Source organism: Hypomesus transpacificus, unplaced genomic scaffold, assembly GCF_021917145.1.
Source record: "Hypomesus transpacificus isolate Combined female unplaced genomic scaffold, fHypTra1 scaffold_62, whole genome shotgun sequence".
Lineage (NCBI taxonomy): Eukaryota > Metazoa > Chordata > Actinopteri > Osmeriformes > Osmeridae > Hypomesus > Hypomesus transpacificus.
In genome coordinates, this window is record NW_025814035.1 from 416832 (window position 1) to 528441 (window position 111610).

General features: G+C 41.9%; 2 protein-coding genes across 2 annotated transcripts; both read left to right on the forward strand.

The window, feature by feature from the left end:
- The first annotated feature begins 9707 nt into the window (after window positions 1–9707).
- arid2 (AT rich interactive domain 2 (ARID, RFX-like)) lies at window positions 9708–64024 on the forward strand. Its single transcript, XM_047017652.1, has 21 exons — window positions 9708–10211; window positions 10333–10426; window positions 11325–11422; window positions 16106–16239; window positions 22612–22830; window positions 23095–23162; window positions 25514–25583; window positions 25881–26131; window positions 28483–28579; window positions 28935–29144; window positions 35436–35603; window positions 37069–37141; window positions 47550–47684; window positions 47935–48125; window positions 56334–58660; window positions 58823–58986; window positions 59148–59286; window positions 59631–59713; window positions 61389–61512; window positions 61972–62063; window positions 62561–64024. Exons 1-21 carry the CDS (start codon window positions 10120–10122, stop codon window positions 62670–62672), a joined length of 4941 nt encoding a protein of 1646 aa, XP_046873608.1. The 5' UTR covers window positions 9708–10119; the 3' UTR covers window positions 62673–64024.
- A 20294-nt stretch (window positions 64025–84318) lies between these two features.
- LOC124466031 lies at window positions 84319–88014 on the forward strand. Its single transcript, XM_047017662.1, has 2 exons — window positions 84319–84373; window positions 84504–88014. Exons 1-2 carry the CDS (start codon window positions 84319–84321, stop codon window positions 87986–87988), a joined length of 3540 nt encoding a protein of 1179 aa, XP_046873618.1. The 3' UTR covers window positions 87989–88014.
- Window positions 88015–111610: the final 23596 nt, after the last annotated feature.

The window sequence follows — 111610 nt, forward strand, 5'->3', positions numbered from 1 at the left end:
GTGGATGTATTCAGACCAGGGAAGTCTAGGAACGGTCTATGTGTACCAGGCACAAAGAAAAGTAAACTCAGCTACCAGTCTCAGGGAATGACTGCTGACTTACTGTTGTACATTGTAGATATCATACTGCATACTGGTTAGCTTTAGCATACGTCTGTCAAAACAAGAATGTATTGAGAGTTTCCATGAGCGAAGGTTGTTCTTTTTTTCTATGCATTTATGCTGTGTTGGTAGTGACAATGTAGAGGGACATGAATTGTAGGGGGGAGAGAGAGGAGGACATGCAATTAAATGGTCTGGTCTGGAATCAAGCCTGTGTCCCTGCAGTACGTGGTACACACTGTTCCCAGTAAACCACTGGGGCACACCACAAAAGCAGTTCTCACCCTTGAAGTTGAACTTGGACCTCAACAGGCATTAGGTGCGTTCGACTTCATGCAGCGTCGGCGGTGCCGACAGCCCGCTGCAGTCGGCTGCCTTGAAGCTGAGAATGCCATTGGCTGCTTCAAGTCAGCCGGGCTGCAAGCGGCTGCAGGCGACATCGGCGCTGCATGAAGTCGAACGCACCCACTGCCACACACCAACCAATAGATGGGGGGGTACTTTTTTAAAGTTGGAAATGACTTCCAGGTTATACAGAAAGTACAAGAACAAGCACATGCTGATTAAGGAACACCATCACTTTGAAACATTAAAATATGTATCCTATAATTGAAAGTGTAAACTATAAACATTTCTCGGATAATTGAAACTTTAAACAACTGTAACTAATAGTGTGCAGAATGAATACAATTGTAACACAAGTGTGCCACCTACTGGTATAGATCAATAAGAAAATGAAACTGCTGAAACCAAGACTGCATCAGGTGTTTCAGCTTTAGTATTCCTCAGTTGTTAACCTTGCAAAATCACAACAATGCCATAATCCATTTTATCCAGGTGGACATGTGTAATAAACCCTCTTGCGAGTCAGGTTACTCAGAAAATAATTTACTTAAAACAACATTTCATGAAATAGCAAAAAATATATAATTTGTAGCCAGTTAATTACCTTATGGTTTATTTGCCTTAACATAATCATCCACATACCCTTCTTTCCCCACATGTTGCTTTTTTGTGTATGTAGTGAGACATTGTTCTTAGGGAGGGCTCTTAGGGAAGTACCCCCATCTTACACTATATACGAACCCTTTTGTCTTACAGACTGTTAAAGCAGTGATTTATGACTGGCACTTAAGGTGCCTCTTGGCATTTGCCTTTGTCAGTGTATTGCTGTTTTTTTTTTGTGTTTTGTCCACTAGAGGTCCTCATGCCCGGCATGCTCAGCTCTGATTTTGTTATTAGGTTCACTTTGACCTCGTTCTTTTAGGGTTATTTAGGGGACTCTGTCTCATGCCTACCTTGCTTGATTTTTAAGTTTTGCTGATGCCCGTTGCCTATGCCAGTCTTAAGTTTTTTGTTACTTTTTGTTTGTCTTCCTTTTGCCGAGCCGATTAAAAATCTTCAGCCTCTCCAGTAGCAAGTGCGTCTCACTTTTGGGTTCACCTTCCACTCGTGGTTCCAGAAGTGTGAGTGGAACCCTCACACTGAAGATCCGAGTTGAGTTCCGGCTCTGACAGCCTTTTACTGAAGAATGACTTCTGGCTGGCATTCTACCATGGGTGTGATGGCTTCTCTGAAGCTTTGTAAGAGTGACTATTGGGTTCTTGGTCACCATCCTGAAGAAAGTCCTTATCCCCAATATCTCAGTTTGTCAGATTGCCAGCTGTAGATGGTTACAACTTCCATTTAAGAAAGATGGAGACCACTGTGGACTTCGGAACCTTCAACCCGGTAGAATATTTTGGTACTCTTCCCAGTTTTGTAGCTCTATACAATCCTATCTCAGAGGTTAACTGACAATACATTTTACATCCATACATTAATTGATGAGTAGAAGAAAAAGGCTTAAAATGAACATAATTGGTGAACTGAAGTAGTGGCTGGGTGAGTCTGAGTAGTATATAGTCTTTAAAAAGAGACAAAAGTTTACATTTCAAAGACATTTAGGATATCATTCTTGATAAAAGGAGAAAAGGGAGAGATAAAGCAGTGCATTACAATGCTTTGTGGTATAGAGTCGTGGTTTTGAGCTACATTATGCATTATCTTGCTTCCGTTTGATTTGTTTAAGTTTTTATAATCCTAAACAATTACATTTTAAACAAGATGAAATGTACCCCTGCATTTGCTGGGTTTAGGCATAAGAAAAGAGGCATATCTAATTGTACCTGGAAGGGTTAGGCTTTTTATTCTATAAACATTTTTGGGGGCTGAAAAATGAATTGTTAAAAAGAGATCCGCACAATAGACTTGCTAGTGTTCAACTGCATTTGAAACTGTAGAATTGTTTTCCATGTCTACTGGGCTTAGCATTGTATAGCGAAAGAGGACGTTACCCCAAATCCAATTAGTATCCCACTAAGCCCTTTTGTCTTTGTGTGTAAGGCGAGCGTGGGCCATTGGCCTCAATTGTACCATATGCTGAAGCTGTCACATTTAATGAAGACCAAAATGTCATACAATAACTAAACATGTAAATTATAAAAAAAAAATGTATAGCTGTAAATGATCATGCAAGACAAGAATATACAGTAGATGATCACAACAGTGGGAAGTCATCAGGCACGCAGGCAGATGTTTTAAGTAGGGGAGCCTAAAACCTTACAGATTTTACTAATAAACTAGAGACTGCCCTTTAGGTGATGTGTGCTGTGAGATGAATCAATGCTTTCCTATGTTTTTATGTCAGTCAGAATCAGTAGATCAACCATTTTTTCATTAACTATTAGTGTAGTTCATTCTGTCTTATTATTCATTCCCATGTGTTCCTGTTGTAAACCTAGCCTACATTATGTACTGATGACAGTCATATGTCTGCCTGATTGTACAACAACCTCCTGTTGACTATATGTTATCTTAGCTTTTTATTTTTATGATAAATTCTTTCCTCTGCTGCAGACTTTGCTTCTATGACTGTGTGTCTGATCCTGTCATCATTCTTGTCAAGATGCCAGATTACTCTCTCTCCAATCAGCTGGTTGTCTAATACTTATAAACGGAGAACCTGAACTTGAAGTCACACTGTTCTGGAGACAGACAACAACTTCTTCCACAGTGCCTGCCCCATCTATCAGCAACTTTCAAGGAAAGCGTACTGATACCATCTTAGGCGACCCGGCGGCAAGTGAATAAGAGGGGAGTCGGTGGAGAAACGGAGAGTGGGGCGAACATTTTTGTTTATTTCAGCTTCCTTTTCTCTTGTTTGTTGTTTTGTCGATTTGGCTTGGTGATTTTCAGATCGTCCGGGGCGACAGCGGAGGACTACGGGAGGATGCCAACCAGCAACCAGCTACAGACTAGAATGACCCGTTATGTGCTGCGCTTGTAGAGGCTGTGCCTCTCCGCGTAAGGAACGTGTTTAAGCTGCATGTGAATGCAAAACTTGATGTCTCAGTGTGTCCTTGCCACCACCAGCAAGGGACTGTGGTGAAGCAGCTGCCATCAGCACAGAGCTGCCTTCGAGTCGCCTCAGCCACGAACAGGCTGGAGTGGAGCCAAAGGGATGATTGGTTACTGGACTGTTTTGGATTATATGACGATGAGGATCTTTGACGCTAAGCTACCGGTGCTGGCATAGGGGGGCGAGTACTAGTACTAATTCTGTGGGGAAAGGTGTGAAAGAACATGAACTGGATTTCTAAATAAAGTTATTTATTATACATTGGCCCTTCCTCGCTATCTGTGTGGGATTGTGTCTGAGATTGAAATGCTGCACAGGTGGAGTAAAGGTTCACTAAAACTGTGACAAACTATTTTAGATTATATTTCATTGCTAACCATCTCCACGAACAGTACCTACATCCACTTAAGGATGCTGTAAAGTGGAATTGAAAATTAGATTTTAGTTCACCACAAAAGAATGTGTTGTTAACTATCCATCCAAATTCGAATAAAATAAAAAACATGTATGTTAAATTAGGCTTTGAAATCGTGCTGGGGTTATTGCAGAGTGGAACGGCAGTGACAAAATAGACGGGACAGGCAGGGTAGGCTGTGAGAGGGTTTGGCAGGGTGGCAAGGTTGGCTGGTGATCCTGGAGGCACAGGCAAAAAACAAAGTTAGTTAAACGAATGATGATATCACAAAAACACTTCTACTTTACTATATTCAGTAGGTAACCGAGAGCATGACTACCATTACTACAGTGTGTGTGGGTAATTGGGAACTGGAGACCGTGGCCACACCAACCACTGGGAGACAGAAACAAAAAAATGCCGCTAGGGGGCAGAGGTAGAGGCATGACAAATAAGGAGGAACCCCCAATTTAACTGGTATAAAAATTATGTCATTCGAGCATAACTACTGATGACATGTTGGTTTGTTGCTTTTTCTGAAGCCTCTGTCCCCATTCCTTTAGCTTTATTGAGTGATTTTGCAAGCTCACTGGCTATACAATAATCAGGAGTAACAGCGATTTTCTGCCTTTAACAGAAAACATCAACCCATACTTTCTAAGATTGCTTCTATTTAAACAAGCAGATGATCACTTACATGACCTAGGACTTAGAATATAGAGAAACCCCACTTTTATTCAAACTGAATTTTGCAGACATGGTGGATAGATTGGTATTATATATTGAGAAATGGATGACTCTACATTTTTTCATGGTGGGTCACATTAATGCCAGGATTTTTGTATCCCAAAAAACTGCTGACCTGAACAGGGCATACAGTTGGGTGGTAATTTTAGGAGCTCCTGAACCCGACCAACACGCCCTTGGTGGAGGAGTCTGAAGACTTGGGGGAAGCATCACCCACAGCCCTGGCAGGGGTAAAAAGTCCACCAAGTTCGCCCTGAGATACTAAAGGCTCTCACATCACATTTGTGATGTTACGCTGTGGGAAGCACATTCGAACGATCACATATTTATGACGCTACTCACTAATGGGCTAAAGCAGTAAAATTGAAGAAAGTTATGTTATGTTAGTTCGATTAGTTATGTTGCTTAAAAAGGGTTTCAGCCAAGAAGAGGCTGTAAGCTGTAAGACAATACCAAATAATTTTTGGCTTTGACCATCCTTTCTGACATTGGTTAGAAGTGTAGTTACTTTCGGCAAATATGACAAAAAGTGCTTCTCAGCAACATTGCCTACCCTGCCTTTAAATGGGCGAAGGTAAATGAATGAATGTTCTTTGAGAAGGTTTGTCATCTAAAATACTGTAGAAATTCAAAGGAAAAGGGCAGTGAAGACACTATGCCAAGAAATAATCTTGGAGGAAATACTACTCTTCTATCAGTCAACAATTAACTATCTGCCTTTTAATTTGTGGTGTTCCAAGCTTTGATTAACCAATGGCATAGGCTGTTGGTTTGAAGGCTGCTGCTTTAGAGGTCAAATATATTGTTATTGGTCTGTGCTTTGGAGTGATGTGCCTTCCTGATTGTTCCAAGAGCCTGTTGTGGATAATAAGACTCCTGGAAAAATCTAGGGAATGTATAAAGACACCTCAACGCTGGTAGGTTCTATAAGCATACTTTGCAACATTTTCAACTTTTGAACATAACATCCATAATTTAAAAGTATATTCTTAGTTTTACTACAAATAATGATCAAATATCTCATTATATGCATTTATAGTTGTAATCACTTCACGTTTTAAATAAATGTAACTGCATCCCTATATTCAAGGATATACGATTTCCAGACAAATTTGTGCTGGAGATTCAGTTGTCCTCACACTGTGTGGCAAGTTTCTTCAGGCAAAATAAGTAATGTCATTTAGTCTTCAATTGTTTTCTTTCAATTGGGTCTGATTAGAAAGTTATGTGTTTTTTTTTGCCGGCACTACTACCAAGTGAATGTCAGGTGACACTGAAAATGAAAAGCCTAAATTTCACCAGGCCTTTCTGGCAGTTTTTTACATCCACATCACACATCAAGTGTGCTTGTTCACATTTACATTTAGTCATTTAGCAGACACTTTTATCCAGAGTGACTTACAGTAAGTATAGGGACATTCCCCCGAGGCAAGTAGGGTGAAGTGCTTTGCCCAAGGACACATCATTTGGCACGGCTGGGAATCGAACTGGCAATCTTCTGATTAATAGCCCGATTCCTTAACTCAGAGGTGTCCAATCCTGGTCCTTGAGGGCCACTGTCCTGCATGTCTTAGATGTTTCCCTGCTCCAGCACACCGGTTTCAAATGAATGGGTTATTATCAAGCTCTGTGGAAGCCGGGTAATGACCATTCATTTGAATCAGGTGTGCTGGAGCAGGGAAACATCTCAAACATGCAGGACAGTGGCCCTCGAGGACTAGGATTGGACACCCCTGCACCGCTCAGCCATCTGACCCCACATTTATTGAACCAATGAAACAATCTCAATGGTTTACGTTGATATTTTTGTCAATCAGTCAAAAGAAGGACACATTTTCCTTTGGGTACTGATTGCGCTGGATAGAGTGGAACTGAGAAACCCAATTGTGGGCCAAAAGCCAGACACCTGGCCACCCTAGATGGGAGCTGTTCAGAAGAACCAACTTTGTGACCTGTTCCATAAAGCGAGTTCACCGGAAAAAAGCCAGGCTTAAGTCAGTTACTTTCCCTGACATAAGCCTGGCGGCTTATTTGGTAAACTTGCTTTATGGAACAGGCCCCAGGTTGGCCTTGGGATGTTTGCTGAAGTATTCAAGGAAAATAAAGTAATACTCCTGCACCCATACAGATGCAATTCCACTTCCAACACATTCCACTGGTCCATCCCAGACAATGTGGTTGTGGTATATTTTATTGGGGAGGAGTGAGTTTTGAACTGCATTGATAGCATAAGCCATGGCAAGGCCGTAGCCAAGGAGTCAACATTGGGAGCGGGGAGAAACAAAAGTTACGGCCGGTTTGGGGTTCCTCCCCAGAATTTATTTTGCATTTGAAAACAAATTTCTTGGCATTCTGAAATATTTAAAAAATCACTAACACATGGGATGAACTTGAAAGAAAAAATAAGAAGTTATTGTTGTTACATATTTCTGATAATGAATAAGGAAAGCTATATATGCGTTGTTATATAAAAACAAGTCCAGATATTGTGGCCAAGGTTTCTAACTATTGTCCTATCCCCCTTCCCTTTCTCCTCCTCTCCTCTGGTCCTATCTTCTCAACACCATTGTTGGATAAATGTGTTGCAAATTCACTTTCCAGGTATCCTAAATTAACGCAAAGCTAGCGAGTGGAATATGCTTAGAGACTAGAGACACTTGAGCTAGAGATAACGTTCTGACAGGAATTAAGCAAATCACTGTGAGAAGATAACACTCATAAAAACACAATCAACAGTAATTTAGCCTACATAAATCTGTTTCATGCCAACTTTTGCAACCCCTCAAAAATAGTTATTCCTGTCTGGTCCTGATCCATTCATGATTGCCACCTTTCTGAAACATATTGTGAGATACGTAAGGTGTATCTACTGGCCTGAGACTATTTGCTTTAGCACTTCTAATGAATAGAGTCGGTTGCTGCTTCGGGTAAGATGTAAACCAGACTGCTCCTTCCATAAAGGTCTCATAATATGACACAGGATGTTTGCAATTATATTGGACAGATGGTAAATGCATTTTCTGACCTGTGACAAGAAAAAAAACTCCTATAGTCCCTTAAATTAATGTAACATTATATCAATGATAAGTAGTTCTCTCCCTCCCATGAACTTCAATACTATACAAAAAAAACATCCTAATGTTGTCACGACCTGGTGCTCAGGGACCCCCTGCCCAGCATCCTTCCAACAAGGATTACCACGGGTCTCAGTATCAGGAAAATGGGTAGGTTGGTGGATGACAAATGTCAAGAAGTCAATTAATGCAATAAATGTCAGACTTTATACAAAACATGTCTACTTTGTGGATGTATTCAGTGACTGATTACATCTACAAAGTGGTCAGGTTTTGTGTGTGAACATGCAATTGAGAAATGTCTATATCATAATACATTAAAACATGTCATAAACAATTGTTTTCACTTTGTCAATTTAGGGTGTTGTGTAAGGTATGGAAACATTTTAAATTTAATGTAATTTTTATTAAGGTTATTTTGTTTGAAAAGGGGTGAATACTTTGACATGGCATTAGTCAGTTTCATTTTCACTATTTCATCTAAACAATATATATCTAATAGGATTGCAGTACTATATTATACGATATCTTAATCTCAACCCAAACTCCAACGTTAGTTCAAATCTGAGGCGTGTTGAACTCAGTGGGCACCACTGGTAAACTGTCAGGGTCACCCCTTCTAACAAGGAAGCAAATAGACCGGTGAACATAGCGCATCTACTGCCAGTCAACAGAGGCTGTGGTCGATTACGTTACTCTTGTGGACCAACTCGCTATATGTTTGCTTTAATGCTTTTCCTACCTTTGTATTGTTACATTTGTCTTTTCAATCACAAAATACAGCCTCGTGTTATAGTCTAAACCGAGCTGGAGCTAGTCACAGTACATAAATCTGCTGTGCACAGCCTTGACTACCTAGCACTAGCTACTCAGATGTTGTCTAGATTGTAGGCTACCTTGTCATTTTGGTTAAATTTATTAAGACAGTACCCCGATATAATAAAGGACTATTATCTAGCTACCAGTAAGTTTATATAACGTTGCTAGATCCTAGCGTTGGCCAGGACGTCTAGTAGTAGTATAGTAGTTAGCCAATACTACTAGCAAGCTACTACTGTAGTAGCATACAGTAGGCTACGTACAACAAAATTCGAATCCCGATCAAACCGTAGACCTAATGGCTATAGCTGACTGGTTGATTTAACTGACGCGCGTTTTCACGACAGTTTGGCTAACACGTCTGTTTTTACATGGACCCATGACATTCTGTGCTCAGATATTATAACTTGACAATCCTTAGTCCTTATGTTTGGCTAGCTAGCACACGTTTGTCACCGCCATTTTGTGAAAATCTGTTCTCCAAAGGAAGGGAACGTGTAATGGTCGAACGTAGTATAACACCATCATATAGCAATCCCCGATTTCTACTCGACAGTTACAGAAGCAGGGATCATGGGTATCTTCCATCCGGCTCATTGAAATACAACGCATTCCGTTAAAAAAATCTGCGAAACAAAATGGGTTACTACAGTTGTGTAAATAGTTGCCAACCACATGCCAAGCGCAAAGTTAAACTGTAAATAGTAGGCTATGTTAGTTATGATGAACTAAAGAGCTGGTCCTTAACATTTCTGTAGCATTTAACATGTTTCAAAGCACCCACTCTGTAGCCTACACTAATTATATGTATACCATTAGGACAACATTAACATTAAGGTCCTTTTATAGCTATTGAGGTGTTATTACTGTTCTACATTTGTAAAAAGGTATACCTGCGGTATACCTTACCCAATTAATTGACTTATTGTTAAGTTATCACAGACACATGTTGAACTTCTAAAGTTTTGTCGATCTGTGAAAATGTTTGCAGGGTGTATTTAATAGTCTGAAGTTACTGAAAAGTTCCCCTCCCCCCATGGACATACGAAATTGTGTTATTTTTCAATGGGAGCTGTAAGTTATAGATGAGCCCTAAAATAAACTATCTATTGTTCCAATAAAGCGCTCAGGACAGTGCAATTCCGCTGTGCCTAGTAGAGGGCGCTACATGTCAGTACGAGCTCGCGGCCTTTAGATCTTTTTGTCTGAGAACTGGATCCCGCTGCCGCTCTACAGTGTGTGCGATTGCTCGGAGCCGCGTCCGTAACACACTGTCAAACCACTCCAAACCAATACAATTGCTACCAAATTTATTCGCATTACATCCTTTACTATGGCGATTTTGGATTCCCGTTAGAATTGGTCGTATTTCTCAATGATCGTTAGAACTTAGTGTGGGGAGAATTGGCTTGGTTTCTGTGTGCATCGGTCTTTATTAGCGAGCTGGCGCTCTTGCCATTAGATATTTCTTTAACTTTTTAAACACTCAGCTTCGCGAATGACTGAGCGCCGGCGGAGTATGGGATCCTTGGTGTCTTAGGAAGCAACCGAGTGGGGTTTTAACCGTTTTACATGCAAAAACAATGGCAAATTCGACGGGAAAAAATCTACCAGATCAGCGGAGGAAAGGGCTGGCGTTCCTGGATGAGCTGCGGCAATTTCACCAAAGCAGAGGGTGAGAATGGGGCATCTTTATTCCTTTGAAAATGCTAAAAACATAATTTGCATGGGACTTGCAATGGGATATGACTGTTACCGTAACATTGTTGCACATATTTTATGTTTTCTGTTTTCAGATCACCGTTTAAAAAGGTCCCTATCGTGGGTGGAAAAGAGCTGGACCTCAATGCTCTTTATATCAGAGTCGTTTCTTTAGGTGGATTTGCTAAGGTGAGTGGGGCTAAAAGTGGATTTTTCACACTCGCGTTTCTTTCTGAATTGTGGAGTAGCCCACCACTTAACTGTCTTGGCACATCAGAGATTGGTCTCGAGGGTAAACGGTTGTAGAATATATAGGATTGAGTATGGCCTTGTGCTAGTTTGCTATCAATGCATTGTGGTGGCTTGTTGTGTATGATTTGAATTGAAAGTCCGTACGTTAGCTACAAGGTTTGAGTCTGCGTTGTTGGAGTAACTCAAAATTAGCGGGCACGTATACCATCGATTACTCGCTGAGTGCACGGGCGAGGTAATGAACATACTCGCCGGGATAAGCTTTGTGTGTACATTTGACCAATACATTGGTAGTTTGTCCGCTCATCGCTCTGGCCATCGTTGGGTTCATGGTTGGAGATAGAATGTAGGCCTCACGCGGGCCTTTACTAAATACTGTAAATGTACAGAATGACCCCAAAGAAGACAGGTCGCAAGCTAGCTCCCATGGTAGTGCTAGATGGGGTAACTAGTGCGATTTCCTACTGGTTCTGTGGTTGCGAATATTGTTGCCTCAAGCGTAGCCCCACTTCAGCTTGTTTGCACGCTAGTCATACCAGAAAAGTAGTGTTAGCTATCACTAGCTATATTGCTAATCGTAGCTAACTACCTAGCTGCTTGCTAAGCCACCGTACAACCCACAGTTGAAGCTTGGTAGCTATTGTTTCTTGCCCTAAAGTAATCAAGCAGTACTGTACTTTTATTTCGAATGCTACTATATATATATGACTTGAACGGAATGACAGGGTTTTATTACATATTTTTTAAGTATCCACATTTGAAAGCCTGTTATTTTTGAAAATTGTAGCTAAAACAAGCGTTAACACTAGGCTAGCTAACAAAGATATTATTTCAGGTTTCTGACAAGAATCTGTGGTCTGAACTTGGAGAAGACTTCAACTTTCCAAGGAGTTGTTCCAATGCAGCATTTGCTTTAAAACAATACTACCTTAGGTAAGTAGCAGAGGAGCACACTGTCAGCATGTGGCAATGTTTACAACTCGTAAGCGCTAGCAGCACTGCACAGTCCAGTTTGAGTGATTGTTTAGAGCATGTTACATTTCTGTAAAACTGAAGCCAAAGACAACATTCATTACATACCCACGCTGAAGACTTATCTGCAGCGAAGCCATGTATATAGACGTGTCTATAGATATTTACATTAATGTATTTGTGCATTGTGTATTTTGTTACTCGAAATGTATAGGATTATAATTAGGAACTCACGGATACTACAAATAAAATCAGTTGAGTTTTCAGTGCAGTTTCGGTAAAATAGGGTCTTCTTTTTAGAATCTTACATTTGTTTACTTACTAAATGTTCTGCTTTGTCCAGGTTTTGAAACTGCATCGAACAGGCTTGGTTTAAAGGTTTTAGGCTGCCTTACCCCTTTTTTTGTACTGTAGCTCCTCATGTTAATATTTACTCCATGGGTAGTCACCAACCCATGTTTCCTTTATATTGACTATATTGCATGAATTGACCTAAACAGATACAGAGCAATAAGTCAACATTAGGGACAGCAGTGTCTTCCTCAGTCTTTGATTTTGTATGGAAGAACTACTCGTGTAATATGGACAGAGTTTATTATGGCACTTTGATCGGTAGTAAACAGTTAGGACATCATTGGATACATTAAGATGCACACAATACCGCAAAAAAACAGATTATTGCAATTGTGTGGATAAAATATTTGCATTCTTAGGTAAAAGTGCAATTTCTCCAAACTAATTGGGATGTGGATTAATTTGGTAATCTAGAGGAGTGATACCACAACATCCTTCTTTTCTTGGGTTCTTGTGATATGTCATATATCCTAACCTAGTTATAATACCAATGAGGATGTCTAACTTGTCAGAGGTGGTAGGTTGTAGTACACCGAGGTCATAAACAAGTTTGTTGGGACACCTTGAAAGCTGAATAATATGTAAAATGGTAATAAGTCCTTATAGATACGCGTATAGCGTTACACAGTATCTAACGTTGACAAAATGGCCAGAGATCTACCATAAATACTGTTCCAGACAACCTAAAGGTGTTGGACGGAAGTCTGACACATGCTCAGAGAAAACACATTGGACGCAGCATTAAGCTGTAGAAATGCCCAAATAATTACATATGTTGACTTAATGGTAAAACACAAGGATTTTAGTTGGTCTAATCTTTACTGATTACATTTAGTCATTTAGCAGACGCTCTTATCCAGAGCAACTTGTACAGTAAGTACAGGGACATTTCCCCCGTGGCAAGTAGTGAAGTTCCAAGGACACAACGTCATTTGGCACGGCGGGGAATCGATCTGGCAACCTTCTGATTACTCGCCCGACTCCCTCACCGCTCAGCCATCAGACTCTTTACGGACCAAGAACAGCAAATTGAAGACATGACCAATGCAATGCTTTAATTTCTTGCATAATTGTTTTATATCCACTGTAGCAGCTTTACATTATTGAAAGAAAATATAAGCCTAATGCCTAAACTTAAGGTAAGACCATCATAATGAGACAAGCAATCATTTTATTTATTTATTATCCCACTCTTTGGAGATCAGTTTTTCCTGTGGATATTAATATTCAGTGAATTAAATAGAATTATAATTCTTGCACTTTATCTTCATTGAACTTATTAGTGGTCCCAGATGATAGTTCAGATGGAAGCCTGTTGTGTCTGATCTAAGTTGTGAGAACAGATTTGGTACGCGAAAAACAATGTGATGTAGGGCTTGAAATTATGCTCCCGAAATTGTCTGTGACCTCAAAATATATTTATTAAGTGCAAATAATTGTTATGGTGCAATCTGTTTTAATTTCTTTACAAAATGCTTGCTATTTGACCTACTATACAGTATGTGACTACTGTGAGCTGATACAGAGACCTGTCCACCGTTCTATCCGTTCCACAATTTTTTAAACTTCATCTGTACAGATCTAATGCAGAACGTTAATATTAGCCGTCAGTCACTGCGCTCCGTTGTCACGTGACAAGGAGCTAACCAACGCGCCAAATAAATCCAGGGCTCGATTGTCACGTATTCACCGTGTTTTTAGGTAAAATTTTAGTTGCGGTGCTCCTTAATATTCAGTGGGTTCTCCTAAATTATTGCTTCCGCCTCTTACTTTTAAAAGTTGGGAGAACCAGTGCCACCAAGTAAAAAAGTTAATTTCAAGCCCTGTGATGCCATTGCTGGGTCCAGCCACTGAGTCCTGGAGAGTCGTCACTTTTTGATAATAAAGTTAAGTAATTACAAAACTGTCTCAGTTGAGGATTTACATGGATGATAGATTAGGGTAAATCTGTTTGTCTAAGGATAATACAGAAGACACTCTAAAATCATGGGAAGACATCTCAAAACTAAATTAAATGTCAGTCATCACCCATAACAAAAGTCACATGAGTTGATTGAACTGTAGCTCTTTTCCTAATATAATGATAATCAGCTGTTTGAACTTCACTGCTCTTGGCAACCTATATACTTTGGTATTTTGATAAATATGCCATGTGCTTGCATATTTATTCCCATTCCCATGCAGGGAATATCCATACAAGGTGTGGATACTTGCTGTCGAGACACATTAACAAATGCTATGTAAATTCACCACAGTGGTTCCAATATGTACTATTTAGTGAGATTGACTGTAGATATTATTGTACTATTGGATAGCATACACTTAGTCGGCAACTAGTTTGTGACTATCTTAATTCCCAAGTGATCATGAAACCCTGTTAATTCCCAAGTGATCATGAAACCCTGTGAATAAACTTCTGGCATGTAAATCACCAATCTGGTGGGTAAAGGTGGTCAACCGTCACCAACTTGATTGCCAGGTTTTTGTTTTTAAGGAGTAGGCAAAATCAATTACAACAGAATATCCTATGTGGGGGCGGGTTCGATCTGAAAACTCAACAGTGGAGTGCTGTTGAGACATTTTAGTATACAACAAATGTGACTTTAGGTGCTCTGATTGGTTATTTCTATCCAATTGCGACAATTTGGTCTGTATGCATAATGCCCCATGGAAATTGAAAATGAACAAAGAGGTTCCAGACTAAAATACATAATTTGTGAATTGGTCTGGCGATGCCAGGCTAATCATTCCCTAATATCTACATGTACATTCTGAATAAGGATACAGTGGTGACTAGTTCATACAAAAATACACAAGGAGCACAAATAATGCATTTTCATATTTTCTATTGATTCCTTCTATTTTCAAAGACTAATAGATAGACTAATGCATTCTGCAGAGAAGGGAGACTGGCAGTGGTCACGGTTTGGAATGGAAGGGAGAAAACAGGACAGAGTACCAGGGCGGATATCGCTATAAACTACGCTATTGATGACGTAGTTAAGGCTGCAGTCGGGTGTTGCTTAGGCGGCCGCCTTCACTGAAAAGTGCTGCGGGAAACCCTGTACTTTCGACCATGCGTGTATTTTAAGGTTTGTAGAATAACAAATGTAAGAATTTAGATTGTAACACTTAAAATCATCAACAATGCTGTACCTTAAAAAATTATAATGTTGTTTACAATTGAAATGTAGATTACAATAAAAAAGTATATCCAGTAGGTGTTACCAAGATTCTATTCATCTTATTCTACCAGCCTAGTTACAAAATGCAGTCTACACACCCTAATTCTGCTCTTTGCATGCCTCTCCTAATTTATACTTTGCAGCTTTCATGGCCTCTTGTCTTGTGAGACTGCTCATTCAACTTTTCTTTTTATTGTTTGTCCAGCAGAGGGCATCCAAACTTTACAAGTAAGCAGGCTGGCCAGTCAAGAGTGGCACTCTTGTACACTTGATCCAGCTGACCTAAAATTACATCAGTTAAATACTTATTGTTTTAATTAAAGTAGACAATATGTTGCATCTGTAAACTGTAATACAATTTCTCTTGCAATTGTCTCATAATTGAGTTAATAGGCCCATATTTGAATTATAATGATAAAAAGAGAATTGACTAAATGTCAGCCAAATGTAATAGTGAAATAACAACCCAAAATCATTGCATTTGTGGTGCTTTCCTGGTGACCCTGGTTAACAATGATTAAGATGTGCAGAAAGGCTATACACAAGCAGCTGCTACCCCTACCCACTCCTTCCTCTCCCTGCTGCCCATGCCCAGACAGCATTTGATGACGGTGCATAGTGCCTGGCTGGTGCATCTCCAAATGGAGGCTAAGTGTATTTATAGTGCAGTGTGTCACAGTGCGAAATGGGGATTACCCTGGCTACGGTGAACCAATGGGCCTCCATTCAGAAATGGGCTCACTTGGTGACTCATTGCAGCAACTGTGCTTGGCAATGACTTTCAACACTACTACTGATCAGCTGTGTGTGTGTGTGTGTATGTGCGTGTGAACTAGGTTTTCTAATAGTTCTGAATGTTTATTTTCACTCCGATTTTTGTGGATGCTTAATGAGAAGCTAAACTTGATCATATATATACATTTTCACTATTTCCAACCAAATTTACTGTGTGTTATTGCCATTAATTATTTTATCAATTTAACAACCCCCAATATTGGCAAAATGAGTGGAGTTGTTTGGCTCAGCTCTTATCTTTTGTGACTGACCTGCAGAATTTGCAGACCTCTTGTTTGTTCTCTCTGAGAATACATGTCCTTGTTTTCAGATATTTAGAGAAGTATGAAAAGGTCCATCACTTTGGTGAGGATGATGAAGAGGTGCAGCCAGGAAATCCTAAACCATCTCTTCCAATTGGTGCAATTCCTTGCTCCTATAACTACCAGCAACACACTGTATCAGGTAAGTTTCAATCGCTCTTTCAATTTGCTTTCTTCCTATATTATAGTCAAACTATAATAATACTAGAATAAACTAGAAACTATTATATTGGTAATGTGTAAAACCTATTTCATTGACTTTTGAATGGAATTTATTGACCTTTGACAAGAAATCCGACTTCCCCACACATTATCTGGCACAAGGCTTAACCAAATTGACATTGTCATGGTAATTCTAAACTGGTATACATACGAATGGAACAATGACTTTATAAATCGACCACAGTGATACTGTACAGCTTATAGTCAACTTAAGTCATACAATGCAACTCTATAAAGCTGTCAATGCATGGACAGTTGGAATGGTAAGATTCACAAATTCACATCGGTGCACCGGCATAAAAGTACATATTTCTATTGCTCAATGGAAAAGAGTATGCTCTGAATACAGTGTGGGATGAACTCGAGATGCATTGTTTCTAATATCTTTTGCATTTGTAAAATAATTTGTTTAGTCATTTTTTCATTATTAATAGAGGACCTATGATTTTATTATTTAGAAATGTAACCAATGATTTGCAACCCTCAATTTTATATGAAGATTGATTCCTCCTCTTTAAACATTTATCAAGTACGCGCTCTCATTCCCACTGCTGTCAGTGGCTAATCCTCGTAAAATCTCTGGCAAATTGGAGGCGTGCGGGCGAGTCACATATTGTCAGGGTGGTAGAGCCACACGTTCCATTGAATTGCTATAAAATCAAATGTTTGCCGACACTTCAGACTTTTCAAGGGAGACAGACAATTTGACAAAAAATGCTGATCTGCTATAAAGTACACTGGGAGCATAACTAACATATTTGCACACCAGATTACTTTTTATTGTTCACATAGAAACTGCTTACTGCTGAGCCTACCTGCTGAAAGTGTATACTGTGTATTATAGTGTATTCTGCTGGCATTAGTTACTGCACATTGCATAATGATTTACTGTTAATTGTGGGCTTCTGTAAAAGGGGTCATTGATTAAAGAAACAAATTTACCTTGAATCAGTCACAGTTGAATAACGACGGTTCACTGGGCAAAATGGACATACAGTGAACTTCAAAGTTCATTGACACCTCTTTCCTATGCAAATCTCACAATTTAACCTCTTTTTCCTACAACATTGCCCCCTCCTCCCCCAGTTACTACTCACTAAGTATTAACAAATATATTTTTTAGACTGCTACACAGGTTATACATCATTGAAAAGCTACGATTCTTGTGCTTCTATTGAAATAAACCAATTCAAGACAACTCGCAACAGCAAGTACCGTCAACATCTTTGTCAGGTGACCGTTCCTTCAGCAAAGTCAGAGAAAAAAGTTACTACTTACCTACGATTACTTCGGAATGTTCCAGGTATGCACACAACCCATCAAAACCTCATCTGCGTATTCCCGAAGGTCCAAAGTATCTAACCATGTCGAGAAGTTGTCCAAACAATGAATTATATCCACACATAGCCACGATCTTGTTGCTTCTTTCTTCCTTTGCCAATTATTTTTATTTCAGTCTCTCACGCACTATCGCTCATAGGAGGAGATGTGGGTCGAGTACAAACGCGGGGATAGTCTTAAAATGGCCGCTACACTCTGCCCTTTAGATTGACATCTTGTTTCACCCAATAGGAGCTTCCATTCCCCGTTGACAGCCTTCTAAAGCCATCTAGGTCTGTGCGTCCTCCCCCCCCTGCCCCCCCCACACTCGTTCTAAACCAATATCTCAAACTGCCTTCGACAGGCTCTGATATAAGCTTGTTAGCCTTCTAGCTTAGCGCTAGCTGTAAATGGCGATACCCCATTTGTTATGTTTTGGTGGAGCCTTCAAAATAAAAGTCGATTGCGCAATAATGTTGACAAAAACAGTGTTCTTTGTGCGCCAATCCTGGGAATCAGATAAAGCACTCCAATTTGTTCATGCTTCAGTTTTTGTGTTTCAGTTATACTAATGTGGGATTTAGCTATTATATATGATAGTTCTAAGTACCACCTTTCATTAGAGATAACAATTATACCTTTTTATCCTAAGAATTTGACCTTGGTTACAAGGTCCGGGAGCCGCTATTGAAATGCGGGAGACTCCCAGAACTCCCGGGAGACTTGGGATGTCTGCATGTTTGTCCATATCTATTTTTCAGCAAGATATCTAGAGCTAACTGAAGCTGAGTTGAATCATGATAGTTGTTCGCGAAGCTGTAGTGCTAACGTTACCCACCTAAGTCGATCCTGTTTGCTTCGACAACAGAAGTGTAAACAACTAACGTAATAATTTCAAATGATATCTAGTCAATCTGTTAAACAGCGTTGTGTAGACACAATACATTTATTTGTAAGTTTTTATTTCAAGTCTCCACCTTCTTGTTTCAGTGAGTGCTGTGTTGGCTGTGCTGCGTCTTTGCTCCGTAGCATCACTCGTTGTAAACCAACCAATCAGCGTGCAGCTCATTTATATACTCATGAGCAAACCATAAAAGGAGAAAACCTAGCGTTTGTTTCCCGGGACAAATTCACAGGAAGCATCGGGGCATAGAACAGCACCTGGGCCATTTTCAGCCCAACCAATGTTATATACCCTATTCGGAGACCTAAAGGAACAGTGTGAAATACCCCAAAAACCCTGTCAATCACCCGTTTGAAATTGTTTATCAGGAAAAGCATGTATTGTAAGGCAAGGTCATGCCTGTCAGATACTTTTTTTTTACACTGCAAAGGACTTGTGAAAAGACCTATTTGTTAAATAGTCGGGGTTTTTAGAAACAAAAACGACACAAATGGCATGCTTGAGTTGCAGTGCTAGAGAAACAAATGTGAAATAAAAAGGGCATTTTGTCAATTTGAGTTGCTGTCTGCTTCAGAGCCAAAGTAATATCAAAATATTGTTCTGTACCATATTTTGATTAGATGTATTTCTTTTGCACATATTAAAAACATACATATGTCAATTAACAATAACAGTAAAAGGAAACGTGCATACGGGAAAAGAAAAGCCGCAGTGGTGTATTAGGGATCTCCCCCGTTTAATACTGATTGTACATTACAGTTTAACAATCTATCAAAAGTAGTCATAACAAAATTATTTCATGGAACTATTTTCTAGGCAACAATTTATAAGATTTACAATTACACAATTACAGTTGATATAAAGCTACGTAATATAAGTAAACAAAGCATTAAATTAACTACAAACTTTACTACTTACAACCATAGGTAAACAAAAGAGAAGAAGGATGAAAATATAATCGTGCAATAGAGACTTTTATGGAACGTAAATAAAATATAAATTCTTAATTCTATTCAATATAGGGCCTTTACTTAGGGGCTGGGGAATGAAAGAAAGTAGTTTTTGACATTACATTTATAGCTTATCATGGACGTAAAACTCTTTAAATGGAGGGGAAGGTTACTCCAATTAATTACACATTTATATTGAACACTCATTTGGGCTAGGGTCGTTCTAACTAGGGGAATATGTAAATAGGACCTTTGTCGAGTTTCATAAGTGTGGAATCGGGAATTCAGATTTAAGAAACCATCAAATGTGTCAGGAAGGGAATAGCTAAAAAATTGCATTCTAAAAAGTGTGAGCTGACGTCTATATCAAAAATATTCAAAATCCTAAGCTTTGTAAATATAGGCGCTGAATGGGCGAAGAAATCAGAACCAGTTGCGGTACAAACAAATCTTTTCTATAGTAGTACTAGGGGCTGCAGTGTAGTTTTGTATGCACATCCCCAGACAATATTTCCGTAGGTCAAATATGGGTATATCAAGCTATTATATATAGTGGTAATGCTTTTTTTGTGTAAGACGTTTTAATTCTTCCAACAATACCAATGGTTTTCGATATATTTTTTTACCTAACATGTGCTTTCCAAGTCAAATGATGGTTCTATGATTATGCCCAAGAACTTGACATTCTTGTGAAAGGGGCAGATGTTTTAGAAATATTTTTGCGTTTCTATCGTAGGTTTCATTTTTATTACAGAATATAAGGTGGTGTCTTCTTAACATTGACTGATAGTTTGTTTGCCTCAAACCAGGTGATAATAAAATGTAATTCTTGATTAGCTAAGTTTACTAGGGTGTCAAAGTTAGATTGGGAAAGAAAGAGATTTGAGTCATCAGCAAATAAGATGGAGAAGATAATAGAGGAAGCTTGCGCTAGGTCATTGATATAGATTAGAAATTGCAAAGGACCAAGGATTGAACCTTGTGGTACTCCACATTGTATTGTTTTCAGTGTTGAACAAGTGTCATTAAGACTTACGTATAGCTGTCTGTCGGATAGATAAGAACCATTTTATTGCTGATTTATTAATGCCATATCTTTTAAGTTTGTTCAGTGAGATGGAATGGTTTACAGTGTCAAATGTCTTAGACAGGTCGAGGAAAAACTCCTATGGTGTACTTTTTGCTATTTATCGCTGAAAAAATGTTGTCCATTAAGTGAAGTAGCCCTTCCGGAAGCCATACTGGTGTTTGTACAGGATATCATTTAGATTCTACTTGTAATGTTATGTAGCTTAGAGGGTCTTGTGGTCCGCTTTGTATTTTACTTTCTAGAGAAGGCCCAATATTAACAAAGAAATCATTACATTTATCACAGAAGTCATCTTTATTTTCGGCAATTTAGTTGCCAATTTTAATTTTGTTTGGACCAGTTGTTTTACTTGTGTCACAATTTAGTACATTAATCAGTTTCCATGTTTGCTTGATATTGCTAGTAGCATCAGTGAACTTCTTGTGGTCGTATTCTTCGCAGTTTTCATGAGCTGATTTAGTTTATTTCGGTATTTTTTGTACACACTGTGGTTTAAGGGTGTGGGGTTCTTGACATATTAAGTATAAAGTTCGTTTTTTATGCGTATGGAATTGCATATTGAATTGCATAGCATCCTATTATTTTGCATAATATTGAATCGCATTGTGTCGCAAACTCCTGTTGAATCACACTGCGTTGCAACAGGGATGAATCACATCGTATAGCATGCATGAGTAGTTTCTTCATATTTATCTTTAATGTATCAGATCATTAGCAATGCATTGCAATGTTTATTGTATTGGCCCCTGATGGAGACGCACATCGCTTAATGGACAGACAACAGCTTAGACACAGGTAGTTTTATTGACTAATTGGTCCTCCCATCCAGTTTTTATGTAGCATTTTCCAATTGGGCATTATTCAATTTCCAATAAGGAGTGGGAATTGGATAATGCCAAAAGTTACTTCAGATTAACTTCCAAATTGACTGTGTTCCCAAATAGTTAGGGAACGTACGTACATGTAAGAACAAACCAACAGAAAATAGTAGGATTTCAAATAGACTACCAATACCTGACAAATTGACTCATATATTCAGGAAAGCAAGAGAGCATCACATGGATACATTACATTTACTCATTTAGCAGACGCTCTTATCCAGAGCGACTTACAGTAAGTACAGGGACATTCCCCCGAGGTAAGTAGGGAGAAGTGCCTTGCCCAAGGACACAACGTAAATTTCAGGGACGGGAATCGAACCGGCAACCTTCTGATTCCCTAACCGCTCAGCCATCTGACCCCCCAATTAACTAATTGTGGTCTGTACTCTATAATTGGTTTGTTCGTTTGAAACCACATCCAATTGTACCCAGTTATGTCCAACTTAAGTTACACACAGAAAATGTGGGATGTGGGTGATTTTAGGTATGCAATGGCCATTAAAGGTGCCGTATTTTCCACACTATACGTCGCTCCGGAGTATAAGTCGCATCAGTCAAAATATGCGTCATGAAAATGAAAAAAAACTTATGTCACACTAGACTATGTCGCATTCATATTGATTTTTTTTTCCACAAAATCCAAGACCAAGAACATACATTTAATCAGGTTATTCAACTACACAATAGCACACAGAACAACGAGCTGAATAGGTGTCCAGTATGTTAACGTAACACATTAACAGTTATTCAGCTACACAATAGCATAAAGAACATACCTGGGAGGCTGAATAGGCCAAATTAACATAAGCTAATGAGTCCAACAAGCAAGTTACTGGTAAGCTAGTTCACCAAGCTCCCGATCTCATTCCACATCACTGAATCCGTTGAACTCGTTGGTTCATGTCAGTCAGTATGAATTAACATTTAAGAACATGTTCAATAATATATATTATTTTGATATACAAGTTGCACCTGACTAAGTCGTAGGACCAGCCAAACTATGCAAAAAAGTGTGATTTATAGTCTGGAAAATATGGTAAAATGATATTATAGCCCCATAATACCCCATTCCAGACATTTAAACGCTAATCATTGTTTAATGTTTTGCATTCTGACACACATTTGATGTTTTGTCTCTCGTCAACAGACTATCTCCGCCAAAGCTATGGACTGTCCACAGAGTTTGCACCAACATGTGACTACAACAAACTGGTGCTCTCTCTCCTGTCTGGACTGCCCAATGAAGTGGACTTTGCGGTCAATGTTTGCACTCTCCTCTCCAATGAGAGCAAGCATGCCATGCAACTGGAGAAAGATCCCAAACTCATCACATTGTTGCTGGCACATGCAGGGGTTTTTGATGATTGTAAGTATTCACTATGACCCTTGAACGTTTTTACCTGTTGACAATGACCTTAAATGTTAGGTTCTAATCGTTAACAGGTTTAAAGCTATGTTTATCACAATATATAACTTAAAAATATAGCTTCATAATTCTATTAAAATCCCATTCTTGTAAATAGTTTTTAATGTGATCTAAGTATGGATAATTAAGAGTGTGTGTCACTGCAGGTTTGTATGTATGGCAGGGAGAAATGCTTGCGTTAACGGTTTCTGTATGTCTTTTCAGCATTAGGTACTTTCTCAGCTGTATTTGGGATGGACTGGAAGGAGAAAACTACACGTGACTTTGTGAAGGTAAAGTTGACAATGGCCGTCCTGTGGTGGCCGCGGGTCCTTAATAAGTCTTAAGTCTTTAATCACTTTTCCAAAAAATAAGGCCTTAAAAAGTATTACATTGTCTTAAATTCAGATTGGATGGGTGAACATTTTTTTTGTGTCATGTCACTTCGACAATGCAGGCAATCTGTTCTGTCAGGTCGAATATTTTTTTTTGTAGGCTATATGCGCTGCGTTGTCTATGGTTAGGTCAGAGCGTAGCCTACTGCGCAGATTTTGATGACGTAAAGCATCGGCAATACAGGTAATACACCAATGGTTGATAGCCACTCAACTTACAAACATTGGGAAATTAAAGTTCAATTACAAATGGCTTGAAAAGAACGAGTATTCTTGGTTAAGGTTGGTGCCTGGAAATGCTTATGAAGCAAACTGCGTGTCGAAAGAATTTCAAACTTGGGACAATGGGGATCAGAGCGATGGAATCGCACGTGCAGAGCAAAAAACACAGAGACTACGAAGGGCACGCCAGAAGCCTGCAAGTGCTAGTTTCTGCCCCACCATTTCCATCGCTATCAACAATGTCAACGCTACAACGCTGGATGTTACTATAGGAAATCCAGAGCCAACAATGCCATCTGACCTCTGAGCAGTTACACACATTTAGTCAATGTACTTAAACTCAACCTATTATTGTCATTTTACCATACTGTTTCATTTCGAACAGACATCAGTGTGTTTATTTGGAAAGATTTCCACTTGTATTTCCATTGTAAGTTTGGTCTTAAATTTAATTTAGAAATGGTATTAAAAGGTCTCTTAAAAGTCTTAAATTTAACTTGTTTATACCCGTAGACACCCTGTAATAGTTCAAGCATGTGGCTTGTTTCTAGGGATGCAGCGAATCCCAAAAAATACTAAGCAACGTTATACCAGGAAGACAAGTGGGAAAAACTATTTTGACAAATACATGTTCCTATGTTTACCCTATCACAAGATCTGGGTCTATACTACGCAAGCTATGATGACTTTCACCTTGATATTTTAGCGCGGATGTATACCTAGCCAAATTGCACTGTAGGGGGAGAGAACGAGTCTTCGAACCTGTGTGTATTCCTTGTGTTATCACATCAAACATGACGTGTTAACATGGATGCAGCTGCCTGGTTTCCTTCAGGAAAAATGTATTTTTAAGAAGCTTCCCAGTGGAAACCTTGACAAGACTAAGGTTGTTTGCACCTTGTGCTATGCGGAATTAGTTTACTGTAGGAGTTCTCAAATACCACCTAAACGCAAAGCATCACTTAGCTAATAAGGAAAATGCTGGGCCAAGCACTGATGTAGCTCAGGGGAAGATTCGTCATCAAACTACTATGTTTGAGTGCAACCGAGGCAAGCCCGTCAGCACAGCTCTATCAGCCAAGCTAATTAATCTAATAAACAGTTAATAAACACAAGTACATCATATTGAACATCATTTATTTTCATCACCAATTATCATAGTAGAACAGCTTTCTCAAGCAGTTTGCGATGCATTTTGGAAACAGGAGATGAGCCCTGGTCTAATGCGCCACCTGGCTTGAAAAACCCGTTCTCAAAGACTTACTTTTAGTAATTATTTGGGTAGCACACACATTCTGAATGCCTTCGGCGTAATTCAAATTAGCCCTTTTAGTCTAGATTAATGCCAAGATTACAGTGAGATTAATCTAGATAATTTTTTTTAATCTATGCCCACCACTAGTAAAAACCTTCCCGTAATGAACGGCAGCGTCATTATGTCGACCAAAATAGCACACGTAGTGCAAGCGTAGGGTTCGGATTCGGTGGAATTATTTTTTTTCGAAGGTTCGGCCAAATCCGAACCCTGTCAAAAAGCCCAATATTCGGCCGAAACCAAATCCTGGATTTGGTGCATTCCTACTTGTTTCAGACTGCAGTTTGGTTTTTGATTAAAATTATCAACTGGTAATCTGACGAGGGCATCTCCAATCTCCTAGCCTAGGGGTGTTACCAGCTAGCACATCTTGGGGGAGGCTACTTCAGACACAACCCCTCCCTAGGAAGAGTCAGAGTATCTCAGGGGTAGATTTTAACCACTAGGGGCAAAAAAAACCTTGAATGGATGCGTGTGAGTATTTAGGTTTTGGTGTTTAGTTACTATTGAAAATCTGTTTGTGCTTGTTTGATAGTTGCAGAGTGGTTACATTGCCCAATAGGATTTAGAGAACTTCCAAAAACGAAGTTCTCAGAGAATAGGCAAAAGTTGTTGCTTTTTTAAATGTATTAATTAATATGACCTTGGATTTTGATGGTACATTTTTTGTATACAATTCCACACTAATCCAACTCAAAACTAATTTCCACAGTTTTGGAAGGATGTTGTGGAGGATGCTGAAGTCAGGGACCTCATTTGGGACAAGGGCAGTCCTGGACAGGGTAAGTTAGTACTGAAAGTATAATTGTCCAAAAAACATGCTTTAATTGATGCTTCGACAGGATACATGTTGGTGATTGTATAACGGTAAATGGACAACTTGGACCTGAAGATCAACAAACGAAAAAATGCACCGATGAAACCAATTAATACTTTTGAAAGAAAGCTTCCATCAAAGATCTGTCAAAAGTTTAAACAACTAGTTTCAGAAACTTGATGCGACATTTGTATAAAATATATGTAAATTAATAAAAATGGAACGACCCTGCTGTTATTCTCATGCTGTTATCTTGACACAGATGGCATGTTATGGGACGAACGTTGCAATGCTCTCTTCCATCCTCTTCGTGACCTTGGCATCAGTGACATGGAGGGGCAGCGCGTCTTGCAGGTGGCAGTCATCCTACGGAACCTCTCATTTGAGGAGGCAAATGTCAAATTGTTGGCAATTAACCGCACCTGCCTGCGCTTCCTCCTGCTTTGTGCCCACTGCAACTTCATCTCCCTTCGACAGTTGGGATTGGACACTCTGGGTAACATGGCAGGAGAGGTGAGTGTAAACTCCATTAGTCAAAATGATATGGGGGTCTCATCCTTGTTGGTTTTGTGAAACTGCCTTGCCGGCTGACACGGGACATAAAATTAGTCTTGTTTTATAACCTCTGTTTTGTAAATTATTTCAAAGGACAGTTTGAAATAACTTCAGTGTGAAATGCGTATGATTACATTGTATGATTGTATGAATCATATGACAATATGATTATTTTGGGCAACTCTAGCCACTAGTGAACGGTAGAATCTTGATGCTGTTGGTCAGCCATTACATTTACATTTATGCATTTAGCAGACGCTTTTATCCAAAGCGACTTCCAAGAGAGGGCTTTACAAAAGAGCCTAGGTCACTGATAATAACAACGAGGTAGTCCCAAACATTGCAAGCACCCAAAACATGAAGCATACATTGTGAAAAACTAAACAAGTGCCAAAGGGAAGACCCATAAGAGCATGCAGTTATACAAGTTACAAATTAAAACAACATGAACCCCAAAAAGTGCAAAACTGTACCTGTAGAAGAACAATCAACAGTAAAATATTTCACAGCAAGTACAAGAGTTCAAGAGCCATCAATGTGTTTTGGTCTTGATTGGAATACTTATTTCTTGAATGTAGCAGAAATAAATATGGCAATATACTGTCACGTTTTCTTTAATCATGAGGTAGGCTTTTACTACTTTGAGATGGTCAGAATTGCCAAAATACTATATTCTTATGGAGTGTCGTGTTAGTTTTAAACCAGTCACAGGGCTCGACATTAAGGCTTGTCCGGGACAAGTGGAGTTTTTTGTAGGGCAAGTGGAAGAGAAATGTACTTGCCCCACTGGACAAGTTAAAACTCAAACAAAATAAAATGCCATGTAACTTCCCGTTAGGTGCCAATCATTACGTCTGTTTACCGATTTTATTTGACCAAATTTTGCATTAGCAAAACATAAAAGTGGCTTTGTCCCAAGATCTCTACAGACCGTGCAGCTAATTTAATGCTCAACACTTGAACGGGGGCTTATTACTTGAAAGAGGAATTATTTACTGTGTCGTCTCAGTTACACTATCAGAGCTAGGAAATACTGTGACTTGCTAAAGTAGGCAAATGGCTAGAAGAACATAACATACCATAATCATTTCAATAAATCAAACAGCTGCTAGTCCCAGTGAAATGTTATATACAGCTAGCTAACGTTAGTTTGCTAGCTATTGCGTTAATGAAATTGGCCAACTCAACTTCGGTAGACAAGGCTATCCTCAGTATTTGCAAGCTAGCTAAACTTCTACTATATCTAAAATAATGTTGACATTACAATGGATTTTGCCACGAAATTTAAATGTTGGTGTCGACTATTTTTTTCTTTCTACAATTTCATTTTCTACCCGGCAGAGGCTGATTTACCAAAGGATCCTTTTAAAAGGAATATTAGCTGATATTTAACTATGCACATTTAACTGATACAAATGCTGCTCATGCTTGCTAGGTACACAGCTGCCGACGCTAGCTAGCTAACGTCAACAGAATTCTTAATAAAATGATCTTTACCCGGACAAGTCACTTTTTTGCATAGACAAGTGAAACGTTTGTGCCCTACAAAATTAATTTCGAGCCCTGTGTAACACTAAGACAACAACACAAGTCAGATTTTAGAGTACAGCCCGACCAATATTATCGGCGGGCCGATATTATCGGCCAATATATTATTTATTTATTTGTTCAAGGGATTTTAAGTTTAATATCTAAAGTTTGTATTTTATACATTTTATTAATCAGAACTTTAATATATTTTGATGTTCCTCTGTTCTGTTGTGACAATAAAACTAACAAGTTTATTTTGAAACTGCATTATCATATTATTTTAGTGAGGAAATAATAAAAGTAGTCAGATGGCTGAGCAGTTCGGGCTATTAATAAGAAGGCTGCCGGTTTGATTCAGGCCGTGTCAAATGACGTGTCCTTGGGCAAGGTACTTCACCCTACCTGCCTTGGGGAAAGTCCCTGTACTTACTGTGTTGCTCTGGATAAGAACGTCTGCTAAAAATGACTAATATGACTAATATAATGATTAAAAAATGTAACAACAAATAACTAATGTTAGTAAAATCAGTTTGTTTTGTAACACGTTTCTGGATAAAAAAGAAATAAATTAATATCGGCCGATATATCGGAATATCAGATTTTTAAATGACCAAATATTGGTATCGGCCTTAAAAATCCTTTATGGGTCGGGCTCTTTTTTATAGCCTAATTAACTGTATGCATTATTGTGTTAAGTACACAAAACCTAATGTATCACAAAGAACTTACAAAAGAGCTTTGAGTGTTTTTACTGTAATCAGTTTTTTTCCCCCTTACAGCTCCAATTAGATCCAGTTGATTTTCGGACTACCCACATAATGTTTCACACCATCACCAAATGCTTGATGTCCAGGGACAGGTTTCTCAAAATGAGGGGTGAGTGCCATGTTTGCATGTCTTTCATCATTATTTCTACTTACATAATAATGTAAGTTGTGTTACTCTATTTTACATGTTCAGTTCAGTTGGGCCAAACATGCTTGGTTAGTGGCGACTTGGTTAAACATGCCAGTTACCAGATAATCATAGAACATACCAAATGGGTTGATGCATACCACAAAAAAGTGTGTCTTAAGTGTTTTTCTTAGTCTTGTCTGTTTTGCTGTGAATGTGAATACTTCTAGTAAACTGACACCAATTGGTTTTGTTATATCATAAAGTAAATCATGCACAAGCCTCCAGTCTGGGTTATGTACCCTCATGACCTTTTGATCTTGGTTCTCACTCTTAGCCATGGAGATCTTGGGCAACCTGAGCAAGGTTGAGGATAATGGCATGCTGATCTGCGAGTATGTGGACCATGACTCTTACAAGGAGGTGATTGGCCTGCTCTCCCTGCCAGACCTCATGCTCCTCATGGCTTCCCTGGAGGTACTCTACCTACTGGCGGAGCTGGGAGAAATCCCCTGCAGCAAGATTGCTTCTGTGGATAGGAGCGTAGGTAAGATACCACATGGTAGGCTGGTATGGATCAGCATGGTGGGTTAACTTTGGTTTTGGCCTGAATACATTTTTTTTTTGGGGGGGGGGGGGGGGGGGGGCGCTACTCAAGCCCTAAATTTAATCTCAGCACCCCTAAAAATAATCATTTTTTAAATATTATCATTTGATGCTGGTAGTTCATGAAGAAAGGGCCATCCTTAGTTTTTTCATTCAATATTTTGCATAATAATACATACATGTATCAATTGATATCCAGGGAAATTAGGGATTTATATTAGCAAGGAGGTTTACGGTTAGCACTTTTGCAAGGCACTGTATTCATGTCACATTCTCATTGGGGGCTGAGCACCCCTAAAGGTCTGATCCTAGAATTGCCCCTGGAACAATTTCTGGGGAAATTGTCTGGTGTGCCTGCGTCGGTTGCAGATGGGTCCGTTTTTTTTACTGTAATTTTTACAACTGATATACAGCGACGCACCATATACGCTTGAGTTTAAATACATTATTTAATATGAAATTACGTACTGTACATATAAGTCTCAGATAAATGACTTAAATGTATTATGCACTTTTCAATCAGTCCTCCGACACCACAACACGATACTTACATTTACATTTAGGCATTTAGCAGACGCTCTTATCCAGAGCGACTTACAGTAAGTACAGGGACATTCCCCCCGAGGCAAGTAGGCTGAAGTGCCTTGCCCAAGGACACAACGTCATTTGGCACGGTGGGGAATCGATCCGGCAACCTTCTGATTTCTAGCCCGACTCCCTCACCGCTCAGCCATATGACTCCCCTACTTGCTGAGGATAACAGCGCAACAGCTCAAACACAGGCAGGGATACAGTACCAACACTATTGCTAAATAAGTATTTAGCTGCTAGGCTCCATGACGCCGGGTAAGAAGCGCTCGTGAAACTGCTCACCAAAAGAACGAAGGGGAACCCACTTGTCTGGCAGATTACGACATTCTTAGGAACCTAGCGAAAAATAGCCTAAACTTTCCTAGACTTTTAGCTACGGTACTAATGCAGAAGGAACACTGATATCGCTGTCTTACTAGAACGTCGTATCTATGCGTCGTTGCTAACGTGTGCTGACATTGTGCACACCCAATTAATTCAAAATTTGTAGGTCGCACATGCGCGAGGGTTTGTAAAAAATGCTTGTCTCAAAAACTGGTCGCAAAATGCGACCATTTGGTCAGAGCCTGTTTAAGGAGAGCCTGCCCACTCCCTATTAAGCCCCATTGTACCGAATTTTGTTGCAGTTCCACCATAGTTCCACTGGGAGTGATCGCGGTCGAGTGCAAAATGAATGGGACTCTATGGAGCTAAACGGCTAAATTTGTCTCTTTCGCCTGAATGTCGTTGATAAATCTCAGATTTGATTGTAGTTTTTGCATGTTCAACATGGATTACAGGTCAAAAGGTGAATGAACGAGTACTTATGTCCTTTCGATTTCTTACAGGGTAGGTCGTTGTTGCCCATAACATGCTAGCATTCTGCTAACGAATGCTGATTGGTTAGTGAAGGACTGACTACGACCAGAGATCCCGCTTGATGGCATCTGAAGCAGAACCAGAATGTCAGGGCATTAGCAACATTAGCAACAACATTAGCAAGCCAAAACTCTTTCTAGCATGTGTATTAACAGGGAGAGCCTAACCTGTCAGCTGTGTTGTCGATGTCTCGAGAGAAAAGTGGAAGTAACCAGAACTTGCCGTCAAGAAGTAGCTCTGGTTGTACGTTGTGTATGACGTCAGTGCCATTTTCAAAGGCTTTTTAGAACAGAAAGGCGACTTTTAAAAAATCCAACACCCTGCGGTGTGTTTTTTTTTTGCCTCCCCTTTTGATTTCAGAATTCAAATTACTAGCCAAAAAATTATATCCTGAGAAAAGTGGATTTTGAGGGGTATAGCTCCATAGACCTCCATTCATTCTGCACTCGACCGTTAGCGCCCTCATATGGAACTTGAGTGGAACTGCAACCAGTTCAGAACCCGGAAGTTTCCTTAGAGTGGGAGTTCTTCTTTTATTAGACATTCTCTGATTTGGTCGCAGTCTGGAGCCCTGCTATGCGCGCAAGCGTGAACCTCTAGTGTTTCTTCTTGCTGCGTATCTTTTACTGTCTGCAGTGGGTACTCAATAAACTGACTCCGATCCGGACCGCAATACCTAAACGCAATTCATTGGTGCGTGATTTTGTGCTATAGCCTATATTTCTTTCCCTCTAGATGTCCTTTATATCTTCCGTGTCCAATCTAAAGCCCCAATCAGGAGCTGTAATAACTGTAATCACCATGACAACTCACTCACTCAACATTGGCCTCAACATCTGTGGATAACGCAGGTTGTGTGTGTCATTCGCAACAACGCAGGCTAATCCATTTGCTAATGGTAGCTATCCTACCTGTTTCTTCCTTAGCAAAAATCATCGCTTGACAAAACCCAGCGAAAAGTTGATTCTGAAAATCGCAAATTTCAGACAGAATGGACTGACAAGTACGCATTTGTGTTGCTGGTGGGGAGCACAAAACCGATGTGTCTAATCTAGGGGTGCACCGATCCGATATTAAGATCGGATATCGGCCCCAATATTGACAAAATAGCTGGATCGGGGATCGGAAAATGTAGCCGATCCACTGGCCGATCCACGCAACCTTTAGATGCGTGAGTTTTAAATATTTCCGACGGTGCGCACAGCAAGCATAATACTCGAAGCAATGCTACTAGCATGCTAGTGTTACCGGTTAGCCTTCTCATTAGTACATGTTGAAGCCATACAGCGTTTGTCGCATAGTTTTTGTATATCAGTAAATATCACGTTGGAATTTTCGAAATCGCATATGCAACGTTACGCTGTGAGACCCGCATTCGAACAATCACATATGTGCAACGCTACTCGTTATACACTGTATACAGTATAGTAGAGTCGTTGAGCTGTAGGAAATTGGCGTGCTCCTTGCATTGTGCTTTTGGATGTGCTTGATTAAATTGGTATTATTGTACTTTGCAGTACTACCACCACCCCTCAAAACATTTACTTTGCAGACATTGCAAACAGCCGACGAACTAGTTGGCGTTGCAAGCGTGAAATATCTCCACACAGCCAACTCTTTGGCTCACTCCATGTTGCTTTTAAGTTTCTGTCCACTGGTTAAACATGAGCTGTACACTGCACGGTGCAATGCTTTAAGCTAAAAACTTCCATGGTTTACACACCAGCGACTGCAAATAAATAACATTGTTTACAATGTTTGGTTGCTGTTTGATTACTATTGTATGTTTGACCAATACACTATTTTGTTTCTACTGCTACATTTTATTTATTTCAATAGGCCCTACGTTTGATTACATTCTATTTTTGCATTTTGAATGCACAATTGTTTTTTAAATAACAAATAAATAAGAATGCAGTAGATTACACCTGTTATTTTGTCTTAGTTAGGAAAGTCTGGTGCCTTTAGTGTTCTCCACATGGTGGAAGGAAGGTATAAAGTGGGAGGTATACAGTTTATTATTAATTCAACAACGGTTTTGGATCGGTATCGGGTATCGACAGATACACAAAGCCCAGGCATCGGTATCGGGACTAAAAAACGGTGGATCGGTGCATCCCTAGTCTAATCTGCAATGAGACGGTTGCCCTTGTCAAAAGTGGTAGAGCTACTGTGAAATGTCACTATGACACAAAGCATAGACACTTTGAACAAAATTACCCCCAGAACTCTGGTCTATGGGATAAAGATGCCCAGGGGCACGGGCACTGTGCCTTCCTAAACCCATGTCAATTTTTAATGGGAGTCAATGAGAGAGGTAAGGGCCAGAAAAATAAACCATGGTCCGTTCCGGACCCTGGACTGAATGGAAATTTGGTGAGTGGACTTTTTTGGTGAGTGGACACAGACGCACCTCTGTCTCTCACACAGGTGATTAGTGGAGTCACATGACGGAGCTATTCAGTCATGACCAGTCAGACCGACATCTTGCAAACCCCTCGCTTGTCCCTCCCTCCTTGACACTGACCCCCCCTCCCTTCGTCCTCCACTCTGACCCCCCAACCCCACCGATATCTCTAAATAAATTTAGCTTTTTTGTCACTCAGGTATTTTAAGAGGGTGTTCTCCTCTTAAAACACCATTTAAGCTTTCCGGTTCTGCATACCTCTGACATACTGTCCCCACCCACACACACCTACGGGTTTTCATGTCTGACGGGGACCACGTTTTCGAACGTCACTTTCTAAAGGTACTTAGAGGTATGACAAAAATCAGGTAAACTAACCATAGCCTTGTAAGCCTATACACACGTTCAAATCTCCGAAGTAGGTAACTATCTATGATCTGACCATGGTTTATGGGGACTTCAGAAAAATCTAGTGAACATGGCTGATGGGGACCAAATGAACATATATTTTGCAAAATTCACACAAATACTCATTTGATTAGTGGGGACCCATTACTAAAATGAAATGATACACATTTTAAGTACAACAGTACAACTTATGCTTTATTATATATATATATATATTACTATACTCAGGACATGACATTGCCACCCGCCCACCCGCCAAATGTGGGTAGATTTCGGCTGTGGCGGGTAAAGCAGTCAGTCTTACTAGCCACTTTGGCGGGTGGAATTATATATATTTCTCTCTATATTTTTTTTATTGTAGCAGGGCTGCCAACTCTCACGCATTTCAACCAATTCACACTCTCACGCCACACATTGTATTTCTCACGCTGAGAAGGAAACGTCCAAGTAGTTCTGCTAACGTTGTAACCAGTAATGAACGAGGCGCAGATACACTGAGTGAAGCAACACTCAAGCTCACTACGCGCGAACACGGAACACCTGTTAAATCTTGTCTCGTGAGTGGGTTGCGCAGCAAAATTTGGGTTGGCCCTGTCCCGGGGTGGAACTGGAGAGGGAGGGTTTCGACGCGCCAGTTGTTAATCAGGCTGAGGGGGGCTGGAGATAATTGTTTTTACTAAATAATAAAATATATTTTGTAAGTCGGCCTCTACTAGTCTTCTGTGTTGCCTTTTTTGCAACCCTGTTGTAGGCTAGCCTTCTCAAAACACATCTAAACTCAAGCAAACTCATTGCAGGGTTTTCAAGCCTCACACATTGACCGTGAGACGCATTTCAACCAGTTCACTCGCTCACACGCCACACCTTGTACTTCTCAAGCGGAGTGAAGTCTCCTACAGCTAGCACGTATCGTTTTCCCCTGTAAGTTAAACAGTCTCGGCTATAGGCATAATACATTTATTATGTCTATATTCGCACGTCTATGGAATTGGAATTGATCAGACAAAAATAATGTTTTTGTGTATAAATATTTAAGTTGACAAAGTTTTGCTTGTGGGTTTTTATTTGCGGACTCTGGTGTAATATCGCTTATAAAAAAAATGAATAAAAAACGTACAACGTAGTAAAGGTGGCAGGCGTGTGTTGTTAAGGCGGCTGCTTTAACTGCAAAGTGCTGCGGGAAACCCTGGATAGGACTGGGCAATAAATCGAAGTAAGGACTTTCCTCAATAAAAATATAACATTAATTCATTTTCAAAAAATAATGTCGATAGAGAATAATAAGGAACAGTCCATTTAATTTCTGTGGCGCAGCAGGAAGTTGCGGAGAAATGGTACACGCCCACTAAAATACACTGAGCACCTTGAGTGGAGTAGCTAATATTTTATGTTGATGAACATTATTTTGAAATTGTTCCACAATATGTAAATGCAGGTTTTTGCAGATTGAAAAACCCCTGCTCATCTTTACTTCTGAGAGACTCTAGTTAGTTGCAAAATTTTCCTCCGGCTGTTTATTTTTTGTAACACACTTTTTCCAGCCTTTTATTGCCCCCGCCCCAACTTTTTTGAGACGTGTTGCTGCCATCAAATTCAAAATAACCGTATTTTTTACTTAAAATTTTACATTTCATCAGTTTAAGCATTTGACATGTTTTATATGTTCTATTATGAATAATATAATGGGTTTATGAGATTTGTAAATCATTGTATTATTTTTATTTTACACCACGTCCCAACTTAAAACTCATACATTCAAGAGTGCCCGAAAGGTCTTTTACTTCCTATGTTCAGGTCAAGGGTTCTGCATATTCATTGTAGCATACATTTTTCCCCCATTGGTTCCCATGAGTCTTCTGCCAGTGGAATGCTGGTATATTAAAGATAATGGCTGGCTTCCTACTTTTAACTTCATATCAAGGATTGTGTTTTGAGTACATTTGTATATCCCCTTCTCTTCCTTGGCAGACCTTCTGGTGCGATTAGTATCAGTAGACCTGCACACATTTGGACCTGATGCTCTGACGGCAGTGAGGATAATGGAGCACCAGAGTGCTGGCAGCAGCCAGACGGCAGAGGTGCGGCCACAGCTGGTGGAGCAGGTGCCTGCACCAATGCAGGGGGCTCCCATGCCTGGTAAGTTGCATGGCCTTTATCTTCAGACAAATAATACAGTTTGACTTAAGTCACAGGTTTGCACAATTCAATGTGATGACAATGATGCAATACTACAACATCACATTGCAAATGTTTAAATCACAACGACACACAAATTATGAGAGTAGTAATATATCTTATTGTTGGAATGCTGCTTCATCATCTTCGAATCTTTATCCAACTTCTATTTCTTCTGTCTCACCTTTCAGCTCTTATTAAAACCTTTTTGGCTATCAAATAATTCAGCTTTCTACGTCTTATGCTTGAATTAATAAAAATCAATATTCATAATATTTTTTACATGGTTTTCAAATGTAGGTTTTTTAAAATCCCCTTAAACCTCAACTTTCAAATCCTTCTCTCAGCTACAGCCACCATTTAAACTTTAAAATGTTGACAAAACCCTACACTATATAAAATCAAATAAAAAATTTCTGTTTTCAGCATTCCAACGCATTTTCTGCAGGACTAATAATACAGTTTGTAACTTAAGTCACAGGTTTGCACAATGCAATGTGATGACAATGATGCAATACTACAACATCACATAGCAAATTTTTAAATCATTGTATGTGGTATTGCTTTGGATTTAGATATATTATTAATATTCTAGATTAAGTTATTTAAAGCGTTTTCTTGCAAGGTCCAGTTATATATACACGATGGCGCATTGGTATGAGTTTATGCGGAGCTGGGTGACCCTGGTAAGAGTGTATATCTGCTCCTAAATGAGATTTTAAGAGCACATGTATCTTAAACGCAAAATGTAAGAGTTTGACAAACAATTAATTTCATACATATTTATACTGTGTATGTTAGTGTGTATGCATGTACTAAGGGACACATCTGTGGAATATGGAAAGATACCAACCAATTGGAAGCATAGATGGTGCAGGTAGCAACGCTAGTGCTAAATAACTAGCTGGTTGGCTCCATGACGCCATGTAAGTAGGGCTTGTGAGATGGCTCACCAAAAGAACAAAGGGGAACCCACTTGTCTAGCAGATTAAGACATGTCCATAGGTACCTCAACTTTCCTATACTTTAAGCTACGGTACTAATGCTGAAGGCTCGCTGATATCACTGTCTGTCTTACTAGGACAGCGGATCTAAGTTGTTGCTGACGTTGTTAATGTGTGTGTGAGTGACAGAGAGACAGAAAGAGAGCATGGAAAGGAAATGCAGCTGAACGAATACGCTGCGTTTTAAATAGCATTAAAAAAATAGATATATAACAAAACACAATATGTGGCGGCCGGTGTTGATTCTGTGGTGCACAGCCACAAATAAGTCTGTGTGGGAAACACTGTTCTGTATTTACTAGCCACATCGCTTTTGAGCACTTCATTTTAACATTCCAGCATTTTTCTGAATTGTTAGAAAAAAAACTTTGGTTTAATCCATGTGTTGATCAATTCACTTCTCAAAACTTCTCTCTCTACAGCAGCAAGAGTTCCTGTTCAGTCCACTCCACCCGGTATTATGGAACTTGATGGAGAGAAGTTTACAATACAATGGTGAGTTGTAAGACAAAAATGTACATTCCATGAATCAAATATTAGGGGTGGCGCATTCAAACATTTTACATAGTCACAATGGTTGATCCAGTCGTCCTAATTGTAGGCCTGTTTTGCCATACAGCGTTGCATGTACAGCTCTGCTGTGCGTTTGTGTTACGCACTCCCTTAGAGGAGACCGTAACGCGCCGCCACAAGAGGGCCCTCTATGACGTGGTGTGTGGTGGTACGGTTGTGCGGGAGGCAGGAGACCAAGCAGACAAACAGGGATACCGTTCAGATCTAGGTTTATTCAGCCTTAACACGGTAAATGGGGGAAAGGGGCTGAGCGGAACCAAAACAAAGAAAGTAAAAATCCAAAAGAAGCCCTAAGCTTACTAACCTGCAGATACTGCTAGGCTCACTACCTGAAGTACAAGGGGTGGTCCGTCCAGGTCTTGCCTAGTGTTCTTAGACAGAGGTTAGCTACGGGTGATGTAAGCCCCGGGGCCTCTAGCCTAAACACTCCCGGGATGCTTTCCCCTGGGAAACGAAGAAACAAACGATGAACACTAAAGAACAAACAATGGGTCAAACGAACAATGCACGACACAACAACATCCGAAGACACCTTACACAAAGACTGACAAACCCACATGGACCAAAAAGAATGACGGAGCAAAACAAAACAAAAACACGAGCCTTGGAGTGTCTGTGTGAATGATGTCAGTAAGTGTGCTGGGGTATGTGTCACAACTAACGTCAGCATACGTGTGCTCCCCCTCCAGTCTCTCCACAAACAGCCCTATAAACTTGGTGCAAACGGCCGGGATTGGTTGATTGGATGATGAGTGGTTTATTGGATGCAGGCGGGGTTGGTGATGATGGTGACTCGCTGGCGGGCACTCCCCACATCTCCTAAGGAAACAGTTAACACACACACAAACAGGGCAGGACACGTAACAGTTTGCTATGTTTACATTAACATTAGTATTTTTTCCTTTGTGCTATGCAATATTGTAAAATTGTCTTGTATATTTTGTATCACGTTCACGTAAGACACCGACAACTGACCGAGGTGGCTAAATTCATAAGAACATTGTTCCTGTTGTATGCCGTTTGAGGCTTGCTATATCCATGCCCCAAGAAATCGACGCGGAGTCTAAAGTGGTAGATATAATGTTCTTATCCTATTCTTGCTCTGGCTCGTTTCAACAACCGACCGAGGAGCAGGCTTGAGTTATCGAGTTACATTTGATTACCGTATTTTTCAGAAATAAAACCGCGGTTTTTAACCCGATTTTACATCTTGTGGTGGTGCGGTTTATATTTCAAAGCGGCTTATAGAACGTTTTATAACAAAACAAGGTAGAAAAGTAGAGACACTTTTTTTTTGTGAATGCTATTAACCCGTTAAGGCAGTGTTTTTCAAAGTCTGGGTGACCCACGGTTGGGTCAGCAAATATGTTTTCATAATTATTTTGTCATAGGCAGTGCTCAAAGTGGGCCGGTACTCACTGGTACGCAGTTCTGGCACTTCTACATTTTACTCTTAAGCGTGCCGGCACTTTTGCTTGCGTACCGCTACTTCTGGCATGTAGCCGGCCCGGTAATCTACCACTGACAGAGAAAGCGTCAGAGTGATTGTCAATGACCCTACCACTACGTGACTTACCTCAGATCTTGACGAATCACGTAAAGGCAAGCAGTCGGCCCACCCTATCAGAAGTTTGCTTCTCCACGGACACTAGTTCGAAAAAGCTGTCTGATGCCTGCCTAAGTGCATAACAGATTTTTCGCTGCTGAAAACCTAGAAACTAAAAAAGGGTTGAGTTTTGGAGTTTGTAAGTCGTTATGTTAACCTGGCTTCAGAAAGGTACTAAAAGAACGCCAGATATGTCAACAGAGGTCCAAGTCCAACCAGAAGCATCGGGTTCGAATCATGAGCTTCAAACTTGTTTAAATAAATACATACATATGCATGGCCGCGGGAACTAGGGGTTGCTTGTAGCAACCGATAATGTAATAACGGCCAATAATGTAATAACGGACAATAACGTAATAATTTAAATGTAATACAACCAATATCGTAATAAATTGCCAATAATGTAATAAAGTTGTTGAGCAAATAACGTAATAACTTTTTGCCAAAATTGTAATAACTTATTACTTTATTGGCTGGTTATTACGTTATTGGCCTTGCATTGGAAAAAAAAACTTAGAAAATGTAATAACAGAGCAATAATGTAATAACTGAGGTATCTGGAAAGATGGTGTCACTCTTAGCCTTAATATTGCATTTAGCAACAGATAATTATCAGGTCGGATTAAATATCCGACCTTACAGATTACCTCTCTACCCCCAAACCCCCCTCCACAGGAGGCCCTAAAGGAGCAATTAAGTCCATTTGGATTTATACCTCACTCTTAAGGTTCCGTTATAGAATCCAACTCTTTGACCATGCAGGCGCTTTGATGGAGTCTTGAGTCTTTCTAAGTTCTGCGTTGCAGTTTTCAGTATGGTTTTGCAATTCACCGCAGGAACGCTAGGGGCTGTGGGAATGAGTCGTTATCTGACCAATGACAGCCCCGCGGTCTCCATAGGTCTCAGTCCCCTCGACTGGTAAAATGTTTTGGAGGCACACGTCGGGCTACCATAAGCAAAGCTTTACTTCTACTCTAGGATTCTTGAATTGGCCAAAACTGTTTTAGGGCCAGAAGATAAAATAAAGTGATACCTCAGTTATTACATTATTGGTTCGGTTATTACATTTTCAAAGTTTTTTTTCAATGCAAGGCTAATAACATAATAACCAGCCAATAACGTAATAAGTTATTACATTATTTGCTAAACGTTATTACATTATTGGTTCAACAACTGTATTACATTATTGGCCATTTATTACGTCATTGGTTTTATTACATTTGAATTATTACGTTATTGGCCGTTATTACATTATTGGCCGTTATTACATTATCGGTTGCAACAGGGTGCTGCAACACTACCGCGGCTCAGCCCCATAGTAGCGGACTGGCCATCGGGAGCACCGGGAGAAGAATAACGATGGAAAACCAGGCTAAGAAACGTAAGGGTGGGGCTGAAAAATGGAGACAAAAAGACATTACCTTCACTAAACAAGGTTTTACCAATGAAAAAACAGCTTTGTTTATTTTACATAAAGCTCCCGAAACTATTTTGCGCTCAAATAAAGGCCCCAAATTTTTGCTTGCTCACGCTCGCATTAAGTGTGGAAGTACCCATCTTTCTTTCCGAACTAGCATCACATCAAACACAGACTGTGTATGCATTAGCAGGGCAACTGTGGTGGTTTATATTATTACTGATGACAATTAGAAGAAATTATTCTGTTAAAACTTGAACAAATAATTAATAACAATAGGGAAATTCTATATTTGAAAACACCCCTTTTCATATAATTTGGGTTGCGATGGTTTGTCATTTTGAAAATGTGGGTCGCCCATTTTTTGGGGGAAAACCACTGCGTTAAGGAGTAGAGTTGCACATATATGATTGTTCGAATGCGGGTCTCACACCATAACGTTGCATGTAAGCGTAGCCGGTGAAGCCACCTCCCTGAAATTAGTTTTAGCAGGGAGGGATGTCTGCTAGCATGGTAGTAGCATTGCTATGAGTATTATGCTAGCTAACTTAGCCCAGAAGCTAACTAAAGCTAGCTAGCTGCCGTTTCGAAAAAATAACACGCTTTGGGGACCGTCGGAAATATTTATAACTTGCGCATATAAAAGTCAATATTTGTTCATTCCCGGGCAATAGAAAACATACATTCCGCACTTACTTGCTTTTGTTCTCGAAGTGTGTTACACAACGGCATGCTGTACTGCCTATACTCGTGCATTGCTTGGTATCATTGTTGCCGTATCAAGTGCGGCATATAAACAGTGCGGTTTATACTCAGAATTACAAAGCTCCCATTCTGGTGGGGTGCGGTTTATTGAAAATGCGGCGTGTTTTCTGAAAAATACGGTAGTTGATTCGGTGGCACTGACACACACAGAGATTCCTGGAATTATACATAGTGCAGTGGCCATTCCCATGATGCAGCTGGTGATTATCGTGTTGATTTGGTATTTGTGCAGTCTGCAATGTGCAGGCATAGTTTTTCTTTCATTCATGTAAAAAATGCTAATTATTATCATTCTGTTAGCCAGCCAGAATTTCATTCATAAAGAGAACTCTTTGAAAGCAGCTGATTCAATGTTATGCCAGCTAACGTGACTGTACAGGTTTTTGAAAAAATAAAATAAAAATGTGCTTCCAAATGGCAACAGCCTGTACCCCACAAAGGTATTTGTGAATTGCTAATCAAAGGGTTGTCCAGCACGTAGCCTGCATTTGATGATACCTCAAGCAATGGAAATGAAATTCTTGTCTTTAGGATAAACCCTAGTTGGTTGTGTTGTCTACACAGCAATACTTGTAGCTAATAACCTTCCAGCTATACTGAAGTTGAAAGGGATCCATCCAGTTAATCTATCCTGCGTTATAATCACCCCTTTTGAACTGGAGGTGGATGCGAGTGGGGTGGGCACAGATGCGGTGCTTTTGCAAGAGGATGGGGCTGGTTTCCTATTACTCCCACAAGTTCAACAAGCACCAGTTGAACTAAGCCTACCACAAATGAGCCATTTTCTCCCTATTTATAGCGCTGTTAGGGGGCAAATAGGCTTGGAGTCAACAGACGGGGACATTGTTAGCGCTAGATGGTGCTTGTTACACAGAGAAAAGACATCGGTCGGAAAATGATTGTGTCTTTGTCATTTATTTCCATTTTGTTAGTCGGTGATTATTTCACGAGAGCGTTTGTTGTCTAGCCCTTCAATCATTCAGCAAAAGGTAATTTATTGGCTAAAGGATGTCAAACACGTTGCAGGTTAAGCTCGACTGAAGTTGGCCTATCCCTACTGTCGACAATAATGTTGACAAGATTGCGTTGTTGTCCCCAGTCAAAAGTATAAAAAAACACAGGGACATCAAAAACATTCAATGGTCTAAATAGATCTAGGTATACTAGCAAAACATGTTTTTCATTTATTGTCAGGACACGGTCCAGGTTTGCAAAAATAAGAGCCACGTAATTTGTTTGGAAATTCTAGGCTGACTTACTTGATGTTAGCCTGTTGATGCTTAGCCTATTCAATTTAACAACTTTCGGAATGATTAGACATAATAGGCAGTGGATAATATGTCTGAAATATCATACTGGTTGAGAATGTGAATTTCGGTATATGTAGGCTATTACTGTAATATTGGGACTCCAGTTTCAAGTGTAGATGGCGGGTTATGCAAGGACAGTAGCGTAGATAAAACGAAAGTTGCATTGATAAATGCACGTTGTATCTATGTGTCGCTCTGGATAAGAACGTCTGCTAAATGACTAAATGTAATGGAATGTTGTGACGTTAGGCTAGCATTGAGTTCCCTTTGTGCACACAAGGTACTTTTTGCCACAAAAACTTAATTTCAGCCTAAACCGTAAAGCGGAACGTAAATCCCAATAAAAGCAACCCCATCGGGACCAAGACGAACATTTTGACACCATTGTCTATGTAGTACAAATATTGAGGGATCCTTAAGGGTGGGAAAATAATAATAATAATAAATAATATGTGAGAGAACAATGGTTTGTACAAGTTACTTAGTGTTGAAGTACTTGAATTTGACTTTTTGAAATTTAAGTCCTGGAAAACCTTTAAACAGTCATATTAATGACGAGGTACTTGAAAAGTGCTTAAATTATTAAAAACATTTTTAATTAAAGCACCATCCTTTTTTTCTGGCATTCTCTGGTTTGTGTTATAGCATAAGATCATGCTGTCAATTCATTTAAGTGTTTTTCAAGCACAATAAGAGCCAAAGAAGAAATCAATTGGGTTCTGAAGAAGCGCTGTCTGAAGCGGCATTCTTTGCACACACACACACACACACCCGACACGCACGCACACACACACCGAGAGAAAAGCCACTTCTTCTCAGACAGTGTACGCCAGTACCGTATTGATTAGGCCTATTTGAGGACGAAACAGATTTTTTTTTAAATGAGTTTTGCAGTCTTAAAGGGGTCATTGATTGCAAAACCGATTTTACCTTGTCATAGTCGAATTACGACAGTTCGGTGGGTAAAATGGCCATATAGTGAACCTCAAAGTCCATTGACACCTCTTTCCTATATAAATCTCACAATTTGAAACTGCAGCTGTAAAACGACCGGTTTTGAAAAAGCTGTTTTTGTGACGTCACAAATATAGCATCATCCCAACATTTATATACAGACCAGCCCTCTGGTGTTCTGGCCCAGGATCTCAGACACTAGTTTAGCTGCGCGCTGCTCTGTGTACTTCCACGCGAACAACAAAGGAGAAAGTTCTAAAAGTATATTGAAAATGGACCATCGTAAATGCAGTCTTCCAGGCTATTGGGAATCCTGACACTTTTCATAATCTTCCCAAGGAACCAGACACTCGACGGGCATGGCTGATGTTTTTCTATGAGAAGATCCCTGTGAAGTTCGACACTCATTTATCATTTGTAGGGCTGCAACAACGAATCGATTAAAATTGATTATTAAAAGCGTTGGCAACGAATTTCATTATCGATTCTTTGTGTTGCGCGATTATTACGACACTCAATATGACGCGGAGATGTTTGAGTATTTAAAAAAAGTTTAGTTGAGCGCGGAGCGGAGGTAGAGGAAAGGCCATCGGAGAGACGTTGTTGAGGAACGTTGTTCTGAAACACATGGCGGAAGCAGAGAAATCAGTACGACCCAAGTCATCCAAGGTGTGGGAGCATTTCACACTAAATACATCGAAACAGTGTGTTGATTGACCGAGGTGAAGTTAGTTTCATATTCAACATTCGTCTCACATTCAGAAGACGCTACTTTGCAGCATCGCGTTAAGGACCGGGTGAAAATAACCCATACCATTTTGAAAATTGTAGACTTTTATCATATTTTTGGGAATATAAAACCTCAAACAGACACCAGAGTATCTTAACAATGTCTGGTATACTTCCACAGCCTTTACTTTTTCAATGAGGTTTCAAATAAAATGATAGAAAATTACTTATCTTTGAAAATATATCTTTTTGAAAAAATACAAATCTTAACTTTTTCAAAATGTTGTATAAAAAAAATCTGAAATATACACCAGATTATTCTAATAAAGTCTGGCCTACTTCCACAACCTTTCAATTTTCAATAGTTTTAAACAAAACTCCAATAATTTGCTCATCTTGGAAAATAGCATTAAATCCATGCTTATATTAATAACTTTTTGAAAATGTTGTGCCTGTTGCACATTCTGAAGATTTTTTGCACTGTGAATTTGCACTGTCAGTTCTGTTTTTGAATAATGGGTTGGAAATTTATGCTTTTTAAAAAAAAATATTCATCGATAAATCGAAAAAAGAATCGACAGATTTATCGTTTTTTTAAATAAACGTTTGTTGCAGCCCTAATCATTTGCTCGAACCATTTCACCAAAGACGGTTTTTAATGAAAACCTTGGACAATTTAAAGAAGGATTCGCCAAGCCGCTGTTGCTGAAAAGAGGTGCTGTCAAACTGCACAGGGATCTTCTACGCTAGATAGACATCAGCAATGTTAGCTAGACTCTAGCTCATCTACTTTTTATTAACACTGATTTACAAGGAATGCAAGAACAGCTAGATAGCAAAAACACCTTGACTGTAGGCATGTAAACTAGTTTAGCTTGCCAACACAAGAGCATAGGTAGAATGTGTGATGATTTAGCCTAGTTTTTTGGCAATGGGGCTAATGTTATTTCATGTTACTGACTGTGTTTCATTCAAATAAATAACCTGTGTTGACATGTAAATTTACAATTCAAGATGTTTGTCCAGATCAATTTTCAAAAAGATAGCTAGAGCTAACTGAAGCTGAGTTGAATCACGGTAGTTTGTTTGCTAAGCTGTAGTGCTAACGTTACCCACCTAAGGCGATCCTGTTAGCTTCGACAACAGAAGTGGAAACAACTAACGTAATCATTTCAAATGATATCTAGTCAATCTATTGAAACAGCGTTGTTTAGACACAATAGATGTATCTGTTCATTTTTATTTCAAGTCTCCACCTTCGTTGTTTCAGTGAGTGCTGTTGGCCGCGTTGCGTCTTTGCTCCGCAGCTTCACCCGTTGTCAACCAACCAATCAGCGCGCAGCTCATCTATATATTCATGAGTATACCATAAAAGTAGAAAACCTAGCATTTTTTTTTAAATTTCACTGGATGTATCAGGGTGCATAGAACAGCACCTGGGCCATTTTCAGCCCAACCAATGTTACATACCCTATTCGTAGACCTTAAGGAACAATGTGAAATACCCAAAAAACCCAGTCAATCACCCCTTTAAATGAAGGTGAAGAGCTGGAAGAAAACAACTGGATTTGTGTCAGATCTGTGACATGTTCGTCAGGTCTTAAAGAGACTGCCGTCTAACAAACCCACTGCTGTCCGTCTCATTAATGTAAACCAAATAACTAGTGCTGTCAAACGCTAAAAATATTTTATCGTGATTAATCACATTAATGTCATAGAAAACTCGCAATTAATCTCACATTTGTATCTATTCTACAGTGTTTCCCACAGATTCGAAAGCAGATTGTGGGGGGGGGGGGGGGGGGGGTCGTTTTTATTGATTAAATATATATGTATTAGCTATGTTGGATACTGTCCTCCCCTCCTATGATCTCTTTCTCTCCCTGACCCTGTATTTATGCTTGAGCAGCACTGGTTGAAGCCAGAAAACATTGTAAACTATTTCTGCATATATGCAGGTAGCAACGCTAGTGCTAAATAACTGTTTAGCTGGTCGGCTCCATGACGCCTGGTAAGTAGGGCACGTGAGACTACTAACCAAAAGAAAGATGGGGAAGCCACTTGTTGTTGATTCTGTGGCGCACCACTACAAATTAGTCTGTGTGGGAAACACTGTTCTTGATTTCTTTTTGGCCCATAATTTTTTTCTCATTTTAATGCTCTTATCAACATGGAAAAGTCGGTTGGTTTGCTTAGTGCAAATGGTTAAAACATATTTGGAAAACATTGCAATCGCCTGGCTTTGATGAGGGGGTGGAGAATTTGCATCAGCTGTGTGCTTGGCCATCAAGTGGATGTGCTGCGATGATAACTCAGTTCACAACGACAAAACACAGATCACTTTGGTCTTGTCAATGGAACCATTTGGCAATTTGTTTTAAGTAAACTTTCCATTCAGAATCTTACTGGCATCCATTTCGGCGTCTCGCGCTTGCCATCCACTCAAAACATAGCGTTGGCCTACTACTCTTAAGCCGGCTCGCAAATCCTAACAAGTGTGTGGGCATGCCTGTTGTTTCTGTTTTTGGTCTAGCTAGATCCGGTGAGGTGTTGCAGTTTTTCTAACGTCCCTAGTTGTTGCAGCAACAAAGTTTGCGTTAATCCTGCAATAAAAAAATGATTTCCTTAAAATGGGTTTGCATTAACGCCGTTAATAGCAACAACAGTTAGGCTAGCTTGCTCGTAGCACAATTGGGTCAGCTTCTCCACGCAGGGCTCTAGACTGATGGTCGCATTTGGCAATGTTACTGACAAAAATCGCTTCCAACAAACTTCTTTTGAATTAGTCATTTCCCCCTAAATAAATGTCAAGCTTATTTAAGCTTTTGGGGGCATATTTTCAGTTATCAGAATCAGACGGGATTTTATTCGCCATGAGTGTTTGCACAAACAAGGAATTTACTTTGGCAGGGAGATGCATACATTAAACATATAGGAATATTGAAACTTCAATATGTGGACTAACTATACAAAAGGAGCAAAGTCTAGCTAATACTAAGGGGAATAAAAAATAAAAATATAAGTAGCCATAATTTACAATTACCAACCTAAAAATACCAAAAAATACGGATAGTGCAAACGGTACAATAGTGCAAATTGCAATGTGGTGGTACTGTTTGAATCGCGATTCCATCTGAAAATACTGCCGGTGACAACGTTGTTAGAATAGCTTGTTTCAAAGGGGGTTCTTAATGAATTAATATAATATGAGTAGGCTGAATGCTTGAAAATATCACAAGAAGGGACATTTAAGTCATAAAGGTTAGGACCATTTTTACACCGGATTGTCCAATATCTTCGTTTGACCCAACTTTTCAACTGAGGCTGCTATAGCTTATCACTATTCCCTCTTGAAGGGGAAACGAGAAGACAACCATTTCATTCTACACTTCACTTTTAATATTTTGAATTGTAAATGAGCAGCAACAAATCTATCTTTTACATCTATTTAATCTTCATAAATAATAAGTGCGCATTTCTATCTAAAATATACAGAAATCTAGTCTCTAGTTTGCTAATGTCTTTACTTTTGTTTCTGTTTTTGGACAGGATGAATGCACACTTTGAGGCCAACCCTGACAGCTTTGTGTCTCGATCAGACATGTACTCTGAGTACTTGGCCATCTGTAATAAGATGGGACGTGGTGGTATCCTGACTTCTTCTAGCTTCCTCAAATGTCTACGGTAAGTTTGTTTGGAATAATGTCAATACCCTCATAAAATATTTGTTATGCTACAAATGGTATCTTTGGATATTGCATCCCTTTGTCGTTCTTCCTTTCTGGCTTGAATGCATACAGTCTAAGCTTCAGTAGTGCATTTTCAAATCTGTATTTGTTTTGATTATGAACAGTTTTGGCGTTTGACTGGATTAAGATAAATTGTACCAATGTTTTCATCACACTTTTAATTCTCCTTCAAATTGACATCCTAGGACCATCTTCCCAAACCACACAGTAAAGAGGCAAGATGACCCTAAGCCAAACTCACCGGTCCACATACTGGTCATGGGGGTGAGGCGGCGGGCAATCCCACTGCCCATCCAGTTGTATTACCAGCAGCAACCCAATAATGCACCACCACTGGGACATCGACATGAGGGCCCCGTCGAACAGCCCCCCTCAGGTAAGAATTAAAGATGACTCGTACTTGGTTTGATAACTACAGTACGGCTTGATAATGATTAAAAAGTAATCTCAGAATTCATCCTATGTACTAACTATTGGAGGTTGATCGATATTGGATTTTTTACGATTATTAGGAGATTAACCGATTATTGACGATTTCAAATGACAGGCAAATGTATTTATACTAGGACAATACATAGCATCTATTAACTAATACAGGAGGTACATTTGAAAACTTAATCTTCGGGACTACTGTATGGACGATTACTCATTATAAACTTTTTTTGAAACCATAGCATGAAATACTTGTAGACTTCAATGGTTTACAAGAAGCAGAATATATTACATTTTCTTGCCTTATACTTTTTCAGTGGCATGCTAACTGGTCAAGTAAATAAAAGACAATCAATTACAGTTGCCACACAACGTCTATGTCAATAATACCATAATTGGCAGGTACAGACAAGTCCATTCCGGAATGAACACAAGTTCGACACTTGTTGTGTCTCTGTGGACAATCATTTGGATTCTTTTGTCAGGAGTAAGCCTATTGTTATTGTTAGTAATAATAGGATTCCACCCTCAGGGAAGAATCCTACTAATAGGGACTCCTATAGGGAGACATGCCAACCCATAGGGTGATAATGGATAAGGAATCAAATACAAAACGGCAGAAATATTTATATATTGGTGAATTGTAAACTGTTGCACATACTTCATGTGTCCATCAATCAATGCCCCGTTGACCTATGGACTTGATTTGGGCCACTCATGAAGAGGACACTACAGTATATAGTGAGAAACCATGGCAACTTAATAAAAAAAAGATATAGCTGCAAGCAGCAATGAGGGGGCCAAGCAGTTTAAATGCCCAAATAATTTTTTAGACATCCACGGAACAGGGTTCCGAGTACACTTAGCAAGTTTGGGGGTACTGCTAGCAAACGGATTTGAAAATCTAAAAACCGTGTGAAAACATTTGTGAGGGTTGGTCTGAAGATGACCCGTGCCAAATCGTAGTTTTTTGCACCGCTGACTAGAGGTCAAATTGCACAATCTTTTTGGGGCATCTTTACAACGGGGTCCCGGGTCCATGTACCAAGGATGGGGTCAATGCAGCAAAGGTCTGCTGAGAAATGATCTCGCTTCCCTTTTGGAGGCTTCGTTGACAACTTAATGTCCAATCCTTTGATCATTTGACGGAGTCATCTTAATAAGAATAAAGCTAACAATAACAATAAGTTCCCTCCTGACAGAGGAATCTCACCAAATATAGGTGCAGGCAGCGGGTTCCTTGCTAACTTTTCCAAAATTGACATGATACAGACATGTGTTTCATACATTTACACATTTCAAGACAATTTGAGCAATGGCAAATTTTAAATAATTTTTTGAAATTCTTCACAAATTGTCACGCTACAGAAAAATCCATGCTGCAGACATTATGGGTTCTTGGACTTTTTTTGTTCCCCATGAGCAATAAGGCATTCGTACCAACTTTCAGACATCTTAACCTGACGGGGGTCAAAATGCCACCCTTTTGAAAGTGACAACTTTGAAACGTGCTCTGTAAAGCCACCTATGCTCTCGTCCGGCCCATCATGCAGAGATCCATTCTATAAAAGCTTTGACTCAGGACTGGGAATTACATCATGCCTGAGTTCAGGGTTGTAAGGTCCGGCAAAAAGAATCAGCCCAATGAGTGCTCAAAACCATCCCAAAATGCCTGAAAACTAGCCCGATATTTTTGGGGTGTAGGAGTTACCACATTTATCCAATAGATGCCTCCATAGTTAAAATGTAAAAATTACTGTGGTTTCATATTTTCCTTGTTTTTTTGCTATGCTCACTTTTCATTGGTTCATTACAACAAATTACTTAATCATGCGGCTTCCTATCACCACCAAACAGAGACACGGAGCCACAATAACTTTATGAAAGTGAGGATACACTTTACTAAAGGAAGTGTGAGTAGGTTATGAACTACTACTGCTTACTCTGCCCACACTATCCTCATCCCTGCCATTTCCCTCTCTCCCAGCAAAGTTACCCCAAGATAGCTGGAAAACCACGGATATTGAAACTTTTTGAGTTAATCTCTTTCAAGAATCTGTCAAAGCACAATTGACAAGTCGTGGGCAACTGGGCTAAGGCAGAGCTCATGTTCAGCTGCTTGTGAATGTACCTTGTGATAGTACAGCGGTTGGACAATACTTAAACATGGTCAGACTCTGGTCCCATTAAACTAAACAACATGCACAATCAGGCTGACCAACAGGATTATCTTAACTAACAAACAATAACATTACACACATTTAACTGAACAAGCACCACAACAGAAATCCCTCGCACGGCTGTTGTAACCAAATTATTTTTGGCGTTTTTTGGTATGCCGCACTGCATGCTGGGTACCCAAGGGCACTGACGCTACAATATGATTATTTAGCTGTCTTCGACTGCGTAATATGACAAGATTCAATTCAAAATATGTATTTGTCATTGTCATAGAAAACAACAAAATACTGTTTAGAGCATTCAAACACTGCATAGTTTTGACATAAAAAGTGCAATACAAGGTGCAATATCCCTCCAATATACTTCCCATAAATAACCCCTGTGTAAACCTTAGTACAATCAAGACAAGTAACAGTAACAATGTTCAGTATTAGCAGCATCGTGAAGGGCTTGAACAGCATAGACATAGACAAACTAACCAGAACATAACAAGGGTGGTACAGTCAAGTCATGTGGAGTATAAGAGATGCTAGTGACGTACTAAGGTCTCAGAGTTTCCTGCATGAACCAGTTCTGACCGATTAGTAAGCTAACTAATGTTTTGTTAGCGATTGAATGGTAATGCAAGCTAGCTAAAAACTATGTTAGTTAGGTTGGCTCATCTGGTTTTCATAGCAACAGAAATAAAACAAATCAGATCAATTGAACTTCATTCAGAAAGGGGGGGTGGCGGGAACATATACAGACAGTGAAATGGAACGCATCTTTTTGCCTTGAAGCTGTGTACTTATTCTTATTGTTTGTAAACACAAGACCCCTTCTATATGTAAAGATAACATCCAAGCTAGCAATTTCGCCAAATCTGACTGCAGTTTTGTACTGTTATGGGTTGTTTGAGTTAAAGAACTTGAAAAATGAATTGAATATCTGTTAAATGCCATATCCAATGTATATATGTATAGAGTTTCCAATCAAATCAGATATTATTTTTTTTACCAAGAGGTTTAAAAGACCCTTAGATGGGCTTATAAAACAGAGATTATAAAATTGCACTAGTTGGGCTACAGAGTAGAATGTTGATGGACTACTTTACTAACTAGTTGAGATGAGCTAATCGATAATAAGTTAAACTAAGACAGTATAGTTTCTGAACAAAAATGAAGATTAAACGTTACCGATGGCATACTGTATACATTTTCTTAGTGTGAGTCTAAGTTTTGTCCATTTAAAAACACGAGAAAATCTCTTGTTTTGTCTAAAAAATAAAGATTTATTTTTAACTTTCATAACTATGACAACCGGATCAAAGCGTACACAGGGAGCTTCACTAACATTAGACACACAGGAACGGGCCATAAGGACAGCTATAAGTTCAGGTATTTTTCTTGCATGACTTTTTATCTTTTGAAAACAACATATCTTACCAAAGATGCTATAAAAGAGCTTAAGAAGGTCAGAAGGATTTTTTTTATTTGCCATGAATGTTTGCACATACAAGGAATTTACTTTGGCAGGGAGGTGCATATATTAAACATATAGGAATATTGAAACTTAAATATGTGGACTAACTATACATAAGGAGCAAAGTCTAGCTAATACTAAGGGGGGGTCTAGCTAATACTAAGGGGAATAAAAAATAAAATATAAGTAGCCCTAATTTACAATCTAACCTAAAAATACAGATAGTGCAAACGATACAATAGTGCAAACGATACAACAGTGCAAATTGAAATGTGCAGGGTGTCATTGTGCAGATTGTGATTTAAAGTCAGTGTGAGTCCTTGGCCTTGTTAAAGAGGCCAACAGCGGATGGGAAGAAACTGTTCTTGTGGCGTGAGGTTTTGGTCTTGATGGACCGCAGCCTTCTGCCGGAGGGGAGTAGCTGGAACAGGGAGTGTCCAGGGTGGGAGGGGTCGGCCACAATCTTCCTCGCTCGCCTCAGGGACCTCGAGGTGTGCAGATCCTCGAGGGAAGGCAGATTGCAGCCGATCACCTTCTCAGCAGTGCGGATGATACGCTGCAGTCTGCTCTTGTCCTTGGCAGAAGCAGCAGCATACCAGATGGTTATAGAAGAAGTGGGGATGGACTCAATGATGGATGTGTAGAAGTGCACCATCATTGTCTTTGGCAGGTTGAATTTCTTCAGCTGCCGTAGGAAGTACATCCTCTGTTGTGCTTTTTTGGTGAGGGAGCTGATGTTCAGTTCCCACTTGAGGTCCTGGGAGAGGATGGCGCCTAGGAAGCGGAAGGACTCCACAGTGCTGACTGGGGAGTCACTCAGGGTGATGGGAGTGAGTGGGGCTGTGTTCTTCCTGAAGTCCACAACCATCTCCACTGTCTTAAGAGCATTGAGCTCTAAGTTGTTCTGGCTACACCAGGTCACAAGGTTGTCCGCTTCCCACCTGTAGTCAGACTCGTCCCCGTCAGAGATGAGCCCAATAAGGGTGGTGTCGTCCGCAAACTTCAGGAGTTTGACAGACGGATGACTCGAGGCGCAGCTGTTGGTGTACAGGGAGAAGAGCAGAGGAGAAAGGACGCAGCCCTGAGGAGATCCGGTGCTGATGGACCGGGAGTCAGAGACTTGTGTTCCCAGCGTAACGCACTGTTTCCTGTCAGACAGGAAGTCTGTGATCCACCTGCAGGTGGAGTCGGGCACGTTCAGCTGGGAGAGCTTGTCCTGGAGCAGGGCGGGGATGATGGTGTTGAAGGCAGAACTGAAGTCCACAAACAGGATCCTGGCGTAGGATGAAGTGTGAAGTGGAGGGCCATGTTAACGGCATCATCCACCGACCTGTTGGTTCTGTAGGCAAACTGCAGTGGGTCCAGGAAGGGGTCTGTGATGGATATGAGGTGTGCCAGCACAAGGCGCTCAAAAGACTTCATTACCACAGAGGTCAGGGCGACGGGTCTGTAGTCATTAAGTCCTGCTGGCCTTGGCTTTTTGGGCACAGGGATGATGGTGGAGGACTTGACAGGCTGGCACATGGCATGTCTCCAGGGAGGTGTTGAAGATGTTTGTAAATACAGGAGACAGCTGGTCAGCGCAGTGCTTGAGGGTGGCAGGAGAGACAGAGTCCGGCCCGGCTTGAAACTTGAACTTTGCGGGGGTTCTGCCTCTTGAAAAGTCTGTTAACGTCACCCTCCTGAATGGAGAGGGGTCGTAGGGGGGGGGGAGGGGGGAGGCCTCACGGGTGGAAAGGGGTTGTTCAGGACTGTCCAATTGTCTTTCAAATCTACAGTAGAACTCATTCAGGTCGTTGGCCAGGCGGGAGTCGAGTCGGAGTAAACGATTGATGAACAACTAGGCTATGCAGGCATGAACCGTTCTGAGTTCGAAGCTGCGTCAACTGAAACATGTGTAGGCAATGGCGTCACCACGTCACTTACACTAAAGACTGTCAGTAACAAATAAACGGAAACTTTAAACGCAACACCCTCCCCAAACAAGTCCAATGACTATAACTTTCGTATAGGCCCCCCCATGGTCTAGAACTCCCCGAGCTGCATAGCAAATCAAGACGAGCCTTTTCAGAAAGTAGACCTACTTGATTGAAACTAATTGTTGTGTACAGGGAGTCAGGTGGCTGAGCGGTTAGGGAATCGGGCTAGTAATCAGAAGGCTGCCGGTTTGATTCCCGGCTGTGCCTAATGACATGTCCTTGGGCAAGGCACTTCATCCTACTTGCCTCGGGGGGAATGTCCCTGTACTTACTGTAAGTCGCTCTGGATAAGAGCGTCTGCTAAATGACTAAATGTAAATGTACACATTTATGTTCAAATTATAAACAAAATAACTAAAAAAATTGAATGTGGACAAAGCCGCCCTCTTAATTGCATTCACTCTGATTTCCATAACTATTGTGGTGTCAAGGTACCATAACTACATATGTGTCCTACACATACATATAAGATTTTAAATGAAGAGAGAGAGATTTGTATGTTTTTCAGAATGTTCACCGTACATAGCGGACTGTATGGGTCACCAATGGTTGTTCTGTTCAGAAAAAAGGCATGTATAGCAAGTTTTAGACATTTTAGACTGATGGGGTGGAAATGCCATCACTTTGAAAATGGACAATCGTGGCGTGGTCTGTAGCGTCAACTATGGGCAATGGTGGGCCATTTGTGGAATGGTAGTTACTCACGGCATATTTACATTTATGCATATACTATCAGTTTTTCAGGATTGAGAACTTTAACCATTGCATACAAAATCGGAAATGAAATTACACCACAAGGTGTTACTCCACAAGGGTCTATGATAAAAACCAAAGCATGAGGCATGAAAAATCTTGGATGTCTGTGCACCTTACGAAGCTTGCGCGTGTGTCATGGGGCCAGATTGTGTGTGTGAGAATTTGGAGCACGCGTGCTGAAGAGCAAGGGAGACTTTTCATTAGAAAAAGCCCTAGCAATTAACCAAGCATGCATATTTAAAAGATACTATATACACCTTTTCTCAGGTTTGTTTACTAAACATTGTCAAGAGTCTTCTGAACTTGTGATTGAATCAAGTATCATTTTTTGACAGGCGGATGCTTAAAGCAATATTTTAGCGTTGGCGATAAATTAGATTTCCTTTATTTCAATCCATTTTTTTGATATAAAGTTGCCTTTGCACATGCAGTTTAACTCTCTAAAACACACCAACTAAAATGATTACACATTGTTTTTGTACTTTTAACATGGTTTTTTGTGGCTCAAAATGAGGTGATAACATCCTGAATATGTGCACACATGCATGTGTACCATGCCTTCAACTGGCTCAAGCAAACACTTTACAAGTAGCAATTATTCGTTCTAATAATTATGATAAAATGACAATTGTCAAGTTGAAGCATATTTTATTTCATATAAATAAACTTTGATTTACACGTTTCATAACCTGCAAAATGTAGCTCTGTTACAGGATAGTTGAACATGGAATTGTTGTCTGTTCAGAAGCAAAACATTTCAGCCTCTATTTTTATTTTATAAAACCTCTTCAAGAACTCCTTGTAGTCCAAGGCCTCCTGGTCCACCGATGGCCACCTTGCAACAATGTCTTAAACAAATATCTGTTGCTCTTGAGTTTCTTAAACTATATATTATTTCTTTACACACATTACATACATACACTCTGTTAATGTATGTAAACTCTGTATTATTATACATACTGTACATGAATTGTGATAGTCTTCTCAATCATTTTGGAGTGTATAAATATTATGTATATGAACAGAAGATGTTAAAGAAACTTGTTAACGTCTCTAAATCAACTGACTAATGTTTTTCATTTTATGCCACTAGCTAGCTAACTTTGCAAAACAAAGCAAAACTCTCTTAAACATTACACTGATGGGATGTAATGTTAATTTAGGAAATGTTATGAAATCTGACTGGCTTGGATGCAGAAGACGCAATATTCACCTGTATGAACAACCATGAAATACCAGGGCGGCACCAGAAACATTCTAGGAGAAAAAAATACGCTATTCTTTTCCTCAGCAGTTTTGGCAGCGCTTTTCCCAGTGAACTGTGCTTATTACGATACAGCTCCACCACATCGGCGTAATGCCACAATTGCAGTTAAAAATAAAATTAATCCACCAATAGCAACTCTTGTTAGAAAACTGTTTTCACCCATCTGAGTTTTGTAGAGAGCTGGAGGCAGCACACACTTTGATGGAGGCAGGCGTCTCTTAATACTCTAGGCAGGAAAAACCCTGGTTCTCGTGCAATGTTGTAGGTTTTACTTGGCTGAAACTATACACGTGTTAAGGGGGTATATTTTTGCAAAGCATCAGGCTTTCAAATAAGGTGACTTTGATCATGTCTACATGCTTTTACAAATTAGCTTCAGAAAGAGACCTTTATTACTGCATTCTTAGGATATTGGTAAATGCTGTCAATGTAATGTCAATTAAGTATGTTGTGAGAGTTGAAACTGAAATCGAATGCTTTAATGTATCTCTTTCTTTCCTTGAATTAGGCTTACCTCCTGGACTCCAGTTTGCACAGCACCCTATCCCCAGCCTTAATGCCAGTGGGGCTTCTCCACAGGTGGCCTCTCCCACTCCAGAAGTACCACACATGGCTCAGACAACTGTTCCCAGGCTCCCACAGCAGCAGCTACATCACAACTCTCTCATCATGGTCCAGCAGCAGGCCCGCTCTGGGGATATCCTTAAATCAGCAATGATGCAAAGTTCTATCCCATCTTCACCTGTCATTCAGAACCACTTCCCCTCTCCGCAACAGCAGCAGCCGCATTTAGGCCACCAATCCGGCCCCGTCCTCCCTCCTGGTACCCCGGTGACGCTGATTCAGCAAGTACCACAGGGCCACATCCTCTCAGCGAGGGTGCAGGGCTCATGTCCTCCCATGGCCCAGCGCCCACCTGCACCTCATACACCTCCCCTGACAGTTCAATCAGGACTTCAGCAGGACACAACTGGACACTCGGCAACTCCTCACTATGGCCCAGGTGTGTCAGTTCCCTCTTCGACGCTACAGAACTTCCAGATGGGAGGAGGTCAGGTGTTTACCATTGCAGGTGTACCCAATACCCAGGGTTCCCGGGTCACTTTTCAAAATATTGCACCCAAACCAGCTCCATCACAGGATGGTGGATCCATGTCTACAACAGCCACTCCTGGCCAGCCCCAACAGTCCAGTGTTGTCATAATTAGCCCCAATGCGCAACACAGCCCGACATACAACCCAGCCATCCACCAGATCGTGCTTGGAAATCCCTCTGTCATGCCTGGTGCCCAGACTATCCAGCTAGCAGGGCAGCCCGGAACTAGTTCCAACCCTTCATCCTGCCCTCCCACACCCATCGCCCAGGTCCAGAGTCATCTTCCTCTCAGCCAGATGCCATCAGTCAAACATCAGCAGCAGATCCACCCTCAACCCCTTCCTCTGTCTCCTCAGCCACCTCCTGCCCAACCTACCTCCACTGAGTCCAGTTTGATCAAACAGTTACTGCTTCCAAAGCGAGGGCCCTCCACACCGGGAGGGAAGCTTATTCTCCCCGCACCGCAAGTACCCCCTCCCACCAGCACTCGAGCATCAAGTTCCCAGGTGCTGTACCAGCAACCTCAGCAGCTCAATGTTCAATTGGTGCCTGGCTCGATCCAGGCCCAGGGTGCCCTCCAGACAGTCCAGCTTCTACCAGGACAACTCCTCTCTACCAGCAGTTCGGCCACAATCATCCAGGCTCCAGCACCTGGGGGCCAGGTCACTTTTACTGTGGTGCCCAACACGAGCTTCACCACCTCTGCGGCAGCCGCCACGGTCAGCCAGGGTGCTGTCACTCCAGGCATGCTTCTACCGCACCAAACAGGGAGTGTAACAGGGGGACCACCACCACCCCTCAGGGGTGACAAGATCATATGCCAGAAAGAGGAGGAGGCCAAAGACGCCACAGGCCTGCACATCCATGAGCGCAAAATTGAAGTGATGGAGAATTCATCACTGGCAGAAGGGGGAGCTCCAGCTGGAAAAACGAGCAACGGGGACCTGGCAGGGACCAAGCTGCTAAATGGAAGGAAGTGTGTAGATTCTAGTTTACCTCCATACTACTCAGGGAACAGCCAGGGGGTGGTTAACGGGCCAGCTAGCGAGGTCTTCCCCACCAATGGGAGGCAGCAGGACTTACAGGAGGGACATACTGACCCAAAAAAGACTCTTGTCAATGGGGTTTGTGACCTTGATCGCGGGGACACCTCTAATGCTGGCACCCACTTTAACAGAATCATTCCAAATCGCATCGCTTCCAAACACTTCGGAAATGGGGAGGTGCCCTCTCCCCAGACGCTGCAGGATACTGTCCAGCAGCCCCCACCTCCACAGCAGGACACTGCCAAAGCTGAGCCAGTAGAACGCCTGGCAAATGGGCCCCAAATGGTGTGCAACAAAAGTTCAGTTGAACTGTCCAATGGGCCATTGGGGCTCAACTCCGCTGCTGTGCCCATGCTAAGGCAACAGCTGGTTCCCAATGCTGCACCTACCAACATCACTGTCAACTCTCATAATCCTGCTGGGCTACGGACTGTGCCGGCTAATGGAGGCAGTGGTGAAGGACGGGCACCTAAGAGGCCGGCAGAGGATGATGACCGGGGCAATACAACCTCAGGTATCCCCAGCAAGGTGGGGGTACGTATTATTACCATCAGTGACCCAAACAATGCCGGAAGCAGCTCCACCATGGTTGCTGTGCCTGCTGGAGCAGACCCAAGCACAGTAGCCAAAGTAGCATTAGAGAGCGCCACACATCAGAGAAACTGCTCTCCGCCACAGGCAGCCAGCACCATGGTGAGTATTATATTTGTTGTAAAGCAGTATGAGCCCAGTATTCTTGTCAGAAGTCTATGCAAAGTCTCAACTCTAATAAATAAATCTAAATACATGTAGCTTTTATATCTTTAAGTTAAGTTTTATAACTTTGTTTTCTAATGCTTACATTTTCCCCCTTAGCCTGGCATGACGCCATCTTCACCCCCTGCTATACAGCAGACTGATCAGGCAGGCAGCCCCAGATTGAACTCCTCTATATTGCCACGACACGCCTCACCAGGTCCCTCAGAGCAGATCAGAAAAACAGGACAAAACTTCAAGTGTCTGTGGCAATCATGTAAACGGTGAGCTTAATGCTGGTCATACAGTGGGAAAGAAACATAAACATACCAACCTGACATACAGTGCATGTTTCACATTGTCTTACATAGCAAACATGGCTTTTGTTCAGTCCCTTGACACACTGTATAATCATCGCTAAATGTGTGTTTTATTCCCCCTCCAGGTGGTTTGAGACTCCATCACAAGTTTTCTACCATGCAGCTACCCAGCATGGCGGTAAGGACATGTATGGTGGCCAGTGCCTATGGGAAGGATGTGAACCCTTTCCACGGCAAAGACTGTCTTTCATAACCCACTTGCAGGCAAGTCCAAACTCCCACCCATTTATGGGTTGTTAAGAACTATAGACTCAGTTCAAATAGCATTTTAGTGGAGACATGCAAAACATATTAACATACTGTAAGAATTTTATGAGCATGGCCAAATAAATTGTTGAAAGAAAAAGTTACATTTTTGTAAGTTGAAAGTAGTCCTATTAGTTGTTTGTTTTTCATATAAAGGGTGTGGGCAATTACCTAAATTAAACTTTCAATGACAGATCATTTTTCTTCTTTTCATGCCCTTTTTTATATTGGGGGGGGAGGGGGTGTTTTGTCTTGGGCATCTGCATAATGCTACTTAATGTTTCACCTCAATCCACCTGTAGGATAAGCACTGTTCTCGGGATGCCTTGTTAGCAGCAATGAAAATGGAGGAACAGAAACAGGGCATCAATCAGACAACTTCCAAGTATGTACTTGTACATTTTTGTGCATTTATTTGAACAAAATAGAAAAGGATCGAAGACAGTACAAGCACTTATACTAAAGACAAAGGATCAGCAAGATTCCGCTGTATGCATTCTGTAGCGGCGTACCACTGCTTCGGATATATATTTTTTTCATAAAGTTGCAATTACAAGACTTTGAAGCTGTCCGCTCCACTGAATTTAAATGAACAGTCACCTGCTTCCGCACTTACACTCCACTGTGAGGATGAGCAACAGGATCTGGTGCTTCACGTGCGAAGTCATGGCAACCAAATAAACAGCACCGCGAATACACAGTTTTCTCCTCAGATGGTTACTATAGTCTAGCTCTACAAATTTGAGGATTTTGAGTACTACTGTAGGATTAAGTCACAACTAGCCTACATGATTGGATTAAGTTAAGTAGCTAAGTAGTTACCGGAGAACAAGAAAAAAGGTAGATACATTTGACAGTTTACATAAACGTTACCTATTGATGTTCATATATAGCTCTACCAGTAACGTCAGCAATGAATTATAAAATAATATCCATACGCAGCCACAACAGCTTGGCACCTCCTCATGCTGGTCACCAGACTGGTCACACACTGCTGTGGGATGGCATCCCATTCCTAAACTAGGATTTGTCGCAAGTCAGCCAACATGTTTGCATTGGTCACTCTGGCACATACAGCACGCCCAAGCTAATCCCACTTGAAGCTCAAAACGAGAGTGAATACCAACAGAACAACATTGCAGAGGATTTTGGCACATTGTTTTGCGCCGCTACCCACACAGTTAGCCAGGGCCGGCCCAAGCCTTTATAGGACCTTAAACAAATTAGATTTGGGGTCCCTCGGCGTGGCTTATCGTCGTTTTTTTTTTTTTTACATAATACATTAAACTGTAATTAAATTTGCTCTTGGGGGCCCTATGGTAGCCACAGGGGCCCTAAGCTGCCGCTTAGTTCGCTTATGCCTTGGGCCGGCCCTGCGGTTAGCTGTGTTGCTCATTCTACAAATGCATGATCCTACCAAGTTGTACCTCGTTGTTAAGGTGACTAATCAGGCTTTCCAACGATATTAAATACAATACCAATTGGTATTATTAAAGGGAAGGAATAATCGACCGAAATAACTTTTCGGAACTTTTTTTTAAAAGTTATTTTTGGTTAGTATTTTTTTGTTCTTCCACAGCTTTTGACTTCACATTCAATCATATACAAGCTAGGATTTTCTTCATGAGATCTTGATCATCAACTTACCATACCACATGTATCTATATCTAAGAAAGGTTCACAAATTAAAAAGCTTGCAAAAGGGTTGATGTTATTCAAGATGTATAGATTAATGTTATATTAACATTATTTTGGGAACAAAACTATCCACTGCTCTTTTACCAAATCCATTTACGCTATGCAAAAACTACATTGTTGTTACATATTTTTGTAACCCATTGTACCTGCATAGTAATTAAGTGCACTTATTGTAGTTGCATAATAATGTTGCCAATATTTATATTCTAGATCCATATAATAAAACACCTTTGAATGTATTCATATGAATGCTTCTCACTTAAATATTTAGCTGCAGTAGTTGCAAAGTGTCTTATTGATCATTTACTGCACTTAATTCACTGTCTAACATGATTTTGTGGACGTGTTGTGTTGCTGTGCAGGCCTCAGTCAGTAGCATGCAGCACTCCAACACCGCGAGCTCAGAAAGCTATAGTCAATCATCCGAGTGCAGCTCTTATGGCCCTGCGCAGGGGTTCTCGAAACCTGGTGTTCAGAGACTTCACTGTAAGTTGTACTCTTTTCATAAAGTTTTTATCATAAAGCCTTCTCATGCACAGTTTACATGGATAACAGTAGTTCACAGCATTGTAATTACCTGCAAAATTACATCCCGTTACATAGTTTTTAGTGTTTTTTTTAAATAGGCTATAACAGTTAATAGGGAGGTTAATACTAATTTTATCAAATTCACTGAACCAGAGTCAAGTTTATTAATGTAGCAATGGTTAGATGCTGATGTGATATCTTAGAGACTAGGGGATTGGCTGTCTTTTAGTCCACTGAATATTCCCCACTGTCAATAATTAAGAGCACCGTGTTGGAGACACTGTAAATGCCAAGAGATGGGTGACAAACCTTGCCAAATCTATCAATTGTTTTGTTGTCATAGTTCTTACAGATTGGTCATTAATTGTTCTTGGAAATTTTTCTTGTGAATATGAACAGTTTTTTTTCTTTTCTTAGGATGAAAAAGAGGGACCAATGACAAAACACATAAGACTAACTGCTGCCTTAACTCTGAAGAACATCGCAAAGTATTCAGATTGTGGTCGGAAGTAAGTTGACACTCTCAAAGTTGCTATTCAAATCTTTGCTATACTGTTGATGTTAAGTTATTGGTGCTCACAAGTCTCACAAGTGCCATGGAAAGTATGCGTACAATATAGTTCCACATAAAGTCGAGAAAAGCACTTTATAAATACAGTTCACTATTATTAGTATTAATGTCCAAGACTGATTTTCGGATTGTCAAATAGCAGATACATCAAAACTAAAGGTTAGAGAATGACTGACGATGGTGATAAAGGGATTCAGATAGTTGATTATTGCATGATATAAGAAAATGACAAATTTGCTCATTGTTAATTTTCTCAATTGCATCTGTAATGATACAGTTGAAACCGCAAATGTATGATTAATCTACAATTAACCAATGTTTTAATCTTAATTCAAAGAAAAGTAATGGCCTAATACTGGATGTTTTTTCTGCCTTCAATATTGAGAGGCAAGTTTGTTTTGATCCATGTCCACTTTTCTTCATTTGGCCTTCCAGGTTAGTAAAGAGGCATGAGAATCACCTCTCTGTGCTGGCACTCAGTAACATGGAGGTCTCCACCACGCTCGCCAAATGCCTTTACGAACTGACGCGCTCGCTGCAGGCTTGAGGCTAAAGGGACAACTCCTCAACCCATCATCAGAGAAGAGGGAAAATGCTCACCGCAAAATGAGCACACGCTAGGGCAGCAGCTCTCTACTGGAACTAAACCGGTCTGCTACACCTCCCTAACACCCACCTTGTGTGCGTGAATCCTATTCTGCCCCACTCCACACAACAAACTGCCATGGGGTCTTCCACCAGCCTCCCAAAAGGGGGAGCTTTATAGACAGCTGCCATGAGGGACTACAAAAAAAACTAAATGCGAGCACATTTTTTTGTAAACCTGGGACTGTTTGCAAGGAATTGGTGTGAGTTGGCAGAAAGATATGGATTTATGGGGAGTTGGGTGACAGAAGGAGATGGGTCACAAATTGGAGGAGCATCAGCAGGTGACTGGCGCTGTTGTTTTTGTTTAGAACTTGGTAGCTTGGTTTTTCTTACTTGAGTCGATATATTTTCACTTATTTATTATTGAAATGAATACCCTTACAATTAATGAACAGAATTGTGTAAATATTTGTGAATATATATAAAGAAAATCCTCTTTCAAGCCGATACAGCCACTGGAGAACTTGCTCTGTGGAGTAATAGAAGCATTACTTTGGTAGAATTTAACAGTATGGTTTTTCTTTGTTTGCTTTTTTATGATCCCTGGTTACTTGTATCTAATGTGATTCTATACTCAGCAGTGAATGAATGTACTTAAAACCTGTAAATACTTCTGCAAAGGTACTGATGCTGTAAAGTGTATGGAAGGGTAAAGCAGTTTTTTGTGGAACTGTGACTTTTTTTGTATAAAAATACCTTGTAGAACTCATTTTGCTGGCTGAAAGAGTATGGAATAATATATCTGTTCATTTTGTAAAAGAAATATTGAAGGTATTCCTACACACACACACACACACACACACACAAAACCTAACATGTATCCACTGTAAACGTTTGTCATGTACGAGCACAGTGCGCGTACCAAATTTTTTTGTATTTGTAAATTGGTTTAAATACATGGAGTTTTATACAGGTTTTCTCCTGTGTTCTTTTCTTTATGTGCAGGTATAATATTTTCTTCACTACTTTTTTCTATCTTAATATAGTGTGGAGTTTTATTGTACTATTTTTTCATTCTTAATACCATGTCACATTCCGGCTCACGTCTTCAGACTGTCCTCTCTACGATGTATTGTGTAACATTTATGACTGCCTGTTGTGTTAGCATCCGAGCGGGGAAACCCACCCATCCTCATTTCTGCGGTGTCAGTAGGATGTGCGATATACATAGACATAACAATCTGTTAGAGATTGGCTTTATTTACTTTGGTGACTGTTTATAGTTTTTAAATAAAAAAAAATTGAATATTTTTTCTGTTTTGTGGCAAGTTTTTCAATTTGTATTCAATTTTTGTGCTACTGTTACATCAAGTCTTTATAAGGAAATCTGCATGGGCTACATGTGTTGTAAGTCATTGGTCCCAGTCTGGATCACACAGCCACTTGCATATGTTACCAGAATACTCCCTAGCACAACCTGTGGTGACACATTTTGTCGGATAAAAGTAATTTCAGAGATCAGTGTTAAATTGTCTAGCTACAAAAATTGTCTGGCAACAAAGTAGCGCAGATTTACAGTGCACACAATAGTTGGGATTGAAAACCGTGTAGTTGTGCTGGCGAATTATGCAGGACCACAAACTTTAATTTGTATACTGTATTGAGAGTGTACTGGACAGTCAAAAAGGATACTGCGGCAGCAAGCTATCGATTTCTCTTTGTGTTGCGTGTTTGTGTATTTATCTCCGGGTCAAGCCATCTATATCGAGTACAATTTAAATACAGAACCCCTATAATGCATTTCTCAACAGTTGTCCATTTACCAATTACAGGATAACGTCATAGTTTTGTTTATTGCTTGATGTGAAGTGCACTATCCAATGAGAGTACAGTATTGCAAATAGTGAGGGAATTTTTGTTTTGATCCCCTGCTGATTTTGTACGTTTGCCCACTGACAAAAAAATGATCATTCTTTAATGGTAGGTTTATTTGAACAGTGAGAGACTGATTAACAACAACAAAATCCAGAAAAACGATTATTCTTTAATGGTAGGTTTATTTGAACAGTGACAGACAGAATAACAACAACAAAATCCAGAAAAACGATCATTCTTTAATGGGAGGTTTATTTGAACAGTGAGAGACAGAATAAAAACAACAAAATCCAGAATAACAACAACAAAATCCAGAAAAACGCATGTCAAAATTGTTATAAATTGATTTTCATTTTAATGAGTGAAATAAGTATTTGACCCTCTCTCAATCAGAAGGATTTCTGGCTCCCAGCTCCTTTTATACAGGTAACGGCTGCGATTAGAGGCACACCTTAAAGGAAGTTGTTCTTGGAGCAGCAAGAAATACTGGCTTCCTGTTCTAATAGGACTAATTCCCCTGGTAGACATTCTGAGGGCAGCAGTAGAAACTAGTAAGTAATTAAAGTTCTTTAATCGTCAATACAATTTAATTCCATCAATATCCATCCTTTACAAAACTGTGTTTTGGCTTTTTTGGAAAAAGGAGAAATACTGGCTCAAAGGAATTGAGAAAAAAAATCAAGATAACAGATGCCAGGGTCAGTCGGGAGGTGGTGTTAGAAATATTTGTGGAAGCTGTTGTGGAAGATATTTTACATAATTTTATGTAGAAAGGAAAATTATGTGCACCCGATTTCGGTGTGCAGGGCCGAAATGCGCCAGACGTTCTTTACAGCTGTTACGAACTTTGACAAAGTAGACTGACGGGTGACATTCAAGGGTGAAAAGCTTCTGTGTCCATATATGGGAAACAGATTTCACCTCCCTCATGTAAATTGAACTTGTTCAGAACATCTACTACTTTTTACTATGAAGTGCTAGACAACTCTGGGAGTCAGGTGGTTGAGGGGTTAGGGAATCGGGCTAGTAATCTGAAGGTCGCCAGTTCGATTCCCGGCTGAGTCAAATGACGTTGTGTCCTTGGGCGAGGCACTTCACCCAACTTGCCTCGGGGGAATGTCCCTGTACTTACTGTAAGTCGCTCTGGATAACAGCGTCTGCTAAATGTCTAAATGTAGCTCTGTACCGAGTCTGTACCAAGCCAACAAAAACCCGGGCCAATTCTTGTGGGGCATACATTTCATTCAAATTTAGAAAGGACACCAATTTTACACAGGAATGCAAACAGCGCACTTGTTGGTGCCTCCCGCTTTTTTCATGTCAGTTTGGGTGACTTGCGTGAATCGTGCAGATCCGAAGAGTATTTTTTAAGGGGGGGGGGGGGGGGTGTCTGATTATAATTGCACCAACAGTAATTCTGTATTGCCTCCACCAGACAAGTAAATAGGAAATAAGCAAATCAGCAGTAGCCTAAGTGCGCAAGCGTGAACCACTAGTGTTTCTTCTTGCTGCGTATCTTTTACTGTCTGCGGTGGGTACTCAATAAACGGACTCCGCAATACCTAGACGCAATTCATTGGTGCGTGATTTTGTTCTGTAGTACGGCCAGAGCCTGTTTAAGGAGAGCCTGCCCACTCCCTATTAAGCCCCATTGTACCGAATTTTGTTGCAGTTCCACCAGAGTTCCACTGGGAGTGATCGCGGTCGAGTGCATGTTGAATGGGAGTCTATGGAGCTAAACGGCTAAATTTGCCTCTCGTCTGATTGTCGTTGATTAATCTCAGATTTGATTATAGTTTTTGCATGTTCAACATGGATTACAGGTCAAAAGTTGAATGAACGAGTACTTATGTCCTTTCGATTTCTTACAGGGTAAGTCGTTGTTGCACATAACACGCTAGCATTCTGCTAACGAATGTTGATTGGTTAGTGAAGGACTGACTATGACCAGAGATCCCTCTTGATGGCATCCGAAGCAGAACCAGAATGGCAGAGCATTAGCAACATTAGCAACAACATTAGCAAGCCAAAACTCTTTCTAGCATGTGTATTGACAGGGAGAGCCTAACCTGTCAGTTTTGTGTTGTCGATGCCTCGAGAGTAAAGTGGAAGTAACCAGAGCTTGCCGTCAAGCAGTAACTCTGGTCGTACGATGTATATGACGTCAATGCCATTTTCAAAGGCTTTTTAGAACAGAAAGGCGACTTTAAAAAAAATCTAACACCCAGTGGTGTGTATTTTTTTTGCCTCCCCTTTCAATTTCAGATTTCAAATTACTAGACAAAAAATCATATCCTGAGAAAAGTGGATTTTGAGGGGTATAGCTCCATAGACCTCCATTCATTCTGCACTCGATCGTTAGCGCCCTCATATGGAACTTGAGCGGAACTGCAACCAGTTCAGAACCCGGAAGTTTCCCGAGAGTGGGAGTTCTCTCTTTATTAGACATTCTCTGGTACGGCGGCCCTGAAGTGCAAATCACTCCCCCTAATATGAATACATCCCCCATATGAAAACACTCCCCAATACGAGTCAACTCCCCCCAAATCGGATGACTTGTTCACCTCCCCCCAATACAAAAACACGCTCCCCCAAATGGAAAACGCCATTACATTAACTCAAAAACACATTACATTAACTCTGAACGGAAAGGGTAGGTACTACACTTTAGCGCTGATTGGATGCAGTAGGCTAACTAACAAGAAATAAGAAATTGATCGACAGAAGTACAAAATGCAATAGCCTGACAGAGTTACGTGCACCAGGACATTTATTTGGGTATCGAAGCATGTAGCATAGGCTACGTATGCAAAAGCATAAATTGCGTGTTAAACGTAAACATCGATAGCCAAACAACTAGTCCACGTAACTCTGTCACTATCATGAACTTGATCGTTTTGGTTGGAAGGAAAGAGGAAACATTAATGTTTACAATTCAGAGTCATGACACTACTCCTTATTTTAATCAAGATCATTCCTATGAAATAATCTCAGATATGCTGTTAACGTTTCACGATATAAGTAGCCTATGGGCACTCTACAAACGCAGTTGAAGGAAGCAGGACTTTTCAGAAGAAAAAGCTAATAGTCTACTACAGAAGAACGAAATGCCAGAGTAACGTGGACCAGGATAGTTGTTTGGCTATCGATCTTTACATTTAACACCAAATACTTTTGCCTATGTAGCCTATTTGCTACATTCGTCGGTAGCCAAACAAATGTTCTGGTGCACGTAGCTCTAACTCTGCCAGGCTACTGCATTTTGTAATTCTGTCGATCAATAGAGGGTTTTCACCGACGTCACGTTCTGGGCGGTATCCCGGATGCGCGGCCATATTGGAGGCACTCGATGTAAACCATAGAGTTAATATAACTAGAGACAGCTACTTCTGTCTTCCAAGATGGCGATGAGATTAATTTCTATGAAAAGTGCTCAGTGGCGCAGTGAGGCAAGCGAGAGCGCTAAATGGACCGTGCCATCTTTCCAGACCGACTCGTCCGGTCTTGCGCAGAAGCTTATGCCTAGCTCCGAAACTCGTGCATGCTTGCAACTAGCTGTATACGTCATACTTTGCGACAACCACTCGCGAGCTTGTGAGCTGGAGCTAAGGCATAGCAGAAAACTGTCAGAATGTGGTACAAGCCCGATCAAGAAGCAGATGCATGTAAACGTTACGAAGATCAATACTATAAGTACTATAGTATTATACGTGCAGGGCCTATACGTTGTTCTTTTTGCTTCGTGTTTATAGTTTGACTGCTGTATTGTGTTGGATAAATAAACTGTAAACTTATATATCTGTCTCTCTCGTTGTTCTAGCTTTGCAAAGCAAGCTAAATTAAGCCTGTATAGCCTACTTATGTTACTATTATAATGATGATGAGTGTTGTTTACTATTACTACCTTATTGTTAATGCCATCGTTGTAGTGTTGACATAAAGTTAACAATACAACAACCATATTGTGGCTATCAGACATATTATTCATATTCGTCTTTGCTCCAGAATAACATGTCAACAATCAATAATGACGCCGTAACATGCCACGATATTACAACTAATTATATAATGCTATAATTACGTTTGTCATGCCGTGAGCATAATAATTTGTTCATTACGAAATGGTTAAATCTGCTTTAAAATAACGGACATAAACTCTACAAACAACTGTCAACTGTATGTGTGCAACCATTTGTAAAAAGTGCTACAATAAAGGCAGGCAACTGTAGATTATCAAGCCCTTTCTCCTTATTCTCATTCAGCTCAGGTAAATCAGCGATTTGCTGATGTTCCCTTTTGTGCGCGTCCCCTGTTAGTATCCACGAACACGTTTCCAGGCAACTTTTCTTGACATAAGCAAATAAATGGGCTGCTTACCCATTTCGGATTGGTTTCAAACTTTGCAAAAATCAGGAAAAATTATTCTATGAAAAAGCTAGTAGTATGAGCCAGGTTCGAGAATCGAACAAAAAATTATTGGGGCAGATAGTTTTAGATATGTTGACTGGAGTTAATAGAATAAAAACGACCGGACGAGTCGGGTAGAAAATCGGAAATGCAATACCACCTACATCCACCAGGGCTGTTGCCTCAAGCCGAGAGTCGAGGGGTGGGGGCTTTGGCTGTGTTCGAAATGTCTTAAAATGCGTCCTTCCTTCCTTCCTTTTAAGACAGCGAGGTCTGTTTGAAATGTCTTAAATCTTGGCTGTGTTCGAAAACTTAGACAGCTGTCCGTTATGTGACGTATTTCAAGGTATCTTATTAGACAGGAAGAGATGATTCAAGACATTTCGAACAGACCTCACTGTCTTAAAAGGAAGGAAGGAAGGACGCATTTTAAGACATTTCGAACACAGCCCTTCTCTTCCTGTCTAATAAGATACCTTGAAATACGTCACATAACGGTCATTTTTTAAGAGAGCATCTGGGCTGCCTTGCTGTCTTAATGGCGGCACGTAAGTCTGTGCGCTAGAACCCAAATCAGATTTTTTTTTTTTAAGATGGCGACCGAAGTTCACATCAAAAGTGTTCATAAATGTAAGTTTCTTTGCTTTTTTTGCTTATTTTATTGAAAAGTTACAGAGAAAAAAACAGTTTACTATGTAATTATGCCACGATTTATTAACAAAAATAGTCTGAATTCGTTAGCGAGGTATCCGTTAGCCAGGTCGCTATCGGTAGCTGAATATTGTTAACGGGCTTGCTAACGTTGGCTCTGGTATTTAGCACTATCTGTATTTAATCCAAGATACTTAAGAAAGTGAACGGTTGTTTAATATGTGAAATTGTAAATGTGCACTGAAACTGCACACAAAATGTACTGTAAAAAGAACCTGCTATTTAAAAATATATCAAGGTGTCTTACTAAGTAACGCTAACTGTCAGTTGGTTGCTGTTAGCTAACTGTTAGCTGTAGTTCGCCAGCAAGATAGCTAGTTAAGAAAGTGAACGATTGTTTATGTTCTAGAAATGTGCATTGTGACCCCATACAAAATGTACTGTAAAAATAATCTATTTAAAAATATCAAATGTTTTTCATATTTTATATCTATGTAGGGTCTTCAACAGAGGTATGTTCATTCATCAAGGCCAGAGGGGAGGCAGAGCACCTTTTTACGGGCCACAAAAACAGTGCCATGGACGGATGGAAGTAAGTACTCCAAAGGCACTCTTCAGCCACAGAGCTACATATCTTATACAATTGGCTGTCAGGTGCTCGATACCATTGGCCTTGCGGGCGTGGTCAGCCCACTTCAGGCCCGTAAGAAGTGGGACAACTTAAAAACTAAATACAAGGTATGACCAGATAGTCACACATGACCTACCATTAGAATACTGCATGCACCGTTGTGGTATTTACTGTAGTATTTATCTGTAGGAGCTGAAGTGCCCACCTACGGTCACGGGGACAGACAATGGGGAGGATACGGCTGCCTCGTGGCCATGGTACTCTGCCATGGATGAGCTGCTTGGCCAGAGGCCCGCCATTGTACCACCCGTACTGCGTGCCTCTTTGCCCTGCAGCTCATCCATGGCAGAGCCCAACTCTATGGGTGCCGTGTCCTCCCCACCAAGAAGTGCGTCTTCCTCACCACCGGGAGAGGAGAGCAGCCAGGAGGTTTCCAAGAAGAGGAGATACAGCTTGGCCTTTGTGGGAGAAATGATGAAGTCGTCGGAGGCCTTGGAAATTGAAAGGCAGCGGAGAGAGGTGGAACGGCAGGAGAGGGCCGATGTTCGATCGGACAGGCTTCTGGCTGTCTGGCAATTATATATTTACAGCATTAGTTTTTTTTTTTATAAGTACATGTAAATGATGAGACAACAACAGAGTTCAGTTAAGTTAAAATAAGTGTATTTTATTGGAAAGCTCCCTATTCTGCTCTCGCTCTCGATTAGTATAGCTTAGCAGATAGCTAACAATAAGTTCAGGTTCCTTGAAATAAAGTCCAGGATGCAGTGTAGAGTTTAGGCCTTTGGTAAGGTTCCATTTACTTCAGATGATTTTGTAAAAAGACTGAGACTTTCTCAGGACAACAAAGGAGAGAATTAACTGTATGCTGAGCCAGGGACGGACTGGGGTGAAAAAGTGGCCCGGGAGTTTTACTGTCAGACCGGCCCACTCAGTAAACGGTGCGCGGCCCACTCAAAACACGTTGTCCACTCAATGCATCGATCGCACGTATCGACCAGTCATTGGCCTACTTGGAAAAATACCCATATACAGTTAGCATTATTTTGGATGATTACAAAGAAATTACATCATAAATGTTGAATTTGTTACGTTAAATATCCGTTTAACGTAAAGTCCGTAAGAACACATTTCAGAAGACGGGTCAGAACATTTTCGAAAAATCGGCACCATGAGTGTAAATACAGATCGCAAGGAGCAGTATAAATATCAGTCAGTGATTCCAGGCTACAAAAAGTCTTAAAGCCATGTTTATGTATTCAAGCTGTGACATGTGTAATAATATGAGATGCTGGCGATGTCAGAGGGCCGGTTGGTAATGGAAGTGGGCCGGTGTTTTGGACCATCCCAACCCCGTCGGCCCACCTGGGATTCTCCCGGTATCCCCGATGGCCAGTCCGGCCCTGTGCTGAGCTCTCTTGCTGGTTGCATCAAAACTAAACTAAGGTAACACAGGACGGTCAAAAAACACAAATCACACATGCAATGCCGTTTGTAACCACCAGGTGTCTAACACAAAAACAAATTGTGGGGGCAGAACACTCCCCTAAGTCTCTTTACTGAGGAGCAGTACCACTTCTGAAACAGGTCTTGAATACACGTTAGGGGTACCCTGTCGGATGATCTTCACTTCAACCTTCCGAATTCTTCCATCACAGCTGGGAATAGTTTCCACGATAGTTCCCATTGGCCACTCATTTCTTTTAACTTGACTATCCTTCAGGAGTACAATATCTCCTGTTTGCAGGTTCAATCTGTCCGATGTCCACTTCTTGCGAGACTGAAGGGTTGCAAAATACTCTTGCCTCCAGCGTCTCCAAAACGTCTCGGCAAGGGCTTAGACCTGTCGCCACTGTTTTGTATACAGATCCTTAAGTTCCATGTTCCCTTGTGGAGCAGACACTGTGTCAATCTTCTGAGTGAGCAGCATGGCAGGTGTGAAGACAGCTGGCATATCAGGGTCAGAAGAGACTGGAACTAGAGGTCTTGCATTCATAATTGCCATGACTTCTGCCATAAGTGTCACAAGGACCTCATGGGTGAGGCGACAGTTTTCCTTGAGCAACATGGCATCCAAAATGCGACGAGCCACACCGATCATCCTTTCCCACACAACACCCATGTGCGAGGAATGTGGAGGGTTGAACGACCAGGTGCATCCTTTGTTTTGCAGATGGGCTTTCAACTCAGAATCTTCTGCGTTTATCTGCAGTTCTTTGCACGCTCCAATGAAGTTAGTGCCTCTATCAGAGCGCAATAGTCTCATAGGTCCTCTGATAGCAGTGAATCTTCTCAGGGCGTTAATGAAACTGGATGTTGACATACTCTCTATAACCTCAATATGCACCGCTCGTGTACACAGACAGGTGAACAAGACTGCCCAGCGTTTGTTTTCTGCTTGGCCACCTCTGGTCAAGTTCAAGTTCAAGTCTTTTATTTGTCAGGTGCACAGAGCAACACAAGGTTAGACTGGGCACTGAAATTCTTAAGACAAGACAACGCAAGCACTTGGCATAACATAACATATAAGTACACAGAACAAATTTACATCTATGCTGAGCTTAGATAAGTGAACTTCCTAAATATACAGATAGCAATAAATAAACGACTATACTAACCCTAACACTAAAACTTCCTAAATTACAGATAACAATAAATAGTACGCTATACTAACCCTAATACACACAAAAAAAAAAACCTGTTACAACCCTATAAACTAATCTAACCTAAATGGAGTACAGTGCAGTAGTGCAAATTTACAGATCAGTGACTTTGTCAATGACCAAACAGGAGCCTGGTGGCGAGGTACAGTAGTGCAATGTTACTGAAAGAGCAACCAGTAGCTGAAAGTGACAGTGTATAAGTGACTAGTGTGCAGTAAAAATGTCCATATCAGTGTCCATTGAGAAGCCTGATGACCCTTGGGTAGAAACTGTTGTCCAGTCTGCGTGTGCGCGACCGGATGCTGCGGTAACGCCTGCCAGAAGGCAACGGGGTAAAGAGACTGAAGGATGGGTGGGAACAGTCTCTTAGAATCCTGCTGGCTTTCCTAAGGCAACGTGTGTGGTAGGTGTCCTGTAGGGCTGGGAGCTTCCTGCCGATGATGAACTCAGCAGAACGGACCACACTTCGTAGGGCCTTGCGGTCCCGGTCTGTGCAGCTCCCATACCACACTGTGATACAACCAGTCAGAATGCTTTCTATAGTGCATCTGTAAAAGTTAGTAAGGATGACTGAGTCCATACCAAACTTCTTCAGTCTCCTCAGGAAGAAGAGGCGCTTACGGGCCGTTTTGACCACCTTGTCCGTGTGAACAGACCAGGTGAGGTCATTGCTGATGTTCACCCCGAGGAACTTGAAGCAGCTGACCTTCTCCACTTCCGATCCATTGATGAATAGGGGTGCATGCTCCTCCTCCTGCCGCCTCCTAAAGTCCACAATCATCTCCTTGGTCTTGCTGATGTTAAGAGAGAGGTTGTTGTCCTGACACCATGATGTCAGGGTGTCAACCTCCTCTCTGTAGGCTGACTCGTCACTGTCAGAGATGAGGCCCACGATGGTTGTGTCGTCAGCAAACTTAACGAGGAGGTTGGAGCTGTGCGTAGCCGCACAGTCGTGGGTGAACAAGGAAAACAGGAGAGGGCTGAGCACACAGCCCTGGGGGGTGCCTGTGTTGGTGATCAGTACAGATGAAGTGCGGTCACCGATTCTCACCACCTGTGGCCTCCCCGTCAGGAAGTGGAAGATCCACTTGCAGAGGGAGGTGCTTAGTCCCAGGTCCACAAGCTTGGAGACCAGTCTGGAGGGGATGATGGTGTTGAATGCAGAGCTGTAGTCAATGAACAGCATCCTCACATATGTATTCCCCTTGTCCAGGTGGGAGAGAGCGGTGTGCATGGTCAGAGCGATGGCATCGTCTGTAGACCTATTGGACCGGTATGCAAACTGCATAGGGTCCAGTGTGGGGGGCAGCGAGGAGCAGATGAATGATTTGACTAGCCGCTCGAAGCACTTCATGATGATAGAGGTCAGTGCTATTGGGCGATAGTCATTCAGACATGTGACCTTGGTGTTCTTGGGCACAGGGATGATGGTGGTCCTCTTGAAGCAGGTGGGGAGTACAGACAGGTTAAGGGAGAGGTTGAAGATGTCACTGAAGACCCCTGCCAGCTGGTCAGCGCAGCCCCTAAGGGCCCTACCTGATATGCCGTCTGGGCCAGGTGCCTTGCGAGGGTTGATCTTCTTAAAGCATAGCCTCACCTCAGCTACAGTTAGTGTAGGCACACCACTGGCTTGGCCTTCAGGTAGCTCCACTGCAGGGGGTTCACTGTCCCTCTCAAAGCGAGCGTAGAAGGAGTTCAGCTCGTCTGGCAGTAGGACAGAAGACTGGGTCTCATTGTAGCCTCTCCCTTTGTAGTCTGTAATGGCCACTCCACATGCGCCTGGGGTCAGAGCCATGGTAGCTGGACTCCACCTTGGTCCTGTAGGCCCTTTTCGCTGCTTTGATGGCCTTCAGAAGGTCGTATCTGGCCTTCCTGTACTCATCAGGGTCCCCAGAATTAAAGGCGACAGTACGGGCTCTCAGCTTGGCCCGGACCGCGGCATCAACCCAGGGCTTCTGATTTGGGAAAGACCGGACAACCTTCTTGGGGACAACGTCATCAATGCAGTGCTGGATGTAGCTGGAGACAGTGTCTGAGTATTCGTTAATGTCCCCATCTGCTGCGTCCCTGAACATCAGCCAGTCAGTGGTGTCAAAGCAGTCCTGGAGGGTCGCCACACACTCGTCACTCCATAGGTGACTCCATATCCGGCGTGTTGTGATAGTCCAAGGTCCGAAAACATCGAGTCCAACGTGACTGAACGGAGGATCCAGAGTAAGTCTTTCCACAGGTAAGTCCGACACTTTTCCTGCAGTGGGGAAAGAGGTAAATCCATCATCCACATAGAAGTTCCTCATGACGAATTTCTCAGCATCTGTACCATGCTCTTTGCGTCCCTCTTGTGCTGCTCGTCTCAAGCTGTAGATGGCAACAGCTGGTGAAGGGCTGTTACCGAAAACATGTACTGTCATCCGGTACTCGGTCACTGGTTTTGTGAGGTCGTTATCCTCGAACCACAGGAATCTCAGAAAGTCACAGTGGTTCTCATAGACAGTGAAACAATAAAACATCTGTTGGATGTCCACCGAAACTGCAACCGGCTCTCTGCGGAAGAGGATGAGGACACCGAGAAGAGTGTTATTTAGGTCTGGACCCTTTAAGAGGACGTCGTTTAAAGAGACACCTTCGTGCTTGGCACTAGAATCGAACACCACCCGTATTTGGTCAGCTTCTGGGGGTGGTAGACACCAAATGTTGGTAGGTACCAGCACTCTTGATCTTTCTTCAACGGTGGTGCTAGCTCTGCCTGGCCAGACTCAAACGTCTGCATGAAGTCGATGTATTGTTTTTTAATGTCTGGCTTTCTTTCTAAAGTGCGACTGAGAGAAAACAAACGTTTTGCTGCCTGCTCCCTGTTATTTGGGAGATGACGCCTCGGGCTACGGAATGGTAACGGAGCTACCCAGCCGTTTGCATCATTTATGTAGACATTTCTATCCATGATCTCTAGAAATGTTTCATCTTCTATTGACTAGGCTACTTTCTCATCATCTTTGGTCCTTTGGAATACATTGACTCCAAGTTCATCTGTGTTGTTGTCTAGGAGGTTGGATTCTCTGGAGCATTGATTTACAGTTTTCTTGTCCAATTTCTCTTTGACGTGGATTACACTGGCACATGGACTAAGAAAAGATGTTCGTACATTTGGTAGAACATTGGTCCTAAAAACATTGATTGGTGCTTGGCTTGTAGGCTCCCCCCAGACATACATCTCCAACAATAACCCAGCCAAGGTCGAGTTGTTGAGCATAGGGTGCATTGTCAAGTCCGTTGTGGTGTGTCCCTGCCGAGGAGAAGGAGAATGGCTGCTTCGGGATCCACAGGTGGGATTTTATCCACCAGTGCCTTGAGGTGTGGATAATGGCGTGCTATCTCAGGTGAGGGGATCTCAAGACGGTCGTCAGGCATCACATCACACTCTATGATGGTAGGAAGAGGGATTTGCATGTCACCATCTATTGACTCCACAACAAGATTGCTTGCACGTCGCCCATATGCCTCCACTACCCCTGAGCAAGTTTTAAGGGTGTATGGCGCAGCACCTGCTTCAATGCCAAAGGTGTCAAACAGTTCGGTCTTGGCCAAGGACCGATTACTCTGTTCATCAAGGACAGCGTATGCTTTTATGGCTCTCTCTCTTCGACCTGTAGGGTAAACTCTGACCAAGCATATTTTAGCACAGGATCGTGAGCCAAATGAGTCCCCGCAGATTTCTGTGCATTTCGACATCACCTCTGGAGGCTCATCGTGTTGTTGCTCCCCGCCTTGATCTTCAAAACAGCAGAGCCAACTGGTTTCCATGATGCTGGCCCTGGGTGAAGTGCAGATGGGTGTCTGTTGCTGTTGCATTCCTTGCACAGCACAGCTTTGTCACAGTCCTTGGCGAAGTGACTGGTTGAGGCGCAACACTTGAAACAGATGTGTTTCTCTTTAAGGTAAGCCTTTCTTTCATCCAAGGTTTTGTTGCGGAAGCCAAAACATTTTCTTAGAGGATGGGGCTTACTATGTATAGGACACAGTCTATCTGGATCTTCAGCTGTTCTGCTCTGGGCACTTTGATTGTATTAAGTTCCAGGTGAAACTTCGGTCTTCCTGGTGAACACAGATGGTTTCATAGACTTCAAAGATTTATCCGTCCTGAGTGACCCAGCTATGGTGAGTTCTGAAAAACTGGGGTCATTTTGTATCTTGGCTTGGTCTTGGATAAATTTCACAAATACGCTGAAGGGAGGATATTGAACCCTGTAGTATTCTTTATATCTTGAACCAACTGAGATCAATTTTTCCATGAGGTTGTAGGGGAGCTTTTGAGCGATGGGGTTGACTCCACGTGTGTTAAGGTAGGATAGCCCAGGTAAGAACCCATCTTTCAACGCTGAATCCAGCTCTAGCAATAGGTCTCCTAGCTGCCGGAGCTTCAGGTTGTCCTTGTTTGTGATCTTTGGAAATTCTTCTAGTTTCTTCAACAGAGCGTTCTCTGTCATTTCAGCTGAGCTGTAGCTTTCTTCCAATCTCTGCCACACCATCTGAAGTCCCAAGCTGACATCGTGGATATGGACTGCACGGATGCGTTTGGCCTGCTCTGCAGACTGTGGCCCGAGCCATTTGGTCAGTAGATCTATCTCCTCTCGTGCGGAAAGGTTCAGGTCAATAGTGGAGTTGATAAAGGAAGCTTTCCAGGCCCAGTAGTTCTCTGGCCTGTCGTCGAACTTGAGGAGTCCAGAGCTAACCACTTCTTTCCGTATCAGGTACTTAACTAAGTCTGTCATGCCTGACTGATCACGTGGAGGCGCTGCAGCGTGCTTGTAGTTAAGTTTACCTTCAGTGGGTGTGAAGTGAGTCTGAAGAGGAATGTGTTCTACTTTAGGGAACTTTGGAGGGCTGCAATGGCTTTGCTGTGCATAGGCTGTACTCACATGCTGGTGTTGTGCTGGTAATTCTTGGAATGAAGCGTAGGTGGCTTGGTCCAGTGTGTGACAACCACAATTATCTGTATCACCGTTGTCCATTTTTGGCTGGCGCTCTGGTATAGAGATGGGTTTCCGATCCACGAGTTGAGGCTGTTGTTGACCGTGGTCCCGAGAATGTTGTTGCACGTATTCACTAGTCCGTTGAGATGAGGGATAAGGAGCCATGTTTGTGACATTCTGTCTGAGTGGTTCTTCATCCTCATAAGCTGCCTCTAGAACATTAGCCTCAGGGTTAGCTGCTTCAGAAGCACCCTGCATTTTTAGTGCGTTCAGGTTAGCCTTTAACTCTGCTGTCCTATGTTTCTGTTCGGCTTCGATCTCTGCTTTTTTGAGCGTATGAAGCCTTGACTCGAGCAGCTTCAGCTCTAGCTCTAGCTGCGGATGAGCTGTTTGTTGAAGCACGGCTGGAATGTGTTGAAGAACGGCTAGAATGTCGGCTAGAAGTAAATACATAGAAAACGTATTGGTTAAAATGAACGTGATGTAACAGTTAGATTTATTTATTGTGTTTTTTGTTCCTCTCGGAACTAAAGTTCTAGTTGTGGTTTCCACTGCTGTTGAATTTGTTAATGCACCAGAGAAAGCTAGCACGTTTCAGCGCTCTGCCAATAGGGGTTATGCGCAACATTCTTCCGGGTTCTACAAAACAGATGTAACTACTTCCGGCCGGCCGCTTTTGAGGTAAACACAGCGTAGTAAAGGCCACCTACTATAGCCGGTGTTTAAAGGAGCTACCCTCAATTACAATTTCCCATGTACACAGGATTGCCAAACGGACTTCCAGAGCCCCGAGTACCCTGGGGAGTACCCTTTTTTTTTGCTCGCGATTAAAACAGTCGATTAAAACAGTCAAACGAAGACTGTACCTGTAGAAGTCCAAGTGGACTCAAAGAATGCAGTGTTTGGCAATCAACTGCAACAACTACCAGTGTGACAGTATTTATTTACAGGTCAATTTTGTCGGTAGCGTAATCTTAAACACCTGCTAACTTTAACGTTTTTTTGAACCTAGTAGTAGGCTAGTAAACGTAATTCCTTCTAGGAACGATAGGTCCTAGCTATAGAAAGCAGAATAATGATATGGATATGACACTAAATTAAAATGAGCTTCTTAAATTAATTCATATATTTCATTGATAACTTAGCACTAGTTGTGTAGCTATCTATGTAGCCTACTACTGTAACGTTGTAGTTAATGTGTAGAGCTATTGTTAGTGCTACCTCCTGGGAAACGGTCTAACCTTAGGCTATTATAACGTTATATGAACTCATCACTTTATTCCTGTCACACTTAGCCTAATGTAGAGAGCAATACAACTTATAAAATCCTTGAACTTCCCTGTCAATATAAGTTATTTGGATCGCTTAGCGCTGCAGATGTGTACAGAAGTGAGAAGCGGAAACGATTACATCTGTTTTCCGGTTCGAACGCTGATCGCTCCGCATAACCCCTATTAAGCTGACAGAGTTACAGTTTTGTTAAGGCCAAGAAGAACAACAAGAGTTACACAGATTTAAGAACCTCTTTTCAAGACAAGCAGCCAACGAGGTATATTATCGTGCATTTGAAGCTTTATTTATATTTGGTGCTAAGCGCAATTTTTATTTTGTTTCTTCAGTAATGTATAATGTATTTGACGTGCTTACTATGTTCATTCACATAGTTCTCATGGCGTGACGTGGATGCCTTAAGAGCAGAAGAGCAAAACAATAAACACCCGTTCAAAAGAACCGACCTGTGTATGTGTTGTCGCGAAGAGAGCTACAGTGAGAACTCACCTGCCGAACACGGGTAGGATTGAACACGGGTTGTCGCCATAGCAACTGCAAGTACCGGTGATTAGACTGTGTCGAAAGCGCAACTTTTCAAGCTAAAACCAAGAAGCGCTCTACCACTACATTTAAGTTGAAGTGGTGTGAGAAGTGGTTCAACTTGGGAATTGCTACCAAGGACTCAGCTCCTAGCATTGCAGTGCCTAGCCTTCATGTTTTGTGAATGAATTCAATATGCTGATATCCGGTTGTCACATGCTACAAGGTGTACTGTAAAAGGTAATTTCACTCCATAAGGGAGTTAATACGTTTTGAGTTTAAGGTGAAAATATGTATTATGTTAAGTGATACGTTATTTAATTAACTCCTAAGCACACTGGTTAAGGTTTACAAGGTGTTTTATATGTGCCAAAGTAATTTATTTTATTTTCAAGTTTGAAAATTGAAGTCAACTTGAAGTGTAGCGGAGTTTAAATTCAGATTGTTTTCTTGATGCAATATTTAAGTTTACGTTTTAAAATTAGACTACTCAACTAGTCATCACACAGTTAAGGCATTCATATAGTTTAACCTTCCTTGTAACCAACGTTTAGGCTTATTGTACCTCACATTCACACAGCCTAATATAAATCAAACTCAATAACTACATACACCATAGCCATCTCAAAATGTCAGACACAAGCACTGAGACCTGCCAGGAATATACCCTATCATCTGCTCAACCCGAAGTCACAGACACTGAGTCTACAGAAGTAGTGGAAAGAATACGAAGAAGTGAAAGAACCCGAACACTAACAGAGAAAGGAAAAGAACTTCAAGAAGAAAAGCTGAAGAGTGTTCAGCGTCGGTACAGAATCATCCATGAGAAATGGAAGTATCATGCCAGAATAGGCAAGGAGCTATTTTCTGATACAGCCTCTGAGGAAGAATTAAACGAATTGACTGACAACATAAAAGAAACCTGTTCGGATGTACAGGCCATTTATGAAGAGTTACGTCGAATGCAAACTCCTGAACCAAGCCTGCGACGCAGAGTTGACCTGTGCACATCGCTGTCAAGATTCATCATTCAAAGGGCAGAAAGACAACTTAAAGGGTATACTGCAGATCAGGAGGATGAACCTTGGCCTGATGTCGGCACGATCCTAGACTCAACAGGTTCTCTATCAAAGTCACCCTCTCGTCATTCAAAATGTGGTTCTACTCGCTCTAGCATTCACTCAGTCAAAAGAAATGAAGCAGGCAGCAGCTGAAGCTGCCGCATCCAAGGAAGTTTTGGCAGTGTTGGATGAAACAAGAAAGGGAAGAGACAGAGCTTCAAAGGCTAGAAGCTGAAGGTAAACAGCTCCTGGCACAATTTGAATCTGAGAACCTAGTTAGAAAACAGGCGATGCAAGACAAGCGTAGAAAGCTTGAACGCCTAGAAGAAATAAAGGAGCTGAATGCTGCAAGAGCCCGAGTAAAGGTCTACGATCAAGTCGAAGAAAACTTTGAGCCAACCAACTTTCTGCATGAAGTTGAACCAGCAGGAGAACTTCAAGTTCTCAACTCCAAAACGTCACCAGTCATTCCTCAACTACTGTCAGTCACAACACAAGCCCTCCATGCCTCAAGTCCATCCTTCATTCCTCAACACCTACCAGTTACAAGACAAGCTTCCGGTTCTCAAAGTCCGGAATTTGTATCACAAGCCTTACCAACTTCAATGTCTGTGCCACACGTGCAGAATAGCTCTGATCTGGTCAACATTTTAGCGGAAGCCATAAACTCCAATCATCTCCCAACTCCAGAGCCTGCAGTATTCACTGGAGATCCTTTGAAATTCAAAGATTGGCGCCTATCCTTTGAAACATTAATAGACAGGAAAAACATTCCAAAGAATTAAAAACTGTATTACCTAAGAAAGTACCTAGGAGGGGCCGCTATGAAAGCTGTTGAAGGATTTTTCCTCTTAGGCATGGTGCAGCATACGACTCAGCCTGCCGTTACGGAAAGAAAATACACTGCAGTATATTGGAAAATATCATGTGATATATTAGGCAATATATGTCCATATATGGGATGTAATATTTATATTGTACGGAAATACATGGGATAATATATTGATGATAAATATATTACTAATATATAATAAACTATAATATGTATTCATGAAATATATTGCAATATATTGCAGAATACAGCAATGACTGCCGTTTTCCATATATTACAACATATTCAACATGAATATATAATATGTGTGTTTATATATCCCAAAATATATGCAATTTTATATCTATAAATACCACCATAATGTATGCCGATTTATATGGGAAAATGTATTGGTAATATATGTAAAGATATAGTGTCACATGTATGTTTAATATATGGTAGAATATATTTGAATTATATGTAAAAAATATAGCTGCAAGCAGCAATGGCGAATTCCTCCTTCAAAATTGCATAATATTGTAAAATTGACATTATAGATAGTTACACCGGGATTACCCAGAAAACCAAAAACTGTTTTGTAAAAAAATAAAAAATAAATGCGTATGTCTGGAGTTGAACCTTGAACCCTTCGCTTACCAGCACAACCTCTCATCCAATTGAGCCATTCCAAGATCTAGACTTTGCAGTGTTCAGTTACTGAATAATAAAATAATACATTTCTCCTATGGCAATCATAGTCACATTTGGTCCATGCTCGAACAGCTCAAATTCAGTCATATTTTCACATATTAAGGTGAAACTTTGCAGGGTACTTCAGGCGAAAGTCACCTTAAAGCCTATTCCTGACGGGGGAATCCTAATTATATGGAAATATATACATGAAATATATGTACAGATATGTGTTCAATATATTGTGGAATGTATTTGAAATATAGGTAAAATTATATGGAAAAATATTTGAAATATATAATGACCATGATCGCTTCCAGCAAACATCTTTTGAATTAGCCATTTCCCCCCAAATAAATGTCAATCTTACGGTATTTACGTTTTTGGGGGCACATTTTCAGTTAGCAGGTGGTACTGTTTGAATTGGGATTCCATTTCCAATACTGCCGTTGTGTATATGTATATATATGTCTGTACATTGTATGGGCATGTTCTCATTTATATACACATGCATTGTACAATACATCTTTCCATATAATTTTACATATATTTAAAATTAATTCTACCATATATGAAGCATACATGTGACACTATATCTTTACATATATTAACCATACATTTTCCCATATAAAGCGGGATATAAATTGCATATATTTTGGGATATATAACCACATATATTATATATTAATGTTCCATATATTGCAATATATGGAAAACGGTAATCATTGCTGTATTCTGCAATATATTGCAATATATTACATTAATATATATTATAGTTTATAATATATTAGTAATATATTTATCATCAATACATTATCCCATGTATTTCCATACATTATATATTGGTCAATGTAAGGGAAAATAATATATTAAAATGTATTTCAAATCACATGTTGGTAAATATATTTTCTTTCTGTATGGGTGGCAGCTGTTAGAAAAACGTTTCGGAGACACATTCATAATTGGGAAGTCTTTCAGAGACAAGCTTCACGGATGGCCAAAGATAAACCCTAGGAATGGTTGTGAGCTAAGAGACTTTGCAGACTTTCTCAAGAGCTGCGAAGCTGCAATGCCCCAGATTAAGACACTGGATGTTCTTAATGACTGCAATGAGAGTCAAAGAATTCTGCTGAAGTTCCCGGATTGGCTGGTATCCAGTTGGAACCGCAAAGCCATGGAAGCCAGACATGCAACTTCGGAGTACCCTCCATTCAAAGTGTTTGTAGACTTTCTATCAAAGGAAGCCGATCTCGCTTGTGATCCTATTTCCTCAGTACAAGCTCTTAAGAGTGTAGAAAGCGAGAAACCAAAGCAACTGCGAAGTCAAACCATTCAAGCAAAGACACTATCCACAAACACAACACAGAGCAACATCTCATCATGCGTCTTCTGCAAAGGAACAGGACACGTCCTAGCTAAGTGCAGGAAGTTCATTGAAAGAACGATTCAGGATCGTGTTAAGTTTGTGCAAGCTGAAAGACTTTGTTTTGGATGCTTGAAGACTGGTCATCACTCAAAAACGTGTGAAAACAAAGGCACAAGTCAAATATGTCAGAAGAGACATCCAACATGTTTGCATGATGACAAATTCAAACTAAATCAAAGGTCAACACCTCCAAAAGGTGGCGACAATGCAAAGAACGGAACAGGTAGCAAAGAAATAGCTGCAACAGCAACTACCAACAGAGTCGTACAAGAAGGCCTAAACACACAAACGTCCTCAATAATACCAGTCTGGGTTTCGTCCATAAAACAGCCGGATCAAGAAGTTCTAGTCTATGCGCTCTTAGACACGCACAGCGATACAACCTTAATCTTAGACAAAGTGGCCCAAGAGCTCAACACAACAAAAGAGAATGTCAGTTTGCGCCTGTCCACAATGTCTTCAAGGTCGACGTCATACCATCCCGGAAACTGACAAGTCTACAAGTGAGAGGATACAACTTACAGAAAAGGATCCAATTGCCACCTTTTTACACGAGAGTTTATTCCTGCCGACAGATCGCACATTCCAACCGCTGAAACAGCTCTAAAATGGCCTCATCTGAAGCAACTGGCAGACAAGATTCCACCACCACTGGACTGCGAAGTAGGTCTGCTGATAGGCTATAATTGTCATCAAGCCCTTCTTCCAAGAGAGATCCTGTGTGGTGAAGAAAATCTTCCATATGCACAGCCAACTGACCTCGGCTGGAGCATTGTCGGTTGCTCGAATCCAGCAAGTGACTACGGCGACGCAATAGGAACCAGTCACAGAATCATAGTGCGACAAGTGACACCCGCCGTGCAGCCATCGGTTGAGCTGAAGAAAGAAGTACACTTTGTCTGCAAAACTCGAGTCAAAGAGATCAACCCAATAGACATAATCAAGGTCCTTGAATCCGACTTCACAGATCACGCTACAGATGATAACCTAGTTTCTCAGGAAGATATTCTCTTCTTGCTTAAAGTGAAAGAAGGTATAAGGCAGAAAGAAGACAGCCATTATGAGCTCCCGCTTCCTTTCAAGACGGACAAACCTAGTCTTCCAGACAATAAGCAATGTGCAGTCCATAGGCTCACCTCATTAGAGCAACGACTGAGGAGAAATAAGCAGTACTATGAGGATTATGTTCATTTCATGAATGACATAATGACCCGAGGAGATGCTGAGAAGGTTCCACCGCCTGATCTCAATGACCAACCAGCATGGTTAATTCCACACCACGGAGTTTACCCCCACAAACCAGGCAAGATTTGTGTGGTTTTCGACTGTTCCGCATGCTACCAAGAAACTTCCCTAAATGATCACCTCTTGACCGGGCCAGACTTGACTAACACATTAGTTGGGGTGTTATGTCAATTTAGAAAGGGTCCAGTTGCCATAATGTGTGACGTTGAGAAGATGTTCCACCAGTTTCACGTTGCAAAGAAACATCAAGACTACCTAAGGTTTCTCTGGTGGGACAAAGGTGATCTGGACTCCAATCCGTTGGTGTACCGAATGAGGGTGCACCTGTTTGGGGCAGCTTCATCCCCTGGCTGCTCCAACTTTGGACTTAAACGTCTGGCATCGCAGGATCATGGAAGATTTAGCGAAGAGTCTATCAAGTTCATCCAGAGAAGTTTTTATGTCGACGATGGCTTAATAAGTGTATGGACACCGGCTGAAGCCATACATCTGGTGGAAGAGTCAAGAAACTTGTGCAGAACTGGAAACCTCAGACTACACAAGTTTGTTTCAAACAACAAAGAAGTGATTGATGCAATACCACTTGCAGAACGTGCCCAAGCCAAGGATCTGGACATGGCCCTAGAAGATCCTCACATCGAGCGAGCACTTGGAGTTCAGTGGTGTGTCAAAGCTGATGAATTCCAATTCAGGGTCATAGTCAAGGAAAATCCACTGACAAGGAGAGGGGTTCTCTCTACTGTCGCTTCAGTCTATGATCCGCTGGGGTTTGTGGCTCCTTTCATACTAGTCGGCAAACAGATCCTCCAGCCGTTATGTAAAGACAAAGTAGGCTGGGACGAGGATCTCCCAGAGCACATTCTGCCACAATGGGAGTCATGGCTCAAGGATTTGCCTCACCTCGCAGCCCTAAAGATTCCAAGAAGCTACCTTCCATCAAGCTTTGGCAAGGTTGGGCAATATGAACTTCACAACTTCTCTGATGCAAGTCTCATTGGATATGGTGCATGCTCATATCTTCGAGCTATAAGTGAAATAGGACAGATTAGTTGCTCACTTGTCATAGGGAAAGCAAGAGTAGCCCCTACCAAACAAATGACTATCCCAAGACTTGAATTGTCATCAGCTGTGACTTCAGTCCGAAATGGTGACTTTCTCAAAGGGGAGCTTGAGATTGAAAACCTGCAGAAGTGTTACTGGACAGACTCAAAGGTGATCCTCGGCTATGTGAACAATGACGCCAAGAGGTTTCACACCTTTGTAGCAAACCGGATCCAACGCATAAAATCAAGCACAAATCCTGAACAATGGCGACATGTCAGTTCCGAAAATAACCCAGCCGACTGCGCCTCAAGAGGACTGACTGCAGTTCAGCTGAAAGAGTCTAACTGGTTGAAAGGACCCAACTTTCTTTGGCAGCCGAGTCTTCCACCTGAAGAGCAAATGGTGGGAGAAGTAGAAGTGACCGACCCTGAGCTTCGCAAAACCCACGTCCACACAGTCAGGACGACGGAAGTACATTCAATGGTAAACCACTTCATTAAGTTTTCAGACTGGTCCAGAGCAGTGAGAGCTGTCGCCAAGCTCCAGAGGTTTGTCAGGGAATTCAAGGGACTTCAATCAAGAACGAATGAAGCAACCAGTCTTGAAGAAAGAAGAGAAGCAGACATTTTCATTATCAAGCTGGTGCAGGAAGAAGCCTTCGCCGAAGACATCTACAGACTCAAATCTCAGAAAGTACCTACCCTGAGCAAGTGCAACAAGTTGCACCAGTTAAATCCTTGCTTGGACAAAAGAAATGTCCTCAGGGTGGGAGGACGGCTATCCCAATCTGCCTTGCATCATGACATAAAACATCCCGCAATACTTCCGAAAAAATCTCATGTGTCAGGCCTGCTCGTCAAATATCATCATGAGCGTGTTCATCACCAAGGAAGAGGCATGACTATGAACGAGTTGCGTGCGAACGGAATATGGATCTTGGGATGTGGAAATGTCTCCTCACACATTTACAAGTGCGTACAATGTAGGAGATACAGAAGAACTACAGAAGTTCAACAAATGGCGGATCTTCCAGAAGAGAGAACAGAGTCATCCCCTCCCTTTACCTTCTGTGGTATTGACTGTTTCGGCCCTTTCATCGTGAAGGAAGGAAGAAAGGAATTAAAACGATATGGATTGTTGTTTACCTGTTTATGTTCTAGAGCAGTGCATATCGAGACGCTGGATGACTTGACCACAGACGCCTTCAAAAATGCACTTCGAACAGTCGTAGCTATCAGAGGTTCTGGACGCCAATTGAGATGCGATCAGGGAACACATTTCGTGGGTGCTAAGAGAGTGTTTTCTGAGTTGCTCAAGGGAATGGATCAAGAACGTCAACGAGCAATCGGTTGCGAGTTTGTAATGAATGTCCCATCAGCAAGTCATATGGGTGGAGTGTGGGAGCGCCAAATTCGAACAATTCGGAGTATTCTGACTACCATGCTTGACAAGTCCGCAAGCAGACTTGACACCACAACTCTGAGGACATTCCTTTACGAAACAATGGCTATAATCAACAGCAGGCCACTGAGTGTTGAACATCTTAACGATCCTACTGGTCCAGAACCTCTCACTCCCAACCACATACTAACCATGAAATCATCGAGAATATTGCCCCCGCCTGGGCAGTTCTGCAAAGAAGACCTATATTTATGTAAAAGGTGGAAAAGAGTGCAGTTTCTAGCCAATGAATTCTGGCGAAGATGGAAAAAGGAATATCTGCTAAACCTACAACAATGCCAGAAATGGCAAAGAACATCACGAAACTCACAAGTAGATGACATTGTGATTCTACAAGATGACAGCTCACCAAGAAATGAGTGGAAGCTTGCCAGGGTTATAGAAGCTCATCCCAGTGCAGACGGCATGGTGCGAAAACTGAAGCTACTACTCACTGAAACAACATTTGATAAGGGAAAACCACACACTAGATCAGTTAATCTTGAAAGGCCTATCCACAAGGTAGTCACCTTACTAGAGGCTAACTAAAGTCACATACATAAGGTAACATCTATTCTGACTAAAAGCATTTTATTGATTCTTTTCATAATTTTTATTTTGGTAAAGGAAATCTCACATTTTAAGTAAGTGCTGTTTAAATGTGCTGTGTTATGATGCATAATTAATACGAAATTTATGTTCAAATCTCATAAAGTAAATACATAGAAAACGTATTGGTTAAAATGAATGTGATGTAACAGTTAGATTTATTTATTGTGTTTTTTGTTCCTCTCGGAACTAAAGTTCTAGGTTGTGGTTTCCACTGCTGTTGAATTTGTTAATGCACCAGAGAAAGCTAGCATGTTTCAGCGCTCTGCCAATTAAACTGACAGAGTTACAGTTTTGTTAAGGCGAAGAAGAACAACAAGAGTTACACAGATTTAAGAACCTCTTTTCAAGACAAGCAGCCAGTGAGGTATATTATCATGCATTTGAAGGTTTATTTATATTTGGTGCTAAGCGCAATTTGTATTTTGTTTCTTCAGTAATGTATAATGTATTTGACGTGCTTACTATGTTCGTTCACATAGTTCTCACGCGTGACGTGGATGCCTTAAGAGCAGAAGAGCAAAACAATAAACGCCCGTTCAAAAGAACCGACCTGTGTATGTGTTGTCGCGAAGAGAGCTACATCCGCACTTTCCCTGACGTTGATGATTCAGTCAGTGTAGACAAGTTTGTCACTACTGAGCTCCGGGGGAACATCTGTTTTTATTAGCCACTTACACAATCACAAACCCCTAATCATAGTGGTGCAAATACCATCACAGAGATATCTATTAAAGGGGCACCCATATCCCATGTTTTTCATGGATACCTCCTACAAAGGGATAACTTCATATGGCTATGCCTTTTATGCGCTATTGTTAATTAATGGCACGGGTAAAGGAGTACCATTTGCACTTCATTCTGAGTGAAGAATCCACAAAAAATACTATGTCTCTGCCTAGAAAGGCTTCATACCAGTAACCCAGATTACCAGCATGTCCAACAAGTCCTCCAAAGACTCCTGGAAAAACAAACTGTTCTTCAAGGAAGAGAAACGCTGCAAAACGCCTCAACTCCCGTAAAGCCAGTTGGGCTTTGTTTTTTGGCCGATTCAACTTTACCCTGACCTACCATCCCGGGTCCAGGAATATCAAGCCAGACGCCCTCTCTCGCCAACATGTCTTCGAAGTAACTCCTCCCAACACTGAGACAATCCTCCCCTCATCCTGCATGGTGGCTGCAGTGACTTGGGAGATTGAATCCATTGTCAGGAATGCCCAACTCGCACAACCAGATCCGGGTAATGGCCCGCCTAACCACCTATTTGTGCCTGATTTTTCTGTCCGCTGCCAGGTCCTCCAGTGGGTCACTCTTTCATATGCATGCCATCCTGGAGTTGTCTGTACGCAGTCCCTCCTGAAGCAACACTTTTGGTGGCCTACCATGAACGCAGACACTCGTGCCTTTGTATTGGAATGTACTATGTGTGCTTGAGCTAAATCATCCCATCAATCCCCTGCTGGTCTGCTCCGCCCTATTCCTATTCCTGGCCGATCATAGTCCCACATCGCGCTCGACTTTGTTACTGGCCTTCCTCCCTCTCATGGTAACACAGTTATAATATTTTGGACAGGTTCTCCAAGGCGGTGCACTTTGCCGCTCTCCCCAAGCTCCCCACAGCTTCTGAGACTGCTGACCTCCTTGTTCTCCATGTTGTCCGCCTTCATGGGATCCCAAACGACATTGGGCCTCATCCACAAACATTTTCTTAAGCTTCTTCTGAATTGTTTCTTACGGGCTTCGGAAAAACATAACATAAAAACAAACATCAAAAAAAGACATCCGCCAAATTCATGAACGCTTGAAAATGTGTTCCTACGCAGCAACGTTCTCTGAGCTGTGCTCCCCGGGAAGAGTTTTCTTAAGTTGAAAGCGCATCCTCGTGCTCCTGAATTTGAATACATACACGCCCCAACAGCTCCTTATAAAGGCACGCAACAGCAGGGACGTGTGCAGTCTGAATCGACACAATTAGGAAAGTAATAGGAACGCAAGTTATGTCCAAGCAAAAAGCAACCGGTGCACAGGTGCATCGTTGCAACATCATACTAGTAAGATGAGCAGTGGAATTGTTCTCCACTGGATCTAACAGTGTACACTAAGCAAGGTTAATTATTATCATTATTTAAATCCGAGGATGTCTGTTATGGCAAGCCTTTTTATCATTTAACCAATGAATTGTTGATATCCAAAATTCGAATTGTTGATATCCAAAATTCGAATAGTTGATATCCAAAATTCGAATTGTTGATATCCAGAATTGAATTCTTGATATCCTAAATCAGAATTTTTGATATAAAAAAATGCAATTCTTGATATTCAGAATTCGAATTTTGGATATCAATAATTCATTGGTTAAATGATAAAACGGCTTGCCACAGCCTGTAGAGTTGATGTGAACGCAATCACCAACGATTTCTCATAACTTCATTAACACTTCAAACACGGAGAGTTTTCTTAAATGCGATTCCTTTGATCCTTGTGGTTTTTAAAGGAATCGCATTTGAGACAACTCTGGACGATTTACGACTGCTATTTCGAGTTCTGAAAGTCTTCTGAAGTTCAGAACAAATCCCAAATGAGAAAACTTTCATGAATGCCAAATGTTTTCCTAAATCCAATTCAGAAGAATTTCCTTCTTAAATCCTTCTTAACTGCGTTCGAGAATGAGGCCCATTGTCTCCGACCGTGGACCTCAGTTAGTTTCCCACGTATGGAAAATATTCTGTCATGCACTCGGCGCCTCAGTGAGTTTATTGTCTGGTTACCAGCCACAGACAAACGGACAGACGGAGCGGGCTAACCAAGACCTTGGAGTTGCACTTCGCTGTGTTACCGCCCTCAAACCCTCTGACTGGAGTACACATCTCCCTTGGATTGAATATGCCCATAACACTTTGTCCAGCTCTGCCACAGGATTGTCTCCTTTTGAATGCTACCTGGGCTATCAACCACCCCTGTTTCCAGCCCAGGAGGAGGAGCTGGCAGTCCCTTCTGTCCAGGCCCATCTCCGCCGTTGTCAAACACTGTGGAAGAACACTCGCTCTGCTACGCTCAGCTGACCGCAATCGCCGAATCGCCGACCGTCACCGAACTCCAGCACCCACATACCAACCAGGTCAGAAAGTGTGGCTCTTCTCCAAAGATCTCCCGCTGTTGACTGCCTCCGAGAAGCTCACACCTCGATACGTTGGGCCGCTTGTGATCGAGACTGTCATTAACCCTTCTGTTGTCAAGCTCAAGCTCCCTACTCATATGAGGAGGATTCACCCCACCTTCCACATCTCTTTGTTGAAACCGGTTGCTGCGTGCTGGCTCCTCCGGCTACTGCCCCTCCACCCCCCCGCATCGTTGATGACCACCGTCCAGCGACTGCTGGATGTGCGCCGTCGCGGACGTGGATACCAGTACCTAGTGGATTGGGAGGGATACGGTCCTGAAGAGCACTGCTGGATTTCCCGCTGCCTCATACTGGATAAGCCCTTGTCCGGGATTTCCACCGTGAGCATCCCGACAGACCTGGTGGGTTGCCTAGTGGCAACCGTTGAGGGGGGGATCCTGTTACGGCCACGGCCTGGTTCCTGTCCCTTTTACACCCCCTGCTGGTTCACCGGTATCATCCTGCCAAGACCCTACACACCTGCCGCCCATTACCTCATCATCCTGCATACTTCAACCCGGCTTTCCAACCACTCCTCGTCAGATTGTTGTCACAGCTACTGTGGTAATATGCGTTTTTGACCCTCAAGCATTGCTTGATTCACTTGCCTTTTGTAAACCCATTTTCTTTGTGCCCAGGATCATCAGCCGAGAACCCAGTCCCTGTCTGCCTGCCGACCCGCTGATTCATCTAACCAGACCACAACTCAGGACTACACCCAATAAAACACCTACTTGTATCTGTGCAGTGTTTGGGTCCACTCTGTACCACACCGTAACACAAAGTCTGATTATGCTAAGAAACTGGAGGATCAACTCACTACCAACAACCCTAGATCCGTATGGAGAAGTCTGAAGGAGATGACCAACTTCAAGAAAGGGCCTGCCTCTCCACCAGACGAGGACCCTGATCTTCTTGACAAACTTAATGAGTTTTAAGCAGCTTACACACTGCCCCAACAAACTCCAACAAATCCCAACATTCCAAAGTTGGCAGTTGTTGGTGATTGTCTTTAGAATGTCCAGAAAACCAATGCCAGTTTCACACTGCTCAGACAGTAACAGACTTTTTTCAGCTAGCTAATTACTTTTTCTGTGTGTTGTAGTGTCATTTTAAGATCGACGTCATTTTGCGTTATTTATTGTGTGATAATAATATTTAACTCAAAAAATAAAATTACAACTATTGAAGTTATAATTATTGAAATTAACTGATTATTTTAGACACAGAGCAATCATTCTGTCATAGCCTACCCTAAGACCCAATTTTCACGTTGCACGAAACGTTGACGTTACCGGACGGTTGAAGGAGAAAGCGAGCTAGTGCATGGCAGTTTCTAGTTTCAAGTTAACATCAACAATGCATCGGTTTTTGCTACCTAAAAGTCCACGTTTGGAAGAACGATTAAGAAACAAGAGTGACGTAGAAGAAGAAGAAATGGCAGGAGTACTGGTGTGGATTTTTAAAGAGAGAGGAACGTTGTGGTCAAGGAGGTCAACCCTCCACCAATACGAGGGTGCTAACATGGTGCTAGCAGCATCACTGACATTAGCATGGACGCTCAGGATGGTCCGAGAAGACCAAAAACTCCAGAAATATCCACCTTGCATGTTTGGAGTCCAACAAAGGAGTTTTTGTAAAAGCTAATTGTAACAGTTTGCGTTGTAACAGTTAGCTGTGTCATTAATGATCATTTGAATGCTGTCTGATTTGTTGCATGCATTGATTACAGTGTTGCTGAATACTCGTTTCAGTTGATAAGCAACAAAGAGGCCCTTTTTTGACTAAGATTTTAACATTTTGCCTTTTTGGGGGATTTTTTTTGGAACAGCCTCTAAAAAAATCAGAGACTCTTTAGCCTAGGACAAGCAGTCTGTCTCTATGCTATGTATAGGCCTACATAAGGTTTAATGTGATTATTGATGAATGTAAACTGGAATGATATACCCTTTTAACGCATTTCAGATTCTTTGACTGTTTTAGTTCATTCTATCTGCTATTCCACGATTCATTTAACTCTGTCTGACATGGTAGAATAGTGGTCACCAGCGGACTCTAACATGCTGTATGCATTTTGTCAGTGACTGTCGCAGACTAGTGCGCGTCCGTTGGAAGTAGCCTAGATAATGACAATAATAATACAATCGGTTTGTTAAGCGCTTTCATGGGCCCCAAAGACGCTTCAGAGAGCAAACATGAAAACAGATGATGCATATGGTGGGGAGGTGATTTAGTAGAGAACCATGTGACATAGGCTATCACCCTCGATCATTTCATAGCACCCTCGCTAAAACGCGAGCTCCCCAGAAATACATGTCTCACGCTGCCACTGCAATACACTGATACTTGTAGCTACTATCATGGAGCAATGACCATAGTCTCTAGGCTACTCTACCGTGTTAGCAACTAGTTAGTCTAGATAGGTGATCTCTCCCTTGTATATCGCTTTGGATAAAAGCGATGACTACGTGTAAATAGGTTATCTTGTTAACAGATTAACAAAGCAGAACTAGTTAGCTAGCTAGTCGCGACGTTTCTCGGCACTTTTGCTGTCTCGGTTGGAGTAGCCTATGCCTGACTCCTAACGTTGTACAGATGGGTTCTCTCATCCCATCACTCCAGGAGTAAATTCTCGCGTTCTTGGGTCCAGAAACCAGCCATTGTTGAGCCTAGTTGTCAAGGTAACGAGCTGTCAGAATGTTGGAGTTCGTTGGAAATCCCTCTACATTGGTCAGACATTCAGCAACTTCACCCGATCCGACTGAACATGTTGAACTCTCCCGACAGTACCCGACAATGACCAACAAACACCAACTGCTGGCCCACACTGACCCGACTGTTGGTGTTTGTTGGCGTTTGTTGTAGAATGTTGGCGTTTGTCGGGGCAGTGTGTAAGCTGCTTTATGCCCGGTTTGAGGACAATCAGTCCTTGGCAATCTCTCCCTCTCCCCCCTCTTCCCCTTCTTCTCCCTTTGTCATCCAGGAGGAAGAGGTGTGCTAGCTTTAAAAAATACAGAATGTTAGGAAATCAGCAGGACCTGATCAGCTTTCCCCAGCTGTTTTCAGACACTGTGCGGATCAACTGGCTTATAACTTCATAGAAATGTTTAACATTGCATCAGTGTGCAGTCCCACAGTGTTTTAAATCATCTGTCATTATCCCTGTCCCGAAGACAGCAAAAACAACAGAGCTCAATGACTTCAGGCCAGAGGCCTTCACTTCAGCGGCTATGAAGGCGTTTGAACGCTTACTGTGCGTGTCCACTACAGCGGAGCGGAGCGGCGGCTTCCAATTCATTTTCAATTAAACCAGGCGTTTCATTGAAAATGGATTGGAAGCCGACGCTCCGCGCCGCTACGCTGTAGTGGACACGCACGGTAAGTACTCTCTCACCTACAATCCAGTGTATCACCACTGACAGATCCCCATCAGTTTGCTTACCAGGCTAACAGATCTGTAGAAGATGCCATCAACCTGGCTGTTCACTCTACTCTGCAACACCGGAGTGAAGTAACACCTATGCGCGCATGCTGTTTATTGACTTTAGCTCAGCCTTCAACACAATTGATCCACTCATTCTCTTCTCCAGGCTGCAAGCTATGAACATCGACATAGCTCTGTGTCACTGGATCCTGGACTTCCTAAGAAACAGAACTCAAACAGTCAAAGTCAACAACGCAACATCATGCCCTCTGAACCTCAACAATGGTGCACCGCAAGGCTGTGTGCTATCTCCTCTTCTGTTCTCCATTTACATAAATGACCTGAGATCTCACCACCACTCCGTCAAAATGCTCAAATATGCAGATGACACCACCATCATCGGCCTAATCGATGAGGTGGAGATGAGATGAGTCTCAGTACATCAAAGAGGGGAACTGGGCTGTAGACTGGTGTAGGAAGAGCAAGTCGGATCTTAATGCCTCAAAAACAAAGGAAATAGTTGTGGACTTGAGAAGGAGGCCTAACACCAAAGCCTTAGTTAATATACAGTACCAGTCAAAAGTTTGGACACATTTTCCCATGTGGCCAAACTTTTGACTGGTACTGTAGACACACACACACACACAGATACACATACACGCATGCACACATACAGATACACACACACACACACACACAGATACATATTCAGATACACTTACAGATACACACACACACACACATACAAACAGATACACATTCAGATACACATGCACACACACACAAGCAAAACACAGGTTGGCAAAGTATCACGTTGTTCACATCACGTACAGTGCCAGTCAAAAGTTTGGACTCATTTTCCCATTCCATGTGTCCAAACTTTTGACTTTTACTGTATTTGACCAGCCCATAACCCTTAGAGTCCTTTACATTTCTGGGCTCTTACGTCAGCCAAAATTTGAAATGGGATATCAACACCTACCACCCAAAAGCCCAACAAAGACTGTATTTCCTCAGACAACTGAAAAGGTTTCATGTCAACAAACACCTTTTGGTGCTCTTCTATAAAGCCATCATAGGAAGTGTCATCACCGCATCAATATCTGTCTGGTATGGAAGTTCTGACTGTTGCACAAGGATGAAACTGGAGAGAGTGATCACCAAAGCCTCCAACATTATTGGTTGTGACCTTCCATCAGTCCTCTCCTTGTATGCTGAGCGTAGCTTAAATCGTGCAAAGAACATAATCAGAGACTCCTCCCATCCAAGCCATGACTTTTTTGAACTGCTGCCTTCTGGAAGATGCTACAGATCTATGCGAGCCAGAATTACGCGCCTCAATAACAATTTCTTCCCCTCTGCTGTCAGACTCCTGGGGGGTATTCCAGGTAGCGGGTTTTGTGAAAACTGAGTTGTTTAACCCTGAAAAGAGGCTTATTCCAAGGACTCCGTTTCAGAAAGAGAGGTAACAAAACCTTTTGGTAAGTTTCCATGGTAACTTACTCTGTGAAACTAACTTACTCGCTAGCAGTGTTGGGGGTAACGCGTTACTGTAATAAAATTACATTTGTCTGTAACGCAGTAATGTAACGCGTTACTGTTGATAACTTAGGGTAATCGCATTACAGTTACTTACAAAAAATGTTTTGCGTTACTTTCGTTACTTACATTACTGCAATCTGCATATCGGGAGGAAAAATAAATAAATCAAACTCCCCTTTACAGTTGGCCTAAGCGTGTTTGCGTGACACTCGTCACTTCGTCCTTAGCCCCAAAATTCAAGAGGCGAAAACATAATGGCAGAGCCGCTTAGGACATCGTTTGAGGGAAGGAAGTATGCACATTAGCCTACTTTGTTTTAGTTGTGCAAAAGGGCAAAAACGTAACTGTACAATGTACATTGTGCCCAGGCCAAAAACACCTCTCCACCGCCGCGAACACAACTTTTAATCTTTTAAAACATCTTCAACGGCAATATGCCAACTCCAGATTAGTAGCTAAAGATCACCGGAGTGACACTGATGCCGATAAAAGTTTGCCGTTGCCGACACCAGCCAATCAGCCACGACTGGACTTCCAACAGCAGGTTACCAAATCAGCGTTTAACAGGCTTGTAGGAGCATATATAGTTGAGGAAATGTTGCCTGTTTCGACAGCGGAATCGTCGTCTTTCCGTAACATCTTGTGTATGTCCTCATTAGAATAAGAAGTCTCAGGTGTTGTTACGGACTAATCCAAAAGTAATGTAACTAGTAGTGTAACTAGTTACTTTCAGCAGTGAGTAATATAGTAAAGTAAAGCATTAATTTAAAAAAAGTAACTAGTAATGTGTAATATATTACTTTTTTGGAGTAACTACCCCAACTCTGCTCGCTAGCAGGTTTTCCTTGCCAAACTCTGCGTTTCTACCTATCTCCTCCCACTTTCAGAGCCTGTAGCGTTGGCAGACATGGGATATCCTTTCCTGGTTCAGCCGAGCAATCTCGAACAAAATTTAATTTGCTTAGTTATACGCCGGGAGACAATATTAACACTGCGATTTGATGTGCTTTTATTCCCTGATAAATACCTAAGTTAACGTTACCGTTTCCCGTCACAATTTGTAATTTATTTTAGCAACATCCTAAGCCCTTGGGCCTTCATCGCTAATGTCACACTCAGAAGTCAGAACTGACCAAAAGCTTTTTTGCACTGAAATAAAGACAAATAATTTAAATTGTATTTGGTATTTGGTCTTCTTCATTGCCTACAAATAGAAATCTAATGAGTATTTGTATTGGCTATTGTTCCTACAATTTACATGATTCACCATGTACCGTCCTGTAACTGGTGTTTCAGCAAATCTATTTCAAGATTGTAGGGGGTCAATATTGGCCAAACAACCTAAACTAATTCCCCTATGGTTTGAAGGAAGATGGAAAACTGAACAGTGTATTAACATTAACCAAATAATGCCAATACCAATGGAATTGCATTTATTTGACTCAATGGGTTAAATCAGAGCAAGAAAGGTTAAATAATATAATCATTTAATCATATTGCAAATGAATGAAATAAATAAAGGTTAACTCTTACCTACTCTACCATGATTATTGTAAACCAGAGATGGAGAGCAAGAGGAAGAAAGAGTAGGACAAGCCAGAGCTGAGGAGAAGGTCTCAGGAGATTAAGAATCCACAGAACAATGTTTCAGAATTCCTTTTATACCCAAAAACAACTACAATCACACCACAATCTTGACCCTTACTTATCATCATGACTAGCAATGCTACAGTAAGTTACACAATGATGTGTGAGAGTCATCAAGTTGAGACTCCATCCAGTATCCATATTTTACCATATGAGAAGTGGGGGCAGGTTGATAGCCTTACAAGATCAGCCTTTCTTCAAGTACACCATCTCTTGGTCAAAATAGAAATTCAGAAAATTCAACAATTAATATTCATATAGGTTATTGTTCCAACTATTAACATCACCATGCATCCTCCTGTAACTGGTGTTCCAGTTAATCTTTTTCAAGGTTAGCCTTTATTTTTCTACCTTGGTCAGTTTTTGACACTTTTTTTCATGAGATGCAGTTTGTACAACTCATTTAGGCCTACCTGTAACTGGGAATACATGAGATTACGTTACATTTCACAGTTCCACATGTAGAATTCACCTGCCATTAAATGAACATCTCACTGTATACACACCATCCATGCCCTGTTGTCAGAATGTGCAAATCGTTTTTATATTCATTATTCTCCTAATGTCAGTGTAACTGACAATTCCACACAAGCCTGTAAATAAAAGTACATGGAGAGAGAACTACCAGTAACTACTACGCTCACCACAAGATCAATGGAGCACAAGGCCTGTAGGTTCTTACTTTTGAGAGGTAGTTTGTTCTACTTGCCACAAGCTGTTTATGCCTTGGTCACCTTCCTAATAAAATCCATGACAGTAGGAGATTTCTTTAAGACTGCAAGAAAAGCTCGGCTTCCCCTAAAACAGGGATACTCAGGTAGAAACTCAAAAAGTCCACTCACCAAATTCCCATTCATTCCAAGGTCCTGAAAAGACCATGGTTTATTTTTCTGGCCCTTACCTCTACCATTGACTCCCATTCAAAATAGGCGTAGGTTTAGGAGGGCACCCCCTGGGCATCTTTCTCCCATGGACCAGACTTCTGGGTGTAATTTTGTTCAAAGTCATAGTGACATTTTACGTTAGCTCTACGACTTTTGACAAGGGCAACCGTCTCATTGCAGATTAAACACATCGGTTTTTTTGCTCCCCAACGGCAACACAAATGCATACTTGCCAATCCATTCTGTCTGAAATTTGCGATTTTCGGAAACAACTTTTTTGCTGGGTTTTGTCACGCCATGATTTTTGCTAAGGAAGAAACAGGTAGGCTAGCTACCGTTAGCAAATCGATTAGCCTGCTTTGTTGCGAATGACACACAACCTACGTGACCCACAGATGTTGCAGCCAACGTTGAGTGAGTGAGTTGTCATGGTGATTACAGTTATTACAGCTCCTGATTGGAGCTTTAGATTGGACACGGGAGATATAAAGCACATCTACTTGGAAAAAAATATAGCCTATAGCACAAAATCACGCACCAATGAATAGGTATTGCGGTCCGGATCGGAGTCCATTTATTACCCACCACAGACAGTAAAAGATACGCAGCGAAAAGAAACACTAGTGGTTCACGCTTGCTCACTTAGGCTACGGCTGATTTGCCTATTTCTTATTTACTTGTTTGGTGGAGGCAATACAGAATAACTGTTGGTGCAATTATAATCAGACCCCCCTCCCCCCTTAAAAAAAAACTCTTCGGATCTGCACGATTCACGCAAGTCACCCAAACTGACGTAAAAAAAGCGGGAGGCGCCGAAAAGCGCGCTGTTTACATCCCTGCATACATAATTCTCTGCATCCATTTCTGCGGCAGCAGTCATCAATGTCTCTTCGTCTTCTTAATCATCATCATTATCCTTTGATGAAAAGCATTCTGTTGAGGGAAAGTGCTACTACAAGTTCAGACATCCCAAGTCTCCCGGAAGTTCCGGGAGTCTCACGCATAGCGGCTCCCGAACACGCAAATGCTATACAATCTCCCGGAATTAGGGGATTTTGTATTTAGAGCGAGGGCGAGACTGTGCAATGGCCATTTATGGCCGAAACAAGTGCATATCGCGCGTCCTGATTGCGTCCCGGGGGGGTGGGGGGTGGTACGTGCTGGTTGAGGGGGTACATCATGCATGCGGATTGCGTCCCGGGGGGGGGAGCCATTCCCCGGAAATGAGTGTCTGCAGGTTGGGATGTCTGAGAATGTCAGAGCATTAGCAACATTGGCCGGGTTTCCCAGATTCGTTAAGAGGCTCTTAAAGCTAAGATCTTCTTAGGAACATTTAAGAGCGCTCTAGAACGCTCTTATGAATTTTTTTAGCCTCCCCTTTCGAATTCATAATTCAAATTACTAGACAAAAAATGTTATCCTGAGAAAAGTGGATTTTGAAGGGTATAGCTCCATAGACCTCCATTCATTCTGCACTCGACCGTTAGCGCCCTCATATGGAACTTGAGTGGAACTGCAACCAGTTCAGAACCCGGAAGTTTCTGAGTGGCAGTTCTCCCCATAGATATATATAAACACTAGGGCTGTGTCTACTACCGCGCACTTTATGAAGTACACTGCAATACAGTGCCCTGCAAAACAGTGCACTTACATATTCAGTGCACTCCGTCGCTGATAAGTGCTGTCTCAAATGGAACACTGCTACGTTAAACACTTGGTGGAAGTGACGGACGCAAATCTGCTCGCCACACCCGCAAAACCTGCCAAAATGAACGAGCTTCTCCACTCAAGTGGAAAAAGCTGCCAAAAGGTCTCCTCCTTTTCCGCTACGTAGCCAAGATGGCGCCTGTTTAGGGCGAGTAGTGTCCATCGCATATAGTTGATGTAACTAGAGTAAGCTACTTTTGTCTTCCAAGATGGCGTCCCCATTCATTTCTATGAAAAGTGCTCAGTGGCGCAGTGAGGCAAGCGAGAGCGCGAGACTGGACCATAGAGTTAATATAACTAAAGTAAGCTACTTTTGTCTTCCAAAATGGCGTCCACATTAATTTCTATGAAAAGTGCTCAGTGGCGCAGTGAGGCAAGCGAGAGCGCGAGACTGGACGCGGCCATCTTTCCACTTCCGACTCTTCCGGTCTAGCTTTAAACAGTGTCTCTTTTTTCCCCTAGCTCTGAGACCTTGTGCACGCTTGCAACTAGCTGTGCACGTCATACTTTGCGACAAACAGTCGCGAGCATAGATTTATATGGTTACGAGCGTGTGAGCTAAGGCATTGCCAAATCTATGGGCAGAATGGGGTACAAGTCCGATAAGAATCAGAGACATGATGCAAACTTAACGGAAATGTATTCTGTCACTGTATAGTATTCCTTTCACTTGTTTTTTAGAAATAGGCTATAGGGCTGAATATAGGGCTATTCTAGATGGAACTCATCACATATCTTGCTTTTTTTCTTCGTGATATGAGTATGATTTCCAACGCATTGTATCGGATGAAATAAACTGTTAACCTGAACAGCTCCGTCGTTGTTCTCACCAGGCAAAGAAAGCTTAATATTTATTTTGGTAACCGAAATCTTCCATAGTGCAGACTTACCATAGCTTACTGTCAACTTTATATTCAAACGAAATGCCATGAAATTCACACTGCCTTCAATTTATCATCAGTGTAGAAATGTGGCCTGTGTTCATCCCATTAATATGTTCATCCTACAAAACCAAACGCCTATTATATAACGTGATCTAACAAGACTTGGTAATAATGTAATAAATAAAGATTGAGAACTGTGTCTAAAATATACTTTATTGAACATTTGCCTTTGAAAGGGGCATATTCACAGAACCATATAGGCTACAAGACGTTTCCATCAGATGTGAGTGGGGGTGAAACATAGTCACTGAGAACCTTCATTGTCCCACAAAAGCAGTCTGGCTTGATGACACAATCAAAAAAAGAATAATGGGTGTGTTTAACAAAAGCTTCTGAAGGCAAGACTAATATTATTTAAAGGGGCAATTGATTGCAAACCCGATTTTACCTTGTCATAGTTTAATAACGACAGTTCGGTGGGTAAAATGAACATACAGTGAATATCAAAGTCCATTGACACCTGTTTCCTATGCAAATCTCAAAATGAAAAAATGTGGCTGTAAAACGCTAGCTTTTCAACAAAGCCACCGGAGTGACATAGGACGGAGGACCGCCCATTTTGGCTGTGGTCTGTATCTTTGTCACGCCCCAAAACTTACATCCAGACCAGCCCACTCACTGGTATTCCTGCCCAGTCCGAGGTAGCGATTATACATTTGCTCTGAACATTTCACCTGAGACAGTTTTGTCAACCTTGGACAATTTCAAGCAGGATTTGCTAAGAAGCTGAACCTGAAAAGATGTGCTGTTCCGACCGTACGCTCATCGCAACTGCAAGCTTTAAGTAGGCTACAGTATGATTTTGTCGCTAACGTTATTAGCAATGCTAACGTCTCCTGTATCTAGCATAGGTACAATGCTAAACACATGAACATACTTTACTTAGCAAATTACTCTAGCTAAACTAGCTGTAATCGGCATTAGAAGGGAAGCTTCCCAAAAAATTGCGAGAAAACGAATAGTAGTCTGGCCTTTTGTTAACGCCTGTCTAAATGATCTATGTGAAAGAACTGGAGAAAGGCAGGTGCTAGATACAGGATACGTTAGCATTGCTAATGACTGTTACCGACAAAATCATACTACAGCTTGCGGTTGTGATGAACATAAGGTCTGAACATGAGGTCTGACTTTGTTTCATTCAAATAAATCACCATGCTATGTAAATCTACAATTCGCGATGCATGTTTGTCCAGATCTTTGTCAGGTTATTTTTTAGCAAGATATCTAGAGCTACAACAGCTAGCTAACTGAAGCCCAGTAGTAGTTTGGTTGCTATGCTGTAGCCTAACGTTCTACCCACCTAAATCAATCCAGTTTGCTTCGACAACAGAAGTAGAAACAACTAACGTTATCATTTCAAATGATATGTTGTCAATTTGTTGAAAACAGTGTTGTGTAAACACAATAGATTTATTTGCGCGTTTTTATTGCAAGTTCACACCTTTGGTGTTTCAGCGAGTGCTGCTGTTAGCCATGTTGCGTTTTGCTCCCTAGCTTCACTCGTTGAAAACCAACCAATCAGCGCGCAGCTCATCTAAATATTAATGAGCATACCATAAAAGGAGAAAAGCTCATGTTTTTTCCCGGAAACATTTCAGAGGATCTATCAGGGGGCATGGAACTAGCCTGGCTCTGCCCTCCTACGTACTTCCGCTGGATTTGGATTTTGCTTCTGTACTAGGTCTGGGAGCTCGGCTCTGAAGTCGGTTTCCAGAAACAAATTTTTGTAGGTCCAATCAGCGAACAGAGGGAGTGGCTGAGAACGATGATGTTAATGTCGTGCACTTGTTTGAGTAGTTCAGTAATGGCGGCGGAGAAAGATGCGAGCAAAACTATTCTGCGGTTGTGGCAACGCTGCCGAATATAGGTTAAAGCCGGAGCAAGAACATTCCTTGCTGAGTTTTGTTGGTGGCCATGATGTTGTGGCCCTTCTCCCCACGGGGTTCGGGAAAAGTTTGATTTTCCAGCTACGGCAGCTAGCTCCGTTACAGTAGTGGTGAAGGAGTTGGCTAAGGCGAACGCTTGCGATTGGTTATGGCAAATCAGAGTGGCTCTGGGCGGATCCAATAGTTTTAAACTTCAACAGAGGACCCGCCTTCAAGTAAGTTAACGTTTGTCAATGGAGAGATCCCAGACCTCTGATGGAGGTGGGGAGTTGATTCCACCACTGGTGGGCCGGCAGGAGAAGAGCTTGTGTTGGGACCGGGCGGTCTTGAGCGGTGGGACCACCAGGTGGTTGTCTGAAGAAGACTGTAGGTGGCGGGTGTAAGGCTGCAGGAGAGACTTGATGTAGTCGGGTGCAGTCCCGTTCACTGCTCGGAAGGTCAGTACCAGGGTCTTGAATCTGATGCGGGCCGTGATGGGTAGCCAGTGGAGGGAAATGAGGAGCGGAGTAACGTGGGAGCGTCTGGGTAGATTGTAGACCAGCTGGGCCGCTGCGTTCTGAATCCTCTGATTAGGGCGGGTTGTGCATGCTGGGAGACCGGCGAGCAGCGAGTTGCAGTAGTCCAACTTGGAGAGGACAAGTGCTTGGACAAGCAGATGGGTGGAGTGCTCAGACAAGTATCTCCTGATCTTCCGGATGTTGTAGAGGGTGAATCTACACGACCGGGAGACCGCAGCAATGTGGGCCGTGAGGGAGAGCTCGTAATCCATGGTAACTCCAAAGTTCCTGGCAGAGGATGAAGGGGTCACCGTCGCAGGTCCCAGGGTGATTGACAGATCGTGGGAGATGGAGGGTTTGGCCGGGATGATGAGAAGTTCTGTTTTGGCAAGGTTCAGCTGGAGATGGTGCTCGGTCATCCAGGCCGATATGTCTGCAAAGCAGGCCTCAATCCTAGCTGAGGGGAAACAACACGTACAGTTGCGTGTTGCCAGCGTAGCAGTGGTAGGAGAAGCCATGGGAGGTGATGATTGGTCCAAGTGAGGTGGTGTACAGAGAGAAGAGGAGGGGTCCAAGGATGGAGCCCTGTGGGACACCAGTGGAGAGCTGGCGAGAGTCTGACAGTTTGCCTCCCCAGGAGACCTGGTAGGATCTTCCCGACAGGTAGGATGAGATCCACTGGAGTGCAGTGCCAGTGATGAGTCTGTAGAGCAGGATCTGGTGGTTAACCGTATCAAACGCTACAGAAAGGTCCAGCAGAATGGTGACGGATGACCTCGAAGCCGCTCTGGCAGACTGGAGGGCAGTGGTGACTGAAAGGAGGGCAGTCTCTCTGGAGTGGCCGGTCTTGAAGCCCGATTGGTTGGGGTCAAGCAGGTTGTTCTGAGAGAGAAAGTTTGACAGTCGGTTAGATACAGCACGTTCAATTGTTTTAGAAAAGAAGGGTAACAGTCAGGGTCGGACTGGGACTGAAAAACAGCCCGGGACTTTGAAACACAGACCGGCCCACCCCCCCCCCCCCCTTTCTCCCTCACTTTCTTTTTCCATACTTGTCTCTGTTTTCTGCATCTGCTATTCGATGTTGCAAAATAATAATAATCAGTTAACTATATTCAATAATTACAATCAATTCAACAAACTAATGTCCATATAATAACCCTGTTAACAGACTGACTTTTGTGTACAGTTTTAGTGCTGCACCTGTCATAGTCTCTCCACTGGACCCTGTCACCACAGCAGCCTCCATCTCTTTCCCTGTGTCACCTGTGCCTGCTTTAATACACAAAACCAAAAATCTAGACAATTGCATTTGAGCCACATAGCACATTTATTATTTGAAGCCAAAAAACATGTTGTGCATATTTACATTTACATTTAGTCATTTAGCAGACGCTCTTATCCAGAGCGACTTACAGTAAGTACAGGGACATTCCCCCCGAGGCAAGTTGGGTGAAGTGCCTTGCCCAAGGACACAACTTCATTTGGCACGGCGGGGAATCGATCCAGTAACCTTCTGATTACAAGCCCGTCTCTCTCACCGCTCAGCCATCTGACCCCAGGTAATATTTATATGAGTGCCTTTTTCTCTTGGCCATTTCTATTACTTAATAAAAAATGTATAGCCTATTTATTGGCTAACAGTACCTCCAAATGTATAATGTTTTAAGAAAAATTGGTTTGGAATGATATTTGAATTTTCTTAATGTCAAAATTACAGCAGCTTACAGCTACTTGCACCTGGCGCCTCCGGTACAGCCGCATCTTCGGGGTGCAAACTCTCTCGTCTTTTGACGGCGTAGACATGTATTCTATACTTCTACATTGTGCAGCATTTGCTTGCTGTGCCCGTTGTTTTTCTCTTTTTATTTTCCTTTCCATTTCTTTGCTAAAGAAACAACGATGTTAGCTAAAATAGCTCCAACAAATTGGCTGTACACGGAAAACGATAAATATTTAACCAATCGTGATCTGTAAAATGGACGGATAAGTGCACCATTCAAGTTTACACGGGGGAAATGCCCACCCCCACCCTTTGGATTTTGGATCGCTGCAGTCAAACAGTTGAATGGTATTAAGGCCGTCCTCAAAGTGAGCGTAAACTATTAGGATTTTTTTTCTTGAATAGTGCCGTGGCCGTAGCGGCCGTTTGTTTGGCCGGCCGTTCGGGAAATCTCCCGAGTATCCCGATGGCCAGTCAGACCCTGGTTACAGTGATACCGGTCTGTATTTCTGGAGGACGGCAGGGTTAAGGGAGGGTAGAGGGGTAACTCTGGCCTGTTTGAAGGCAGAGGGGAAGGTGCCAGAGAGAGGAGTTTAGGACATGGAGCAGAAAAGTTATGATGGAGGGGGAGATGGTTTAAAAGAGAGGGGAGGGGACAGGATCAAGGGGGCAGGAGGTGGGGCGATGAGAGAGAATGAGGTCAGAGAGCTTTGACTCGGACAGGGGAGAGTTTAGACATTTAGTTGGGTCAGTCATGGAGGGTGAGGGACTAGGAAAGGTGGGTTTAGGGAACCAACTGTCGGCTAATGTCTGAGACTTTTTCCTCAAAGAAGGAGAAGTCGTCTGCTCAGGGTGGAGGGGGGGGGGGTGGGGGAGGTGGGTTGAGAAGGGTGGAGAAGGTAGAGAAAAGTTTGTGGGAGTTTAACGAGGAGTTAATTTTGTTAAGAAAGTAGAGGGTTTTAGCACCAGTTATGTGAGAAAAGAAGGATTTAAGGAGGGAGGGATACTTATCAAGGTCCAGACCGTTTTTGGACTTGCGCCATCTCCTCTCAGCTGCTCGAAGGGTGAACCGTTTTTTCTCTCAGGGCATGGACAACACAGCTTACAGGTTAGGCTCTCCCTGTCAATAAAAATGCTAGAAAGAGTTTTGGCTTGCTAATGTTGTTGCTAATGTTGCTAATGCTCTGACATTCTGATTCTGCTTCGGATGCCATTAAGCGGGAGCTCTGGTCGTATAAGTCCTTCACTAACCACTCGTTCATTAGCAGAGTGCTACGGTGTTATGGGCAACAACGACTCACCCTCTGAGAAATCAAAAGGACATAAGTACTCGTTCATTCAACTTTCGTCCCACAATCCATGTTGAACATGCAAAAACTACAATCAAATCGGAGATTTCTCAACGACAATCAGGCGAAAGAGACAAATTTAGCCGTTTAGCTCCATAGAGTCCCATTCAACATGCACTCGCTCGCGATCACCCCCAGTGGAACTCTGGTGGAACTGCAGCCAAATTCGGTACAATGGGGCTTAATAGGGAGTGGCAAGGCTCTCCTTAAACAGGCTCTGGTTGTACACTGTTTTTTTTGACCGTTTGCAGTGCGCCATCCGGGTACTTTCAGTGCACTGAATTCTGCTGGTTTTGTGAGTGAAGCGCCCTAAGCACTGAAAGTCAGTGCTCGAAGTGCACAAGTGCGCGGTAGTAGACACAGCTCTAGTGTTAATATATATATCTACATTCTCTGGTACAGACCAAGCCCCCACCCCTCGCATCTCGGCTTGAGGCAACAGCCCCGGTGGGTGTAGTTGGTATTGCATTTCCGATTTTCTACCCGACTCGTACGGTCGTTTTTATTCTATAAACTCCAGTCAACATATCTAAAACTATCTCCCCCAATAGTTTTTGCTCGATTCTCAACCTGGCTTTTTCATAGAATAATTTTTCCTGATTTGATAACATTTGAAACCAATCTGAAATGGGTAAACTAGCACCCCATTTATTTGCTTACGTCAAGAAAAGTTGCCTGGAAACGTGTTCGCGGATACGAACAGGGGACGAGCACAAAAGGGAACATCAGCAAATCGCTGATTTACCTGAGCTTAATGAAAACAAGGAGAAAGGGCTTGAGACAGTGTTTCCCCTAGGATTTTTTTTTTGCAGTGGGGGCAGGTCTGTCCAACCCCCCCCCCCCCCTCTGCCAAAATAAAGTTCTAACCCTATATTTTGGAGTAGGTTAATGTAATAGTCTAATAACAAATATAATATTGCATATATTTTTGCCCTATTTTCCATAAAGCAATACAGTTGGGCTACTTAAAGTATGTTCTAAGTAATTTAGCTTGCTTTGCAAAGCTAGATCAACGACGGAGCTAGATATTCAAGTTCACAGTTTATTTATCCGACACAATACAGCGGTCAAACTATAAACACGAAGCAAAAAGAACAACGTATAGGCCCTGCACGTATAATACTAATACCAGTACTAATAGTATTGATCTTCGTAACGTTCAGATGTATCTGCTTCCTGATCGGACTTGTACCACATTCTGACAGTTTTCTGCAATGCCTTAGCTCACAAGCTCGCGACTGGTTGTCGCAAAGTATGACGTATACAGCTAGTTGCAAGCATGCACGAGTTTCGGAGCTAGGAACAAGCTTCTGCGCAAGACCGGACGAGTCGGTCTGGACAGATGGCGCGGTCCATTAGGAGCTCTCACTTGCCTCACTGCGCTACTGAGCACTTTTCATAAAAATGAATAGGGACGCCATCTTGGAAGACAGAAGTAGCTGTCTCTAGTTATATTAGGGTGCGTTCGACATGGACTGCGACTGAATGAAATGACCGGCGAGAGTGGCTGCTTGCAGTCGGGGAGGCTCTGTGAAGTCGCCACGACATCGTACCTTGATCGGCTGGTTACGTTATTTTTAGACCCGTGGGCAACGTTGCCGCGACGTCGTACCTTGGTCGGCTGGTTACGTTATTTTTTGGTCCCATGGACAACGTTGCCGCGACGTCGTACCTTGGTCGGCTGGTTACGTTATTTTTTGGTCCCATGGACAACGTTGCCGCGACGTCGTACCTTGGTCGGCTGGTAACGTCATCTTTAGGTCCGTGGGCAACGTTGCCGCGACGTCGTACCTTGGTCGGCTGGTTACGTTATTTTTTGGTCCCATGGACAACGTTGCCGCGACGTCGTACCTTGGTCGGCTGGTAACGTAATTTTTAGGTCCGTGGGCAACGTTTCCGCGACGTTGTACCTTGGTCGGCTGGTTACGTTAATTTTGGTCCCGTGGACAACGTTGCCGCGACGTCGTCCCTTGGTCGGCTGGTTACGTTATTTTTGTCGCAGGACAACGGATCTTGAGTGCAATATAGTGGTTTGTATATATTAATTTAGACAATGCATGTAATTCATGTGCTACTCAGCCCCAGCATGTCATTGGTAATCAATTTTCTCATATGCAGACACATAGCTTTCATTAAAAAAAGACAGAATGTGGAATATAATTTAGTCTTTCATTCTTTACTATACACATGTACAAAAGCAATCAATGTGGGATGAGTAACATGATTAAGCAAACATTATTTGTATAGCACACCAAAGCTGTATGACACACAATGCAAATTTGTGCTCCAATAGTTTTGTAATACAAAATTGTTAAATGTGACCAAAAGGTAAGCGACTCTTTAGAGTTTCATTTTCAAAGACAAGTCCGTCTGTCCGTCCGTCATCTGCCGCTTGTCCGGGGATCGGGTCGCGGGGGCAGCGACCTAAGCAGGGAGGCCCAGACTTCCCTCTCCCCGGCCACTTCCACCAGCTCTTCCTGGGGGACCCCGAGGCGTTCCCAGGCCAGCCGAGAGACATAGTCCCTCCAGCGTGTCCTGGGTCTTCCCCGGGGCCTCTTCCCAGTAGGACGTGCCCGGAACACCTCACCAGGGAGGCGTCCAGGAGGCATCCTAATCAGATGCCCGAGCCACTTCAGCTGGCTCCTCTTGACGCGGAGGAGCAGCGGTTCTACTCTGAGCCCCTCCTGGATGACCGAGCTTCTCACCCTCATCTCTAAGGGAGAGCCGGACACCCTTCTTTTGGTCACTATCCATAGTTCGTGACCATAGGTGAGGGTAGGAACGTAGATCGACTGGTAAATAGAGAGCTTCGCCTTTCGACTCAGCTCCTTTTCACCACGACGGACCGATGCAGAGCCCGCATCACTGCGGACGCCGCACCAATCCACCTGTCGACCTCACGCTCCATTCTTCCCTCACTCGTGAACAAGACCCCGAGATACATGAACTCCTCCGCTTGGTTCAGGATCTCCTCCCCGACCCGGAGATGGCACTCCACCCTTTTCCGGTCGATTACCATGGCCTCAGATTTGGAGGTGCTGATTCGCATCCCAGCCGCTTCACATTCGGTTGCGAACCGCTCCAGTGAGAGCTGAAGGTCACGGCCCGATGAAGCCAACAGGACCACATCATCCACAAAAAGCAGCGACCCGATCCTGAGGTCACCAAACCGGACCCCCTCAACACCCTGGCCACGCCTAGAAATTCTGTCCATATAGGTAATGAACAGAATTGGTGACATAGGGGAGCCCTGGCTGAGTCCAACCCTCACCGGAAACAAGTTTGACTTACTACCGGCAATGCGGACCAAACTCTGGCACCGGTCGTACAGGGACCGGACAGCCCCGATCAGGGAATCCGGTACCCCGTACTCTCGGAGCACCCCCCACATGAGCCCCCGAGGGACACGGTCGAACGCCTTTTCCAAATCCACAAAACATGTGTAGACTGGTTGGGCGAACTCCCAAAGACAAGTCATCACAGAATATTACAATTCTTCCTTAGCAAACCTGCCCCTCAGTCTGCCCCTGAGCAACAACTTTACGCATGCCCATTTCAACGCATAGCTGAAACTGGGCTTCCTAAACAGATTTTGCAGGGGTCCCACCGTCAATCACACAATGGATTTTACCTGGAAATAAGTTACTTCAAAGGTCAGTTTCTTTACAAAAATAGTTTACATATATATACAATACAGAAATTGAGTTGTTTATGTGCTAGCGTTATATCAGATTCACATTGTTTACGTTAGGATTTCGCTAGCTAGGTTAAACCCTCCAGAAAGTTGTGTTGAAATACTGAAAATGCACACATGTTATCAAAGTTTAGCGTCTCACAAATCACCCTCAAAAGAATCAGTGAAAATAAACGTTCAGAACTGTTAGAAAACCTTGTCCCAAAATAGTTTATTTAGCTAGCCCTGAATTTTCAAAGACTGGAGCTAGCGCGTGGCTGATCACGTTCACAGTCGGTCATGGCATGCACAGCAATGGCGTCTGTAAAAGTATCATGTCACTAATTCTTCCAATTTGTACATGACATCTGTTTTTGGTTACGTTTATTCGTTTTAACCTTTAGATGTGTGAGTTCTACATTTTGAAGCCATACTGTAGTGTTTATCATATAGTTTTTGCCCATCGGAAAATAGTTGGTTGGAATGTTCAGAATCACACATGTGCGACGCTACGCTGTGGGGGCCCTGCTTTCGAACAATCACATATGTGCGATGCTACTCCAATATCAATACTACTTTGTACGTAAACTACATTTCACTTTCATTTCTGTACAGGTGATCCGACCACCATCACAAGCACTGTGTCCCTTGGAAGTTATGGTAAAGTAATGAATGGCCGTTTATAACAGTGACAATAATTGTATGAGCCATGGCAACCCTAAAGGCTATGCTTTGAAGCAAAAGCATGACTTAAAACGTTTGCATCACCAGATGCCATACCTCTAGGTGTCAACTCTGGTCTGGTGGAGGAGAACCCATAGGGGGCCCCGGAAAACAGCTGGCAGCCAGGCAAGTGCAAATATAAGACACTCAAAAAAATACTCAAACCATTGCCAACTCATTGTAAGGCATACCTAATTGTAAGGCATACTTAAGTTGTTCTGATCGTGGGGGGAAACATATTTGTCAAAACAACAAATGTTGTCTTACTAATGCTTTGTATACCCCATTCAGCTGTACCATCTTGGGCAAAGACCAATCAAGGTAACATTTGTTATGTACATCAATGTTACAGCCAATCTAGAAGAACCCACAGTGTATGCCAATCATGCAAGATCTTGTAAACTTG

What these genes read in the sequence shown, in the direction of transcription:
- LOC124466031 (XM_047017662.1), top strand. Translation starts at nt 84,319, where the DNA reads ATGGCCTCATCTGAAGCAACTGGCAGACAAGATTCCACCACCACTGGA. An exon ending in CACCACCACTGGACTGCGAA is followed by an intron (nt 84,374 to 84,503) that starts GTAGGTCTGCTG and finishes GCTCGAATCCAG; the next exon opens with CAAGTGACTACGGCGACGCA.
- arid2 (XM_047017652.1), top strand. Translation starts at nt 10,120, where the DNA reads ATGGCAAATTCGACGGGAAAAAATCTACCAGATCAGCGGAGGAAAGGG. An exon ending in CAAGGGCAGTCCTGGACAGG is followed by an intron (nt 25,584 to 25,880) that starts GTAAGTTAGTAC and finishes ATCTTGACACAG; the next exon opens with ATGGCATGTTATGGGACGAA. An exon ending in GCAGGGGGCTCCCATGCCTG is followed by an intron (nt 35,604 to 37,068) that starts GTAAGTTGCATG and finishes CTCTCTCTACAG; the next exon opens with CAGCAAGAGTTCCTGTTCAG.